Source organism: Serinus canaria, chromosome 3 (genome assembly GCF_022539315.1).
Source record: "Serinus canaria isolate serCan28SL12 chromosome 3, serCan2020, whole genome shotgun sequence".
Taxonomy (NCBI): domain Eukaryota; kingdom Metazoa; phylum Chordata; class Aves; order Passeriformes; family Fringillidae; genus Serinus; species Serinus canaria.
In genome coordinates, this window is record NC_066316.1 from 9,911,765 (window position 1) to 10,050,663 (window position 138,899).

A 138,899-nucleotide genomic window follows, 5' to 3' on the forward strand; every position below is an offset into this window, starting at 1 on the left:
TGCTTCCCGCAGCTGGCACAGTGTGATAAGCTGTGCTTCCCCCCTCCCACAGGCCCTGCCATCTCTGCCATCCCCTGCCAAGCTCAAACCTCGGTGGTAGAAAATCCCCTGTCCCCTCCCCAAGGACAAATGGCACCTCTGGGGCCCCCCAAGGCTTCCTCATTCCTGCCGGATGACGGCTGCCATAAATCCCATTGTATGCGTAGGGAGTTCAAGCATTTCTTTACTATTTCAAAAATCTCCAGGAGGGGCTAGGCGCCGTCCCTGCCATCGTTCTCCTTTTGCAGGATTATTAGAGTGAGAAAGAAGTGATAAGGGCAGAGAGGGTCAGCTGGAGGAAGGAGTAACTGTCCCCAGCCGGGTGCTCTGGGACAGTCCCATTGCTGCCACCCCTGGCTGAGCACCCTGGCAGCGCAGCTCCCTGGGGTTTTGGCAGCAGAAGAAAGAGGAGATGGTTCTGCTGCACTCCTCCCAGCTCCTCCCCGATGAGGGAGACCATCAGGACAGCCTTGGCCACTAGCAAGGCAGTGGTGATGCCAGCCCGGGCACAAAACGGCCCCAGGCAGGGCCAGGGGACAGGACAGGATGTCCCCAGCCCTGTGTCGGGCACTGCCTTGTTAGAGATGCACCTTTCCTGCTCCTTGTCCCGGTGCCAGGCATGCAGGGGCAGGGCTGCTTCCAATGGGGATCCAGTGCTGCTGCTGGAGAGTCCCTGCCTGTCCTGCCTGTGCTACAGCAGAGCATGTGCTCCAACACGCCCAGGAAGAGCAGAACGCCGGCACACACACACACACACACACACACACACACACACACTCCCCGCTGCTGTGGAATGGCCATGGCAGAGCAGGGGTGCTGCTTCCAGCTGGGCTCCTTTCCTTACAGCTCTGGCTTGACCACCTAGGGGGCTCAGAGCTGGCTGCAGCACCCATGGGTGCCTCTGGCCCCTTCACCCAGATGAGCCCCCCTCTCCCTGCTGCCTCCAAGAATCCCTCCTCCCCATGGGAGAGCCCTGGCAGGGTGTGTGAGCTGGGGGTGCAGCTCACCCTGCTTTGGGGGCCAGGACCCCCCCCCACCTTCCTGTCTTGCTGCAAAATTACCCAGCCAACACTTTGGGGATCCGTGCACAACGGTTTTGATCTTTGACAATGATTTCCAGGAGATAACAAGCCCAGCCCCAAGCCAGCAACACCCCTGCCCTCAGTTCCCAGCGGCGCTGCCGCCGCCGGCCGCGGGCAAGGGTCTGTGCAATTGCCACCAATATAATTATTGCTGCTGGGGTTACATCCTCTCCCTGCTCCTGAGCAGGCAGACTTTGGCCTCTGCCCGCATTTGCAGGAGGGAGCCAGGCTGCACTCCCTGGGTCGGGTACCCTCTGCAGCACCCCACTGTGCCATGGGGAAATCAGGGAGGGATATGATGGGCAGGGGCATCCAGAGCCTCCTCCTCACTCCCTCACCCGGGTGATGCCAGGGAAGGAGCTTGGGGTGTCTGGGGGCCCCTTTCCCCCTCTGGCCAGGGCAATATGAGGTGTTGGCACCCACACCTTAGTTGATTTAGCTGGAGGTGACCCGCCGGTGTCCCCGGGGCTGGCTGCCGAACTGCGATCACACCAGCCCGGCTATAAAAGCAGCACGGCTCCAGCCCGGAGCTCCTGCCCTCTCGGCTGGAAGGAGGAAGTGCACGGGGAATTTAAAATCCCAAGGGGAATTTAAAATCCCAAGTAACCGTTTCACAGGCTGCCCTGCAAACGGAAGGAAAGTTTCAGAGCTCCATCATCTTCCCCCCTAATTTATCTTTACTTCATCATTCAAATCTCAGGACAATCAGATTTGCTTCCCTCCAGCTCCCTGGGAAGAACTATCACAGGGCCTTGGGGCTTGTCTGAATGGGAGGAGCAACAAAATTCATCCAAATAGCTGGTGAGAACAGGTTCACAGAGCTTCTTTCTGTGCAAGTGCTGAAGGGATGAGTTCCAAGGGCTTTCACTTCATTCATGCCCATCAAAAAATAAAACTCACCCAAGCAGGCACACCTCCACCTGCCTGGAAAGGAGGCTGACCTGGTCAAAACAAAGCATTTTTAATGCATACATTTCATTAATTTAAACTACTTTTGGGGTTTCTATGCTCAGAGAAGCCTCCGAATTACACAGGAGGGACACAAAAAGTTACACATTACAATTTTTTTTCTCTGCATAATGCACTTTTGATTACAAACAACACGACCCCTCCAGCAAATCCTACAGAAACATTTTCTGCAGGGCCAGGGTGGCTGTGCCTGGACCATCAGTGCCTGCACCACCACAGGCAGGTCCGTCCCTGTTGCGGAGGGACGGGAGTAATTCTGTTTCTGGGAGGGGAAAAGGTATCACGGTGAGATTAAAGTGCCTACAACACAGCAATTAGCTCTTTTTGCTGCTATAATTAGCACTGCCATAAGGAGAAAATCAATGCTAACAGCAGCAGGCAGACCCTGCTCCCCTCCCCAACTCTGCCTCTACCCCGAGACCTTGGCAGAGCTGTGCAGGCACCCACACCCACACTCCTGCTCAGCTTCACAGGGCAAATGGAATTTGCTGAATCCAGGTTTTGGTTTTTTTGTCTTTGCCACTGAGGCAGGCGAGCCCCTGTGTCCCAGTGGAGAGCTCTGGGTGTGTGCAAAGTCCCTCTTGTGTGCACACACAGACGCACAGACACACGTTCAGGGAGGGAGGGAGGGAGGGAGAGCTGCCTCTGCAGAGAGGGAAGGACAGCCAGCAGCTCACCAGAACTCTGGGGGGACACTGAGACAGCTTTGTGAAAACGTGCCTTTAGGATGGTTTCTGAAATTGTTATCATTATTTTTTGTTAGTTTGCAGTTTGATAAGAGAGGTGGGTTCCTCACATTACACAGGACAAACGGAGCAGGAGGGGGCTGTGGTTCAGGACCAAACCTGGAGATGGGCTGTGCTTGAATATTTCTCCCTCCCCTTCCACATCCTGCTGGGTTTCCTTAGGCTTCAGTCCTGTTCCTTTTGCCACTAAGGCAAACCACAAGTGAGCAGCCCGTTTTCTGGATTCTCTGGTGGCTAATACAAACTTGAGCTGACACTGCAACCCCTTCTCCTCACAGAATGCTACCCAGAGTGACCACTCCTGATCCAAAGCCTGGTCAGAACTCTTCCTCATCCATCAGAACGGCTGGAACACGGAAACAACATGGAAGTCTGGCCAAGACAGGGCCTGCAACGCAGCCCTATCAAAGAGGGTGCCAAATGCCTGTGAAAGAGCGTGGAGGGTGGATGAGGCACACAGGGGTTGCACAAGCTGAATTTTGTTTGAAATCCAGGATAAAAATGCCCCCTAAGGATGGACTGCAGATGTTATCCGAGATCATTATCCAGATCTGAGCTGTTTGCCCAGGGGAAAAATGGCCTTGAGCTTTCCAGTCTCCTTCAGGTGTGACTCAACCCTTTTCCACTCGGCACTTGGCCCCACCTCCATGAGCGCTGCGCCGCTATTCCCGGCCCAGCTAAGGAGGAACCAGGCACAGGAAAGAGGGCACCAAAGCTCTGGGCATAGCACAGGTTTTCCCAGCAGAGAAACCCTCCTGATTCACCTCTCCCTCAGCTTAAGCCCATCCTCTGCCTCTCCGTTTGGGAGTCACAGCCACCAAGCTTGTGTTTGTCGGGCTGAATTCTTCTCTCGTGTCGTCCTGCCCATCAGCAGATGGGAAGATTTTCCCTAGCAGGAAAACATCCCCCATTAGTGCACATCCATCCCCTCTGGGCACTCCTGCCCTCCCACCTCCATTGCTTCCCTGTCCCTGCAGCCGGGCTCCGAGAAAGGAAAAAGGGCTTTTAAACCAGACCAGCTGCTAATGTGGGCTTGGGAAAGGTCCCCTCTCACCCCAGAGCTGGGAAAGGGGGCAAAGCAGAAGAGCAGGGTCAGGGCAGAGGAGCTGAGCCCTTCAGCGAGGTGCAGCCCTTGGGAGAACGGGAGGAGCAGGAGCACCTGAACCACTAGGGCAGAAACTGAGATTGTGAAAGCGCAGCCTGAATGCTTCCTGCTCCCTTGGGATTTTGGTCCCTCCAGGGATTAATGACAAGGTTGGGTAGAGTTGGGGGAGCTGCAACCTTCCCCAGTGCCAAGGGTTCTGTGCTGGGTCCCATGCACCAGCCCGTTCTTGGCACTCCAGTGGCCCTGGACCCCTTATAAGCACTTATGCACAAACCCTAAAGAGAGTAAACACAGCACCGTGAGCACAGCCATTAGACTCCATTGGATATTATCATCCCCACTAATTTCACCTTTCACTTTAATCACGTTCATTCAGCAGAGAGACGAAAAAGATTGTAATGAGGAGGGATCAGCCTGATGTGTGTTTTATTTCCCTCTTCCACTGCAGACAGAGCTGGGGATGGAATAATTCTGTCTTCAGAGCACAAAAAACTGGCAAACACGAGGCCTTAAGGCCACACACTGAACAATGAGAAGAAACCAAACAATTGAAGAGCAGCTTTCTCCAGCTGCTTCTCCCATGCAATTCGGGATTTCTGGGCGAGGAGAATGCAGAACTGGTGGTCTTCACTCGACAAAACCAGAAATGTTTCTTGCACGCACAAGAAACCTCCTTTTGTTCGCGTTCGCCGGCAGGAAGCTCCAGGGAACAGCCCCAGGAGACACGGGCACAGCTGGGCACAGCTGGGCACCCAATCCCTAGGGGCGCTGAGGGAACAAAGGCCGGTTTTTAGCACCCCACGGCAGGGTTTCTGGCTAGCAGGGGGCGAGTTTAGCGCCCCATGGCAGGGTTTCTGGCCAGCAGCGTGCGAGTGCCCGGTCCCGGCGCGGCACCTCCAGGGAGCCGCTCCCGCCTCCCGCCGCAGCGCCCCGCCCCGCATCGGCGCTCGGCTGCTCCGGCCTGGCTCGCTGCGCTCGGCGCTCGGCCGGGGGCGGGGCGCCACCGCCTCACGCTCTCCCGCACCCCCGCCCGCCCGGCGCTTCCCCCGCCGCGGCCCCGCGCCGCGCCGCCGGCCATGTCGCGGGGCTCCCGCCTGGCGCTGGCCGTCTCCGCGCTGCTCTCCGCCGCCATCGTGGCAGCCGTGCACATCCAGCAGCGCCGGGAGCTGGAGGTGAGTGCGCGCCGCGGGCCGCGGGGGGGAGGCGGCGAGTGGGGCCCTGCCCCGGCCCTCATTGCGGCCCCGCCCCCTGGCCAGGGAGGCCCCGCCCCCGGCATCCAGACCACGCCCCCTCACCTGGCGTCCCGGCGTGCCCCGCCCCCACATGCCGGCTTAGCGCGGAGCCCCGCCCACTGCCAAGCCACGCCCCGTGCGCGCACCTGAGCCCACGTGAACTCCATCCTTCTATCCATTCCTCCATCCCTCTATCCATTCCTCCATCCCTCCATCCTTTCTCCATTCCTTCCATCCCTCCATCCATCCCTTCATCCATCCCTTCATTCCCGCAGCTCCGTGTCCCTGTCCGCGCCTGAGCTGTGCCCCCAGCCCTGGGGGCTGCGGGCACTGTGTGTGCCCAGCCCGGCTCCCAGAGGCCCTGCCCAGCGCTGTCCCGATGTGCTCTCTCCAGAAGCCATCCCTTCCCCGTGTTTTCCTGCCTTGGCCCCTGTGCTTTCCTCGCTCTTTTAGCTGCACCAGCTCCCTAATGCTGTCCTGTGCGTTTCCCTGCAGGGGCAAATAGCAGCAGAGAGCTCCATGTGAGGCTCGGTAAAGGTGCTTCCCTCCCTCTCCAGCAGCCAGCGTGCACAGGGGATGTGATCCTGCAGCCTCTAGCCAAGGCCACCCTCCTGGCAGTGTTCCCAGGACTTTCCGCTGTCTGGCTGTGCTGTCCCACTGGTGTGCCCTGTTTTTCCTCAGCCCCACAAATACAGCCTGCTGGAGGACAGGCAGCCCTGAGCTGTGCCATGCTCTTGCCCCTGCTCCCCTTTTGTTTTGCGTGGGTAGGCACAGTGCAGGCTGTCAGAAGCACCATGTGGTAATTGAACAGGGTGGTTCTCTGTGCTATATTTACAAAAACCAGGGAATTCCTGGCAGGCAGCCTGTGTGCCAGGGATCCCACAGCCAAAAGGGGTCAGGTATGACCATGGTGAGTTCTGAAGCAGAGCAGTCCTGCCTGGGACTAGAAGCTGTGTGGTTAAAGCTGTGCTGTGTGGCAGTGAGTGTGCTGGTCTGGACCCTGCTGATGAGCCCAGGGTTATATGAGGGCACACATCAGATCCTTCTCCACTTACACACAAAAAAAAATACAGAAAATGCACACATTAACAGTGTGTTAAATGACACTGAGGCTGTCAGAAGTTACAGAACACCAGAGTTCAACTTCCCAATCCATATCTCAGCTCAGCTGGCTGTTGCTTGGGCTTTATGATACATTCTGTAATTAGAGGATTATATTTTCTTCCCCTCAAGAGATTGTCTCTGTCAGTGCTTGAGAGGGATGGAATTTGGAGGATGAGAGTGGTCTGGGTAAGGAAGGAGGCAGGTTTGTGTGAGCAGGAGTTGGAGAACACTCTGAATGGCACAGGCAGGAGCAAGGAGAGGATAGTTGGGATCCTGGAGTGGCAGCCAGCAATGGCTCTGCATTGCCAGAGCTGATGGATGTGCTGGGTAGATCACCAAACATACTTTGGGTAGATCACATCACATTTTTGTAGCTGCCTGCTCTGATTCAGTGTGCCTGCCTTGAGGCACTAAGGATTTGGCAGGAATAGATGCTAAATGCTCCTAAACTGAACTGCAGCTGCAGTTAATGGCAGCTATATTTTGAACATCTGCTGCAGAATAAACATCACCCCTGGGTGTTTCATGGGACACCTAAACCTCGTGGATCTTTTTGACCCAAATCCTATTACAGGCTAATACCTATTCAGAAGGTCCAAGGCTCAAAGCTTATGTTTTGTAAATTAAATCTGAGATTTTCTTTTTGTAATTCTTCATGGCCAAGTCAAGCAGTAGTGGCTTCATGTTTAACAGATCCAGTTATTTAGATAACATAATGGAAATAAATAATGTGGATATTTTACAGTTCTGGTGTAGAGATTATTTCAAGATTATCTTTATGCAGATTAATAAACATTTGACTTTTATAAATTGATGTGCCATGCCCAGAGTGCTTTGAGCTTGCACATGCTTTTCATGCCTGCAGAAGACAAGCAGGGCTAACTTCCAAGAATAGAGGAAGATGAGAAGATTAACTTTCACATTTCAGGTCTTTGTCACTTGTGACACTCAAATTCTAAAGGTGTCTTTTGCAAAATGTGCATTTTCAAAGTAAATACCTCCATCATCTGAAAGATTGCAGTGTTTTGTGAAGGAAGAAGGATTACATTCTTGGTGCAGTTGATCAGTTACCATGTATCTCCTCACATCTTTATTGTTATTAACTAATAGTAAGGTAATAATCAGTTTATGAACTTTGTGTTCAGTTTCAAATTACTGATTCATAGTAATCAGTAATTACATTAATTTGTAGCCTGAGTTCAGTTGATGGAAGCTGCTGGGAAGGAAGTGGTTTTATTAGAATAATTTCTGGAGAGTTTTGTTTATTGGCAGGCACATGTGTCTGTGCATTTTCTTAACAAGAGAAAATTATATCTTTAACAAAACCTTTCTGTTTTGATCTTGACAGGAGAAATGATTGCATTTGAAGTGTGCAGTCATTGGCATGCTAGGTGAGGAATCAGACCCTGTGATAACTTGTTGAATAATAGTCACAGACATCCTCTCAAGTGACTTCAGGGTCAGCTTTCAAACAAATAAATTATTTGCAGGTGAATTTTGGCATCATATAAAGGGTCAAAAAATCATTGATCTTTCACCTAATTATCAAAGTATCAATGTGAGTAAAAATGTCCAGGTAAGCGAGAGAGAAGCATGTGGAGAAAGCAGCTGGGATTTTCCTAAGGCTTTTTACACCCATTGAGGGGTGGCACCCCAGGTTGAAAGCTGCTGGTGTTGTGTTGCACGTGATGTATTTATTTATTTATTTGTTATATATTTACATTATTTATAAGGAACCCTTTAGGTAAAGGGGATATTTGTGAAGCAAGTGCCTTGATTTTTCAAGAGTTTGGCATAAGCAGGTTGTGAATTTTTTTTTAAGATTAAGACATGAGCAGAAAGAAGCAAATGAAGACACGGGCCAATTTTTCTTAAATTAGCTTCCATTTTGTCACAAATTGCCTCCAAGCAGAGAAGTTTTGAGGAGCTTATTTTGATTTGGTAGAGATTTAGGTCAGAGATGACGGGGATTTTTGGATCACTTCCATCCTGCATGGCATGGGAATTACACACTCCGAGCATTTATTTGCTCATTGTCACTTAGTAAACCAAACCATCTGAAGTGAGTGCAAATAAAGCACTTTTTGGTGTAGTGATTCTGGGTATCCTGAAGATTCCAACGACGTTAAGTTGCTGTGGGAAGACCCTGCAAAGGCGGCAGAGGGACCAGCCTCTCGGGAGGGGTGGTGCCTGGGTGGGGTTGGTCCCGATCAGCATCCCCCGGGCTGTGATAAACCCTGTCCTTTGTGTTTTCAGAGGCTGCGAAGTGGCGTTGTCAGAGATCTTGAGCGTCAGAATCAGAAGAAGGAGAACGTTCGCCTGTTAGAAGAGCAGATTGCTCTGACAAAGCAGCTCATTGAAGAGAGAGACAAGGCGCTAATGGAAAAACGTTCCCAGCAGCCCTAGGCACTGACCTGGCTCCTTAGAGGTTTGATTAAAGACGTTTGAAGGTCGTTTGCATCTCACTTCTTGCAGGTGTTGTAACAAACAGAGGTAATCTGTGAAAAACTGGTTATTTTGTGTAAATTATAATCCAGCCTCTGCAGCTTTAAGGAAGACAAAAACCCTTTTCGTCTGTGATTGGTACTTGCACTGTGGAGCCTTGGCCCACATCCGAAGCTGGGGAGGAACAGCTCATTGTTGGCCAGGCTGCCTCTAGGATGGCCAACAACGTTCACATGGGTGGGCTGCTCAGCCGCCACGACGATGAAGCCACCAGGACCTCCACCTCCGAGGGGCTGGAGGAGGGCGAGGTGGAAGGGGAGACTCTCCTGATCGTGGAGTCCGAGGACCAGGCTTCCGTGGATTTATCGCACGACCAGAGCGGGGACTCCCTGAACAGCGACGAGGGGGAAACGTCCTGGATGGAGGAGATGTCCTATTACTGTGAGAAGTGCCAGAAGTGGATCCCAGCAAGTAAGGCTGTGTTGTGCTGGCCGTGGTGGTGTTTGCGAGGTGTTTGTGCTGTCCTGTGTTCCTCTTTCCCAGCTTGTTGGGCTGCTCCCCGTCCTGCCTTGGTGGGTGATGCCTGCTGGCAGGGTCTGTGTTAGACACTGCAGTCCAGGAGCTGTGTGTGCCCAGAGCTGGTGCTCTCCTGAGGAAGTCAAACTGTCTTCTTCAATTAATAGAGAACATCAAAGTTCAGAAATGTGCCCACCCTCACAATTCTTGCAGCTGTTCAGGGCTTGGGCCAAGCGACCTGACCTCCCTGGTCACTCAGATAGTGCCCCTTGCTGTAAAGCTCTGGGGAGGAAAAGGACTTTGTGTGTTACTTTTTTCCCCCTCCCTGTTGATTTGTCACATCTGTGGAGCATATGGCTAAATCTCAACCTTAATGTTTTCCCAATAATGTGAATTTAACTTGGTTTAGAAACATGCCCAGCCTTCAGCAGCCGCCTTTGGGGGTGTTAGGGGCAAGCTGCAGAATTTAGCTTCTCTGGCACAGATATATGCTGTTAGCACTGTAACAGACAGCTTTACATTCTAAATTCTGGATTACCTGATCTGTTATTACAGTCAAGAGCAAGATATTTCTAAACACCTTGGCTTTGGTGGTTTTTTTTGGTTTTTTTTTTTTGTTTTGTTTGTTTGTTTGTTTGATTTGATTCGGGGGTTTTGTGGGGTTTATTTATTTGTTTGTGGTTAGAAATAAGGAACTATTTAGGTAGCACCTGCTTTGCAAATATGTTAGAGCTGCTCTTTTTGCCTTCTTAGGATTTGCCAAAATTTATAGTGTAAAAATCTCCTCTCAAGGTGTGTTAGTGAATGTTTAGGTGTTAATGTAATGAAACCAGCGCCAGACTATTTAACTACTATGCAATAAAGGAAAATATTAACTTGAAATGTATTAATAGAAATAAATGAAGCAGAGTTAAAGGCAGCATGAGCTATCTCACGTGAGCACTTCATTTAACACTCAACTTGTTTTATTTTACAAATATGTTCCTCTCTGCAGTTGCTGTGGAACAGATCCAAGGAGCAGAAAAGGCCAGTTGCAAAGCAACGGTAGTCACATACAAATGTGCAGAGTAAATGAGCTGCCAAAGGGAAATACTGTGCTGTTTCCTAATCATTCAGTTCTAAGGAGTTCAGTTGTCTCATGTGAAAATGGCCAACGTGCTCTGGCAAATAATCACTTTTTTACATTGAATTGCCACTTTAGAAATTCTCTTAATTTGCCAAGTGTGAGGAGTTTTTCCCCCATCAAATGTAGTTGCAACTTGAATTCTGCAATTCAGTATGGAAGCAGGGTATCCATATGTTAAAAATTATAAAATTATACAGTAGAAGAGATGACATCCTTGTAGAGAAACATCTTTTGAGTGTGACTTTCCAGAAACACTTAACATTGTTTCCCTGTCCTCCAATGTAATTTTTCAATTGTTCATGTTGGTGTAAATTAACTTCTGGTGAGTTTAGAAGCCCTGATTTCTTTTTCCTCTGCTGTAGAAACACGGAATTAGAGCCTGTAACTTTGGGTGCATAAGGGTTTACAGGTGGTTCTGTAATTTTTGTTCTGACAAACCTGATCTTGGAAGAAATCCAAATTTCTTTTGGAGCACTTTTTCCTATAAAAGGGCAAAAAGATTGATTTTGACCTTTTCGTTTTAGGTCAACTGAGAGAACAGCTCAGCTACCTCAAAGGAGATAACTTTTTCAGATTTACTTGCTCTGATTGCTCAGAAGATGGGAAAGAGCAATTTGAACGTCTGAGATTAACATGGCAACAAGTAAGTGAAATGTTTGTGCCATCAGAAGAGCCGTGGGACTTTCTGAAATTGTTGGTTGTTGTGTACATGCTACCTGGAAAAAGAGGATCAGGTATTGGTAACAAAGGAGCATTTGCATGAACTTCAGAAATTAATTATCTGAGGATTGCCTGCACATGAGAACTTCAGTATTTGGCAGGGAAATTGAAAGATAATCATACAAACCACATTCCTTTTCGGATTTTTTTGTTTTGTTTTTTTTTTTTTTTTTCCTTCCCCTTATGTTGCTCATGAATTCATGGCTTCAAGCAGGTTTGGAAAAGCAAAATAAATGCAATTTGGCTTCTAGGCATGAACAGTTTTTTGTGTCTAAGAAAATGTAAAACTGGTGAGGTAGCAGCATAGAAACAGAAAGCTTCCCAGCTATCTGGGTACAAAGCTCCAACCTGGCTGCTTGTGCACTAGCTTCAGTCCTTGCTGGAATTCACTGTTCCAGTCATTTGCATGCCTGAGCAATCAAAATAATGTCTGTTTGCATTCTTTAATGGTGTGCTGTCTCATAGAATATCAACGGATCAGCTAGGATGGAAAAGACCTTTGAGATAATCAAACCCAAATCTACCCCATAACCTAACACCACATGGTCAACTAGACCATGGCACTGAGTGCAGCATTCAGGGTTTCCTTAAACACCTCCAGGGATGGTGACTCCACCAGCTCCCTGGGCAGCCCATCTCAAGGCCCAGTCACTCTTTTTGTGAAGAAATTCTTCCTAATGTCCAGCCTAAACCTACCCTGGTGCAGCTTAAGGTGTGTCCTCTCATCCTGTCACTGGTTGCCTGGGGAAGAGGCAGAACCCCCACCTGGCTTCACCCTCCTGTCAGGGAGTTGTAGAGAGTGAGATGGTCTCCTCTGAGCCTCCTCCAGCCTGAACACCCCCAGCTCCCTCAGCTGTTCCTCACAGGATCCGCACTCCAGATCCTTCACCAGCCTCGCTGCCCTTCTTGGATGTGCCCTAGCACCTCAACATCCTTCCTGAGTTGAAGGGCCCAGAACTGGACACAAGGCTTGAGGTGCAGCCTCACCAGTGCCAAGTACAGGGGAAGAATCATTGCCCTGCTCCTGCTGACCATTACTCCTCATCCAGGATTCCACTGGCTTTCTTGCCCACCTGGGCACACTGCTGGCTTGTGTTCAGTCTGCCATCAGCCAGCACCCCCAGGTCCCTTTCTGCCTGGCCTCTCTCCAGCTGCTCTGTCCCCAGCCCGTAGTGCTGCAGGGCTTGTTGTGGCCACAGGGCAGGACTCAGCTCCTGCTCTTGTTAAACCTCTTAGTGTTAGATTTGGCCCATGGATCCAGCCTGTCCAGACCCCTCTAGATGGTGTCAAAGTCCAGGCAGACAAAATCCACAGCTTTCCCTGCATCCACCAGGCAGGTCACCTGGTCATAAAAGGAAATCAGGCTGGTCAGGCAGGACCTGCCCCTCCTGAATCCATGCTGTAGGTGCCAAGTGATGGCAAAGATGATCTGTTCCGTAACCTTGCCAGGCACTGAGGTCAGGCTGACTGGCCTGGAGCTCCCTGGATCCTCCTTCCAGCCCTTCTTATGGATGGCTATCACACTAGCCAACCTCCAGCCATCAGGTACCCTCTTGGTGAGCCAGGACTTGTGGTAAATGATGGAGAGCAGCTTAGTGAGCTCTTCTGCCAGCTCCCTCAGCACCTAGGATGGATCCTATCTGCTCCCATAGACTTCTGAGCATCTAAGAGGCTCAGCAGGTCATCAACTGCTTCCTCCTGAATAACTGGATTATTATTCTGCTCCCTGTCCTCATCTACCAACTCAGGAGGCCACTTGTCCTGAGGACAAGCTGTCAGACTTGAAAATATCAGCCTTGTTGGCTTTTCCTTGATTCTTACCCATAGGAGCTCAGCCTTATTGTCATGTAAGGTAATTTGAGACACTGATTGTAACTCCTGCACTGCTTTCTTGTGATGCCAGTGCAGGGAAAAAGGTTGGTGTAGGCAGGGGTCTGTGCTGGCAAACTGGCAGAGTTTGACCAAATTCCAGACTGGGAAAGCAAAGGCTGCTGGCATTGCCCAGGTCTCCTCAGAGTGCCATGGGGAAGGGGCAGACAAAATGAAAACGGGTGAGAAAGAAAGCTGTGACCAACTCCCTGGGCTTTTAGCAGCCAGAGCTGCTGCTGCTTCTGGGTAAGTGGAATTGAGAGAAGTGGTCAAACTAAAGTACCTGAAGCAGGAAATGGGGTCAGTGATTTCTGGATTTTTTCCAGAATATGTGGCCTCAACAGATCCATATATTTAGTCAGTTGAAAAGAGAATTATTTTTGACATCCTGAGACATCGTCCCACATGACTTTAAAACCCACAAATCCTAGTTATCAAACTGAGAGGGGTTGTGAGGTAGAAACAGGGTGAAGGGGACATTAAAGCTCTCCATGTTTCCTCATTTTGACATCTTTGACAATGCATCCCAGAAAGCCAAGGTCCACTGTGAGGAGACCCATCTTCCTGAGAAAAGCAGATTTCAGACTTCTCTGAGGGTGAAATGCAAGTTGTTATTGGGAGTAGTGCCAAACTGAGGCTGTGTGATTGTTGAAAGATAATCCCAGCCTAGCTGACTTTAGTTCTGTCCTAATAAATTAATTGAAATTAATTAAGTAAACGTAATTAACAGTTGGTCACCTAGGATTTACTCGAAGGAGGTGAGATGTTTTTCAAAGCTGCCCTTTAGTTTGGGTATGTAACAGGTCAGAGTGAATTTGGTTGTGAAGTGTGTAAAAAACCATTGTCACAGTGTTTCTGATGTATTGGATAGCAGGATTACTTGTGACATTTTTTTTATTTATTTGAAAGACTGTTTCCCTACCTCCACATTACATTCAGGCCCCAGCTGTACTGTAATTCATTTATACAACAGCTGCACAATTCTTGTGTCTCAGCACAAACCTGCATAACTAGGCAGCTTGTTATTCCCCTGGGATGGAGAAATCTCTGGAAGAATGTGCATCTAACAATAGAAAGACAAGAACAGGCAGCACAAAACCAGGAAGAAGATGGATTGCAGAAGTCGCCTATGAGATGTTGCAAAAATAAGATATTTATGAGGGAGCAAAGATCTGTGTGTGTGTGGCAGCTGTGGGGGTCTGTTCAGCAGAAAAAGCAGAAGGGATTCACTGGTGTCCAACACTTTCTGTTCCAGGTTGTCATGTTGGCAATGTACAACTTGTCTCTGGAAGGAACGGGCCGTCAGGGGTACTTCAGATGGAAGGAAGACATTTGTGCTTTTATTGAGAAACACTGGACTTTCTTATTGGGGAACAGGTAAAGACATGATATTGTCCTGAGGGTCTGGTTGGTGAGCCAAAGGAATTAAAGCCTGTTATACAGATGGACAAGAATTCTGGTTAATTTGGTGACATCTCTGTTGAGCCTTACAAGTGATAAAAAGGGAGGATTTAATATGAAAAATCTGAATGCAGGCATGGGGGGTACACTTGAGAAAGAATCAGCATTTCTTTCTCAAGTGACAACCCCAGGAATGTCACAGAAAAGCAATACAAATGTATGTGTTTTGGATTATTTCTTATCTTCCTTTAGGCAGCATATGAACCTGCAAAGAGTTGAGTTTTTCTAAACAGTTGCAATGGGTGGGCTGATCCTGGTGTTGCCAAACTTTAGGGACAGACATGTGATCCAGCAAAGTTCTTTGGCTATAAAGCTTTGGTCCAAAGGACCAAATTCTTCAAGAAGAACTGAGCCTCACCTTTTAGATTGTTTCAGATCTTAATGAAATGGCTCTTACACAGTAGGTGTTAAACAACTGGAAAGGTTTTCACACTGTCAGAGTAGGAGCCCCTTTTGTAGAGGGCAGCCTTCATTTTCCAGGTGAACAGCACATTTCTTCTGAGTGTGCTGAAGCTGTCAAATCCAAGCCTCACTGTTAATGTGTGTGCTGTGGAGGCAGGGAAGGAACTGAGCAATCCTCGGAAGTTGTAGATTTAATTGACTTCACAGCTTCTTTTCTTCCCTAGGGATTTCTCTGTTGTAAGATCTGGCCTTTCTTCCTAACCAGATTTGGTCTTTGGCTTTGCTTTCAGTGCTTGTCTGTGCCTCCTTGCTCTGTTCTCAGGAATGTTAGCATTTTCCTCTCTGGAAGCCACAGGGACCCTGACAGGAGGGCAGCTGGTGGCCCATTGTCCCTCATTCAGGGAACCAGTGCCTCCCAGGGTTTGCTGCTGCCTTTTGAGACTTGCCCTGGGAACTGGGCACTCCTTGCTCTGATTGAAATTCAGAGAGTGTTTCCTAGCCTCAGACACAGCCCTTCCCACTTGCCTGGACAAGCCACTGAAGGAACAGAGACAGCTGAATCGTGTGTGCAGCAGTACAAACTGTGCAAAGATCTTCCTTGGCGTATTGAAGTGCAGCTTATCCAGATTTACTGTAACACTCCAGACTGTGAGCTGCAGCAGCTGGGTTTGATCCCCCACCTTTGAGGTTCAGTCCCCCAAGGTCTGTAAGGGCAGCAGTGAACCCCCACTCAGCCAAGCCTTGGCAGGTACAGAAGTTTCTGCATGTGGGGGTGTGCAAAGACAAGAAGAAATCCTGAGATTCTGGGCAGCTCTTTTGCATGAACCCAACTCTCCAGAGTCCAAGGGAGTACCTCCCTTATTGGCTACAAGGCCAATTATTCAGTATTTCTTCTCACTTCTTCCCTTAGTGACATCTTAGTTAGCCCTGTCCTCAGTTCCTAAAGGAAGAAAAAATGCTCAGATGCACAGTAAGAGTGCACTGCCCAGCAGAGAGAAAGGCTTAAATGCTGCTCCCTGCCTCCAAGGGGCCAAAAAAGTGCTTCAGGAATAGTTCAGTGATTGTGTGTCAGTGCCTCTGGCAGAAACACTGTCCAGGATGGAAGCACAGCTGGTGAATGGGGACCTAACCTTTGTTTTCTTCTCTCCCACCACAGGAAAAAGACCTCAACATGGTGGAGCACAGTTGCTGGCTGTCTCTCTGTGGGGAGCCCCTTGTTTTTCCGCTCAGGGGCCCAGGAATTTGGAGAACCCGGATGGTGGAAGCTGGTTCATAACAAGCCCCCAACACTGAAACCTGAAGGAGAGAAGCTGTCAGCATCTGCACTGAAGGCAAAAGGTAACTCTGTCCCCCGTAGTGTGTAGATTCCTTGCTGGGCCAGAGCTGGGAAACATGAGGAAAGTTCAGTTAAAACCAGTTTGTGTTCATGGACAGTTCCTTAGTTTTGTTCTGCTGTGAGAGAAGAGAACTGAAGAGAACTATGGTGCATATACTGTAGTGTGAGAAGCCTGTTATATTTTATTACCTTTTTCCATTGTGCTGATTTACAGGGTTTAGAGGCTTGTGCAGAGTGGTTTTTGTTGGGTTTTTTTAGCTGAAATGCACAATTTTCCCGCTACTCTTTACCCTGGGAATGTCTTTTATCTTCTGTCACTAGATGCAAATTCTCCTCTGTGTGGAGAAACAAAATTTGGGCTTTAACGAGGCTTTAGTCATACACTGGCTTAATGCTACATGTCCCAGAGTGAATTTCTTGGTCACTTTGAAAACCCCATCTTTTAAGCTCCGTAGTCAGTGTGGTTTTGACTGCACAGTGTGAATCCATTGACTGCAGGAACTCAGAATAATCAAACTCCTTCTGCATGCAGCAGCTTCCAAGCCCCCGCTGGATCCCATCATTACCGTGGAAGGCCTTCGGAAGCGGGTGAGCCGCAATCCAGTGGAGTCAGCCATGGAGCTGAAGGAGAAGAGGTCCCGCACTCAGGAAGCCAAGGACATTCGGAGAGCCCAGAAGGAGGCGGCCGGCTTCCTGGACCGCAGCACTTCCTCCACGCCCGTGAAGTTCAGCAGCCGCTGCCGCCGGCCCGACATCGTCCTGGAGAAAGGAGAGGTCATTGACTTCTCCTCTCTGAGCTCGTCCGACCGCACGCCTCTGACCAGCCCCTCTCCGTCCCCGTCCCTGGACTTCTCTGCTCCCGGCACGCCCGCCTCGCACTCGGCCACGCCCAGCCTGCTCTCGGAAGCGGATCTCATCCCCGATGTCATGCCGCCACAGGCACTCTTCCACGGTAAGAGCCACCGTGGGTTTCCTTTAATGATGAACTGTGTGCAGTCTTCTAGGAATATATTGTAAAAAAGAAGCTCCCAATGAGGTGCAGGATCCTCTCAGGATAAGATGGAAAGTAACTGGCGATATTCTGTTGTCTCAGTTGAGTGTGAGAATTGACTGGTTTTCCATAGTTTTATCACCAGCTTCTAAGGCCAGAGGAAACCCCCACTGTTGTTTTCTGAGAGATCCTGAATAAACAGCGGGTAGACTTCACACAGCAACTGCTGGACCTCTCAGCATAAGCACTTCACTGCAACACAGATAACACTGTTACGTAGCAAGTCTAGTTTTGTCTCAAGTGTTTTTCATGGGAGAAATTTTATTCCCATGGTAATATCCCAGTATTTTATAAATTTGATGGTGCTGATTAGCAGATGCTGAATTTCAGTGAGATTGCAGAGCAGTGATGCAGGCTGAATTCTCTTAGCTCCTTGAGAAGCCAGTCTTCTGGGTGACAGGAAGAATAGGGAGGGTATGCTAGCAGAAGATACAGTTTACCAGCTTGACTTTTTGGTTTCCCAACATTTGGGAATTTTCAGCAGCTTAACGTTCCTCAAAGAACATGTGCTTGCACCTCAGGAGGAGCACTGTTTCCAGATGTCAAACTACAAGACACTTTAGGAGCAGGATTGATTCTGTGTCCTGAAATTGGACTCTTTTCAGCATGTCCCATCCAAAACCAGGAGATCTGGCAGTACACAGAAAATGAAATGTGTTGGGTAAACCCACATTATTGTTCCTTAGCATGAAAATGCTGTGATAACCATTTTTTAAATGGAACTTTGATGTTTAAATTATTTTTTATTTCCCTCTAATTATTTTGATCTGTTTCACAGATGATGAGGAGATGGAAGGAGATGGAGTCATAGACCCAGGAATAGAGTATGTGCCCCCTCCCAGTGGGACAGCTGGTGCTGGCACCATGATACCAAGCAGGAAAAAAGTGAAGACAGCTGAGCAGATCAAGCAAGAGGTGGAGAGTGAAGAAGAAAAAACAGAACGGATGGAAGGTGACAGTGAAGATCCTGAAGAGTCAAACACACCCTTGCAGGTGAGAGGACGAGACAAGGGGAAGTCACAGCTGGAGAAGGATGCTAAACCCAGAGTTCCCAAGCACACCTCAGTTAGCATCTATGAGGAGAAGCTGCTGCTGAAGAGACTGGAAGCCTGTCCCAATGCTTTGAGCATGACCCCTGAGGCTCGGAGGCTGAGGCGCAAGCTGCTGGTCAGGCAGGCCAAGAGGGAGAGAGGGCTCCCGCTCTTTGACTTGGACCAGGTTGTGAATGCTGCACTGCTCCTGGTTGATGGGATTTATGGAGCCAAAGAAGGTGCTGTCTCCAGGTCCCCAGTAGGGCAAGCAACATACAGAACTACTAGCCAGGACTTCAGGATCTTGGACAGATACCAGGTGGGTGTTCCCAAATCTAAGTTAGCTTTTGGCACTGGTTATTTTAAAGCTTTTGCTGCAGCCAGCAGTGTCACACTGAGGTTAACTGACTCCTAAAGTGAAAAAAATTCACGTGAACAAGACTCATTTTGGCTTGGGGCTGTGTTCCCACCAATCCTCTCCTAAGTCCCTTTCTTCTTGGGACATGCTGGTTCAGCACTGCTATCTGTCAGTGTCAGCACCACAAATGTCACTGTGTTTGTACTCCAGCCCTGCCCAAATGCTGGTGCTGGAGGCCTGGAAGTACCCAGACAGGTGGGTGCTCTTTCATGTGTGTAGGAGGGAGATGGCTTGCAGCACTTTTAGATTTGGGCACCAAATTTGGGAGTGCTTCACAGAGTCCAGAGGTGGGACCACCGTGCCCCAGTCCACCCCGTCACTCTGAGAGGCTCATACTCTCCCTCCTTATGTTCAATCTCTGCCTGACCTTCCTGCAATTGTTGTGCATTTTTTTGTGCATGCAGACAATGCTGCCCGCCACGAAGGGATACCGCCAGCAGACAACCAAGTTTCTGTACCGCCTGGTAGGCTCGGAAGACCTGCTGACAGACCACAGTATTGTCAGCCCTTACACCTCCCGTGTCCTTAAGCCTTACATCAGGTACAGAGGGTCTGAGCTTGCTCTTGGCTTGTGCACCGCCAGCCCACGGAGAGGACACCTTTCTTGGGCAGTGCTCCTCACTCCTCCTCAAAGTACAACCCAGTGCACCATGGTAACCCTGAAGGGATAGTGTTTGATTTAGCTGAGTAATGAAAAGGATTGCATTGGGAAGGGGAATCTCCAAGAGGGGGCAAGGGCAGAGAGGGCATTGCTGTTGCCATTCAATGCAAGTTGCACCTGCTCTTGGGTCAGAGCCATGATTTCCTTGCTCATGCTGTAAGGAAAGACTGGCTGGACATGCTGTGGGTCTGGAAAGTGTCCTGGCCTCTAGCACAAGGGTGTTTTTGCTGAACCTGGGGCTGCTTCCCCATTTGAATGGAAGACTGTTCTTTATTTTCCTAAAGTTGAGCATGTCAGAAGATATTTCATGGGCAGTACCCATTTACCTGCAGTGGCAGTTCTTGTTGCTCACTTGCTTTTTGTGTTTCCTTTTCACGTTCCTGGCAGACGTGATTATGAGACAAAGCCTCCAAAACTCAGGCTGCTGGCAGAAATCCGGGCAAATCCACACAGGAATGATCTCAACTGGAAGGCTGAGCCAGAAGCACCCATTGATTACTGCTATGTTCGCCCTAATCACATCCCCACTATAAACTCCATGTGCCACGAATTCTTCTGGCCTGGTAAGATTCCTCCAGTGCTTGGGTTTCCAAGAAAGAAGTGGTATCATTCAGAAAAAATATGTTCTTGGGCCAAATTTTATTTCAGTTGGTGTCTGGCTGGTTCTTAGAAACCCATTATCTGATGTTACAGGAATGTATTTGAGGTGGAGGCGTGGGTTTGGTGTCTTTGTCTCTTGAGATCGCATAAAACTGGGCAATTAGGCCCTAATTAGCACAGCACTTACAAAAATAGGTGCTAATAGGAGTAGTAGGTAGGTTAGTAGTTAACTAAACTTAAACATCCAGTGAAATGTTTTGCTAGTATCAGGGGTTGAAATAAACAGTTTTATACCAGAGATTACTGTTTGTTACCTTTGTGAGAGGGTTTTTTCCTAGCAGCCGCAAGCTGCATATGTCAGGGTGAAAGTTGGGAAGTTGGATGAGTCGGTCTGTTCAGCCTGGTGAGGGGGAGACTGAGGGGAGACCTCATCGTGGGCTGCAGCTCTCACAGGAGGGGAAGCAGAGGGGCAGGCACGAATCTCTTCTCTGTGATGACAGGACCCAACAGAACAGCTGTGAAGCTGTGCTAGGGCAGGTTTAGGTTGGGGATTAGGAAAAGGTTCTTCACCCACAGGGTGGTTGGGCACTGGAACAGGCTTCCCAGGGGCAGTGGTCACAGCTCCAAGCCTGCCCCGCAGGAGTCTGGGCAATGCTCTCAGACACATTCTTGCAGTTGTCCTGTGCCGGGCTGGGAGCTGGACTCTGATCCTTGAGGGTCCCTTCCAACTCAGCTTATTCTGTGATTCAGTGAATTGCTTTTACAACTGTAGGCTCCACTGTGATGTTCTTTATTTCTTTAAGCCTCAGTATTTACAAGGTATGGGAAAGGTTAGGTTTGTATTTTTCTGTGTCCTCTCTGGAACTGCAGGTTCTTTGGGGACAATGGCCACCCTTTCTGGTGGTGGTTACGAGGCTGCACTCTTTAGTTCTTCTGAAATAATAACAGGGATGTTAATCTGCTGTATGCATCAGCTTCTGATCAGCAAACAACGCAGCAGACTAATTTAGAAAAGGCCAGTGCAAACAGCACACACCTTTATTCCAGGTCACTGGTGGCTTTGTGTTTTGATTTGCTGATGGTGATTCAGCAGGGCTGTAGTTCAGCAGTGGCCATATGCCCCAGTCAGGATGGGAGCTCTTTTTGCTACTCATTATGCAAATTGCACAGTGTGGGGGAAATAACCTGGCACGCCTTTCCTTTCACAAGCTGTTTGAGAGTTTGTGAGAGACACTTGCAATCCCAGCAGAGGCTAAACCGCTTTGTCATAGTCTCTCCTCTCCCGATAATGCATTTGAAGTTCTGGCCAAGTTGGGTTGCACCTTCATTAAGTTCTTCAGGACTCACCCTCTTTTATTTAACATAAGGAGCATGGGTGTGTTCCACCCGACTGTGAACTGTTCATCATTAAATCAGAATGCTGACATCAGTCTCCAAACAGGAATCCAAATCTTTTCCATGGTGAAAAAATTCTGATGCTGGGATATGATTGTTGCAACTTGGTTCTGTTCAGCATGAGAGGAAAGTGGGGAAGTGATGCAGGATGTAAAGCCTGGATGCAAAGGGTTTAGCTGGTACAGCTTGGGGGTGAGAGGCAGAGATATGCAACTGGGTGAGCATCATTAAGCCAGCACTTAGTTCTACTCTGCCTCCAAATCCTTCCTTTCAGAACTGTTCTTGCCTCTCCCAAGGCAGAGCTTGGTTTCCAGGTAGAGAGATTCCCGGGTGTTGTCTCAGTGCCTTGGTGCTCTAACGGGAAACCTCTCCCTAGCGGGGAGTGTCTCCAGTGGTGATCCATCCTGAGCAAAAACTGCACCCCTGCAGAGACACCAGTGCCTGGGGCAGTGGGTGTTCTGTCCAGACATGCTGCAAGGCACTCCACAGGCAGCAACAGCTTTGCCTTAATTAACATAGCTCCCTATTGCCAATCGATCCCTCCCACGTCTTGCTCCACCCAGCTTACTCTGGAGTAAGAAAATAACTCACCCACTTCTCTGTGCCTGGTGCCTTCTGAAGTCTTGCATCTCATCAAGAGTGATTACTGGAAAACATACTCTGCTATGTGTTTTGTTACCCTGTGTTCCAAATACATTCTTGAGGCTGAAGCAAACGTTTCTGGCACATGTCCTCTCTGTCTCGCATCTCGTTTAGGGTCTGTTCACACAAATTATCAAGCAGTCAGTCTTCAGTGCCTCGAGCTGCACTGCTGGGTGCTGACAGGCTGTGTGGATGCTGTAGGACTGCAGCAGCAGGGTGATTAGGCAAGGTAACAAACTCCCAGTCCCTTTCTGTGTCCAGCCTCTGACTCAGAGAAGCACCACTGCCTGAGAGGCTACTTCATCCCCAGATTAGAGAATTTGCATGATAAAAGCAAGTGTTTTGATAGTGTTGGAAGCTGTGGTCAGGCTCACAGTGCAGCCCCACAACCAGCTGAGTGTGCACAAGAGACAGCAGAAAGAGCTGCAATGTGGAAGAAAAAGCAGGCAATGCTACCAAAGCTGAAGCCCAGTTTCCTGTGTGCTGCTTCAGAAGAGAGTTAAGTTTCAGTTTCATCCTTGAGTCATTTGAAAGGAAATCAGCTTTGTTAGTATTTCCACGCAAGCTTCCCTGCTAAGCAGATCTTGTTTTGTCTGTTTTGTTGTACCATCTTTTCCCTTGCATACTTACCTGGCAGGATCAGGCAGCTGGTTTTCCCAAGGCAGGGTTCATCCCCTGCACTCTGGGTGTCCCGACCCCTGGGATTTCCCAAAATGTGGGAAATATGGCCACAGAATTTGTAGTAACAGAAGACTGCTCTAGCAGGGACCTTGGACTATTCTATGATGCTGTGATCTCTTCCTATCACAAATTTGAAATAAAAAGAAGGGATTGAGTATTTCTAAAAAGCCTTCAACTCCTGGATTTGAACCACACTTTTATTTTTGTTTGCAGTGCTTCCAACTGCTGTTTCTCTCTTTCTCCCTAGGAATTGATTTGTCAGAGTGCCTGCAGTATCCAGACTTCAGTGTTGTTGTCCTTTACAAGAAAGTTATCATTGCCTTTGGCTTTATGGTACCAGATGTGAAGTACAATGAAGCTTACATCTCTTTTCTCTTGGTGCACCCTGAGTGGAGAAGAGCTGGGATTGCAACCTTCATGATTTACCATCTTATCCAGGTAATGAAATTAAATCATCCTGTGAGTCTGCCAAAGAACCAGCTCTCACTTCTTCCTTGTGTGCACACCTGCAGATATTGGAGAGTAAGAACCCTTTTTGTGAGTGTTTATGGGAGGGAATAGCTCCTGCTTTGGAAGTCAAAATGAGTTTAGGAAAACAACCATCCTGATCATGCCCTCAGAATTAGAGGGAGGCTGCACACTTCAGCTGTCTTGGGGTTAACTCTGTTCTTCACTGGTCAGTAGTTTGTGTACAGGGGATACTGTAAATGGGGGTCTTTAGGAGGAAATGAGGTAAGAGTGGGCAGGGTCAGTTAGAATTACTGCAGCATTCTTGATTACACCTGGAGGTTTATTCCATGCATTAAATCACTTACTGATCTCAATCACTCACTTTCACTTTTATCCTCTGGTTCAAATACAGATGAGTTCATGATGAAGTGTTTGCAACCTCATTGTTTAAACTGGCTTGTACTTGGCCTTGTTCCACAGGGATACTTGGGAAAATTAATCTGAGCTAACTAAACAGGTGATACTAAAGGAGTTAAACTTTGTTAAATCTCTAAATGAATACTGTTATTCAAGTGGCCTTAATTCCACTGATTTTGTTGAATTAAATTGCAGGAAAGGCAGCTTAATTGTGAGTAAAGATGAGTAAGACGTGTGTCCTTTACAGAGCCCAACTCCACAGTTTTACCACTCCCTGAACTCTCTTGGCAGAGCTGCCGGTGGGAAACGTTGTTGTAGTCAAGATGAGCTTCACTAACAAAAACTCACAATTGAAGCTGTTTTATCCTCTTTCTTTCTTGGCTAAAGCAAGGTAGGGAGTGCTGGCAGAGCCTTGGGGAAAGTGATCCCTGCTTTGGAAAAGCACTTTGTGCTCCTGGGCTGCCCGAGGGTAACTCTGCTACCTGCACAGCTCTCTGCAGTGCTGACACAGGCCTCTCATCAATATTCTTTAAACTCACCCCTTGCCTCTCCCAGGCAGCTCTGTGTCAAGTGTTGAAGGAAATTGCCCTCAGCTCAGTGTGTTGATGTGAGATGTCAACACCCAGTGGGAACAAGCGCCAAGGTTTGCAGGGATCCAGCAGGTGGACTCTGAGACTTCCCTCTCCAACAGAGCTGGGATGCTGGAGTTGGCAAGTCAGCCACAGAAAATCCTCACACCTTTCTGTAGGATGTATCACATCAATTAACCTAATCCTGCTTGCATGAAATTCCCTGTTGAGAAAAGCCAGGCAGATTTGAGAGATTTGAGTCTGATTGGGCACGCTAGCAATGAGAGATCAGCACTGTATGTTTGGCTCACATGAGGTTTATTTTGCCGTTGCTGACTTTCTGGCAGTGGTAGAAGGGGTTTAGTCCTGTGGAACAACGGTGGTTGTGACCTTCTGTTCCTCAGTCTCCAGGATGTAGGTGCTGCTTTGCAGCCTGCTCGGGCTTGGGGCCTCCTCTCTGTAGCTTGAGACACTTTGATGCTCTGCTTGGATTAAGAGTAGGTCGCTGACTTTGGGATCAGTGTGCTGAGTTTGGGGCTGAATTTTTGGGAACAGCACAACTTAAAAGGAAAACGGTTTGATGCAAATAGCAGTGGCTGGTTTTGCTGTCAAAATTTATCCTCTCATGCATCTGTCCCAGAGGAATAAACTGCATTTTCTTAATTATCTCATTCAAATTTTCTCTTCCCCAAAACAGCTCCCAATTATTTCTTTTTTTCCTTCCCTCCTTAAATTCCTGGGAGTTTTCCTCTTGAATGTACTATCTTGGAGATTTCCTAGAGGGTATTACTGTTCCCTCTTTTGAGTTACAATACACTCAATATACACGGAATGCTATTAAATCACTCGATGAAAGCAGAAAATAAATTATTTCAGCATCTTAATCAGAGTGTTGCTGGTTAGAATAATTTAGGATCTTCAAGGTAACTTCAGCCATGCTATTATTTGCTGTCTGAACTGAATTTCCTGCCTTCTCAGGAGTCTAGTGCTGTGCCCTGAAGGATGGGAGAGGAGCTGGGTGGGATAGGTAGGAATTCCAGTGTGACAGCACAGAGGTGCTCAGGCAGTCCCAGAGAGCTCAGCTCTGTTTGCTGACAGGGAGGAGTGCAGAGCCTGATCCTCTGGCATGTTTTGTCTTTTCTTCAGGCCATTGTATTTGAGATCAGGGCTGTACACCAAGATTATTTTTAATTAACAATTACTTTAGTAATTTACAATGGGCAGATGACAAATTATAATCCCAAACCTTTCATTGTCAGAGAATCCACGTTTCCCAGAAACAAAGGCTCGGAGGAGCAGCAGTAGCCCTCCCTTTGCTGTTGCTATGTGTGGTAACTCCTGTGACTTTTCTCACATTCCCTCAGTACCTTGGATCCCTGAGCTGATGAATCTTCTCACCTCCGCATTCCCCCAGAGGCTGTCTCGTTCTCTTGCAGTGATATCTCCTTTTTGTTCCTCTCCCCCTCCCTTGGCAGACCTGCATGGGCAAGGACGTCACCCTTCACGTCTCTGCAAGCAACCCTGCTATGCTGCTCTACCAGAAGTTTGGATTTAAGACCGAGGAGTACATTTTGGATTTTTATGACAAGTATTACCCCTTGGACAGCAAGGAGTGCAAGCACGCCTTCTTCCTCAGGCTGCGACGCTGAGCTGTGGGAGGGCTCTGGGGAAAAGCCCAATTCATGCAAAAAACTCCCCCAGCTTTTGCTGGAGGATGTTGGCTGCCACAGGAGAGCTGCAACACGCTGGTGTGTTTATCCCTAGGACTTTGGATGTCAGCAGTGAGATGTTGTGTGTGGAAAATGCAATCCAAAAGGATTGATTCCTGTGCTCCAAGGGGAGAGGCCTGGAAATGCCAACTAGGATACACTGAAACCACTGGAAAATTGAAATTCCTTATTGGGAATTTTCCTGCCACTATGACTTTGGAGAGCCTCATTCGCAAACAAAAATACCAAACAAAAAAGTGTTTCTCACTTCAGAGGGGCCCCATGGATTTCAAGTTTTGAAACCTGTCCAAAAAATGTTGCAGGTTTTTTGTCTCTGTTTTTGTTTATTAGCAAAAATGAACACCTAAACTTAAACCATTCAGTGTTTCTGTGGTTTGATTGCTTGATTAGGAACTGTCTTGAGTCTGTGAAGGGAAATGAGGTGTTGGTGCCTCTGTAGCTGGATGTTAATGTTAGGAAAGTTCTGCACATGCCAGAACTGTAGTTCTGGAACCATATTTCAGGACTACTGAAGAGTGTGTGGATTAGTGTTATCCCAAGTGCAAGGCTCAGAGGAGACACCTTTGTTTTGCTCCTTCCCTGCTCCCTTCCCTTCCCTTCCCTTCCCTTCCCTTCCCTTCCCTTCCCTTCCCTTCCCTTCCCTTCCCTTCCCTTCCCTTCCCTTCCCTTCCCTTCCCTTCCGTCCCTTCCCTTCCCTTCCTTCCCTTCCCTTCCCTTCCCTTCCCTTCCCTTCCCTTCCCTTCCCTTCCCTTCCCTTCCCTTCCCTTCCCTTCCCTTCCCTTCCCTTCCCTTCCCTTCCCTTCCCTTCCCTTCCCTTCCCTTCCCTTCCCTTCCCTTCCCTTCCCTTCCCTTCCCTTCCCTTCCCTTCCCTTCCCTTCCCTTCCCTTCCCCTCCTTGCCCCATGCTCAGTGTGACGTTCTCGTAGCACGCAGTGTTTTGTGTTCAGGAACGGTGTCAGGTGGGTTTGTGTCTAGGCAAAGCAGGGCTCCAAGCTGTCAAATCAGCTTTTTGGAATCCTTCCACCTCTCTGCCTGTTGTGGGTCTGCAGATCGGCCCTTTGGGCATACCTCTAGCCACAGAGCAGCCTCACAGGCTCCGGCACCCACCTCCTCCTGCTGGAAGAAACCCAGAGCAAAAGTCAGCGGGGATGTTTGAAATGCTGATTTGTAGAAGCAGTCTGCTTGCAGCTTGGAGGGAGGAGGAGAGGGCAGAGGTGGCCCAGATCTAGTTCTTGGAAGCACCTAAGCTTACCTAGCAAAGAATAAATAGAAATAGCCAAGTATTAAAAAATACAACCCCAAACGCTTTCTCTGGTAGTGGCTCTCATCCTTTTCCACAATGTAGCAGCTTCTCTCTCTGACTTAGTGCAGATGAACAGAAAGCTGCACAGACCAAAGGTCAGGCTGGGCATTTTAACTATGGATCACATCCATTGGGATGGTCCTTTTACATCAAGTCCACAGAGAGCTACACACCGAATGTGACTTCTCTGTTCTTAATGTACTGTGTGTACCTGCTGGCTACCTGACTATAGCAGTAATTGCCTTAGTGGAGTTTTCATTTTGGTAACAGAAGAGAAAGGGACACAAAGTATGTTTTTGTGTAGCCAGTGTCCATCATCACCAACACAAAACCAGTGGTAGTGGAAAGGAATTCAGCCCAGCCAAGGGTTGTGTGCCCAAACATCCATGCACATTTCTGCGTGTTTCATGACTGTGAAAATTTTCAATGTTCTTAATGTTATGAGTTAGCTGGACTTTGAAAGAAAAGAAATATATGTCTATGAATAGAATTAAAGCCCTTCCCTTGGAAAAGCTTGTCTGTAGTCATACTGTTTGTTAAGGTGTCTCTCCATCATCTTATTTCATTGGAATCTAGCAAACTCCATTACAGCCCTAAGAAGATGTGTGTGGGCAGCTGACCAAGGCAAGAAACTCATTTCCCTACGGGCACCCCCAGAGAATGCACACACATGCAGGCCTTAGCAAGCCCTCCTTTCCAGACAGAATTAGGAAATACAAAGTAGTCTGAAGACTACTGAAGTAGTCTGAAGAAGATGATGGTTCTGCATTGTGTTCTAAAGGCGACCATGAAGATGTTGAGGACCATCTTGCTCTGTGGCTTTGTCCCTCAGGGACTGCCAAATGACAGCGCTTTTGTAACAGCCTTGTGCCATCTGAGCTGCAGGCTTGTGCCATCTGAGCTGCAGCCAGCTTGTTTTATCCAGGTCCCTCGTTTAACCCCAGATCCTCAAAGGCACTGAAGTGATCCTCGGGGTGGGAGCCGTGGCTTTCTAAGGGGTGAGGTTCTGCTAAGGTACGTAGTGAAACAAGCGGACATTCCCAGCCCTCTGCTTCCCTCTGGTGCCTCGGGAGCCCGGCTGCTGGGTCACCCGAGCTGCGCTTGAGGAGCCAACACCGCGCTGCCCGGAGGAGCCAAGCACCGCTTAAAAAAGCGCAGCTTTCCCGCAGAATAAAGGCGGAACCTCACCCTTTCCTAATGGGGCAGCAAAGCCCAAGAGTTTCCCTGAGCTCCGATTCGCTGCCACAAGGAAAAGGTTTCCTTTCAGCCGGCTGCGCGGGCGCCCTGAGGGCTCCGTGAGGGCGGCGGGCCCGCCCCGCTCCCGCCCTGCCCCGCGCGCGCAGCCGTTTGAACGGGGCCATGGCGGGCCGGGAGCTGTTGCCCGAGGTGTGGCGACTCTACTTCGACTCCGTCCGCGCCGCCACCTTCCACAACTGGCCCTTCACCGAGGGCTGCGCCTGCACGCCCGAGCGGGTGAGCGCGGGGCCGGGGCGGCGGGGCCGGGGCGGCGGGGCCGGGCGGGCGCTGACGGCATCCCCTGTGCCCGCAGATGGCGGCGGCGGGCTTCGTGCACAGCCCCAGCGAGAACAGCCCCGACGTGGCGCAGTGCTTCTACTGCCTCAAGGAGCTGGAGGGCTGGGAGCCCGACGACGACCCCCTGTGAGTACCGGGGGGATCCCTCGGCCGCCGCCCCGGCCCGGGGGAGCCGCTGGTGGGAGCTGCTGCCTCTTTTATTTTCTCTTTCTTTTCGCCTCTTTTCAGGGAGGAGCACAAAAAACACACTGCGGCCTGTGGTTTTCTTTCTCTTCAGAAAGACCCTCCTAACCTGACGGTGCAGGAGTTCCTGAAGCTGGAAAAAATGCGAACGAGAAAGGCACTTGTACGTACACGGCATCTTGTCTTTGAATTGTTCAGCTGGCCTCGTTCCTTACCACAAGGCTTTGTGCAAAGTGCTTTGTTGCACCCAGGCTAGGGGTGGATCAGCCCTTTCCTGGTTCTCAGCCATGCTTTATGCAGGATGTATCCTGCTTTCTCCTCGAAGCTGAACGATATTCCACTTAGTGGTAGACAGTAATATTGTATTATTTTTACTCTTTGCAGAAAAAAGAGGTTTCTCAGAAGATGACCAAGGTTGAAGATAAAGCCAAGATCCAGCGCTGTAGTATAAAGAATCTGGCCTAGACTGCTGCAGCTTCATAGTTGCCAGTGACACCTGTCTTGTCCACAAGCTGTGGCACTGCCCCTGTGACTGAATGGCCGTGTTTCCTGAGGCTGCTTCCAGACTGGCTGTCCCTGAGAAGCAGAGGGAATTCTGCCTCACTCCTCTCAGTCTGTCTGGGAAGTACCTGGGGTTTGATGCATTGCATACAAAATCTTTTTCTGCGAGGATTCTCCTAATTTTCCTGCTGTTTTTTAAAGGATTATTATTTGTGGGTTTACTTGTTTTCTTCTTTCTTTTGTCTTAGTTTTTTGTTTGTTTCGTTTTGTTACGTTTTGTTGTATATCCACCTGTTTAGAGGTATTGCTGTCTCATAAAGATACTGGTAGCTCTGGTGCTAAAACTTGTGTTTCTGATAGGAGTTGACATGCCATTTCCATGTTTGTACTGAATATACTGATGCTTTTAGATACTTTGGGACATAAAAAGGAGGAGGAGTTTTATAAATACTTCAGGAATTTAGGATTGTGGCTAATAACTTGGAGTTATACCACACCTTAGTGTGCTTGGTATTCTTGTAAACTTCTGTTTGTAGCTGGCTTGAGTTGATGCATTTATAAATAAAATTTGAAGGCAGATCAACAAAGTAGTTTTACTTGATTTTCTGGAGGACAAGACTCTGACCTTTACTGCAATGGGCTGCACTGACTGCAGTTTTAACATCAAAAAGGAAAATTAAGCTCATCAGTTACAGCTTGCAGTGCTGTTGCTCAAGTGTCAGTGTCCATCAGGCATTATGAACATTTCATAAACATTGAAATATATTTGTGCCTGGGAAGGTTTGGTTTGTCCCTTTGCTTGGAAAGGAAAAGATTTGCAGAATAGAGTGTAGTCAGAGGGGAATTGTGCTCTGAACTACTGGAAAGGAAAGGGGCAGTCTTGGAGGAACTGACTGTTACAGGGCCCATGCTGAATCACACAGGGTCGTGGATTCTGCAGACAGAACTGGATGCATGTGATCAGGTGCTCCCAAAGTCAAAGAACCTTCAGCTTTATTTGGGGAAGAAGTTTGTTGTAATAACACATTGATGAAAACAATGTTCCTGTGTCACATAAGTTTGTTCAGTGCTTTCTATCCACACTTACTTGGAACAGTGAAATAACCTTATTATCTCCAGCTGCAACAGCCAAATCCAGCGCCGAGTGCCCTGCTGCATTCTTCTTTTGCACGCTTGCATTGCAGCTGGAAATACAGAACACATTGGTTTAAACTGCTTCAATTCAGTGCACTTAGTGGTGAAGTGGCTTGTGGGTGAATGTTGATGTGGAGTAACTTTGGAATTTCTGGATGCTCCTTCCCACAGGGACATGGGGCAGGCTCTGGCCCTCCAGTGGTGCCAGGCAGGTCTGTGCTGGCAGGCTGGAGGCCCAGCCACAGTACCTACCCTAACAGGGCTCGGATGCTCTCCTCTCCCTCCAGTCCCAGCAGAACTGCCCCATGGAGAGCTGTGTTGTTGTGCCTGCACAGGAGGAATGAGCAATGCACTTACTACCTAAGGAAACTCAGGAAATAAAAGTTAGGAAATAGGAGGATGAACAGAACACACGAGAAGTGTGTTAGGCTTTGGTGATGTTTATCATACTAAGTTGAAGTGGGTGGGGGAAGGAAGTGAATAGAACAGCAGGTTTTATAACAGAAGTTATGAGAAATCTTCAAAGCTGGCAGCTGGAGTGTGGATACTGTCCTTGAAAGGAACATGTTTGTGGAGGAGAGATGGGGTTTAGTTCTCTCTGAAGCTGGAGCACATGTGATTTCTTTTGGTAAAACTTGGGAAGTGCCAAGGCAGAGGATCGGAACTCACGGCCCTGACTGCTGGTCAATGTCAGCCCCTTTCTGCACCAGAGGGGAGACGGCTCCTGTGTGCTTGTTCAGGACAGCAACTGTGAGGGCAGGGCGCTCCTCCTGGCTCAGGGAGTTGGGGTCAGCTCCCTGGAACAGAGCACAGGCAAAGGGGGCTGCTAAAACCACACAGATTCTTCAGCTTCCACCTCGCTTTTGTGTTATGCCAGTTTAAGTTGGCAAATGAGCTTCGTGCTCAAGACAGAGAGAGGTTCAAAGTGTGTTGTTCTGCTTCTGAAAATGTTTGTCATCTAGCTCAAAGCCAGAGTTAATGTGTGGAACAGTAGGCAAATGAGATCCCAGAGCAGAAACACAGAGATTATGCCTGCCTTTGCTATACAGAGGACTTGATCCTAAATTATAAAACTAACACTTTTTTTTTTTGTTTGGCTTTGACAAACCCAGAGAATACTGCCTTATGGGCTGACCAAATAGAAATTTGGAGAGATCATCTGTAAATGTAAACCAGGCTCTGTCTTCTCTAAAATGCTTTTTCAATCTGAAGACTGGTATTGCAAGGCTGTTGCCTCCTAATCATCAAGCTGAAGTTGCATTCCAGGCTAAGAGTTGCATTACAGCCAAAGAGTTGAAGAAGGGAACTTCAGCAAGTGTTACTTACATCATTGAGCAATTGTTCTATGAAGGTAATTCTTCCTTTCCCAGTTTGACCCAGCTCATCCAGCAGCTGCCTGGACTCTGGCTGTGGAGACACAATAGCCAGGAATGCTTCACACAGGGAAAATACAAGTAGGTGGGCTAGATTCTGCATGGAATCAAAGTGCAAAATGCACACAGTGACATGAATTTGATGTATCTGAGTCTCATTGTTACTAATCCCTGACTTTTTTGGGAATGTCTTTCTGAACCTGAGCAAGTGTTGGGTAACCCTGGCTAATATCGCACTACTGAGGTCTTCATTCAGCAATGTGTGTCTGCAAATTATTCACTTTATGGCAATGCAGCTCTCCAGGGCTGTACAAAGATCTGCTCAGCACAGTAAAATTAAACATGGGTACATGTTTAGGAGTAAAGTTTGAAGCTTCCAGAACTTGTGGAAGTATTTTGTTTTAAAAATGTGTATGTGTTGCCTCAGTGAAATTAGTTTACTAAATCTTAACAAACAACAAAACCTAAAACCTTTTATTTCTTCTCAGCTTTCAATCTTTTCTCATTCTGAAAGCTCAGTCACTTGACCAAGCATTTTTATCTCTGGACTCATATCACAGAACTTTGTATCTTCTCCCACCTGTTGAGTTGGCTGACTGATCCAAGCTTAGATTAATGCACATTTCCCTTTTGATATTTCCATGTCATTACTGACAATCCCTTTAGCAGACAGTTCTTTCAGAAAATTTGGTCTCTAGTGAAATTAAGTCCTTGCTTCTTGAATTAAACTAGGCCTCTATGGAGTCAAATGTTGTAAAGTCAAGGGAAGATGACAATACCTCCATATGATGTTGCTTCTGAAAAAAACCTGCAAGAGAACCACTGCACCAGTCCTTAGGCCTAATGCAATGTCAAAATTGAATGGGTTCAAAATGAGAGAAAAAATCTAATTAAACTCTTAGAAAAACAAATTAGTTATTTTCAGTTCTGAACTAAATGTCAGTTTCCAATGTTCAGGTTTTGTATTAAGTTGGACTTTTATCCCCCGCCCCCAGTCAGGGTTAAAACCTTTCTATTTTAATGCCTGGGTGTCCTCCTTCATGTTAGTGCTGCTCTATGAATTTTTTTCCTATATTTGCAGAGGATACTTACAGAGAGCCTATATTCCTGTCCCTTGAGTGTTTTTGACTTGGTTCTCTTTATTTTGGTTTTTGAATAGAAAAGATTACGATCATCTCTGCCTACTAGAAAGAAAAACAAGTGTTAATTCAAAGCAAAGTCAGTATCCTAACTAGAACTTGGAGCAGAGATCTGGAAATAATTTATCCAAAATCAAAGCAGTATTTATCACACAAGAAAGTGTGAAAGAAAAACTTTATTGTTTTCCACACAAGAAAGTGATGAAATACTTTTTGCAGTTCAAACTGGTTTTAACAAAAGGTTGCATGGCTCCCTGTGCTATGACTGCCTCTTGCCAAGCCTCAAACAGGAAGCACAAAGTGGATGAAACTTACATCTGAATTAAGTATGTCAAATGATGCTATAGGAATTCCTGAATTGTTATGCTGACTTTACAACTGGTTGATTTAATGAAAACCTAAGTCCAAAATGAGATGGTCAAAATGCTGAGCTGTTACTGACACTAGTGGGAGATTGCAGTTAAACAACATCTCTTCCTGAATGTATTTCATAATTTCTCAACCTGCCCAATATGCCAGAGCTGAAAAGTAGAGTTAACATTGATATTTATGGTTCCTATTGTAAAAGAGTATGTGAAACCTCTAAGGTTTTAGTGCTGTAATAAAAGCACTGCTGTGACCTGTGGCTGCAGTTCACTGGTCTCCTCAGCTCTCTAGGAATGAAGTTCCCAGGAGTTTTTGAGAGCATCTGTACATTGCTTAAATCTCAACTTGGACACGTTTTGAGACTTAAAAGATCAACTTAAATAGGCACAGAATGTTTGCCTGCCTTGGTGTTTAAGCTTCCAAGCACTTCTGTATTCCTGACTGCTCTATTTATGGTCTACAGTAAAGACAGGGAGGAAAAAAATCTCACCAAAATTAGTCTGACTGCCATTCTGTCCATCTGTGAGTTCTGTTCCAGCACTCAGGTAATCATTGTTGAACTTCACTGCTCTGTTAGGATGAATATCCTGTAGAACCATCAAATGCAGGCAGTTACTAAGATTTTCATGTAATGCTGCTATAATCTTAGTGGCACAACACTTGCCTATGAGAAAATATGTAGGCTTTGAATATCAGTGTCAAATTACCACAGGACATTATCATAGGTAATTGAATTCTGTTTTGAGGCAAAATTATGTAGCAATTTTTTTCTGAACCTTGTGTTAGGTATTTCTTTTGATTTAGAAAAAAAGTGATACAACATCAGTTAATAAAATGGAGATTCTCATCCAAATGAAACTGTTTCTACCACTTGAGAAATTTCACTTCTGAATTAATGTGATACAGTGTTTCAGGCCTCACGTGGCAAGGTAAGCTTTCCAAGATTCCACACAAGAGACACAGTCTGAATTTTGGATCTTTGAAATGGCAGATTTTCATCTTGAAAAGCTGGAAATGTGTATGTTGTGATTTTTGGAACATGGTAATTCCCGAGATAGATATTCCAGATTTTGAATAGAGCTAACAGGAGCTCTGACCAAAGTTATCTCCAAACTATTGAAAATTACTAAGATTAGTTTTTAAGAGCACACTTTGCAGGCTGAAGAAAAGCAGGTTCTGAGATCAAAAGCTAAGGGGGTGCTAGAATCATCAAACAACATCAGCTGAAAGAAGAAAGTTAATACAAATAACAAACTAACAAAACGTGAGATGGTAGCAACATAACCACGAAGTCTGGCTTAATCAGATAAGGATACCTGTTCATCCAGCTCCAAAAGTGAAACAAAAAGATTATTTTCTCTGGAGAGGTAAGGTAACACCCTCTGAACAAAAGCATTTCTTGTTTAGACCTGAATTTAAAATATATCAGCATTACACTGCTCTAGTGACAGCTTTAGACCAGCTGCCTCTCAACAGGCCCCATCCCATGAACTGACCTTGTTAACAGCAGCAAAATTCAATGTAATAGTGACTTCATAGTCATCTTCAGAGATGGTGGCATAATTGATCTAAAAGGAAAGAGGAGCCATTAGTACATCTTAGCAAAAAAAAACCCCACAGAAGTACTTTAAAGAATAATTCTTGCTGATGCTGTTTCTTGTGCAGCCAATGCACAAAATCACACATGTGGCCTTTGCCTCCTTGTGATATTGTACCAACACTTCCCATGTCCATGAGAAAGGGGCAGGTGTGTTTTGAGTAACTGGAAATTTCATAACAACCAAAGCACCAAATTAATCCAAAACTGTAATGAGGCTGCATTTCATGGAAGTTCAGTCATTCTCCACAGAGATTTTGTAGCTGCATAAAAGGCTGTGTTGTTCTTGGGACTCCCAGATCCAGGAGAACTGGTGGCTGCTTTAGTGACACCAGTCTGGGGAAGCACAGTCTGTATTTACACTTTGGCGCCTTTGTGTATCAATTCTTTGAGACAGTACTGCTGGCAACAAGTCTATGGAAGTCATACAAAAATGAGTGCACAGGGGATTGTAAAGAAGTGGAATGAAGATTATATTGCAGCTGGTTGAGAATTTTGAGGTAAGGTTGATTATATTTTTAATCCAGGTGAAAAACTGAAAAAACAGCATTAAACCCAGATAGCTGGCATCTGCTTTGAACCATTTGTTACTTCTGGAGGCACTGCTTTTAAGGCAATAAACTGACAAAAGGCCAGGAAGCAGCAGGAATAGCCTCCCCTAGGCAATTTTATATTCTCCAGGCTATCCTTTTGAATCCTCTAGCAGAGGAAGTAAGTTGCAATGGACTGTATCTCAACTAATAAGCAGATATTCTCTTATAGTTACACTGCAGCTTCTGAATGTTCTGGTGCACAATAGGTCTCAGTGAGTATAGAAATGAGGTGCCAAGTATCTACTGGAGTATCTATTCCTTAGGAAGGAGTTCTAGAAGTTTTCCACCTTCTTACTATATAAAAGCAGCTGAGCAAAGGATTTCTCACTCCCCTTACAGCTCTTAGGTGAGAGAATAGGAATTGCCACTGGAAAAAAAGTAGAAAAAAGTCTTCAGGAGAAGACTGACCAAAAAATGGAACAACCAAACAAGACAAATGACAAACAGATCAGCATCTAAAGAAAAGGGAGGCATTTACTTTTCCAGTGTTTATGTAGCAGCCACAATAATCTTTTCATGACCCTCCACAGGAAGATATTACACACAAGCTCCTTCCTACCTTTCCCATTTGGGGCTCTCCAATCAGTGTTCTGAATTCAAGGTTGTTCTGGGCATAACTTCGTAGATGAGCACAAACATGATCCAGCTGTTTTCTCCAGTAACCTGTTCACAGGGAGTTAAGCAGGAGAAAAACTCTTAAAATGTGATTAACATTCCTTCTAGTCAAGTGATGGAAGATTTAAAAGATAGCACAGTTTCATTGAGATTAAAAAAAAAAAAATGTAGAAAATTCATCTAATCAAGAAAATGAGAAGGAAGTTATACCCTGAAAAGCCAGGTGAAACACTGTTTCATCTATAGTTACAATTCATCCTTAGGGCCCTCTATTCACAACAAAGCCATGTCTTGGAACCATCAGTAGGAGTCAAAACTGGTTCTGTACGAAGGGAAAAATCTCACACCATTCCAGATCATGAGAAAAGAAAAAAGTGAAATATTACAATTAAGCAATTATGTGTTATTGAACTGATTTTTAGTTGATTTAGAATAACTGACAGGGAACAATAATCCAAATCTGAAAACTGAAAACACAGAAACTCAGGATACACAACATTATGGTCCATGTAAATTATCCTCCAAATAAATTCCTTTCAATTATATATGTGAGAGCATATTAAAAGCTTAAGCATTCCTGCTCTTTTGCCTGTCAGGATTGCTGGGAGAGAGTCAGCATTCCTTTATGCTGATAGAGGGCACAAAACATGAGGGGCTGAATGTGCCTGGATTAAAACCTCATCTTAAGCCTTTTAAAGCTTTTGCACCTCCTGTCCAGGCAATTCCAGAGCTACATTTTGTTTTCATCAGAGAAAAAAACAAATGGACTTGTTCACATTTTTAACTGTTTGTTTTCAGGATCTGGCTGATTTTCTTTTTTATTTTGTTGTAAATAAACTGTGTAGGCTTGGTAACCTCATTTCACTTGCACAATGCAGCTACTCTGACCTTATCCTTTCCTTCGTGTCAAGTGAAGCTAAAAACAGTGAAAAGAGACCAAGCCAGAAGGGAAGTGCTGCTCTGGCTTTTAAAAGACAAAGCAGGGGCACAAGGAGTTTTGTGCTTGGAAGACTCAAGGTTGACAAATGATGGTATGACAAATTAAACCAACAAATCTTACTTGTTAAGCAGCTTTAAATGAATAGAAAAAAAAGGATCCACAGAACAACATGAACTGTTCCCTGCTGTGGTCTCATATACAAAAACTAATACAAGCTGAAAGCAGTGTTTAAAGCATCTAAAATAGACTACTTGCTGAGTGATCCCTCCATAGAAGTCAGTATTATTTGCAATAAAGTGGTTCATAACTAGCCCAGATCCCCAGATTTTATTTGAAAAAAATCCAGATTGTCAGGAACATATTCTTGCATGGTTGGTGTTCTATTATATCTCGAAGGATTATTGGCAGCATTGATAGAATACTTGAATCCATTCTAGCAATAGGAGATTATACCTATATCACACTGATTTAACCTTTGCTACAGTAGAAAAGGAAAGTTCTTTGTAAAGTTTACCTGGTAAATGTCTTGGTTGCTGTTCAAAAGAGACTGAAAATACAGCAAAAAAAGAAATATAGTATACACCAGAGGATTAGTGTCTTGGTACTGCTGTTGTTTGCCCCTTAACTATTTAATATTTTTTTTTTAATCTGCACACATGAAAAGAAGGTTAGTTAATTGTTGATATGGTAGGGAAACAATAACCTCCACCATTTTATTTAATAACTTTTATTAAAAAACTTGACTATCAAATGTCTGATCCTATTTTGATTGAAGAAATAATGGTCATATTTGGCATATATAAACAAGATTTTCCTGGGTGATAGTACATGGTCTTGTTGATACAGATAGTTTCAAGCCATGTATACGACTCAGCATGAACTGACTGTTAAGAGACATTTATTGATTTATGGAATGAATTAAGTTCCTCAGTCCTTGGCAGAATCTAAAGCAGAATACATTACACAGTGCAACTTCAACAAAGTTACCTCTGCTAAGGGGATAAAAGTGAAAAGAATTCAAAAGCAGCTCAGAATTCCTCCCCAGCCTTTCCCAGTGACAGCAGTTCTCACTCACAAGTCAAGAGCTGCACTTCTGACAGAGATATACAAATATTCAGTGTGACTTTGCTTTTTTCTTCACAATATTAGGAGCCAATCCCGTTTTATCTCTGACTAAATTAAGCTCCCTAACATGTTGAGTCAAGTGTTGTGTTTCCTACAGTGATGCCTAACAGAACATGTCACATTTCAGAGGAAGGGAGGAGGAAAACAGATTTCCCCAGTGATTATTTTAAGAATCAGAGTCCATCTGAATACAGACACCCAGAGTCAAAAGAGGAATTTCAAACATTCATTAGCAACTTTTACTACCCAATAGAAAATTCTGGTAACAGCCTGAGGGGTTGATAATCTGATTGCTGAAGAGAGCTAGATGAGAAAGTGGATCCAAAGGAGTAACTGCTCCTCTAAACCAGGGTTTGGTGCTGTAATGATTTAAAATTAACTCATTCTATGGATTGCCCAGTTGGACTGCCCTGTGAGATTAAAGACAGTTTTGCTCACTGAGCCTTTTATTAGATTCCTAGTTAATACTGATGGACTGTCTTCAAGGGTTTGGGATCCAGAAAGCTGAAGATTTCTCAGGACTGTAAAACTAAAACCCCTAAAAATGGCAAGCACTTAATGACAGCACACAGCCAAGTGATTCCACAAAGAACAAGAGACCACAAAACTCACTGTGAAAGAAAGTTATCTGCACTACTGATTCTGCTCCTGCTGTGGTGGTCTGTGAGAGGAAAGACTCTTCAATGAGTGATGTTTTCATAATCCTGTTAAGAATCCCTTCCTCTAGTTTAGTTTCCTTTGCTTCTGAAGCTTCTATAATTTATTCCACAACAGCACCCCAAACAAGTTGTTCATGTAAATGACCTTCATCATGTTTTCAAGAGTTCTGACCCCCTGTGTCTCAGTTTTGTTTAGCAATATCTCTGCAGGTGCCATCACAGCTCTGCCTGAATTTCACATGGCAGGGGCTGGGGAGGGTGCTGGGAGCTGGGAGCTGTTCAGTGGTTTCCAATTCCAATACAGGACACCTGCCTCCAGTCTTGTTGGATCTGAAGAAATCAAACTGCTAACAATTTAGTAAGGCTGCACAGGGCTCAGTAACCCCCATTTTGATATTGCTGAAAGCTTTATTTAGGCTGTGGGTGGAGATCAGTGGTTGAATTCCAAGGCAGTGCATTTACAAGTGACTGGTGGAAACACAGACTTGTAAAGATGTAAATCAGCGTCCTACTGATGCCACATTCCATACACTATAGTATTTTCAAGAAAAAAAGAAACATCATAAATTGTTTAGAAATCATAAAATCAGAACTTCTAACCTTTTCCAGGACTAATGGCTGTCAGGAGAGGCTTATGATCACTCATCTTTTCCATCTTTTCTTTTTGTGAAATCAGCTCAAGCTCCTTCTTTTCCAAGAGTTTGCTGGATGGGTAAAAAAGTCCAATGGTTTGGGTTCCTTTATCTTCTCTTTCTGTTAGTTTTGCCCTTGATTTGGGCAAGGAAACAGGACAAGTTTGCCAGGCAACTTGAGCCTGTAATAGTTTTGCCTGTAGGGGGTGGAGGAGAAGGAAAATATAGGTAATATAGATATAATTCAATGGCTTACAAGCATAACTAACCAGAACTCCAAACTGTAAGGGAATCAAAAGCTAGCAGGAAGAATAATTAACAATTTAAAAATTTTAATTACCAGTCTGCAACAACAATGCAACTTATCACAAATATCCAAGCAAAATCCAAATTCTTCATGATTGCCAGGGAACGTGTAGGGCAAAAGCTTTGTAGGGCAAAAGCTGGCTTTGTTAAGTATTGGGCTCTGTCTTAAAACAGTTTAAAAACAACTACTACATTTGTGTGAAAGAATACCTCATATCAGCAGACCACAAATAATTCACAGCCAATAAGATAAAACTACTTGGAGAGACTTTTGAAAGGCTGACTGTTTCTCACTTTGCCCTTTACAAAGAGACTGGATTGAGACCTTGGGCTGAGGCTGCTTTTCAGCAGAAAGCAAAACAAACATTTTCATCCTCCTTGTGCTCCCAGCCCACAGAATTGTCCCAAGGAAAGTAATGGAGCTGTCCTGATCCATCCCCCCAGTGGAGCAGCCTCTCAGCTGAGTTCAAACCTGGCTTTTTATCACTGTGTGTCCTACCTGGGAGGATGCCAGGGGGTCCCCACGGTCCATGGGAGGGCCAGGAGAGCTCTGTCTGGATGGGGGCTCTATGTAGACACCACAGGACACACAGAAGCGAGCATAGGGCTGGTTGCTGGTACCACACTTGGAACAAGTAAAGTAGGATGGAGGAGGTCCAGGCTGGAAAGTTCAAAGCAACATTTTTCATTAGAGAAGCATAGGATGAATGACTCAGGAATGATAAGGGCAGAGGAATGAATTAAAAGGAAGTACCACCCTGAATGCCCTAGTACAGTACAGGACTAATGGTTATTTATGCATGTAGGGGAGTGTTTCAAATTTTATGTGCATTCAGCTCACACAGAATAAATTCTCCTTGAGTGTGATCTTAGGTAGAAGCACTGTACAAGGGGAACTTGTTTACACTGACTGTAACTCTACTGAGCAGCAGTTAAGTACTTGTCCTTACTGAAGTTAAGGAGGCCTTCAGTCAAAACAATTGCATGCATCATCTCATATCCTAATTGCCTGTATAGGTGATTATAGCCCAGAGCTGTTATGGGAAAACTTGCATTGGGTCAGCCTGTACTTTAACCTTTGATGGTTAACTACTTTGCCTGAGCACAGGGCTGTTGCATCTCAGCTGATGCAGTGACCTGTTGACCCATGATAATTTGTTTGCAGCTCTAAATCCTGGGATCACTGACTGATGTGGGGTCAGGACGTCATCTAAGCCGTTCATTTTTCCGTACCCAATCCTCTATGCTCTGAGCAAGTATCTCGATGATAACAGTGTTTACTGACTGGCAGGAGCTTAGCACAGAGCAGTGTGACACTGCTGCAGAGGAGCAGCCCCAGGTTTGTCCCCACAGGCAGCAGGAGCACGTGCCTTGGCCCCACACCAGGCACAGAAGCGGGCGTCGCTCTGGTTCACGCCGCCGCACTTGGAGCACCGAGCCGTCTTCCCTGGCTGGCCCTGCAGAGCTGGGCACGAGTCTCCTCCAAACATGGGCTAGTTAAACAAAACAAGCATTAGGCAGAAAATGCTCCTCATGAAGCAAAGTCCACAAGCCTAATGAGAGGAAAGAGGAAAGCAAGCTGCTCTGGAAACATACAGTAATATTCAGCCTAAAGGAATTATTGCAGCTTAGAACGAGCCACAGAGTGATTTAGATCTAACCTATAATTTTCATTACAAAACCATGGTAAAATGTAGCATTAATAATTTGAAAATATTTTTAGCAGAACTAGCACTAAAAAATAACCTTATCAATGGTGTGCTTTTAAACTGAGTATTTATTAATAGGGCCCTATGTATAATTACATATGAAAGTAAGATGGAGGCTTCTCTATTGACAAACTTGCATTTTCAAATCCAACACACAATTTTCCTTGTACCTTTCTTTTTAGTAGTATGGCAGGGAGTATTTGTTCAGGCAAAGAGTTTCCTCACAGTTTGGAATTTGCTGCATAAATATTTTTTTGCACTCTTTTGCCTTGTGCAAATTATATATTACCCAACTTTTCTACAATTAACTTATATGAGCAAGCAAAACAGGTTTTTCATTTGAAACTTCCAGAGCTTAAGTATAGATCCCAGTTAGGACAAACAGAACTTGAAAATGTTTTGTTAGGTTTTGCCTTAAGGTTTATGCAGTTTATTTTCTCTACAAGTCAGGATTATGGAGAGGACAGAACCCAAGGAAAATTATTTTGAGCACACCATAACAGCAAGTAAGCAAACACAAAACAGCCCGGTTTTAATCTGTGGCCTGCATTGCGATTTGAACAGTGTAATTTGGGGGTTCAGTTGGAATATAAAATTTAGAAAAGCACAAGTATAAGTATGTTCTAAATATAAATTATTTAATAGTCATTAATAATTATATCAGCCTTATTACTATTATTAAAATACTGCTATTATCACTTATTAACCACCATTATTAGCAAATTTCCTGATTGCTATTAATAATTCTTAGTAAGCATTTAACTTTCTCAGTTAATACAGGTCTCACATTCAAGTCACATGCCTAACTACATATGCAGCTACATATTATCTACACATATATCTGCATTCAGTGAAGCAGCCAAACATACACTTATCTTAGGTAAGTGCAGAATCCTACTGAAATTCACTTTGAAATGACACTTATGTGGCTATACAAGAGACTTCTGCCTCTTGCTATAGACAGTTTTAGAACTCAGGATGTTAATCATTATAATCAGAAGATTTTAACTTGCAAATCATTATTGTTCTATCACTTTGTATTTACCACAACATGGAGAAGTGAAATGTACCAGACATTTTTCATACAAGATTTTTCAGAACTGAAAATAAAATTATTCTAAGGAACCAAGCTAAACAGAGAGTTGAAACAGAGCAATTTTAGAGGTAATATTTCAGTGCTTTTCTCACCTCTGTGCAGAGTCACAGCCAAATACAAGCATGCTAGCTGTATGCATGTAGGAGAAGCAGCAAGTAGAGATAAGAAAAATAATGTAAAAGTGGAGATATGAAAAATAATGCAAAAGCCTATTCTATTTTCAGAAAATAACTGAAATCAGTGTGAATGTTGTTCCTGATGTATATACTCAACTTTTCTATTGCAATTGAAAGCAATCTGGACACAAAGAAACTCTCTTGGAGTCAAGAGTACCCATTTTCTAAGAGCATTCAGAGCTTTCTCAAGGCCATTCCCAATCCTGACTTCCATGTCAGAAACTTGAAGGTACATGAGACACTCATGTTTAGCTGAACATTTGTGACAATGGGGAGAGAATCTCTGCTTTGGTATCACGGGGACATGACTTCAGTTTTCCAGAGATAAAGGATGTTGTGCTGTGGTTTGATTCACCCAGTGTGATTGAAGCCTTACCATCTGTACTTCAGGCAGTTTGCTCTCACAAGTTGCACAGTGTTTATGGTGAAGAGGATTTCCTGTACCACACACCTGACAAATGACTTTGCCCTTTTAAACAGAGAGAAGATACATTTCACATAGTATTTGAAAACTGTCAACAAAAAGACAAAGAAAAATACTTGATCTTAAAAAATGCTGTGGTTATTCATCTTCCTTGTATTATCCTGCAGACAGAGGATATCCTTCAAGTCTGGGCTGTTTCACTCTTTAGTTAGGCCATGTTGCCTCTCATCACATGGGAACTATTTCTTTTAATTATGGTATAGTTTCCTCAGGAGATTCAGTATCAGTATCTCCAGGTCTTTGTATATACTCTGGTTTCAGTTTGCTTAGTCACTATCCTACAAAAACTAGACAGTCCAATATCTGCATAGACAATTATTAATAATAATATAATACCATAGCACTATGAGGTATCTTAAAAGACCTCTGGTGGTGAGTTGACCCTGGCTGAAGACCAGGTGCCCACCAAAGCCATTCTATTACTCCCCTCCTCAGCTGGACAGAGAAGAGAAAATATAATGAAAGGCTCATGAGTTTAAGGGCAGGGAGAGATCAATTACTGATTACCATCAGGGGTAAGAGAGATTAATCTTGGGCAAAGTTACTGAAGTTATTACCAATCCAATCAGAGTAGAAAAATGAGGAACCAGCCAAATCTCAAAAAACACCTTCCCCCGACTCCTCCCTCCTTCCTGGACTTAATCTTTCTCCTGATTCTCTGTCTCCTGCCCTCCTCAGCAGCACAGGGAAATGGGGGTTAAGGTCAGCCCATCACACATTGTCTCTGCCACTCCTTCCTTCTCAAGGGAAGTATGTCCATGTATTTCTTGTACTGGGGAATCTTTAAACCCTTTTCCCATTCAAGCTGTTTTAAACCTCACTAACTCTTAAAGTTGTCCATGATGTAATTACACAAAGATGGGTTGGATCTAAATATTTGTAATGAAGCCATCTGTTCGAAAAATGCATGCCAGGAGTTAAATCACTATTTTTTTTTCTTATTCTCAATTACCTTTATACAGATGTTGTTTTGGGGCTGCAGTTGTGGAGCTATTGGTGCCTCACAGATAATGCAAGTGGGTGTATTCATTGGCACAAGATGTCTGCATTCAAGGCACGGTGCCATCTGAAGAAAAAGCCACATCACAGTTATGTTAAGGACCACAATGAGATCATTAAGGTTATCATGAGATTTCAGTACTTTCCTAGCTGGAGTCTACATCAGCAGCAAGGTCACTGGAAACATAGCAATTGACAGCAACTGATGCTGATACTGATCCATAAAGATCAAAGGTTCATATTGAGAAAATATTAAGACATCTGGAAAGAGAATGTCAGAAAGGTATTAAGGTAATTTTCAATAAAATGAAAATGATACTATAAAATATAGTAGGACTGGCAAGGTGCTGTGGTTCTTGAGGGGACCTGTGAGAAGGCTTTCTTTCTGTTTCCAAGACTAAAGTTACAATCCTGTTATTACACTGCCACCCACTTCATACAGGTAATTGAAATTCTCCTAATTATGAACCTAATCTAAGGAGGTGGTGAATCTTGGTCATTACTTAAAACTACACCATTGCCCAGACCAGACAACTTTCTGATGATACAGGAAGGGAAACACACCACTGACTTGTTAGATCAGGTTATGATCTCTTGGGAAGAGCTTAGGGAAGACAGTTACACACACCACTCCAAAAACTTGGTGCATATGGCCCCACATGCCACCATTTAAAGTTTCAGGTCTGGTAGTGTTATCTGACATAGGCAAATAATTCATTTTTCTTTGTTTTCCTTATTAGAATACATGATACTTGAAAAAATAAATTTCACCCATTGTTGGAGAATTTCATTGGGTCCGGTGCTAAAGGTATTGAGCAGAACAAAGCAATGAGAGCAGAGCTTTGAAATGAAAGTGTGAGTAGCTAACAGGTTTGCCAGCACTGACTGTGTAACTTGCAGAGGCTGCTACTCTCTGCAAGGATGATGTGTGGATTGCTGTGATGTTTTGCTGACCTGTGTTCCTTCAGGGACTGAGAAGCACTGGAATGGCACAGGGGGGACAGGAGATCCACATTTCTGGCAGAAGTGAGCCAAGGGCTCAGACAGGCGAGGGGCAGAGCAATGTGCACATCTGAAAATAGAGCAAACTGGCTGAGCTGGGTTTAGTATTGCACTGCTGCATAATAATGAATAATCTGGAATTAGCTGTGACAGGACTTAGGCTGCTGATTTTTCAGCTGTGGTGGAACACCACACCATGCCCCAACATCCATGATGCAGAGCTCTGAACTCCAAACAGCTTTGCAAGGTAGAAAGCTCTCTGGCTACTATGGAGTTTCATACTTTCCTCCTCATCATGGGAGGTAAACAGGTCTCCTGACAGGCAGTCTGTGTCAGGCCTCACTGCTGCACCACAGGGAGCCACTGTTGGAGATCACAGAACTTTTTCAATACTGATAAGCATTAATGTTCTGTGAGACTACTCCAGTCAGCAGAGTTCACCTACAGCACTGAGGGTGTACTATCATTTGAGAAGACAGTTTATCCTCTGATCCTATGGGTGTTATGAGTTTTTTTTAAAGGGATGATAAGACAGCTGATAACTGACAGTTGAAAACTACAGTTAAGAAACAGAATTTTCAAAGTCCTATCTAGATTATACTCTGCAGCTATGAGCCAGGGTCTGTCTTTGCCTTCCTTATTTTCATAGTAGCCCACAGTATTATCAGCTTGGTTGCAAAAGGATCAGATATTTTCCAAAGGACAAAAATGTTAAAAGGAGAAGCCACTTACTTCAGGAAATCTGTTTCACTCTGGATCCTTGACACACATGTGCTTGCTAAGCTTTTGTGGCTAGTCACTGCAGAGGAACTTGCAAACTGAAATAGAGGTAATTCTTTATGCTTTAGTAAGGAAATATTTGCAAAATGCAGAGAAAGATAGAAAAATCAGCTAGAGATGCAATTAAAATAAACTGCACTGAAGTGCACTGCTTTGAAGAGTATCTACCATCCTTGATTCCCCCATTAGCTGAATTAAGGACCCATGGCTTCTTCCAGTAAAAATAAATAAATGCCTTGCTTCATCCACCACAGCATTGCTAAATATTGAGTTTGGAATATTAACTTGCCAAGAAACAGCAGTAAGTATTTGCTAACTGCAGATTCAGGGATGTATTAGAAAAGAATTAGTAGGAATGCATTCAGTGTTGATTTCCTTTGCCTGGTTTTGTCCATGCTGACAAATGTGTCCTGCTTTGGGCACTCCTATTCTAGTGCATCATTACCATTACATTTCAATCAGGACTGCAGAATCCAGGCAAAGGCATTAATAGCTGAGAGAGATCACAAATCTTCACTTCCTCCTTTTTTCAGACCTTTGTCCTGATGACAGCCTTGCACAGTTTTCTTCAGCCTACCCCTTTGCTCACCTGCAATGACTCCATTGGTTGTGCTGAGGTGGATTCCTCTCTGTGCTCTGTGGCTCCCAAACCACTGGCAAGGAGCTGAGGTCCTCGAGGGGATCTGTGAGAAGGCTTTCTGTCTGTTTCCAAGATTAAAATGACAATCCTGTTATTCCACTGTCACCCACTTCATGCTTCAGTTAATATGTATCTGAACAGGAATGTTACATACTCTAGCTAAGCATAATTAAAAACATATTTGGCATCCACATTCTGGGTTCAAATAAACTGCATGGAATTACAGGAAATGAAACTAGAAGACACCCTACACCTCTCTGACAGAGCTGACTTTTGTGTTTTAATTTATTTACAGTTTTCTTCCTTCCTGCATGCTAAAAAAAACCCCAGCTCCTAAGAGCAAATTAATGAGTAAACATTAATACAATTACCTGCTCTAAAACAGTCCCATTGCTGTTGCCATGGAATAAGAGACTTTATCTACAGAGAAAATCTGCGTGAAGCTTTCATTTCTGCTCAGTGTATTTATTTTGGAATATTACTGCAAGCAAACATCAGTAAAGAAACTCTGTAAAGGATTTGCAATCCCATCAATTTAACAACATCTTCTGGCACAAAGGGAAATACAGACAGGGCCTTGTTGAGTTGCTGAGAAATGAATGACATTTTAATATGTTTTAAGAAATCATGTGAAATGTATGGAAGGCAAATTTTGTTCTCTATTTGCAGTGTTGAGCAATCTAAACTGGAATTTCCAGAGAATGTTCTGTCTTCTGAGAGGGTTTTAAAATTACCCACATTTTACAAGTGATACAGTAGGGAAACTGAAACTCCATGCTATTTTCTGCTAGAACAGAAGACTATCTCAGTTTTATAAAGTGATACTGTACCTTGAAGGTCTTGGCATGTTTCATCCCAGGCAGGCTTGATTTCCACATTCAGTTTGTTCTTCTTAGGTTTTGTAGTAAATGTTCCACCTTCCTTATTCTAAAATGTAATTCCATTAGAATTGCAAATAAAACTTTTGCTTTTGCTCTAATCCTCTCTTGCTATAGTTATTTGTTAAAATTTTAAAAGTATATGTTTAAGGTATTTATTTTCAATGGAATCATTTGGAAAGCTTAACTGATAAATGTATTTTTAAAATATTTGACCTCAATTAGTCATAAAATACTACGGGGAGTGGGGAGAAGTGTCCCCCTTGAAATTTTAATATTACAAAAAGGACCAAAGCAGCAAAGAGGGGCCAACAGAGAAAATAAAATATGTGAATAAAACTGGCAGTCAAAGCTTAATCTCTAAATAATATCACATCTACAACCTTTTATACTCACACAAGGGGCTACAATTTCCAAAACTTACCTGTGTGGCCATATCTTTTAGGAAATTCTTGTCATCATCTTCAACAGGGAAAAGGAAGTTTGGTTGCTGGTATTCTACCACAAACACCTTTGTCACAATTGAACTCTCCCTGTAGTCCCTGAAAATCAATATTCACAAAGCTAAGAACCTGCCACAGACCTGTGGCAACAAGAAAATCACTTATGGATGTGGTTTATTAGGTGGAACATCCCTTCCAAGCTTGCCAGTCATTATTGCAGTAGGATCCTGGGCAATATTTATTTGATAAAACAACTGTCATTCTCTAATTCCTATTAAATGACAGCAGTGGATTGAAATTGCTGTAAATGTCCAAACCACTCTTGCATGAATTCTTGTCATTATAGTGTATCTCTGAAAATGTCTTAGTATAAACAGATTGGAAACAAGTGTTAAGCTAGGCAGTGATGGCAAGAAAATAAACCTAGGCCTAGGTTTTGTGTGTTATATAATGTTGTTGTATTGCCGTGCAGACACAAGCACAGGCTGGCTGCAGGTGCTGCTAACAGGGAACAGCAAACACAAATCTCTAAGTGGAGTGGAAGTTCCTGCTCCCCTGGAAATAAAAGATAATGCAGCACAGTACAGACAGAGAATTGATGTGTCCTCTCTCTGTCTCTAAGCATGAAGTTATTTTGGACAAAGTCAGTGGTTGTGCATCAAAATCCAGATTTCTTTCAATGTATTGTATTTTTGCTTCACCCAACGTTGTACTTAAGCTGTGAGGTTCAGCATTCTGTGATCCTTTGGGAGAAAGCAAATTCCTGGGAATACCAGCTTCTATAAATCCACAGAACCACTGGATGACCCCAGACACACTAGCCTGGTTTCTCTGGTGTTTCTGATGGTCACACTCCAAAGGAGCAGCTCTCAGGGCAGTACATCAGCTTCTCACCCACAGCCTCTGGGATCACTGGACACCCAGAGTCCAGGAGATAACACCCAAGAAGTTATCCAACCACACAAAACATGGATATCCATTGTACTGGATAAAAATTATCCTGAAAAAGCCAAGTCAGTGCTATTCATGAGGATCATTTAGATTGCAAACTGCCTGGAGAAAGGCTCATCTCTCACCTGCAGGCAATGGAGAGCTTTAAACACAGGCTGTGACAGGGATGTCTGTCCCTTGCCAAAACAGGACTAAAATAAACCAGAACAGGATACTCACTTTGTAGCTGCCAGGGCCCTGACCATTATTCTCCCCTCTGGTAATATGATAGGACCCTTATACTCCAAAGTGTTATATGGCCCATAGCCAGGTTTCCTAGTGAGTTCTGGTTTACTTCCATCTAAAGTGTAATAAATAGAGGCCTCAGGTGTATCTGAAAGAAACAGAAAAATTAATTCCTCAGACTGTAGGCAACCTTGGAAAAACAAAGAACTCACTACTGTGCTTGGTTTTTCTCACAATAAGAAAATAAAGCAGTTCCATAAGTGACCGAATGTTTGTGATCAAAACCGTTTCTCCCATAAAATATCAGTTACTCAACAAAAGCGATTTCATTGTAAGCAATATTTCTGGCAGCAAAGTATCTGTGAAATGATTCTGCATGCAAACATTGCAGCAGCTTGTCCATTCCAATGACAGAAAGGGTATTTTCTGCCACAGCAAAAGGTGACAATTCAAAAATTGTAATGACAATGTTGGGAGTGAGCCTAGCACATGATTCTTTCAAGCACTGTTTTTGCAGTCAAAGCCAAATGCAACAGCTTAGAAGTTTGGCCTTGGAAGCAATTAAGACTGCTAAGACATATAATTTTTATGCCAGTAATATTGTTTGGATGCATAAAATTATATGCAAGTGTATTTGGTGCATGAAACCTGCTGGTCAATTTTATAAGTTCCTTAAATGCACACTTCAAAAGTCCTGATTAAATGTGAAAGAAAGTATAAAGGCCAGATATTTCAAATGGACACATAAGTACAGGTTTGAGGTGGAGTTAAAGCCTTTTTCATACCTGATTTTATTTCTATGAGAGTATTTGTGTCTATTTCCCGTTGAGCTTTCCCTGGAGGTGGGATTCGAAGTGGGATGATCTGAGGAGCTGAGACAGAGCCAGCTGTCATTTTTCCCAGCAGTGATCTTTAAAATAGAAAAGTAAAAGGGCAGACAATCATTTTCCTAAAAAGAAGAATGCACTCAGAAATAAAGTCTTTTAGCATGACTCCTGGCCTTTGTTTCTCTTGAAGAGAGAACACTGGATTCTTTAAACCATCCTGTGACTGTGATTCTGTGTGTTTGAGCTAGAACAGCTTCAGCACCTCATGTCAGGGACACATGGAAGGAGTAAGGCACAGGACTCTCCATCCTAACCATGTCAGAGGGGAAACCAGCCTAGTCCCACTATGGCCACCTGAATAAGTACAGGATGCCCTGGAAAGGACTAAAGAAATCAGCTATTTCCTAAGCTTGTGCCAGTTATCATGTGAATCCAGATTATATCCATGAAACAGGTGCCAAACCTGATTTATCCTGATGTACATAGTCATTATCATTTCATGTAATTCAAGAATTCAAAATTGCATTTGAATATGATGACATTTTAAAAACAGAGATATAATACGTACTCCAGATCTTGGGAATTGATGCTCAGGGCCAGAGGCCACGTCTGGGTTACAAGGGTTTGGTTCTGTCACCAACCCTGCAATGCTCCAGGGACACTCCCCACCCTCTCTGGGCAATCTCTCCCAGTGCTCCTTTACAGGCTGAGGGTGAAACTTTCCCCTGGAAGTGTGGAACTTCCCGTGCCCCAGATTCTCTCTGCTTCCCCCTGTCCCATTTTTGGGCACCACCGAGCCGAGCCCGGTCCATCCTCTGACCCCACCCACCAACCCCGGGCGGATCAGCTCTGTTCCCGACCTGAGGGGGCGTTCAGCCTTTCCCTGATGCTCTCAGCCGCTCTCGGCATCCCAAAGCTATGCAGGCTCCTGTGGAAACCCAGGGCACCGGGAATATTTCTCTGTCTGCTCTGGGGTGTCCTGACCCCCAGAGGAGCACTGACTTTGACACTCATTCATGGAGAAAGTTTCCTAGACTTCAAGGTAGACTGGAATCCACAAAAGTGTGAAATAGATTATAGGGAGCAGTCTAGGTGTATCACTTGGTGAGAAATTTAGGTTTTGGGATTTTTAGTATGTTGTGCATGGGAGCAAGATGGAGAGCACAGGGTGTTGTCCTGAGTTTCTTCTTCATGCTTCTTCTTCCTTCTCCTTCATGGGTTTGGGTGGCATTTTGTACTTGGGCAGAAAAGTCCCCATTGTGGGCTCTTTAAGATCAGTTATGTGATATGTGTTATACAATAATTTGTGCTAAAGGAAATTAAAACCACAGCATCTTGTGTACCAAGCCAGTGTTGGACAAATAAAGAACGGAGATTCAAACACCAGGAGGACACTGTCTCCAGGGATGTATATTTCAAGGGATTCTTTCATCTGACAAGACCCCAGCAGGAGGCATTTGATAGGCACTATCAGAAGTTTATGCCAGGAAGTTTTCACTTGACAGGATTCCAGGAATTATCCACCAGTTCCAGGAATCCTGGCAGCAAAAAGGAAGAACTATGATAATATGCTAAAATATGCTAAAGAAGAGCCCCCTTCCAGAGCCCAAACAATGGTATAAACCAGATCCCTTTGAAATGACATTTTGGAGACCCGCAGGACTTTGGTGTGATAGAGACCAAATCCTAACTCTCCCCAACACTGATCACCCGGCCCGGCAGTTGACTTGCTTCTGGCTTTTTCCAAATTTATACTTTGATAACTTAATAAATTTCCTTACTTATTAAATTGGAGTATTCACTTATAACAAGTTATTAGGTTAAAAATGAAAATAATCTAAGTGTCAGTTCTTAATTGGATAGTTTAGTCTTAAAAGACCTTGTAACAAGAGCTTGTTAGCCATTTTCTGCCTTCTGATGAAAAGCTGCCAAACTCACAGTAATGAGACGGTTTTACTGATAAGAAATAATACACACTTTGGGTCCGAACACGAATTATTGTCTCAATGCCTTCAACCCCAACCCCAAAAAACCAACAACTAATATCCCCACAGGCTCCCTCCGGCCTTTTGGGATCGCATCCCTGGAACGGGGACGGCCAGGCCGGCGGCCCAGCCAGCTCCACGGCGCGACCCCCACACCTCGCCCCGTTCCATCGCTGCTGTCCGGCCCCTGCTCACCCTCTGGATCCCTCTGGATCCCGCTCGATCCCTCTAGATCCCGCTCGATCCCTATGGATCCCTCTGGATCCCGCTCGATCCCTCTGGATCCCGCCGATCCCACTCCGTTTCCAGGGACGCCGCGCGCCGCCGCTCCCGCCGCCCATTGGCCGTTGCGCGGCAACCGGCCCCGCCCACTCCCGCCGTCGCGCGTCTCTGACGTCATCTCTCCGCGCCGGAGCCCGCCGTGCAATGGCGGAGGTGAAGGTGAAGCCGGAGGTGCCCGATCCCATGGACATCGAGAGCAGGTGCTGCGGGCGCCCGCAGGCAGGCATGGAGGCTGACGGGCGGGATTAGCTGTGTGGAGGCCACGAAGGACGGGTTTTGGGGCAGGGAGCAGCAGGCGTGGCGGGGCCTTGTCGTTCAAGGCCTGAGGGGGGTGGTTCGACGCGCGAGTGTTAATGAGGAAACAGATGTTGAAGGAGAGGGTTGTTGGGGACACTGAGAGTTTCGTGCTCGGACATGCTTAGAGGGCAGTGGGGGTTGGGTCAGGTCACTTTCGGCTGTCCCGGAGTTTTTCTGGTCTTGGAAAGAGAAATGGTGCACAGGTGCCGAGCTGCCTGAAGAAGCAATTGATCGATACTTTTCCCCCGAGTTGTTCTTGTTACTCTCTTCTATCCTGACTCCAGTGCTGTTTGGATTTGGGTTTGGATGCAGCAGAATGTGAGTTTTAAAGCTGCTTCTCTCCTCCGGTAGGATCCTTGAGCTGTGCCACCAGTTCCCCCATGGCATCACGGACCAGGTGATCCAGAATGACATGCCTCACATGGAAGCCCAGCAGAGAGCTGTGGCCATCAACAGGCTGCTCTCCATGGTAGGAATAGCCCTCCTTCCCCGTCTTCCTCAGCACATACATAACCACGAGGCCCATTAGGGATGAGCAGTTAATTAGCTGGAGAGAAAAGGAGGGATGTGAGCTCTCATAGGTGGGGGTGTTCCCTGAACCCCCCACAAAATCCCAAGCTTGTGCATTGCTCTGAAGGCACACAGAAACCTGCCAAATCTGTAAGAACCAAGGCTGCAACTGCAGGAAAGGATCAGCTGGCAAGGAGAGAGTGAATGTTAATTAATGCTGTTATACACACTTACACCCTTAGGCTTGTCCAGTTGCTTTCCTCTTCAAAAGAGGAAACAAGGACTTTGCCTGGCCACAAGCATGCACAGCAGAATAATCTCTTTGTGTGTGAGAGAGATGCCAGCAATTTGCTTCTAAGAGTCATTGCCCATCAAAGTTGGCAGCTTTCCAGTGATGGCCACTTAGTAAAAAGCAGAACTTTGCTGCTGGAACTTGGAATTGTTCCAGAGCTCCACCGTGATTTCTGGGCTGCCGTGCAAATGAGTGCTTTGGTGGAAACTGAGAGCAAAGTGTACAAGAACTGGATGTCCCTTGTACCATGTGAAAGTCAGGAGAAATAATAGGAGTTGTGTAGATGTTGTGGGGAAGGTAAGGAACTGTTTGTTATTTCTGATAGCTGATGATAAGTGGAAATTTGTCAGGGGAAAAAATATCCTCAAGGTTGTTATTGTTTCCAGTGGTTAGAAACATTAGTATTCATTTGTCTTTATTTAGTTGACATTAAACAAGGTTTTTATTTTAGAATTCCAAAATATTCTCCTAAAACACCTTCTGAAACAAGCTATTTGAAGGAAAGTAAATGCATTGTGTGTGCATCTCTTCTAGGGGCAGCTGGACCTTCTGAGGAGCAGTGCAGGTCTCCTGTACAGGATCAAAGATTCCCAAAATGCAAGGTAAGCCTGTATCTGCTGGGGAAGTGTGTTTGGAACACAGTTCTTGTTTAAAACAAATCAAACTTAGATTCTTGTTTAAAACAAATCCAACTTCTTTTAAATTTTGGACCTTTCAAAAATGCTGATGTCTGTCTTGTTTGACAGTAAAATGAAAGGTTCTGACAATCAAGAGAAGCTGGTTTACCAAATCATAGAGGACGCAGGCAATAAAGGTACTTTAAATTATCATTGTGAATGGTACTAACTCTGTTTGCTTATGGGACCATTCCTGTCCAAAGTCACAAATGCTTGCCCAGACAATACAAATATAAAATCTAATGTCCCGTACCTGCTTGTTTTCCACCAGTCCCTTCTGTCTGTTCCTTCCCTTTTGCTGGGAGTGTCAGGCAAGCAACCCAAGCAGTGTTCTGACTTTTGGTTGGTATGTATGGAAACAAATGGTTTCTTCTATTTATTTCTGTTCACTTCTCTGTTTTTTAACAGGTATTTGGAGCAGGGACATTAGGTACAAAAGTAATCTGCCTTTAACAGAGATCAACAAGATACTGAAAAACTTGGAAAGCAAGAAATTAATTAAAGCAGTTAAATCTGTGGCAGTGAGTATTTTGTGATTTTTTTAAACCATTTCAAACATCTGCTGCATGCTTTGTATGCTTTTAACAGGGGACTGGGGGCAGAGAAACCTCATTTTGCCTCCAGCTTGCTCTTTGTCTGTGCACCAGTGTTTGACTCTCTGCTTTAGGGTGCATGTTTGAGGTGCTGCAGATACTGGGTGCACAGGTCAGCTTCTTGCTGTCTGTCTTCAGTTACCTGGTTCTCACTGGGTCTGGTAGAGCATGTGGGGGTAGAGAAGTTGGACATAGCAAAGCAGGAGCTTTTTTGTGTTCATGTGAAAGACGCTGGCTTCATCTGGTCTTCCAACACTGTGTTATAAAATGATTATAAATCGAAAGGGGTTGATCTTCTCTTTATCTCTGTGTTACCTGAGGGTCAAACAGGTCGAGGATAGCTGGAGTCGGGTATAGGAGTAATAACCTCTTTTGCAGATGATCTGCTTACATGTTCCTTCCTTATGAAGGAAGGGATATGTTGTTGAGAGCTGTACATTTCCCTCCCCCAGGCATCCAAGAAGAAGGTCTACATGCTGTACAACCTGCAGCCCGACCGCTCCGTCACTGGAGGGGCCTGGTACAGTGACCAGGACTTCGAGTCTGAGTTTGTGGAGGTGTTAAATCAACAGTGTTTTAAGTTTCTGCAGAGCAAGGTGAGTGCCAAAGTCACCTGCCAGCTGCCAGACAAGGCTTAGGTTTTCCATAAGTGTTGGCCATTATTGCAGCTAGATTGGCAAATCCCTACTGGACTATAATTTTTGTCACAGTAGGAGTGATGGTGTTGTATTTAATGATGGAAATGTTTGCACCCTGGACAAGAGGGCCTTTTACCTCTGAGGTCCAAGGACAAACTGTCCTAGGTGACCCAAAATTGTGTATTCCATATCTTCTGTGTGCCAGCCTGCCCAAGAGTATTACCATCCCTAAGACCCAGCAACCTGGGAAAAGGGAACTTGTATGTTTTATCCTGGAAGGGGGAGTGCAGGATCCCTTTAAAAACCAAAATGGACATGAGGGGAATGCCTTTGTTCTCCCTGGGTGCCTGAGGGGATTGCCTGGGGCAGGTTTTCAAGTCATACCTGATGTGAAAAATACCAATCACTTGGTTTTAAAATTTTAACAGTTTAATAGGAATAAAATGGTTATAAAAAATAGCAATATAATTAGAGTAATAAAAATTTGAACAATTTGGATTAGGACAATATGAGACAATAAAAACAAAGAGTTACGGACAGTAACTTTTTCCGGGTACCTCTTTCTGGGCAAAATAAGCCCGAAAAAGGACCCACATTAATAGAGGATTAACCCTTAAAAGCAAGAGCCTGTTGCATATTCATACACCTCATCTATGATGCATAAATTCCATTCAAACACAGGATTCTGTCTGGGCAGTGTCAGCTTCTTCCTCTGAATCCTGAGGGCGTCTTCAGGGCTGAGTGAGGTGGGAAGAAGTTCGTTTCTACTGATAATGGGGCAATAAATTCTCTTTGAAAGATTTAGGTGTCCTGTGGCTGCTGTCTTGGTGCATGTTCTCTTTAAAAAAAGTATCTTACATGGCATAGTTTCTATTTTAACATTATGTTATAACCTAAAACTCTATTTAACACACTATTTAAGAGAATTAATACAGCATAACTTTCTAACATAACACATATAATATTCATTTTAATATTTGCAAAAAGCCAATCATAAAATAGGCATTTTTTACACCCAAGAAGCTGCATTTTGCAGTCCAGACCTGCTCCAGAGGGAATTTTGCAATATCTTTTCCAGCTGAGGAGCAGTCAGATGCTCTCTCCATTATTTTGCAGCCACCTGCCATTTGTTTGTCGAGGAGGGGGTGGACCTGCTATGTCCCGGGAATTTTTTTCCCACGTTTTTGTCTGCATTGGAGCCTTTAGTCCAAAAATTGTTAGTCCAGATTTTGTTTTGCCCGTGTCCCCTTCTGATTGTTGTTTGTGGAAGCTCTGGAACCATGGAGGCTGTTATCTTTTATTTGATATTTTTTCCCTTCTGACTTCTCCCATTTTGTCTGTTTATTGGTGGAAGGAGGTAACTAATTTTGGACTCTCCATCTCATATAATTGTCTTAAACTAAGACACAAACCAGGCAGCAAAGACTACAGGACCAAAAAATGTAGGAAAAGTCACTGTGGTTTCTGCACAGCACCTCATTTCTGAGAGGGTGTAAGGCAGCAGTCAGTCAGGTAGCTCTGCCTAGAACACAATTGCCTCTAGTCTAAATTTTCCCTGGTTCATTAAATATGTCTGCAGATTCTGGCATTTGTCTATTCCATTACAATAAATTTTTAATTGGTACTAGGTACAGCAGAAACTTTTTTTTTTGTCAACAAAATGCCAAATGCTGGTATTCCTTCATATTAATTTAAATTACAGTGTAATTTTTATGTCATTTATTATAAAATTATATTTGATTGTGCACTGCATTGTCTCACAGGCACCAGTTTTAAGAATGTGGCTTTAAATGCTAAACATGTTCCAGTATGGAAAACAGGTTTTGTTTTTGAGTCTGCCTGAAACTGAACCACGAAGGAGGCTCTTGGCAGTGAGTGCTGACTCTAACCAACCTTTGCTTTTTCTCAGGCAGAGGCAGCTCGAGACAGCAAACAGAACCCCATGATCCAGAGGAACAGCTCGTTTGCCTCATCCCACGAGGTGTGGAAATACATCTGTGAACTGGGCATCAGTAAGGTCAGAACAGACTCATCTCACTGCTGTTCAAATTGTCAGTGCATGATTAGCTCTAGGAGCTGGCTGCTGCAAACTTGCTGAAGGTCTCATAAGTGTCTTAGCACCCCACAGCTTGTGTAGTGGAGGTGAGCTTTGTGGCTTCATTGCTTTTTGGGAAGGGTCATTGATACTGCCTGGCATACCAGAATAGCTTGTGCACATGGAGTTTCAACAATGTGTAAAAGAATTAGCATTCACATCCATGCTAACTGTCTCAGCTGGTTTAGCTTTCAACATTTCTCTTGTTTACATATGCAAGGAATTTTAGGGGAGGGAAAAAAAGAAGGGAAGAAATACTCACCATTACTGGTCACCATCAACAAGTACATCTTTAGCACTCTTGTCTTTTTCTTCTTTCACAATTGCTTTCCTGCAAAACTGGAACTGTATTTTGCTAGGCTGATGGAGATGTCTCAGGTGCACATGGTCAAACAGGTCGAGGATATCTTTTTGGTAAGACCAAGGCTAGTGCAAATCTGAAATGCTCAGGAGGTAGGAGGTATTAGTATTTGCTTTTCTTTTGCATCTGCACAACTCCCTAAAGTTCCTAGTGGGACTGGTGTCTTTTTCTGGAGTAGGTTAGAACTCTATGGATTTGTTACTGATGGTGTTTCCTCCTTTCCTCCATGCAGGACTCACTGGCACACATCTTTCCTAACATCTATTTCACAAATTGTTTCTTAGGTGGAGCTGTCAATGGAAGATATTGAGACCATTTTGAACACTCTGATCTATGATGGCAAAGTGGAGATGACCATTATTGCTGCCAAGGAGGGGACAGTGGGCAGTGTGGATGGGCAGATGAGGCTGTACAGAGCTGTCAGTCCTCTCATCCAGCCCACTGGATTGGTCAGGACACCCTGTGGACTCTGCCCTGTGAGTAACTGATTCTGTGTATCATTAGTGGTATTGAAAATGCTGATGTATTTGCATGCAGCTCTTGAGCACAGGCCTGCAGTGGCCAGATGGCATATGACAAGTTCTGCCCACGAGTCAGCCTCGGGGCTGAGCCAGCTGTGCTTAAAAGCTGCCTGTGAGGAACAGGTTCTGTATTTGCTCTGAACACCTGCTCTGCCAGGTGTTTCCCACTTCCAGCCTGTCTCTTTACTGGACTCTATGTGAAAGGATGCTATCAAGTGTAGCCTGTTCTATATTATGTTATTATATTTCTGATCCCGGGTTTGCATGTGTTTTTACCAAGCTAAATTATTTCTGTCTAGCTTTTGGTCTCTCCTCTGTGGACTGTGAACTGGTTTGTGGGTAAAACTTGCCAGCATGTCTCTTTGTGGTGGGTTCTGTTTTTCTCTTCTCCCTCAGAGCTGCCATAAGACATCCTAGGTTTTGTCCTCTGTTGAACTAATGCTGATCTACTGGGAAAGAAGCAGAAAACATGGGAGCATGTTACAAACAGCAAGCACCATCCAACTGGAAGCAATTACACTGCTGACACAGGGCTTTCTTTTGCAGGTTTTTGATGATTGTCATGAAGGTGGTGAGATTTCTCCATCAAACTGTATTTATATGACAGAATGGTTGGAGTTTTAAAGTGAATGGAAACTGTTAAGTGGATTCATCCTTCACAGCCAAAGTGACAAAGCAGCTTGCTTTTTTTAAAAGCGGACTTCTAAATTTGTGAGCAACTTCAGGACGTGGAGTTACAATCCAGCCATGTCAGTTGTGTGAACTATCCTGGGAGTGGACTAGAAGTGGAGTCAGAGCTGAAGATCAAGGCTGAAGTGGAAATGTAGATCCATTCTTCAATCAAAACTGGAGATGGCAACTAAGGTGGTTAATAAAACAGATTTCTAAGCAACAGTTCAAAATAAAGTTCAAACAAGGTTGAGACATTTTAGTCTTAACATTTATCAGACCCTTGCAGCTGATCAGAAAAACTTGTAACAAGTGGTACCAAGAATGAGATCCCAAATTTTGCTTTCAGATTAATGCTAGTGATAGATGTTTAAGTTCTAAAGCTGACACTTTTCTCCCACGACAGATTCCATCTAATTGAAGACTATGAATCTGATGTGGGAAAGATTCTGAATATGTCAAACAGACACTGAATATGTCAAACACTTACTGGTTCTTTATATTTTATATATATATATATATATATGGTTCCTTATTATCTTTCTTACCTGCTTATTTATCATTAAACCCTTATTTCTTATCTATGTCTGTGCTTCATTTCCTGTATTGCTGCCTTCTGTATTTATTCCTTTATCATCAAATTTCTGGTGGTATTTTCTGCAGCTGTGTCACATACATGGATGTCTCCACTGAAATTTTGAGTAGAGGTGTTCTGGGAAGATATGTTTTCCACAAGAGAAAGGGTTCCTCTGGCCTGATGATACAGAGAAAATTTTTATAGATTCCAGCATCCAGAGTGGCAGAGGGCTGGAATGACACACTAGGAGGCCGGGTGGGGTGCACAGGGGCTGTGCACAGACAGGCTGGCCTCTGCACCACTTGCTGCCTGTGGCTGCAGCTGGCTCTGGCCAGGCTGAATCTCTCCACAATTACTCAGTATCTTCACAATGGTCTCCCAGCACTGGGGAGCAATCAAGGGGTGAAGCACAACACAGGACTTGTTGCATCTGGCTATTTTCAAATGTGCCTGGCTCAAGATAAGCCCTCTGGACACTGTGTTGGGAGGGTTGTGGGAAAGCACCTCTGTGGCTGAGTTAGCAGCATCCTGGGTAACCTGACAGAGGGTTAACGTAGACTTTGGAACAGTTTACCTCATAAGGGTGAGAGATTTTACATCAGCATTTTCAATACTGTACAGGAGTTTGCACTTTCTAGAAGCAGTCTGGATCACATATGAAAGTGATCCATTCAAATCTTGCTTGACTTCCATTTCCCTTCTTACAGAGTGGATGGAGGACAGAGGCTAATGAGGGTGCTGTACAAAGAATAAAAAAACCTCCCATGGTTCCTGTGCCACGAAGGGAGGGTATGGATGCAGAGAGAAAGGCTCCTTGTGTGGGAGCAGTTAGGTGTGTACTGGAGCAGACAATGAGCACTGATAAGCTGGCAAGTCCATGGAAGGGACTTGTCCCAGTGAGGTGAGCACTGCCAGCAGGCTCTCCTTTTGCTGCAGTGTTGTCTCCAGGTGAAAGGGATGCATATCTCTACAGAGGCAGAAGTGCTCCGAGGAAAGAGATGTGGGGGTGAAATGATTGGAGCTTTGTTCTTCCTCTGCCCCCTTTAACCACTCAGCCCAGGGAAGCCAAGGGGAAAACGCTGCTCTCTTCCCTGGAAGGAGCCTTGGATCAGACATCCTTTATTCCACCCAAAGTAATTTCATTGAGATGTGGGGCTGGGGTTGTCTTTGTCTTCCTGTCTTCAAAGGAGACCTGACACAATGGGGTCCTGAGCCTGCTGCTGCAGAGATAACACAATGTTTGTGCTCCACTGCAGCTAGAAGATAACTTCCAGGGAAACAACAGGGCTTTATCATGCAGGTATGTCACTTTATGCTCTATAATCACATTCATTGGCAATAAGAAAAAGGAGAGAAAGCTTCTCCTCAGTGAACAGCTTTAGGAAGTAGATAGATGGTTTATTAAGCTCTTTAAATTTTGGCATTGGGTTTATCTGGCTTAGACGACCTTTATGGTATCTGAAAGTTCTTAGCCTTGAAGCTGTAACAAGATTTCTCAGATATGGGGAAAAGTGCCTATAAGGGAAAAGTAATTTCAATTTAGTTTCTTACAGATAGCAATCTGTCTGGTCTATTTCTATATAAATCAGAGGAATGATCTTTCTGTCACTCTGGTTCTTCATTAAACTGGCTGATCTATCACCCTGACATTCTTATCTGAAAAGGGAGTAAATGCTAAGAGGTAGCATTAATATTGTCCTGAGTTTTGTCAGTCTTCTCCTTGGCAAAGCTGTCCCTATTCCAAACTGGTATGAAATGTTTTGAGGAAGCTACTACAGTAGCTCCAGTACTCAATATGAAAACACTTATGTGTAGAAAGCTGAATTATCCCTTAAAACATGGATGACAAATAGGAAGGATGATCTGCTCATTTATTTTCACAAGCCTCATGAAACAGGTCAGAGTTCAGCTGCTGCAGGACCATGAGATCCCTCCTGAGCTGGAGAGGGTTCATCCTTGTTTTCATGAGCCCTGATCCTGCTGACAACCCATGAGCCTCTTTTGAGTGTTTGCCTCACTAGTAGGAGCCAACTGTCCAAAGGCAAGTTGGAGGATGGGCACACCCAGATGCCACACGGAATCGAGTGCAAAATTGTGTTTTAATTCCAAGACAAACATTGACTACGGTAGCTGGCTGCACTGAGAACTGACAGTGTACAGCTGGCAGGTATTGCCTGGCATGTGTAGCCTTTACACTCCAAAGTTTAAAACATGAGGATGAATGGCAAGCTTGAAGCTTTGGTAGTGAAAACATTTTCCCCGTAGCTGTGTGGCTGTTTAGTTTCCTGGGTTTGGTTGTTTGGCTGCGGGTTTTGTATTTTTACTTTGATGGTAAGTGACAGGTTGGAGGTGATGGGTAATTGTTCCTCTGGTGCTCTTAGAGCACCATCTCCTGTCTCTTCCTGGGATGGCTCCCCCAGGGCTCCAACAGGAAACAAGCTCGGTCTTAAGCCATACTGGTTTCTTTTTTGCCTCCACATGCAGAGCAGATTTTAGGGAGAAACTGTAGTGAGTGGAGACAACTGGGTATCCTATTGCTGCTAAACACTTGATGCTTTGAAACAGGGTACAGACACCACAAACAGAGCTGTCCTCTGCCACACACAGACCACCATTCCCTCCTCTTGCTCTGCTTGGCTGGGACTTTCTGCCATTTCACCTCTGAGAAATGCACAGCTAGGCCCTCCTCGGCCACACTGAGCCCAGCTTAGCTTGCAGCCTGGAGGAGATGAACAGGTTTGGTGACAAGCTCCACAGGTGGTGTCCAAGTTCTCATTGGAAATATTCACTTTTACCATGAAAAAGTTGGTCATTGCACTTTGCTCACTCTCCAGGAGATCTTCTGGGGAATGGGGAGGAGAGGAACCAGAGCTCAAAGCTCTCTTCTCTTTCAGCTGTTAAACACAAACCAAGTTTGGGCTTGTATAGGCAGCCTGTGGTGTTCTCCTTTTCCCCACTTTTTGAGCAAGCTTGTGCTTCTTTCAGGAAATGCTTTTGGGAAAGCTTTTATTTGGGTTATTTGTTCCACAGACACACAGCTTTAAGATTGTGCTCCTCTTCCAAACTGCTTTGGTTCAACCCAGCAGACAGGTAAACACCACACAGGCGTTCCCTTACTTCCTCCCCAGTGGGATGGGAGAGACAATTGTTAAAAAAAAAAAAAAAATCTTGTAGGTTCAGATGAAGACAGTTTAACAGGGCAGAAAAGGAAGGGAAAATAATGGTAAGAGATTATAGAAATCATGTGATGAACAATACAGCTACTCCTCCTCTGCTGACCATTGCCCAAGGAGTGCCAGAGCAGTGGGCTGGAAACCAGCAGCCAACTCTCCCCAGTTTTATTGTTCAGCATATGATAAGGAATTAGGAGTATCCCTTGAGCCACTGGGGATCAGTTGTCCTGCCTTTGTCCCCTTCCAAATTATTGTGCAGCCCCAGCTTCCTGGCTGTCAAGAAGAACCTGAAAAGTCCTTGACTTAGCATAGGAATTGCTCAGTAAGAACTAAATTATCAGGGTGTTATCAACATCTTCCTAATCCTAAGTCAAAAAATGCAGCACTAAACCAGCTCTGAGGGAGGAAAATTAACTCTGAAAGTTGAAAGCAGGACACAAACTCACAACAGATGCTCAATATTTTAGTTAATCTAATGCTTGCAGGGGGGTACACTGTGGCCTTGAAGCCCTGGGTCCTGGGAAGACTCTTTGCTATTGAGATGTGGCAGTGGGAGGAAGATGATAAAAAGGCAACTTCAGAAAAGCAGATTTGCTTTGCCTCCTACTTGGAGAGCCAGTCCTGGGCTGAGAATGTTAGTCCTACACCTGACAGTGTTAGCAATACTAGTAATTTGAATTTTACACACTTTAGCAGACACACATCAGTAGTATGCTTCTACTTTTTTTATTCACATTGTATTTGGGATGTCAGGAAGCTGGGAAGGCAAAACTAATGTTCACTTCAGACAGAATTTAATTTTGCTTTGTTTTGGACCTGGAACTGTACTCTGCATATTCCAAACACAGATTTCTGTTGCTTTTAAAAGAAAGAAAACAGGAAAAAAACCCAAAACCACAAAAACCCAGAGCTGGACATGGGTGAGCAGACTTGATCACAGGGCAATAATTTCCTTCAAGCAAAGGTGGAGCAGTGCCCACACAGAAGTCTGGGGGATATTTGTAAGCTGATCACTGCATGAATGTAAGGCAAACACCCAAACTATCAGAAGCAGATGGAGGTATTTCACTGCAATGCCTTTGCACCTCGAATATATCTGAAAGTCTGCAGGATTTGCATCCATGCATTCAGATAGGACAAGTACCACTTGCACAGCATCACACAAAGCTGCAGGGGAGGATTTCTGTCTTGGGCTCACTAGGAAAAGGCCTTACCTCCTTGCCTTTGGAAGAGAGTCTGGGAAGCAACACAAGATGGAAGCAATGAAAGAGGGACACATATTTGCCTAATTTCAAGGCAAATATGTGTCCCTCTTCCTGGGGCGAGTCAGGTGTGCCAAACCTCTACCTCATACTCACAGGCTCCCTGAAAATTGTGTCCAACCCTGGACTTCTCCTCTCAGAGAGTCTGGGCACTGCAGGGGTCTCCCCAGTGGGCTGGGGTACATTCCTGGCAGAATGGTGAACCACTGTGGCCTCGAGCAGATGTGGGGGTAAAGCTCGGCCAGGGAACAGATCTGGAGGAAAATATGCTGGATTGTCCCTGCCTTGTTGCTGGAATGGAATGGCTTCATGACTGTCCAGCGTGCCCAGGGACAGAACCCTCAGCCCGAGAGAGGAGCTGGGAACTGCTTAGACAAAGGTGAGACTGTGAGGGGCTCGCAGTTTATTTCCTTTAAAAAGTGTCTGGGTGTTATTAGTGGAGTGCTACTCATAATGCCTTCCCAGTGTGAAAAACGCCAATCACTTGGTTTTTAAAATTTTAAAAGTTTAATGGTAATAAAATGGTTATAAAAATAGTAACATAATTAGAGTAATAAAAATTTGGACAAGTTGGATTAGGACAATATGAGACAACAGAAAAAAAGAGTTACAGATGTTCGGGTACCTTTTTCTGGGCAGCATAAGCCTGAAAAAGGACACAGGTTAACAGAGGATTAACCCTTAAAAGCAACAGCCTGTTGCATATTCATGCATGCCATATATGATGGATAAATTCCATTCAAACACAGGATTCTGTCTGGGCAGTGTCAGCTTCTTCCTCTGAATCCTAACGGCGTCTTCAAGCCTCAGCAAGGTGGGAAGAAGTTAATTTCTTCTGATAAGAGAGCAATAAATTCTCTTTCTCTGAAAGATTTAGGTGTCCTGTGGCTGCTATCTCGCTGTGAGTCCTTTCTTTAAAAAAAATCTTACATAGCATCGCTTCTATTTTAACATTATGTTATAACCTAAAACTATATTTAGCACACTACTTAAGAGAATTAATACAGCATAACTTTCTAACACAACACATATAATATTTATTTCAATATTTGCAAAAAGCCAATCATAAAATACGCATTTTTCACACCAGGAAGTTCTACGCTCCCTGCTGAACTCGACAGCGCGCCCCCAAGCGGCCGAGCCCCGTGAGGGCAGAGCTGCTTCCCTCATGCCGTGCCAGGGGAGGAACGCGGCACCGCATCCCACACTTAGCAGGGACACCCCGTCCGTCGCCATTCCAAGGCGGAACCTGCCGCCTTCAGCCAAGAGGAGCTCGCAGCCGCCGCCCCGCCATGCTTGGTAGGGGCACGCCTCTCCCCTCCTCCTGAAGGGCGGTGTGGCGTGCCCTCAGTCAAGATGGCGGCGGAGCCTCCGCGGGCGCGGGGCGGGCGTGCTGCCGCTGCCGCCATCTTGGCCGCGGGCAGCGCGTACCGCTGAGCTGGCCTTGCCGGGCGCGCGGGGCGTGCCGGGAGGGAGCGGCGCGAGCGGCGCGGGCAGGTGGGAGCGGCGGGGCTCCGAGGGAATGGGAATGGGGGCTCTGTGACCCCTGAGGGACACAGGCGGTGCGAAGCGGTCACTGACGGCCCCTCTGAGGGGGAAGGGGTCGTCCTCTGTGAGGGGAGCCAGTGGCGTCCCCTGCGGGCGGGTGTGGAGGGGGCGGTCAGCGGTGTCCCCTGAAGGAGTGTGGAGCGTGGTCACCGGTGTCCCCTGAAGGAGTGTGGAGCGTGGTCACCGGTGTCCCCTGCCGCGGTGCTTTCATTTTGGGTCAGCAGCGTCCCACAGAGAAGCACGGGCTCGGCGCTGTTCGCTTCGGCCGGGCTGGGCATCGGCAGTGTCCCCCCGGGCGTGGCTGAGGTCAGGCGTGTCCCCCTGTGGAGGGTCCGCAGTAGCCTGTAGGCGTGCTTTGCCCTTCGGCTTCAGTGGTCTGGGGAGCGGAGGTGGCACCTATAGCTGCACTGGGGTCTGTGGTGTCCCCTGTAGCCATGCCAAGCGCAGCAGCTGGGCCATTACACCTGTCCTGCCGCTCTCCTGACCCCAAAGTAGGGCCACAACTCCTGTCAACCCCAGCATGGCAGTCAGGGCTCTGCTTGGGGCAGGGAAGTGATGCTGGGCTGCAGCTGGAGAAGCATTGGATAAATTTGCCCTGTGGCTGTGCTGCATGCCTGAGATGTCAAATGTTTGTATTGCTCTTCTGATGTGCAGGGTCTTTTACAGGCAGACTCAGATGTGAGTTTCACCTTGACAGACCTGTTTGTGGTGAGGATATGTTTTGAACCCTTCTGTTTGTCCATCCATTGACGGGAGGTGGAAACATGGGGCAATTCTGCCTAAGCTTGATTTAAATCCTTAATAGCGAGGAAAATGTCAGTGAATTTGGAGTTCTGTAGGAAAATGTTACACCAAAACTTCCCCTCCTCTGAGGGGAGGTGTTGCTTCTGATTTCTCATGTGTGTGACCCTCCTGAATATCCCACCTGCAGTGAGGACCAGGAGTAAGGTAATCCTGGAGCATCTGCAGCTGTAGGTGAACCACTGAGTTTTCTTATCTGAAGCAGGTTGTGGAGCTGCTGCTTTTGGCTCAGTGAGTTGCTGCTAGTGCTGTGTGGTGTTTTTGTGGTCTGGATTTGACAAGTAGGTTTTTTGGTAAGCTTGTCCTTGCCTTTCTCAGAGAAATCAAAAGTAGTGATGGCCTGGAAGCCATCACTCTTTTTTGTGTCTTATTTTGAAGAGTTTAGTGAGACAACACTGAGAATGATTCCTGTGTTGTGTTGGAGATATTCCTCCTTGATGTTTTCTGAAGTCTTCTGGACTCTCAGTTCCTTCCTTACAGCAGGACAATGATGACATGCAGAGTGGGTGTCCAAAAGACCTTTTTTGATATTTTGTCATGTACTCCCTTCCCTTTGTAAGCAGGTCAGCCTGGCAGCTTGGTGACATTTGTGATTGGTTTGGTGTCAGACTTGGCCTCCTTTTCTCCCTTCAACGTTTCAGCCAAAGGCTCCAGTATGTGTTGCAAATCTGGCCTGTTTTCCTTTACTGACCCAGTCAGGCAGGATTGCCTTGAGGCCAGCATGAGGCTGATTGGATTTTGGGATGTTAAATGTGAGTCATAAGAAAAAAAAAAAAAACAACCAACCTCTCGCATTCTGACTTTGAGTGTCGGCTTTCCTTGTTTCTTTGTTGGATTTGGCAGTGTTTTAATTGGCTGTAATGTTGATGAGAGCACTGGACAGAAGAGATTAATGGAGTCACGTGGTTTAGTTGATCATGGGATTAATGCATTTTACTGTGTTGGCTTTGTCCTGCAGTGCCTTGTGCCCCCACCTGTAGTTGATCTGCTGAGGTCCTTTGCAGGCCTGTTGCCCACACCAGTGGCTGCTGCCCAAAGGTGCCTTTTTCTGTCCTTCAGGAGCTTCTGGGGGCCATGGCGACGTACCTGGAGTTCATCCAGCAGAACGAGGAGCGTGACGGAGTGCGCTTCAGCTGGAACGTGTGGCCCTCCAGCAGGCTGGAGGCCACCAGGATGGTTGTGCCCCTGGCCTGTCTCCTGACCCCGCTGAAGGAGCGTCTGGACCTGCCCCCCGTGCAGTATGAACCAGTGCTTTGCAGCAGGCCGACCTGCAAAGCTGTGCTCAACCCACTCTGGTAGGAGTTGCTTGGCTGGGAATGTTGGAAGGGGTTGGATAGGTCCTAATTTTCATCTGAGCTTCACTACTTCCTTATTCCCCTTTTCCTCTGCCCTGTGCCTGGCAGCCTCTTTCATTTAGATGTGGTGGCCTTTTAAAAATCCATACATCAACATGCCTGTTACTAGAGCTTCCAAGAGGACACAGGAAGATCTTTTGGGAGGCTTTTGAGGCAGAGAATCCTCTCAGCATCCCAGAGAATTTCGTGGTGAATGAGGAAACTCAAAATGGACAAAGATACCCATTATACTGGTATAATACTGGTATACTCAAATCTAATTATTTGAGTTCTCTGGACTCTGATGTTCACTTGTTTTCCTGCTTCCTACACGTCCTGCTGCTTGTAGGTCAGTTCCAGTAGGAGCATAATGAAGTAATTTTAGAGGACTATCTCGGTCCCAAGATCATGTGATGATCACCATGCTCAGAGTGTGGTGTTGGGCTGAGAAAAAGCAGGGAATGCCAGTAAAAGGAAGTGAAATGAGATCAAAGCCATGGAATGAGAATGTGGCGAGGCATCCTGCACTAGCAGGATGTTGTACTGGGCTGAGGAGAGTAAACTCTGTGGGACAGGGAACAGCCTGTTTGTTCTGTGTTTGCACAAGATCTGGGTGGATGGCTCCTGCTTCTCTGAGACTGGAGCACTTGTGTGCTACAGCTGCACAAACAATAAGACATGAGATGAGCCTAAGTGTAGTGAAAGAATTATTAGACCCAAGTCTGTGTCTGCCAAGGGCTGAGCTTCAGAAAGCTGTCAGTGGTCCCTCATGCTGACAAGCCTGAAAATGGCAGGGCTGGATTAGCTAATGATCTTCCTGGTAATAGAACCAGAGTCTGAGTCCCTAAAACACTTGCTGTTCAAGCTGGAGTGTCTGTTTCTTCCTGTGCTGTGAACCATCATGGATTAATGAATTAATTGTGAAGCTTTGCTGTAAAATTGTTCCTGAAGTCACACCAATGCATCATCTTTCCCTTGCAGCCAAGTTGACTATCGGGCCAAGCTTTGGGCTTGTAACTTCTGTTTTCAGAGAAACCAGGTGAGTTGGAAAAAGCACTTCCACCTTTTCACTGAACACTTTATTGATGGCCTTCCCCTGATATTAAACATAAATCTGCTTCTCTAAATCCCTTCCCTTGGCCTTCTACTCTTGCTGACTAGAGTACAGTCTGCTTTATCTGACATACTGTCAGTAATTTTACTGGCATGCAGAACATAGCAAGGAGATAAAAATGCTGTTTTGTTCCATGTGTACCAGTGTGGTTTTTGCATCTGATATTTACTATTCCTGCAGATTGTGGAATTCATTAAATTTGAGTAGACTTTTGCCATCAGAAACTGTGGCTAAAAGAATTTCAACTACTACATTGTTGCTGTAGTAGCCTTATTTTTTATTTACACTGCATTGAGCAGCTGTCCATCCTGCTGGCCACTTGTTGTCTGTGCTTAGGAAAAGCACTGTGGGTTTCTTGTCATGAATTAATTAGGTTGGTGCAGTGGCAGCAAATAAAAAATTGAATAACCACATCATCAGCAGGGCAGGCTCTGTGCTGCAGAAGAGAGCCCTACATTTTTGTCCTGCAACTTCCTTGTCCTAATTTTTTGTTCTCTTTTTCAGTTCCCCCCAGCATATGCTGGCATTTCTGAAGTCAATCAGCCAGCAGAGCTTATGCCTCAGTTTTCAACAATTGAATACATAGTGCAGGTAAATGAACCACAGGCCAGTCTGGAGCTCCCAGAATTGTCTTATTGTGACAAATTATATATGTGTAAAATATTCTTAAGATAATGCAAATAAATACCATGTCTGCAAGGTGCTTAAGAATAGGCTCATTTTATTCCTTAGCTGGAGGCTTTATATAATGTCATTTCTTCCCACGTCAGCGAGGTCCACAGACGCCGTTGATCTTCCTGTATGTTGTGGACACGTGCTTGGAGGAGGAGGATTTGCAGGCCCTGAAGGAGTCCCTGCAGATGTCCCTGAGCCTGCTGCCTCCCGATGCCCTGGTGGGGCTCATCACTTTTGGCCGGATGGTCCAGGTTCATGAGCTGAGCTGTGAAGGGATTTCCAAGAGCTACGTGTTCCGGGGCACCAAGGACCTGACAGCCAAGCAAATCCAGGTGTGCTCTGCCATCCCTGGCTGCTCTGCCATCCCTCAGGCCAGGGGTTTGTACTTCACAGCTCTGTTGGGCTCTCAAGCACAGGGCTCTCTGGGAGAAAGGAGGGCTTGGTTCTCTCAGCCGTGAGCCTGTTGCCCTCCCAGTATCTGTATTGTCTTTTTGCCTTTGTAAATATCTTGGAAGCTTGTTCAGGATTGAGTTTGTGTATCTCACATAATGGACCCATGATCCATTCCTAATGGCAGTGCAAAGATGAGTAATTTTACAGATTTAAGTATATTTAATGCTGCAGTATTGCAGGCTATACTGCAATACTGGGTATTGCAGTATAGGGTATACTGCAATACCCAGTATTGCAGTATAGGTATACTAAATAATAATACATGTGATATGTTTAGTGTTTGAATAGTACATCTCTGCCTCCTCTTTACTGTTTTTAGGATATGCTTGGGCTTTCCAGGCCAGCTGTCCCCATGCAACAGGGAAGACCTCTTCAGACTCCAGATCAGCCTGTTATTTCCAGCAGGTAAGCCTCACCAGCACAGCACACAGCAGGGCAGATGTTTTATGTCCCTTTATACCTGTAGGTCATGCTTCTAACCCTGGGTTTCCCAGGAGGGGAAAGAGAATTTAAATGGTATTGTCTTGTCAGTTATTTACCTCCATTGAACACAGTTTTCTCTTTCTTAGCTTCTCTGTTTCAGTGGTAGCTCTCATGCCTTTCAGCAAACTCACCTTTGAAATTCTTTCCTGTTCTTTATGGGACTTTGCCTTGTTGTCAGTTCCTGATGTCTTGCTTTGATCACATTTTTTATTTGACACAGACTTGTTATCTTGTAAAGTTTGCATGTAAGAAGACAACCTGCTGCATGTCTCTTGACTTCTGATTATTGTCTCAGTGCAATTTATGTGTGCCAGGAACAAAGAGGCAGGTTTTTTTCTTCTCCAAACTTAGAAGCAGGAAAACACTGTATTTGAATTTTTGCAGGTTCCTCCAGCCTGTGCATAAGATTGACATGAATCTAACAGATCTGCTTGGAGAGCTGCAAAGGGACCCATGGCCAGTGACCCAGGGAAAGAGACCCTTACGTTCTACTGGAGTGGCTCTTTCAATTGCAGTTGGCTTATTGGAGGTACTTCTCATGCTGTTGTTTGAGCAGGCCAAAGTAAGCACATGGCCAAGCCTGCTGAGATGAATGCAGCTGGGTTACCGTGGGGTGCAGAGGTGCAATTTGTCTCTACTGATATTTGAGCTGTGCTAGCACCAGCTGATGTAGAGTGGGCTGGAAGGTTCCATATAAATGGTAAAATTTGCAGGTGTTGAAAGGTCTCTTGATTCTTGTGTGTGTTGCCACACAAGAGGGGATACTGTGCACTGGATTTATCTAAGTATTATCTAAGATATAAGTAAAGAGAACAGAAACTGCCTGCTTCCTGTTTTGAAGACATGAAGCTTGATGTGGTTTGAATTTAAACTTTATATGAGTGCTGGGACTGTCAGGAAATGCATCACTATTTATTGAGGTGGCCTATAGCAGGGACAGGTTACCACTGACATTGCAGGAGCACATGCAGAACCCTTCTCTAAAGAAAGCATTGTTGCTATTTAATCAGTTTTCCTTTTTTTTTTTCCCTCCTCCCCCTCTCTGATATAAGTCTTTGTTTTTATTTTAGGGCACGTTTCCAAACACGGGGGCCAGAATAATGCTGTTTACAGGTGGGCCACCAACACAAGGGCCAGGCATGGTGGTGGGAGATGAACTGAAAACACCCATCCGTTCCTGGCATGACATAGAGAAGGACAATGCAAGGTTCATGAAGAAGGCCACAAAAGTAGGTACTAGGGCTTGATGGGTGTGTTTAAAAGCTGAGACTGAATGTTGTTTCAGAACACTACATGGGTTGCATGGTTTTCCTTGAAGCAATCTGAGTCTTTGTGTATGCTAAATTATGAGGATGGTTAAGAGAAGGGTAAAAAAGCTTCCTCCTGGTTAATTCTCATCATGGTCTTGTGCCTCCTCAGAGAAGAAAATATGTCAGTGTTGTTTCTTAGCTGATGGGTGGGTGGAGACTTTGTTCATCTGCATCATTGTATCTCCTCCAGGAGAGGAACAAATCTCCCCAGAACTGGTTATTTCCAGAAAGCCTCCTTTGTCTTCTTGACATATAAAACAACCATTAAAATAGAAAAAATGTCAGATATGAAATGTGCCTGCAGGTTAAAGAAAGCAGGGTGACACCTATTCTCTTAAGTATCTTTGGGTTCCCAGCAAGTCATCACAGACTAGATGATCCCTTGTCATTTATGCACTGTTTATATTTGAGACAATAAACTCAGGCTCATCCCAATGCATCCCTCATCCTAGAAGGGAGCAGTGTGCTGCAGCCAACATCTCTTTAGCTACCACAGCACTGGTGGTTTCCCCATGTGTACCTTGTGTTGGCCTGAGGTGGGGAGCAGCAGAAGTTGCACATTGCAGCCTCCTAACCCCCGGCTGTGTATTCCCAGCACTACGAGACTCTGGCCAACCGCTCTGCAGCCAACGGGCACTGCATCGACATCTACGCCTGTGCCCTGGACCAGACAGGGCTGCTGGAGATGAAGTGCTGTGCAAACCTCACTGGGTACGTTCACAGCAGGGCAGCACACAGCTGGCACCTGCTTTTTGGGTTTTTTTTGGAGGGGGAGAACAGTTCAGGAAGCAATTAAGTTTGCTGTCAGGGCAGAAGGATTTTTATCGTTCTGTTCTAAACTGTGGTTTGAATTTGCCAGGAATTATATGGCAAGCCTCACCTGATCCCAGTCTACATTTCTGGAGTCTCAAAGCAGCATGTGAATTAGCACTGCTGTTAGAAAACTCAATGGTGGGTAGAAGCTTTCCTTGTGTGGGCCAGATTTTCTCTGCTTAACAGCTCGCTTATGCTTTCTCCAGGGATTCTTGACTTCACTGGGTCCAGTTTTAAGTGACATGTCTTAAGGGGTAAAGATCTCTGTCCCATACTGCTAGAAATGATCTCTGTGAGGAAGGCTGTGTGCTAACCCAGGCCTTTTGGGGACTTGGCATGTCTTACTGCAAGTGCAAGGTGTTTGTAAATAACCCCTCAGTGCTCAGCAAGGAGAAGAGAGACTGTTTGACCCTGTGGATGTGTTACTGAGCTGCATCTGGTCAGGCCTGGGCTTGCCAGGGCACTTAGGGGAGGCCCAGCACCTTCCCTGTGCTGCAGTGGTGCAGCTACCCTTGGTGCCCTGGTGTGGTGTGGGTGGTTCCAGCTCTGCTCAGGGAAAGCAGGCTGAGCAGAGAGCTTCCCAGAGTTGAAACACAAACGTTTTGAAGGCTGCTGAAGCAATGGCAAGAAACAGAGTTGAGAAAAGAAACTGCCAAAGATGGAGCACTAACCCCTGTGGCTTTGTAGGAGGCACCCATGAATCTACACTCCCTGGTATGAATCCTGCCTATGCAAAGGCATGCTCTAAAGCAGTAACTGCATGTGTTTGCACGTGTCAGAGGTTCAGGGATGTATCCTTTGTGCTTCTAGTCCCCAACTGCTTCAGTTCCCTTGTTTTTTCTTTTCCAGAGGACACATGGTGATGGGAGACTCCTTCAACACTTCACTCTTCAAACAGACCTTCCAGAGGGTATTTAGCAAAGGCTACAATGGGGAATTTCGGATGGCTTTTGGTGCAAACCTGGATGTGAAGGTGAGAGATGAGTTTGATTGCAGTAATGGGGAAATAGAAGTGCTGTTGATTAAAAAGTCAGTTTAAGTCTCTGGGATGTTTGGGGTGTAGGAATGTCTACATGTTTGAGGTCAGATGTAGTGCTGCTTTGGGAGAAGCACTGTACTGGAGGGATATTTATTTGGAAGTTTAGTAATTTTGTTGTTGTTGTGTGGGGTTTTTTGTTTTGTTTATTTTGTTTGGTTTTGTTTGATTTAAAGCAGCCTCTTCTCACTCAACAAGGAACAGTTTCATACAGTTTCATCCCTTATAAATATGTCTTCATTATTAAATGTGATTCTTCAGATTCACTAATTGTAGCTGTGGATGGTCTGGGAAAATACCATCTCATTAAAGCTGAGCAACTAATTTAGACTGTATGTATTCTATTTGACTGACTTCATGAAAAAAACAAACCTTTTTTTTTTTTTTTACCTTTTTCAAGACCTCCAGGGAGCTGAAAATTGCAGGAGCCATTGGACCATGCATATCCCTGAATGCTAAAGGGCCATGTGTGTCTGAAAATGTAAGTTTCTGACATGGAAAAATCTTTAATAAAGAAGTAAATATAGAATGCAAAGTTTCTGTCTAGACCTACAGTTGAACCAGAATGTCAAAGTTTTCCAGGAAACATCCTTAGGAAATTACAGCCTTTCTTAGACCAAATTCTTGCTTCCTAGGGCTTTAACTGTATGGCCTTCAGTAACTTCATTCACATCCAAAAGATAAGGAATCTAGAAGGCCTGCCATTACTTATACCTCTGATCAGAATTTAACATAAGCTTGCCTTTCCTGCTGCTAGACGAGAATTGCTGCTTTCTTTTTGATTCTGTGCAGGAACTTGGAATTGGAGGGACATCTCAATGGAAAATCTGTAGTCTGGATCCCAGTACAACTCTGGCCATTTACTTTGAAGTGGTAAATCAGGTCAGTCCTGCCTTTTTTTTTTTTTTTTAATCATCTTTTTTACTCATCAAACTAATTGTTACGGGTCTAGAAAATACAGTGGCACCGCCTGTGTAGCAGGTGGATGGTTGCAAAGCAGCCAAGTGTTCTGTGATGAAAATTTCAGATATTTTTTGGATGTGTCTATTTCTTTTATGTGCTGTGGGGGCTTGTTACAGCTGGGAAGAGTTCTGGAGAAGGCATCATGTTTTGAAGTGTGCCCTTGTTTCATTTGCAGCACAATGCACCCATCCCTCAGGGAGGCAGAGGGGCAGTGCAGTTTGTCACCCACTACCAACACTCCAGCACCCAGAAGCGCATTCGTGTCACCACCATAGCCAGAAAGTGAGTACCCCGTGCCAGTGCTCTGGCAGAGTGGCAGTTCCAGTCTGTGCTGGGATTCCTGGCTTCTTGCTGCATGCATTGGCACACGTGGATGCACGTGGCATTAACCCTTTGCTCACCCTGCAGCTGGGCAGATGCACAGACTCAGCTCCAGCACATCGAGGCCGCGTTTGACCAGGAGGCAGCTGCCGTGCTTATGGCAAGGCTGGGAGTGTACAGGGCTGAGTCTGAGGAGGGACCTGATGTTCTGCGTTGGCTGGACAGGCAGCTCATCAGGCTGGTAAGACCAACACACTGAGCTTGGGGACATTCTTGATTTCAGTGAAAATGGAAGAGACAGCAGCAGTCTTTTTTTGGATTGACTCACTTTGTTTGTGCTCGGATCATGGTCACATAGCTGTAGCATGGAATAACTAAGAACCCAGTGTGATCAGCAAATTTAGGATGGGATAGGTGAACATCCCATCATGCCGAAAGGGATTGAATAAGAGAGAGGGAAACACAGAATAATGCAGGTGAGATGGTCGCTGGTTCAATCCTCCTGCTTAAAGTAGGACCAGCTCTGAAGTTAGAGCAACGTGCTCCAAGTCTTGGTCAGTTGTGTTTTGAAGATCTCCAAAGGTGGGATTTCTTATTCTTCTCTTGCCAGCCTGTTCCAGTGTCTGGTCAGTCACTGTTTTATGGGGTTTCTTTCCCTCTTCCCTGCCTCTCTCTCTCAATCAGAATTTCCATTTCCCCAGTTACCAGTCAAGTAGACAGCAAGTTGACTCCCTTATCTCACTCTTCACCAGGCTGAACAAACCCCGCTTCTTCAGCTTCATTTTCTTAAGATGTTCCAACCCTTGACTAACTTGGTGGCCTCTAGACCAGTATATCCATGTTTGTCTTGCACTGGAGAGCCCAAAGCTGGACACAGCATTCAGATGTGAGCAAGTTCAGGATAGTAATCTGAATTAAGTCTGAAGCCTCATACTGTCTCTTGCTTTGAATTTCGCAAGCTCAAATTGTCTAAATCAGTGCTGGTCTTGTCCAAACACCCCTGTAGGGTTGGTACTAACACAATATGGCACATCAGACCCTAAAAAACCAGAGCCAGTCAAATAGAGATTGGAGCACAAGCACAAACAGGGGCAAACTGTTTGCTGCAATGACTGGGGGATCATTTAGAGTTTAATTTCTAAAACCACTGGTACTTATTTTCAGTGAAGTAGTGAAATACTTATCTGCTGTTCTGCAAGAAGTGTTTCATAGGGTGCAGAGCAGTGTAGGTGTAATAGCCCTGAATTAATGGAAAAAAAAGAAAAGTATAGTGCTGTAGAGACATGTAGAGACACCATTTCTTTCATTCTTGGATAATTTCAAATCTAGACTTTATGAATATATATATATATATATATATATATACACACACACATATGTATATAAAGATTAAATCTTCATTCTCATTGTAGTAAGACAGAAAAACCACTGACTTAAAGAAAAATAGCCTGTAAATGCTGTAGTACTAGTTCTTGTCAAGTTCATGCCTTGATTTAAAAATTAGCAGAACAACACCCTGTAGAAAAAGAGATGTAAATTCTATTAAAAAAAAAAAGAAAAGAAAAAATAGAGAGATAACCAAAGTACCCATTTTGCTTCCAACAGTGTCAGAAATTTGGACAATACAACAAAGATGATCCCAACTCCTTTAGGCTGTCAGAATCATTTTCTTTGTATCCTCAGGTAAGAATGTCACTGCCCACAGCCATGGGAAAAGTGTGTAGGGGTGAGTGGGAATGACGATAAAACATCTTGCACTATTGATCAGATTCAGGAGGGGAGGAACAGGTGCTTTTTTAATGTAATGGACTGGTTCTGTAGTTCAGCACTGCAAGAGACCAATAAGAGAAAAAGTCTGAGGAGTTACTAAGAGACAGACTTTTTCCCAAAGAATTTGGTGTTCAAAAATACTGGAATTGGGTCCAGATGTTTTGGCAACTTTGGCTGATATTTCTTGTCTTACTCCTCTTTCTGGTGCAGTTCATCTTCCACCTGCGCCGCTCCCCATTCCTGCAGGTCTTCAATAACAGCCCAGATGAATCTTCCTATTACCGGCACCACTTTGCCAGGCAGGACCTGACCCAGTCCCTCATTATGATCCAGCCCATCCTTTATGCTTATTCTTTCCATGGGCCTCCTGAGGTGAGTCTGTGTTTTCCAGGAAGAGGTCAATCAGCTCAAAACTATGAGTATTCAGTTGAAGTTACACTATTTCAGCCAAAAGGCCCTTGTAGATTAAAAAAAAATATATTAAAGGACAATATACTTTTATTCAAGATCATATCAAGTTACACTTGGATGGACATAGAAATTGCTCGCTGGCATCCTGAGACCTGAGGGCTTAGGGGTGCCTGACTTTGTTCTTTATTTTCCCCAGCCAGTGCTTTTGGACAGCAGCAGTATTCTTCCTGACAGAATCCTACTGATGGATACTTTCTTCCAGATAGTTATCTACCTTGGTGAGGTATGGTGAAACACACATTCTCTTTCATTTTTTGTGCTCCTTCCCTCCTGTCATGCGTGCAGACAGCTTTGCTGCTAGTATGAAATATTAACAAACTAACTTCTTGCAAAGCCCACACAGCATTGTGACCATGTCATGTACATGCTGCTTGTTGGAATACAATTCCCACCACTGTCAGAGTAAAAATTATATTGGAGCCACTAAGGATATATTCTGCACCAAGCAGCAGTATAGGAATGTGCTCTCTGTTGATGGAGTGACAAAACTATCTTTTGTCTCCTTAAAAGGGAAAAAAGCATAGACATTTCTTTCCTCAATTAGGTAAAAAGACACCTCATAGGACTTGGGGAACTTCACCTCAAACTTAAGGGTAGCCAATTGGACAGAAGCCAAAAAGTCCCTCTTGGGCAATTTACTAGAAGAAGACAACAAAGGAACGAATCACTTTTGTGAGGTGTTTTACCAGGGGCAAGAACCTCTTTCACCTGGCTCAGTTTTTCTCTGCGTGAAGAGTTTTTTATTTTGCCTTTTATGAATCTTTTCTATTTCCAACACTACCACAGGAGCCATCCTGCTGATTTTATGCCTTCTAAGGTAGCTGAGTTCTCTTGAGTGTGATATAAATCTCCAAGAGCTTATGAGACCTAGCTCGAAGAGACCATATATCATAGCAGCTGTTGTGTTAGCTTGGCCATGAAGGTGGTCCCTTACCAAGCCTGGAAAAGGCCAGAGAAACTGGAAATGAAGCAAGGCAGAGTTACAAGATGATACATATTTTAACAGAGTTGCAAGTATTTTCAGAGAAGTGGCTTTTTGCTTGCAGGGTTTTCATACTTAAGTACTGAGGCTCTTCAAGAAATCGGGTAGTTTTCCAGTTTTAAATACTGGATGTTTTTGAAAGCTGCTGCTTTATTCCTTCTCTCATGACTGAGGGAAGTGCTTAGATACTGTCTCTTTCTAAAAATCTTTCGGAGTTACCTTAAGGAGTTTCTATCCTCTGTTGCATAGCAAGACACTCAGCAATTGGGTAAAATTCAGACAAGGGAAGAGCTGAGTGTCTGACCTATGTATGTATAGAGGAATTGCTGCAGATATATGGTGCATGCAATGGATGCCTTGAAAATACTGTAAGGTCAAGTCAGATTCAAAAAGTCAGTGATTTATAAATGCTTCATTTCTGTGTTGACACAGGCTGAAACATATTGAAGATTTTCAGCAAACTGCTCTGGCGCTGCACAAATTGCTGCCAGGTTTTGTGTTGGGTGCCTGTGCTTAAATTCAGGAACAGAAAGTAGTGCTGTAGGCACAGTAGTGAAGTTGTGTGTTTGCCCCTAAGCAGAAGCACATGTAGCATTCTGCTGCCTTAAGACATGCAGGGTAAAAAGGGGGGGCTTGTAGACATCTCTGCTCCATTTTAATTTCCTCCCTGTCCCTTCAATAGACTATTGCCCAGTGGCAGAAAGCTGGCTACCAAGACATGCCTGAATATGAAAACTTTAAGCATCTCCTGCAAGCCCCACTGGATGATGCCCAGGAAATCTTGCAGACCAGATTCCCAATGCCGCGTTACATCCACACTGAGCATGGGGGCAGTCAGGTAAGGAAGTTTCTGGAGGAACTCTTTCTGTTGTTGCCTAGAACAAATGGCTCATTCTGCTTTTCTGAAAGGATGGTTCTGGTAGTCAAACACAGTTTAGCTCTTCAAAGTACAGAGCTTGCATATTTTCTTATTAGCTTTTACTACAACTTTGTCTTTTAATAAGCTGATCAATTGCTGGATATGCTTATTAAATCTGAGGGTAGAAAAAAATGGAAAAGCCAACTTAAATATGTTTTTATTCCCCAGTAAAAAGGTGGGAAATAAATGATTTGGTTATGTGTCTATAGTTAGCTTGCTAGGACAGTAATGCTGAATGACTGACCATCTGTATCTTCATTCTCAAACACTGAATGAGGATATAAAATTGTTTTTATTTTCACTCTTCCTGGAATTGCAGTGTGCTGTACTTGTTTGTAGCAGTAAGAGGCAGGAACTGATGCTCCAAACCAAAGATTTGGTGTGACCCTTTTACACTGGTCTTGCACTGAGCCCTTTTTGGAAGAGCAGAGGTGGCATGGGGAGAAGAGCAGTGCTGGTGTTTCCTGTGCCATGGAATCAGAGCTGCTCTGCCAGGCGAGCACAGCCTGCTGGAGCAGGGCACTCAGTGCCCCTGGGAGACAAGCTGGCTGTGGAGCAGGGATTTCTGGACTTGAAACCTGCTTAAATTAACCTAGTACCTTGCAAAAGCAGAGGAACATTGCTGGTCATTCATCTAGTGTGAGATGAAACCTGAGGGAGCAGACAGGGCTCTCATTTTACCAAACTCCTCCTCTTTTGTCTTTATAGGCCCGGTTCCTCCTGTCTAAAGTGAATCCTTCTCAGACCCACAATAACCTCTATGCCTGGGGCCAGGTAAGCAATGGAGGAGCTGCTCATGATTGGGAATGCCTGTAAAATACACATGGACACGTTTGTGTGTGCAGTGGCCACCCTGTGTCACCAAGTGGCCATAAACAGCATTACATTTGTCTTTGGTTCCTTATCATGGTAGCACTGGCTGATCAGAATGGAGTTTTCAAGCCTGGATGTCATGCATTTTCAGTATTCTGGAAAAAGCAACTACCATATGGATAGATATAGATCTAATTTAGCTGAGGATACTAGGCTTTTTTATCCTCTTTGTTTATCTTGTTTGTGTAGAGCTTTGGGCAGCAAAATTCCCAATGCTTTAGGAAGAAGAGACTTCCCTGCAGCAGTTCAGATTGTATCGGAGGATAATGTCAGTGCTGTTTCCAAAGAGTGGCATCTGGCTTTTAAAGGAGAAAAAGGTTTTAGCAGGCAATGAATTCAGAGTTGCTGATATTTGATTTGCTTTTAGTTCGTCCCCTGTGTTAGCAACAGTATTTTAGGCTTGTTATTTCTTTGTTTTTTCTGCAGGAATCAGGAGCTCCAATCCTGACAGATGATGTGAGCCTCCAGGTGTTCATGGACCACCTGAAAAAGCTGGCAGTTTCAAGTGCATCGTGACTGATCAGACTGAGAAGCAGGAGCAGACGATTTACATGGATCATGTTGATGACAGAAGCGGACCAATTTATTTACATTAACTTTCTTCTCTTTTAAACTAGGGATTTTAACTGTTACACGAAATAAACATTCAGGGAGAGTTTTTTTACTTCTCCCTTCTAATTTATTTGTATTGCTGTTTGTCTATTTTCTGTTCCCTCTGCATTTTCAACGTATCGTAAATTAGAGTTGAAAGGTGTTTTAGCCAGCAGAGATTTTGACAGCCTTTAGCTTGACTTTTAAGAGTTCTCTTTTAAGAGTTCTTATCCCAGCAAACAGGGGGCTGTATAAATGAAAAACAAAACGGGGTAGGAGCACTGCTCCTTAGTCCCCAAATCCGGCTGTTGGTGCTACGGGCGGCTCTTGGCTCCTTTTGCCCCGCCCCCCGGCGCATGCCCCGCCCCCGGCGCGTGGCCCTTTTGGAGGCGGAGTGGCCGCGCGGGCGGCCATGAAGCCGGCGCGCGCCGCCGTGTGGAACGCCAGGGCCGCGCTGGTCTACTCGCTGGGAGCCTGGACCACGCTGGGCGCCCTCATCTACTACGGCCGCCTGGAGAAAGCCGGCACCGGCACCGGTACCGGCAGCGGGGCCTGCGGTCACCTCCGGGAGCTGGGGAGGTTTCGCTGAGGGAGGGCCTGCTCGGCGCGCGTCGTTTCCGGGGCAGGGTTTGCTCGGGGGGCGGGGCTTGCGTGAGGGAGAGCTGGGCCGCGGGCGGCTCCTGGGCTCTCCTGGCTGCCGGGGTAGGACCGGGATCCCTCCAGTCCCGCTCCCACCGCTTCCCGGCCGGGGAAAGTAACGCTGGGTGTTGCCCGCCCGCCTCTCGGGGCACTTCGGGCTGTGCGGCTGCCGGCTGAGTGAGCCGGGAGTCCGCCCGGCGCGCCCCCGGCAGTCCCTCCTGAAGGGAGATAAATCCCGTCTTGATGGGAGAAACTCGTGCTTTATCTCAAGTCACGGGAACGGGCACTAGGCTTTTCCCACCCTGTTGCTTTTATTTGCGCTGTGGGAATGGTTCGAAGCTGTGCTGCGGGAGGATTAGGCAGGACATTAGGGAGCATTTCTTTACTGGGAGGGTGGTCAGACATTGGAATTAATGGGTGTTTGCACTGGGCTGCTTGGCTAGGTTTGATGTGGATAGCTTGGGAAAGCTATTGTTACTGCTACTGTAGTACTGATAATTGTCCTGTATCAGTGCAGGTATCTGATTTACCCCATTAAATCAGTTGTTCTGGCTATGGTTAACAGATTTTTGCTATCTGATTCTCAGACTGGAAGGAAAAGCAAAAAGAATAATGAATGCCCACATGGCTGCCATGATAAAGGGATAAAACATTTTTATTGTTGTGCACTTTTTTGTCTTCCTTACCATCCTTTCTATTCCTTAGAGAATGAAAATGATCCTGAGGCAAAGCAAAGGGCCCGCAAGGAAGTACACACTAAGGAATATCCTTTTGGATTGACAGTGACAACAGAAATAACATACAAAGAGGTTCAGCCTCCTCTTACTCGGCTGCTCAGGCGTGTGGTATCATTCTTTGTTCCTAATGATGACCCTCCTTCCGAAAAGTGAGCTGTTCAGAAGCTCAGAACGCTGTGCTGGACCTCTGAGAACATCATCCCAGTGCCTGGCACCAGACCTGCTGGAAAACTGTCCCTTGCTTTGCTGGAACAGCAGCTCTGCCCTGCTGCTGGTGTGAAGTTGCTTTCCCAGCAGGACAAACCCAGGTGCTCCAGGCTGTACTTGGGGGGGGCTCCTCTGCTGGGCAGCTCTGAAATGGATACTTCAGGAACCACGAGTAAATGGGAAGGAATGTAGTTTAATGTTTTGGTTACCAGAGTTCTTAATGGTCCTTCAAATAAAAGCTCATGAGAGATGAGTTACAAGTGTGGAAATGTTTCTGTAAGGTAAAACTTACTAAATGTTCTGCTTGCTCCAGGCTCTTTATTTCTTTAGGGGTTTTCCTGTTCCTTGCACATGTTGTCCCCTTGTAGGGTACTGTCCCTCAGCTCTGTGGCCAGAGCTAATGTTCGTTCTGGAGGGTTTTCCCATGTCCTAATGGACATTGCCTTCCCTGTTTCTACTGGGGCTTTCCCTACAGCCCTTTTAGGACACATCTTGCTCTGCCCCCACAAGGGGATCTTGCTGTTTGGAAAGCTGTCTCCATCTCCTCTGTCCACACAGCTCAGCTTCCAGATCCTTCCAATTGCTGAAGGGGCCCTGCAGGGATGCTGCAGGGAGGGGGGAAGTCTTCGTCAGGAGCTGTGGTGATATGACAAGGGGGACTTGATACAAGTAAAAAGAGGGGAAATTTAGGTTTGATATTAGGAAGAAATCCATGACTGTGAGAAGGGTGAGGCACTGGAACAGGCTGCCTGGGGAGGGTGTGGATGCCCCAGCTGTGGAAGTGCTCAAGGCTGGGTTTTCGATAACACCTTGAGCAACCTGGCCTGGTGCAAAGTGTCCCTGCCATTCCAGCCCACACCTTTGATTCCATAGGAGCTTTTACGACCCAAGCCCCACCCAGCCCCTGCACCTACGGCCCCACCTCTCCACACGGACTCCTCAGGTCCTTAGAGCCACCACCTCCTTTTCTGGGCGCTCCTCCCAGCCACTCATTTTTACAGGCACCCCGCTGCGTCCCTATAGCTGTTCCTATAGCGGGTGCCAATCTGCTTACTTGCCTTTTGGAAGGCCCTCCCCAAATCCCTACAGGCAACAAGAGGAAGGCCAAGCACCTGGACACGTACCTGTCCCTGTCCTATGGAATCCCCCAGCGCGACGCTGCCGGGGCTGCGGCGGCACCTCCCGTGCGCCGGGGGGCGCTGTGCTGAGGGCGCGGGGAGCGGCCGCCGCTGCCGGGCGCCGCCGTTGTCCCCGCTCGGCGCCGGCCGCGCTGCGCTGCGCCATGAAGGCGATCGTGCAGCGGGTGGCTCAGGCCAGCGTCACAGGTCAGTGTGTCCCGACCGCGGAGCTGCGGGGGCCGGGGCGGCCGTGTGGGTGTCTGTGTATGGGGTGGGTGTGTGTGTGTGTGCGGGCGCTCCCCTCCTCTTGTCCCCCCGCGTGGGTTTGGCGTGGGTCCGCTCGCTTGCGGCTCCCCCGGGGGCCCGGCCCCGTGGGTGCGTGTGTGTGGGCTGTGTGTGGAGCTCTGTGTGCAGCCTTGCCTGGCGGGCGTGGGCTGGCACACACGCTGCCATCGCCTTCTCGAGCGCCTTTGTGTCGGCGGCACAGTCGCAGTCGTCTTGCTTCGCTTGTGTTCACGGCATCGCACAGAATTCCGAGTTGGAAGGGACCCACAGCGATCACGGAGTCCAGCTCTTAGCCCTGCACAACACATCCCCAAGAGTCACACCGTGTGCCGGGAGCATTGTCCAGACGCTTCCTGGGCTCCGGCAGGCTCGGTGCTGTGGTGCCGTGACACCGCCTGGGTGCTGCGTTCGCGGGGCTGCCCTGGCACGGCCGCGCATTGCTGTGCGTGTGGTGGCAGTGCCACCCCGGTGTCCCTCTCCCGTGGCTTGCATGCGCTGGCACTGCAGTCCCAATCACCTCCGTGCATGGCAGGCAGTGCAGCCTGGGTCATCTTTTTGCACTGCCTGTGTGTGTCAGTGGTGCTGCCCCAGCTGCCCCGGGCACTGCTCGCCTGGGTGTAGCCCCGGTTCCTGCAGGAACGGTGTGTCCTGATGGCATGTCCCTGCTATTGCACTGGTTTGCACCTTCTGTGCTCAGGGTGCTTCCAATCTCCAGGAAGTTTGCCCTGAGGCAGTGAGTGCCTGCTGTGGGAGTCTCTGGTGTGCAGCAGGGTGGCCTTTGAGTTACTGAGGAGCTTCTGGCTGTGTGTCAGCACGGGCAGAGTGTGTCTGAGAGGGTATAGCTTTTGGGCACAGCTGGGACTGTGGCCACAGCTGGACACAACCTGCCAGCACCGGGGTTCTTGCTGCCTTAGGACCACTGTTCTGGGGAGAATTCCAACTGTTGTTCCTGACTGTTGAAGAGTGTGGTGGACAGTGCTGTACTTAGCAGGACACATTTTGGACTGGAGGACTCACACCCTGATCCAGCCACTAGTGCACGGATACTTTCAGCTTTCACTAGAGGCCTGATCACCTTTCTTTTTGTGGGGTGTTTGGAGCTTTTTGTCCCAGTCATGAGCCTGGATGCAATTTTAGCATCTGGGTAACTGTTGCTTATCTCAGTTTTAAGATCACATTTATTCTTACTACAGTCATCTCAGGGTGAACCACGTTAAGATAATGTAATTAAATTAAGGTAGTTTAAGACATTTCTTAGGAAAACGCTACAGATCTATGATACTTTGTGTTTTATTGTAAATGTCTTAAATGGGGTTAATTGCTCAATTAGGAGGATCTAATTTGCAGGTTGTTGAAAGTCATGTTTCAAAAAATCCATGAGGACTCAAGTAGAAATCACCTGCTTAAAATAATGGCAAAGTATGAAGGGAATGGTGGAGTGGAGAAATTGAGTGCATTTAGTGGCATCAACCAGGTGGATAATTTTTCAAGGATTGGGGAGAGTTTTACCACCTTTCTGTTTAGGACAACTGATGCAATTGTAGTATAAAAATCTTCATACAATGTTTTTAAATGCTGGAGTAAGTAACCCAATCTGATAAAGAAGTGGTGGTATTGGAAAGCTTTTGAAGGAATGCTTCTGTGTGATCTTTCAAATCTACAAACTTAAGACAGAGGAAGCAGGGTTTAGAATATTGTTTTCTTTAGTGGTTGGACTGCTGAAACCAGTCCTAACTTGTGCCATAAAACAGTGCATTTAGCCTTATTTTTCTTTTCCCTCTCTGCTTTCTCCAGTGGGTGGTGAACAAATCAGTTCCATAGGACGAGGCCTCTGTGTGCTGCTGGGCATTTCTTTGGAAGATACACAAAGAGAACTGGAGCACATGTAAGTCACTCCCTTCCTCTTGCCTTGTACTCTTCTATTTGTGCATTGCTGATACCTGTGCAGTAGCCAAACAAATCAGCTATTCCTATTGCAAAATTCAGGTTTGCCTGTTAGTTCCTCTTGAGATTTTACCTTGCATACAGATTTCTTTAGAGTTTTCTCTTCATGTTCCATTGAGAAAAATCTGGCCGCATTTTCTGCTTTGTGTTTTTTATCAGGAGCGGACTCCTTTAAATCCTTTTTGAGTCCAAAAGAAATCCATCCTTCAATGATGGGATTTATGAGTATCCTCAAACTCTCCTTTTAGCTTGCACATGAGTTTTGTTCTTCCTAAAGGCAGGATAGTCTTGTCAGTTGCTTGTCTGCAAACAGGAATCAGTTTTGGCAGCCTGGAGGACTGGCTCTGGCCATCTGCTCCATGGCCACAGAATATTGGGATTTACCCAGAAAACACATGCAAGAGAGAGCTCTCCAGGGGCTTCTTCTGTCTCTTTTGGACTGGTTATTGCTCTAGGGCTGACCTCAGTCCTTGCAAAGGCAAGAAAGAAACAGGTAATGGACTGGTGTCAAGAAGAAGGGGTTTTTATTCTCACATGCTCCATTGGTTTGCCTCCCTCAGTGTGTAACATCTTCTCTGCCATCGCTTCCCATCCCTGTCTTGGTGGATGTGGAAACTGCTTCTGAATTTTGCAGGCAGGAGATCTGTGGCTACCATGCTCTCAGCACCAGGTTGTTGGGATGGCTGACACAGGAAGGGCAGGAAGCCAGCATCTGGGCAAAAGGAGTGAGAGAAAGCAGCTTTACCAGGCTTTTCAGGGCCTATTAAAGGAAACTTTAGTAATCCTGTAAATGAAACAACAAACACCTCTATGAAGAAAACAGAGCAGTGGTGATGATTTAAGCCTTCTGCTGGGGCCTTCCAGTGGATGCTTTCAGCAAATCCACTTCATTCAGGAGTTAATGCTGTTTGCTGTTGACACGCACCAATTGGCAAGGATGTTCTTGTGACTGTGCCTTTGGGATGGTAAAACCCTGGAGCTAGACCATAACAAAGTCTCAGTTTTGTCTTGCACTGACTGCCTCACCACTGGTGCAGTGCAAAATGCCTGGCTGATAGCTGCAGTTGAAACCCTTTGTACTTGATAGGCTCCCTTGGTATGCTGCAGGTGTGTAGGAGCCAGAAGAAGAAACCAAAGACAGGAGAGTGGCTTGGATGCTGTCCTGTTATCAGTCAAAGTCCTGACATGGACTGGGTTGCAGCTGCCTGCTGCTTTTCAGGATCCACTTGTGAAAGTCCCCTTGTTGTGTTGAGCCAGTCAGTTCTGTCCCCTATCTCTAGAAAATCAGCCCACAATTCAAACCACTTTGCTGCCAGCTGCAGTTCTGCCCTGTTCCTTGGATTCCTTCTCTCATTCTGCTGAAAAAATGTTGTCATCATCTGGTTTATGGGGCCTGGTCTGGAAATAGTGCTAGGGAAGTGACAAAGCAGGAGGAGTATATCATGAATCATGATTGGAAACAAAAACCCACAGTTTTAAACACAGTTTAGGATGATCTCATTTCCTACTGAGTGTGATTTCCTGGTGTGGTGGGAGGATTCAAATTCCCAAAGCTGTTCACACGTTCAATAATATTGTGACACATAAAAGCAGATAGTAAAGAGCGAGCTTTCTTACTTCCTGTGCCATCTTTATGTTGCTGTGGAACGTGCAGTTATTCTGTCCTGGTGCCACACTGTGAAATGATGGTGTGGATTAATGACCTGACACTGTTGTGTAAGGTCTCTCTTGGTAAAGGCTCTGCCTAATGTGATGAGATTCCCATGGCTGGGAGTCAAGGGGCAGAGGGATATCTTGTTATGTGGAGGCAAACTGAATATGCATCTGTTATTGTGTATGGTACCTGTTGATCCCACAGGGGACAATTTAGGAATTATCTTCTCCTCCTACCAGGGTTCGAAAGATCTTGAACTTGCGAGTCTTCGAAGATGAAAGTGGGAAGCACTGGTCCAAAAGTGTGATGGATAAACAGTATGAAGTGCTGTGTGTGAGCCAATTCACTCTCCAGTGCATCCTGAAGGGAAACAAGCCTGACTATCACATGGCAATGCCCACGGAGCAGGCAGAGTCTTTTTATAACAACTTCCTAGAGCAGCTAAGAAAAGCCTACAAACCAGAGCTTATTAAAGGTAAGGACAGAAGGTTGGTGAGGTCCTTGCTGTGACCCAGTGGACACTCCTTGTGTGTGTCCTTTCCTGTTTGTTGCTTTCTTTATTCTGTGATTTTCTGTAGCTGAAGGGATGTTAACAATATTTTCACTAGAGCCTGTCCAGGTGATCAATCTTCCTCCACCCAAGCCATTTCCTGGCCTTCCTCTGGATGACATGTAGATGTTGTATTCGTTTTGGCTGCACAGCATGAGCAGCCCAGAGAGGCTGCAGCCATGAGAACAAGCTCTGTGGCCAGGCTCTCTCAAAGATTAGCTGTTTTGTGCTGTATGAATAGATTAACCCAAGAGAAGCATTTTTTCTGAGAAGTGTGTTTAGTGAGGCTCTAAGGTGTCACCAGTGTGTGATGGACAGCTCAGTTCCATCTGTCACTTCCACATCCTGTTAAATGGAATTGTGACAGTGGGAGGTGTAACGTGCTACTTGAGAACAGGTTTTGATTTAGACTCTCTTTCCTCAACTCTGTGTCATGTGTGGAACAGTTTTCTCTTTATCAGAAAATACCTGCCTTTCCTGTTCATTTGTGCTCTGTCCACACTCAATCTTTTCTGTTTGGTTTTCTCAGTACTTTCTGTCCATTTTCATATTCAGATTTGACTTTTTGCTACACTTGACAGAAAACAAGTTTCTAGCAAAGACTATTTTTAAAATGGTATCTGCTAATAGATAGTGGTTGGCCTTACTTTCCTGATGAGGAAAAAAATAAAAAACCTGAGGAAAGATTTAGAGGCTAATTTTCATATTGACTCTAGGTTAGAATAATTATTCCACTACTTTCCTAGGAGGCACAGTGACATGCACACAGGTCCACATGTCCAAAAATGTCAAATTTCAAGCTTTTCTAGCTTGATATGTTCTTCCAACATTTGTTCCTGATAAGAAATGCATTTCTGATACCCCTTCAATCACTTTATATTTTGAAAGCAGCTTTTTGAATTCATTCTCTCAGTAAATAGCAGTTGTGTATCTGAAATGAATATTAAGTGCCCTTATTTTGGCACTTTTTTTGCCAGTGCTTTCTGCAAAATGAGCTTTCACTTCTGCATTTTTCTTTCAGTGTTAAAAGCACAGATTTGGACACCCAAGAGTGCTATTGGGTCAGATAACACATGAATTTAAAACTGCTGGCAGCACTGGAGCTACCTGTCAGTTTGTGATTCTGCTTTCTTATTAAGCTGTGCCAGTTATGGTGTGTTGCACCCACACCCAAGTCTGTTAAGATTCTCTTAGGTTGAAGTTTCTGCTGCTGTGCCAATTGCTTTGCCAGTGTTTTGTTGTTTTTTTGTTTTTTTTTTTTTTGCTTCTTTGTTGTCTGGAGACATCTGTGCTCACATTGCCCCTTCATACATACAGGCACACACACAACAGTTGTAGTTATTGGGAGATTAGAGTTTAATTCTCCGAATTGCTGTTGGTGCCCTTCCCTTTTGATCCTACAAATTGCTTAATGCATTTTTGAGGAGTAATTTAATCACTGAAAGTGGAATTCGTGTAGCTGAGGCAAAGACAGATCAATAAAGGTCTTGTCCTATCTCCTAAGAGCCTTTTCTGGCTCCTGGTTCCAGTAGAGAATTTGGCTGTTGGAAGTTTGTAGGTGCTGGGCAGGCAGCTCCTCTCTGCTCCCTGGTCTGCCTGGAGCTTGCCAGCCAGGAGCTCAGAGTGGGAAGTGCTCCCCAAAGAGAGGCACAAACCATTCTTTCACGCCAAGAGCAGTGGGACACTCGACAAATGAAATCTTGGAGAAGGTTCCTTCAGTTCAGAGCCATGGTTCCTAGGTCAGCACAGTTTAACACATGGGCACCCACATCTAGGAAATAAAAGGCTGCATCAGAAGTCCTTGCCTGTTGTGCTTCAGTGCTTTCTTGTGTTCTTAAACATCCCACTCCCCTCTGGGGAGCAGAGCTGGTGTCTGCAGGCCTGAGCACTCTTGTTGTGCAAGCTAATATCCAAATATCAGACCTACCAAGGCTCCTCCTTCTGTTTCAGGGCCTTTGCTCTCTGTCTTGAATGTGGATTTATTCTTCTGAGATAGTAAAGTTTAACATGGCAAGGAATGTGAAATGTCTTACTCCCTTAGTAGTAATATCTAAGTAAATATGAGAGGATTGTTCCACAATGAGGAGTTTAACTCAGATTAAGGCTTGGTGCAAGTTGAAAGCACAATTATTCTCCCTGATTAATTCCCCTTGTGAGTGCTGTCACTTCAGAATAAGTGCTCTTATCTGGAGCAACAGTATTCACATGAGGTTAATTAAGAATAACTTTCCAAGTAGACAAGCTAAGAAGTATAAAACCAGTGTGAAATTTCTAGGTCATAAGGCTTGAAATATGTACAAAAATATTCTGGAAGTAAATGATGCCTCTTTTTCAAGTCTTTATGGCTCAGATGTGGCTTCTCTGACTCATGTCAGGTGCAGATATTCCATCTGAGGAAGACATGTGTGCTGGGCTTTTAGAGGCAAGGAATTTGGAGAGCTGGGTGTCCAGCAGAATGAACTTTTCACTTTAATAATACTTCTAGGATTTTATTGCAGAAGATGTTGCAAGATGAATTGATCAGTCCAGAAGTCTTACAGTGGGGAAGGATGAAGAGCAGTAACTAGAAATTTAAATGTGTGAGGAGAATGGGAGGGAGCTGTTACAGAAAGATGTTTATTGACAGTAGTTCTGGTGCCAGCACAAGACAGAAAGTGCTTATGGCATGGGAGCACTTTGAGTGTTCTGGTAAAGTTGGGGGTTTATTTGACCACTTTATCAGCCTCTGGAAAAAAGGGCTTGTGGAGTTTACCTTTTTTTTAGGTCCATACACATGAAGAGGAAATGGAAAAGCCCAACCCTTTTTATAAGTGAAGTACAGCAGAGGGATGGGATGATTGTAGAGAGCAATTTGCAAAGTTGTGCTCCTGCTAATAAAGTTTAAGATAATATTCTTTGTTTATTATTTTGTTAAAGAAAGATGCGTTAGTTTTGACTGGGTTTTGTGGTCACAGGGTCATAGGTTACATCTGTGTAACTCTCAAAGACCAGCCTAGGTTACCAGCAGCAATGTAGAAATGGCAGTAGCAGATTGGGACTGGGCTGCACCCCAGTGTCCCCTGCTCCTCAGTATTCAATTGTCAAATGCTTCAGAGTAGTCTCCAGGTCTTCTTACCTTTTGCCTAGCTGTAAAGTTTCTTCAAAACATCAGGTGGTCAGTTGGACTGGATCCCTAGGCTGAGCTGTTACAGCCTTTAAAATGTCATCTCCTGGCACTGAGAACCATCCTGGCTATCCTGAGCTGTGGACACCCTGATTACCTGTAGGCTTGGTTTGTTTTGTGCATGTTTCTCTACTTAGCTGTGTGTTTATCCTCTCTGAATGTCAAGCTACATACCTGGGTGCACTTACACTGTTTTTTAATAAGTAACTTTGTGCAGTTGGCTGCCCTTTTATGTTTTTTTTATTTCTTTTTGGTATCACTTTTGGTAAAAACCTTGGTGTGCATTGTCTTTTCAAGAGCTCTGAGTGCTTGTTGTCTTTTCCCTTTTCAGATGGCAAGTTTGGTGCCTACATGCAGGTCCACATCCAGAATGATGGTCCTGTAACAATAGAACTGGAGTCCCCAGCAGCCACTGTTGACCCTAAACAAGTAAGTGACTTGTAAGGTCTGTCTGGAAAGGATGATGTGTATCCTCTGCAAATCTGTACCATTCCTGTTGTGAAGCAGTGCAGCTTCCATGAGGTACAAGGACCTTGTCCTTCCTGTGCAGCCTCTGAACAGTCACATAATTGCATTGTTTTCTTCAGTTCCCTGGCTGTTGATGGCTGCCTGCTGTCCTGGGAAAGGTTGTGTGTGTGTAATCAGAACAGCTTTTCACAGTTTATACCTCCTCATTAAAGCTGTTGTTTAATCATTACTCATTAACAATGTTTTTAGTAAGTCTGGACCATCCCCCCTGCCTTTAATGAAGTTTCTTGCCATGTGGGAGCTTTGGCATGTGGGTGACTGGATGGTAATGAAGAGGTGCCTCTCTGTCAGAAACAAGGGAATAGGGAATTTCAATCCCAAATTTAAGTCTGGACTTAAGTTTAAGTCCTGAGTTTAAGTCTTGGAGTGGACAGGAGAGTGAGCTAGCTCTGCTGAGGAGCAGCACAAGCTGTGCTGAAAATAACCAAATGCAGTGCTGAGGCTTCCTCATCCTCTAAACACAGCAGTGGCCAGCTTTTCCAGGCTGAGAGAAAAGGGGGAATGATTGTTGTGCTTCAGCAAGGCCACACCAACCTTATTTGTATAATGCTTCACTTAACCTTGGTGAAATTGTTAGTGCAGTTTATAAAAAGGGCATGAGGGAAGAATCAGGAATCTACAGGCCTGTTTATCTAACCTCAGTGCCTGGAAAAATTGTGGAGAAGATCATGCTGGGTGCTCCTGAAAGGCATTTAAAGGACAGTGCACAGTCAGCATGGATTCAAAAGGGAAAGTCCTGTCTAACAGATTTAATGCTCTTCTACAATAAGGTCACCTGCCAAGTGAAGGAAGGGAAGGTGGTGGATTTAGTTTTCCTAGATTTTAGTAAAGCTTTTGGCACTGTCCCTCACAGTATCCTTCTCAACAAGTCCTCCAGCTATGAAATGAGCAGATACAAGTGCCCTGTGCTGCCTTAAATAGCTTGGTTTGAAGTTGGTTTCATTTTTACCTTCAAATTCTGTTCTGCATTTTTGTGTCATGTTTTAGCCCCTGAAAAATCTACTTCTGGCTCTAGTCTTTCTTTCTGTACCCTCACAGTTTTAGAGTTCTCAGGCCTAACCATGCATAAGCAGCAGCAGCAGCAGCTGTTTTTGGAGTGAGAACTGCTGCTCAGTGTGTAGGTGTAAAATAACCAAGGAATTACCAAGGTGTGCAGGATTCTGCAAGGTTTCATTTCTTTCTTGGGGAATATTGACTTGTTTAAGGGTTTTGCCTTCCCAGTTCAAAGCTGCCTGCTTTACCCATCTGACATCATCTTCCTGGTGCCCACAGCTTGGGCTGAAGGCAGGGAAGGATGCTGGTTTTTAAACTTTCTCTGGCAGTGTAAGGCCCAAAACTCCCTTGACAAGCCTTTTAAAAGGGCTTAAGGCTTTTTCATGTTAGACACAAGGGAGAAATTCCAACAGGATATTATCAAGAAGTCAAAACAACAAAAATTTTACTAGCAACCTTCAGAAATCAGACAGCTTTGGCAAAAATTTAGAGCAACATCCAGTTAACACAAAACATTTCACAAAGCATTGGCTTAATCCATTCAGCTTCACAAACTCCAAACCTGTCCAGTTTTAAGTTGCTCAAAACTCAGAGGAGAGGGAATTAGAAGAAGAAAGAGACAGAAAAGAATGAATATAGCTCCCACTCCTGGTCCCATCAATGTTCAGCTGATAGAAATTCCAAGAAGAGGTGGGGTCAAGACATCCATCCTGCAAAGTGTGATGAGGGAGAGCCAATTTAAATTGTTCTTCTCTTTCCTCTTCCCTGCCTATTGCATTCTTTTTTTGCTGACAGAAATCTGTTGATTTGTTTGAAGCATGGGAAGTAAGGCTTAGGGATGGTGTGGTTTTTATATTTGAGCTAAAGCTTTCAGCTTTAGCAAGGAGAGATAACTGAACCATCCTGCAGTGTTTAATGTGATGTTAGCAGGAAGAGATTAGATAAATAATTGCTGATGAACAGCTCTTTTATGTCATTGGATGTGACAGTGAAATACCTCATTTTGTCTGAGCAATTGTCTGTGTTTGTGATTGGTAATCAGAACTATGTTAGTCATTTGCAATGTAATTAGTAAAAATACATTTGGATTAGTCAATCCAAATGTATTTTCTGTATTACTTGTCCTGAAGGATATAAATAAATCACTTCTCTTTTATACTTGGGTGATCATGTTATCTTATGGTGATATTTCACATATTTTCTAAATTTTTGAAGATCTCAACCTTCAGGATATTTTTCTTTCTTTTTTGCTTTGTTGATACATGTATTGGTGTTGTGAATCTAAGTTGCAAGTTTTATACCACTGCTCACATTTACAATTTTTTAGAAATAGATTTCTGAAATTGTTTTATTACATGATGTATTTTTTCCTTACTTTGTGAATAGCTGACAAAACTTGAAAAACAGCAGCAAAGAAAAGAGAAGACCAGAACCAAGGTGCCCTCTGAGTCAAGCAGAGAAAGAAATGCTCCCAGAAACAAGGATGACCCCAGTGCCAGCAGCGGAGCAGAAGGAGATGTGTCCTCGGAAAGAGAGCCTTAGCTCATCCAAGGCAGGCCTCAGGTTTGGCTTCTCCTCTCCTCTGGAATGCTTGGCCCCCTGCCTCTTTTACTGAAGCAGCACATGCAGAGAGTGGCATTAGAAGTGCTGGAAGGTGAAATTTTATAATCTTGCTTGGTTTTATAAATTTTACAACCTCTGCTTCCATCTGCAGTCGCACACCAAAATGTTGGGGTGGGTGAAAGCCTCTTCCCAGCTTGGCTGGAGTTGTGGGTCTGGCCCAGTTGTGATTGTTTCCATGTTGGCTCAGGAAATCTGAAAGTTTGATCTGATAATACAGGAGTGACTTAACTCAGAATCCTGCCTTGTGTTCTTCAGATACACAGAGACACAGGATTGTATTTCTGTCTGTCCTCACCTAGCAGGGAGCTCACTCTGGGACAGCCCAAATACAGCACAGTCCCCAGCAATGGAGGTGGAAAACAGCTCAGGAACTGGAGACAGGGCAGAACTGCAGCTTGCTTTCATGGTTCTTACCTGCCCCTCCTCAGTTTTGTTCTTTCCCAGGATGAATTAGTCACAGGCTGTTTTATGGACCTCCAGCATCTAATAAGGACATTTGGGCAGGCATTGAGAGCCAGATTTGCCTCAGCAGCAGCAGCAGATCTTCTCTCCCTTCAGGCACTCAACCTCCAGGACATGCCTAGACATCAGTGAATGGAATTAAGCTGAATACAGACCTGAATCCTTTTTAATGGATTATCTGCCTATGTAGATATGTGTTTATCATACTCTTCCAGTCAGCTTTAAGCCTTCAGGACACAGCTTTCATTACCTTCCCTCCCCCTTCCTGACCCCAAAAAGTTACATTGCTGATTTTGACTTTTCAAACGTGTCCAGGCTCTCAAGAAAGTGTTATTATCCTCATCTGCACACAGAAGCCCTGAGCTGGCTGTGCAGTTTAATTATTAACAGCTTTGCAAAGTTAAGGTTTAACCTTTCTCCATTTTCCTGTCCCCAGAGTTTAGTCTGGCTGTGATTTATACAATTCAGCATTGTTCACTGCTCAAAAAGTTCCTTACTTTTTTTTCTTTTTTAAATCCATGAATTTCCCACGTGGTCAGACATTGGGTGATGATTTCTGTTCTATACAGGGCTTCCCCCCACTGTTTCTGGGTTGTGTGTTGAAATAAGGACATTTTAGAGGGTTTGCAGTGTTATTGGAATGATTGGGTCAGTCCAATCTTTCCAATAACATTTGGATTTCTAAGGAGCTGAATGTCTCTAGAATGAGGCATACAGATAACCTAGCATTAATTTTTGTGCTGTGACAATAAGTAAAGATTCTTTCCTCTATGGGATTTGAAGGAATCCTGCAGTATTTCTGCTCTACCTACAGTAATGTTCCCATTTGTTTGCCTTCCACAGTTTCTTACACAAAAGCTACACTGAATCCTTGAAGAAAGACCCAACATTGGCCTCAGCAACACTCCTCAACGACTTTGGAGAAGGAAGGAAAATGGGAAAGCAGAGCTGAGACATTAGAAACCTTTCATTCTGTATTGAACCAACCAAAGCAATGCTATCAGATTCAGTTGTTAATGTGTAGTGTCAGTAGTGAAAAGGACTTGTGACATTTCTGTGTATGCGTTCCCACACGACTGCTGAGCAAAGGGTGACTGTAGGCAGATTGTAGCAGAGCATTTCACTCTCAGTACATAAGCTCCATTTAAAGAATAAATCAGGGTTTTTCCTTAAACTTACACTTGAATTCTGAAAATTCTCTGAGCAGGCTTGTGTATTGATTCTCAGTCCGTGGTGTCATGTGCTACCTGTTTCCATTGCAGTGTGCAGATCTGTGCATATTTTGGTAAATTGTTAGCTGCTGCCTAACATCAGGTTAGGCAGTCCAGTCTTTCTGCATGGATTAAGTTATTCCAAGAGAAGATCAGCCTCTAGTTGTTTATCGTGTGGAACACATCTGTCTTGTAAACTTTTTTAAAACCGGAAAAAACTTTATTAAACAAATGATGCCAGCTGAGTGCCTGTTGGTGTTTGTGTATTGCACTCCCTGAGTCACTCCTGGGTGTAACAAAGTGGGGACACAGAGCTAAAGTTGTAGGCCAAGAAACACCTACTGCTTCAACTCACCCACCTTTCCTGTGGAAGGCTGGAAAACAGGCTGCTGACCTGAAATCTTTGCTGTTTCTAATGCATCTAAGTAATTTATTTGGTGGTGGCTATCAAAATGCCACACAGCTGCTCCACCTACTGCATCCAGGGCTGCTGACAGACACTTCTATCACACCCAGGGGAGGCAGATGAGCAGTTGGAAGCTGCCAGCAAACAACAAGAGCTGAGAAGAAGCTGCAAAACTGCCCAGAAAGCTTCCGGGGAAATGAAAGACTGCAGGTTGTTAACACTTTGACTTCTTTCAGAGGGGATGGCACCTTTTGTATTTGCTGTTCCCCAGGTCTGCTTGCCCTTCCAGTCTGTCCTGGGCACCTGCTGTGAAAGCCATCAGAGCCAGGATGCAGAGCTCCCTCCCTGATTGTAGAGATAACTCACTGGTGAGAGCTTTTGATCCAAATGCACATCACAGTTAAATGCTGCACATCGTGTAACCACTGTGGTTTTTATTATTTACCTTGTAGGCTGCTTGTATTGTAAAATACCAGTCAACCACGACAGGAGATTTAGATCTGCACCCTGACATGGTTTTTTAAAAGCCATGAAGCTCAAGTAAAGATTGAGTAAGCTACACAGCTGGCATTTGAACAGAAATGGTGAGTGGGCAGGATAGGTGGAAGTGTTACACATACTCTTGCCTTTAAGAATCACATAATTTCCCATCTGGTCATTTACTGAATCCAGGGTGCCCCAACACAGGGAAATGATTGGCATCTGACTCCATTGATTCAGAATGCTAAATAATTGCTTTATTAAGACTATATTATATTACATTATACTATATTAAAGAGACACTATACTATACTAAGAGTACTAAAGAAAAACCTGTGACTGTCTCCAGACAGCCAGGACACAGCTTTGGGCCAATTGGCCAAGGAAACAAAACAATCCTCAGCAGAATCCAAGTGACAAATCACTTCATGTAAGCAATCTTCCTAACACATTCCACATGTGTAAAACCAACAGGAGCAGCAAGTAGAGATAAGAATTGTTTTCCTTTCTTTGTGCTTCTCCAGGAAAAAACCCTGAGAGAGAATTATGTCTCTCTGTTCAGAGAATGTGAATGTCACATCCCTCATGTGTCATATAAGGAAAAGCTGTATGTTTGGGACAGATGCTTCCTGTTCTCCTGTGCCCAGAGTATTTTTAAGCATCACATTTAGTTTCAAAAAAACCCCACCAACCAGCCAAGCCCAATTAATTGAAAAGTACTGTTTACTGTAACAAAAGTTATTGCCTTACTCTGCTGCCAGCCAAACTTGGGCAAGGCCACTTTTCCAAGAGCAGTCACATGGCTTTGAAATTGGATATTTATCATGGATTTTTCTGCTTGTAGAGAGCTGCAAGCAAAAAACAGGACACATGAATTCCTGTGCCTTGTTCCTCTGCTTGATATTTCTTAGGAAAAAATGTTTTCTCAACAGAAGACACCTCCAATGGAAATGTGCTGCTTACTGTCATAGACTGCTAAAAACCAGAAAATACAATTATTATAACACTAAAAAACTTTTGCAGGTGTTTTAGCAATATCTCCATTCAGATACTTGCCCTAGAGGCTATGATTGAAAAGTAGGATTTTAAGACTAGAACAGTCAGAATAAGTGATGTTTCTACAAAACTGTTTGGAAAAATGATCAGAGTATTTTATTTTTGGGGTGTAAATACAGTAATCAAAGTCAAAAGAACATGGCTATTGAGGTAAGTACCCAATGCTAAGCTCATAGTTTAGAAGCTAGTGTGGACAATTAATTAAAAATGTTCTTATTTACAGAGATGCTCATTCATGGAGCACCCCTACTCTGACTAGTGGAATTTCTTCCTTTCAGTACCTGCCCAGCAAAGGGCAGACAGACCTCCCCAAGCAGGTTTTCAGCTGGTGTGAAGTGTCGGCTCTTCATTGGCTGCCAGTCCATCCTGAGCAGTGCCACAGTGTTCTCAGAAATGCCCATTTTTGGTCCATTTTTCATGTGAGTGTTTAGAAATGGTTCTCTGTCAGCTCAACTGCATGTAACTATGGATTATGCAGACAGCAAAGGTTTGGTGAAAATGCAGAAAGAGATTCCTAAACTCTGCATGGATTTGATTCTCAGTGGAAGTGACATGGCAGTACCTGGCAGGAATCAGAGCAGATGCTGCAATGGAGCCTGGTCACCTTTCCATATTCTGGAGTTCACACTCATTCTCATACCAACCTCAATTTCATTGTAAGTCATTCCATTCCCAGTGCCTTAGAGCACACCTTGTCTTCTCCCCAGTCCATGGTTTGTTTGCCAGGCCAAATCCCAGTCCTTCCTATGAAAAGTGGCCTCCTGTTCACCCTGGCATAAATGGCTCCCAGCTGAGCTCATCCAAAGGGATGAGGAGCCAGGTTGAAACTTGAGGGGTGTTTGACAATGGTCTTTGAAAATAAACCATGGAATCCTGATCTTGGACTTTCTCCTTTCTGAGAGCTCCTCTGATTCAACAAACAACTCAGTATTTGCAGCCAGCAGTATCTGAATATGTTTTTGTTCTTTGTGAGTTTAACTCAATACCCACAATATTTTAGAGCTTCTCCTTGTATTTCCAGGCCCCAAAATTATTATTGATTTAATAAATATATTGCCAGCATATAGATGTGTGGGGAATGTGCCTCAGTTTTGGCTTAAGGAGAGGAGATTTACATTTTTTGGAAGACAGTACCTTGCTATTCATGCAAAAGTGTTTTTTTTTTCTTTTGTTTAGCTTATCTGGGTGATGTTGACCAGTGCCAGATGAGGTATGATCGTGAATGTTTTTCCTGTTAAGAACTGGGATTTATTTTATAAGGGTGGTTGAAAAGCCTCTGGCTGTACAGAACACATATATGTCTTTTTACTAACCCTCCTGCACTAACACAACTGATTGCCAAAGCCTGGAGCACCTGGGGGTGAACAGTTCATAGGGCAGATGTTATTGACCTGTAAAAGCCTCCCAAGGCATCTCTTACAGAACTTTGAGTGTATTGGTTTTGTACTAACAGAAATGGCAAATCCGGACTCAGAGAGGGTGAGGTGTGGTTGCCTGCTGAAGCAGGACCAGACCTGTCACTGCTTTGAGACTATTTCCCTTTGTGCCACCTGGTGTCAGCAGAACCTAAGAAATTGGAAACCATCACAGTGGATTAAGGTGGTTTTCATTAAAGCCTCCTTCCCTAAAGAAAAAATGCCACTCTAGTGATATTTGACACTGCTGTTTCTTCAAAGTTATTTAATATAAGTATTTGCATTCTCCAGAGTTCAAAAACTGTGCAATACATCAATTTTTCTGCATATTAACCCAGTGATCTGTATGACATTTGTGCAAATCCCTCAGCCCTGCAGAGAAGGGTGAGGGTGTGAGAGACAACTGCTCACTCTGAAAATTTAAAAAAGCTTATTAAACCTTAACAAAAATACAACAAAGGAGTACATAAGGAAAAAGCTGCAGTGCTGGGAACTACCCTAGTGCACACCACACAGTCAGTTCACCTTCAAGCTGGATGCTGAGTCTTTTATACCCCTGGGGGTTGCATCAGCCAGCCCTGGCCCCTCCCAAAGTCTGTCAGTCAGCTCTTCTTTGCCATTTATTGATGGAGACTGCTTTCATGTCACTGGATTGGAGCTCAGGTGTTGTCATGCCTCACCCCCTAAGCACCAAGCTTCTCCATTCCCAGCTGCCCCAGGTAAGGGACAGGTGCACACCTTCTTTTTACCTGTCCTAGACAACAATACAGGGGGGAAAGGGAACTGTGGGGAGAGCAGAGGGCATCTGAACTACAATAACATAACTCGACATCCCTAAAGCTTTTCTTACTAGTCACACAATAGTTATCTTTTAATTGTGAGAGCAAATCATCTCATTATCCATCTACAACAAGGGGAAGCAGCCACCCTGTGTCACCACAGCTCACACAGCCTGTGCTGGCAGCAGCATTGGCTGGGCTGCCTTTTGGCAGCCTCAGCCCCTGAACTCTTGGCTCAGAGCATTTCTGTCAAGCTACAGGACTGCAATTTTGGCAGCCCCAAGAGATGTGTTCTGGGTGTCAAGGCAGGATTTCCTGAGAGGAGTCCAGTGCTTACAATCACTCCTTAGGACTGACAAATAGATGTGTGCCTTTTGAATGAAACTAGGCTGTGGTCCTGCTCACATTTGTGTCTGCAAGATCTCTTTTAGGGGCGGAGGTTGCCTTTGCTGGTGCAGTTTGAATCAGAAAATGAACCTTTCTTTCATTCTGGCATGAGTTTGTTTCCTTGAGGTGCTCTTGCTCCTCAGAAGCCACACACTGTTTGTTTTACTATGGATTTTTATTTCCATCTCGTGTTACCTCCAAAGAAGTTCTCTCTAATTGCTTTTCTTTGTTTGTTTGGGGTTAGGGGGACACAAGACAGGAATGTAAAGAGCAAACACAGTGGTTGTCAATCCTAGAATTCATGCACATTGGAAAAGCTATAGTTTTAGGGGGATGCTTCAAAAGGGCAGCCAGCTGGAATATTTCTCCCTATGGAGAGCTGATTGTTGTGTCATGGTCTCACAGTGCTGAGTTTGCTGTCCCTGAAGCAGGCACAAACAGCAATCAGCCAGGCAGCATTCCCATCCCCTGGTGTGCTTTAGGAAGAGGAACAGCATGGGCAACAAGTTTGTGGTGCCCAGCCAAGGCACTCCTGGCCAGCGTGGAAAATTTCCAAGAGGTTGATAAACATCCTTAGAAAAGAAACCTGAACAAACCCCCTGAACCTGCTAGAATAGTTTATGGTATGCTAATACATAGTGGGGACTTGATGAAATGGGAGGGAGGGTGGAGCAATGCAGATGTTTCCTATGGATTAAAAGGAATACCAATGAAAACTTTAAGTTTTAGGAAATTTATTGGAATATAGCCAATGGGCTTCATAAGGTGAAGTATCCACTGCAACCATGAAGTTGTTGTGTGCCTGCTGCAAAACTGCCTCTGGGTTGCAGGGGAGAAGAGGGAGGTGAAAAACTCTTTTATTCCAATTAGTTTAACATCCATATATTTTTAACACATCTAACAAAACATTTAGGAATAAATTTTCATTTCTCCCCCTGTGTTTTGGGGAAATCCATGTTGTTCTTCTATAAAACTGATTAGCAATATTTCTGATGGTAGGAAAAATTCTATTTTTTCCATTATGCTCTGGTGGTGAAAGTGTACTGAGCTAGCCAGAATGTTCCTGCAAATAATTACAGTGAAATTATAATGTATTATGTATTAAAATCCATAAAGAAAATTGATCAGAGTATTTAGATTCAGACTAATGTCCCTTTTTAATAGGAGGTATTGTTGAGAAGTCCATGGAGTCATGTGAAGCCACATGACGATAAGAAAACCATCTTGAAGATGGTTTTTGCAAGGATAAAAGAGCTGACATTAAAATTGAAACTGTTTCATTTGTATTCAACGTGTTTTAGCAAAAATTCAACATGTTTTAGGAAAAAGGTTTCCAAAATAGCCCAGAAGTTTTGGCTACAACCCCCTAACTTCAAATCTGGTTTGGTGTTGGAAATGTGCTCTGTGTTGATGTGTTTGCTGTTGTTTTTCCCCTGTGCCAGCTCCAGGAATCTCTCAGGGTGAGCAGGATCTCAGGCTGGGAGAAGCTGTGCTGCTCCTGATGTGGTTATGGGTGTTGGTGATCCTTCAATCTGCACCAGACAAGGCAGAAACATTTTAACATATCAAAGCCAGGTCAGTCACCATTTTTTTCCCCAGTTACTTCCTACCTGAAATACATGTGTTTGTAAAGATAAACACAGAACACATTTAATTCCTGTTTCTGCCTTGTGCCTGCTAAGGAAGGTGCCAGATGCACTGCTTTTGAGCACATTTTACCTTGCCTTCCAGCATCCCTTCTTTCCCTACATCAAGCTGATCAGCTCCTGCTGCTCTGCCCATTGTAACCCCATGTTGAAAAAGGGACCCATCCTCCTGGGGCTCCTCCATAAGCCCAATTTGCAAAGTGGGTTTTGTTTTGGTTTTGGAAATGTTTAGAAGGCTGTAAAAATAAAGTAAAAGATACTGAGAAGGAAAAAAACCCATTTACCTGTGCAGGCAAAAATCCCTTTGAGGTCCCAGTGGGGAAATGGGGAGTAAGGGAGAAGGGGAACAGCTGGAAGTGTGAGTTGTATCTGTGAGGTTTTTCCCTTGGAGCAAACCAAGAGCAGTAAAAGATGCCTCAGGTGTGAACTGGATGTTTCTACACTGATGGCAGCATGCCCAGCATTGCCAAGTGCAAATGCCATGGGAGAGTAATTAAATGCACCAGAATGGTGTTGCTGTGCTGTTGTAAATAAAATATAAAATGCATTGACCTGTAATCTGAGGAGCTCTGAAGGGGAGCCCATAGGCTGATCATCTGTTCATCTCTAAATGTACAGATGATATCTGTGATATTATCACTGATATTTTTGCCCAGTGTCCGGGAGAAATGAGGAGGAGGACTCCATCTTATCAGAAGGCTAATTAATTACTTTATTACACTATATTATTCTATATTATACTACACTGTATCATATTACATCTAAACTGAATCTGCCAAGCACTCAGCTGCCACTTCCCTGCACAGCATCTCATGACTGTCAGCCAACAGTCCCAACACTCACACCTGGATTCAATGGTCAGAGAATCAAAACACTCACACCAGAATCCAATCATCAATTCCCTTCAGGTAAACAATCTTCCACATTGCATTCCACTCGTGAGCAACACAGGAGCAGTGAATGAGATAAGAATTGTTTGTTCTGTCTCTGAGGTTCAGAGAATGTGAAACCCAGAAATATTCTTGGGAAGAATTGTGCCTTGCTTTTCTCTCTGAGGAGAAATGTGGCTGCAGTGCATGAGACAGGAATTTGGGCCATCACTTGTTTGCATCTCTCTGGCTGCTGCATTGGTGTAAGACAATATTTCCCAGCCATCTCCAGGACCTGTACACTCTGAAGTGTGATGTGTGAGCTCTGGGGTCCATCCACTGTCCCCTCTCTGCTGCTCCTGTTAAGTCTGTTTTACACCAATCCACAGCTTTACTTTGGACCTGCTACAGGATGCTTCCTACAGGGGCCAAAAATCAGGGGGGGCTGCTGACTGCTGGAAACAGGAGCAATGAGGAAGAACAGAAACACCCTGACCTTTGTGCCACAGAGTGCCAGGCAGATTCTGCTCCTGCTCTCCCATTCAGAATGTGCAGAAGATGCTGAGGAAGACCTTTTGGGCCATGGCATTATTTGTATGGTGATGGTTTTCACCTCCAGCTCGCCAGTGTGGTCATCAGATTCATTTAATTCAGTTTTCTTACATCAACAGCATCTGGGTGAAGTGAGGTTTCGTTCATGAGTGTGGGTTGACAGAGGATTAATTTAAATAAGCTGAAAATTATGTTTCTGATGGGGAAATCCAGAGATGCTGGAGAAGCTGCAGCAGCTCTTTCTATTCAGGAAATTTGTCAAGAATTTGTCCAACCAGCTTGGATTACTGAATGTAGGTATTTTGTGTCCTCAAAACTACAGGGTTTCATACAGCATTTGTCTTTGATTGGTTTGAGGTTTGTCTGATTGGTTTGAGATTTGCCAGCTTTTCTCCTTCAAGCCAGATCTTGCTGGAAAATGCATATATACATATATACATATATATATATATGTGTGTGTATATAAACTAAATAAAATTTGTGAAGTGGCACTATAAAGGTGTCACTTTAAAATTTATATATATGCATATGTCATCTATATAAATATATGTAATATATAACAAATATACATGTATGCAAATGTCCTGCAGGGTCTTGAAGAGACAGTAACAATTTTGCACACAAAGATATGGACACAGTAACATTTTGGGTTACCCTCAACAATCTGTCACATCCAACCAGGGATACTTAATATTTTCTTATTAAGATCAACCTTGAAGTTACCTTAAACTTTAGACATGAGCAGGCCCAGCAGGGTTTTGCTTCACAGGGAGTGCTAAATTCTGTGTGCTTCTGTTTTTCCAGACTGATTTGATTGTCAAAATCCTCACTCAGAGACAATTTACTTTTGCCCTTGCTGGAGTCTCCTGTGATGTGATGTGATGTGATGCTTAGCATGGGTTTTTTCCTGAAGTGCTGCTGCTCATTTCTTGGGACCACTGGCTTTAGTTCACCTCATCTTATCCAATTCTCAAAAAGAATAAATATATTTACTGTATAATAAAACACAGTGTAATAATACTTCATGAGGTTTTTGTCTAGACCTGTGTTCTCACCTGTAAAAATCCTGTTTGCAGAAATCTTTAACAGCCTTTTCAGTAACAAAGTGGAATATCTGGAATATATTTAGGCCCTTTAGGTGCTGCTGTACAAGATTCTCAATAAGTGAAGAAGGAGGGCCTGCAGGAGCAATTTTACTTCTTCCTTCACCCCAAATTCGTCTCCTTGAGGGCTGCAGGGCACACTGAAGTTTGCAGCATCTCATTTCCTGATGTTGCCATGTGATAACTCTTTATTGGTCTCTCTGGGAAAACCTGCAGTGTGTCACCATGATATTTTCTGAAAAATCCTCTTTGCCCAGGATTTTCTCCCGGGAAGCTGAGAAGCCTCAGAGAGGAATGAAAACAATAATTATCTGTTTGCTGCTTTGGAATGTGGCTTGGACATCGTTTACCAACAGGTGAATGTTTGATTGGTTCCATGTGAATTGTTTTTTGTTAATGGCCAGCCACAGCCAGCTGTATCAGACTCTGAGGAGTCAGTCACAGGTTTTTATTAGTCATTCTTGTTAAGCTTTCTGATGTATCCTTTATCTTTCTTTAGTATAGTTCTAATATAATAGATTGTAATATAATATAAATAATATAATATACAATATAATAATACAATAACAATAGAATACAATAACAATAGAATATAATAATATAATATTATAATATAATATTATAATATTATAATAAATCAGCCTTCTGAGAACATGGAGTCAATTTCTCATCTCTCACCTCGTCCTGGGGACCTCACAAACACCTCAGCAGTGTCTAGAAGTCTTGTCAGATAAGAATGATCCCTTGCCTCAGCTGCAAGATTTTGCCTTTTTAATTTCTCCTAGTAGGTCCATGAGAGCTTAAATGGATGTGGGAAGTGGGGAGTCTGCCACCCATCCTCAGCTGTTAATTCTCCTTGTGTTATACAAGGCACACGTTTGGACAAACCCCTGGGGAAGATGACATGGATTCTTATTTTCGGTTTTTTTCTCCCCCTTTTATTTGGTCCTTGAATTCAGAAGTGTTTGACAAGAGCCCTTGCTGGTGAGCCTGTGATGCCAGAACACCTGCAGCAGCTCCAGCTGGCAGCAGGAGATGCTCCTGGAAGCAAAACTGAAGGAGGAGAAATGCTGCATCAGGAGAACTTCAAGTGATTTCTGGACAGTTCTGCATGCACTTGTATTTCCTTCTAATTCTTCACTGATCTTGCAGTGAAGCCTAAGCCTTCTTTGGTACCTTAGAGACTCCTTGGAGTTAAAAGATTCCTTCCAACAGATGGTTCTTAACTTCCCTCACTGACTATTTCTGGTGAATTCTTTTCTTCTTGCTTTGGCTGCCAGTACTTTGAATTTTACTTTTTTCTACTAGAAACACTTCTAACAGTACGTTGGGATTTTTTGTTGGTTTATTTGTTCTTGTTTTTTTTTTTTTTCCCAGATATGAGCTTATGTAAACTCCAGAAATGCAGCCCACCAAACCAAAACTGTAGTTAGATTTCTACCATGTTAACAGGATTTTGAGACACTGGAGCATGTCCAGAGAAGAACACAGCTGGTGAAGGACCTAGAGAGTAAATCTGTGAGGAGAGGCTGAGGCAGCTGGGGGTGTTCAGCCTGGTGAAAAGGAGGCTCCAATCCCTGGAAGGAGGGTGCAGCCAGGTGTGGGCTGTCCTCTTCTCCCAGACAACCAGGACAAGGGGAAACAGCCTCAAGATGCACCAGGGGAGGTTCAGCTTAAACATCAGGGAATGTTTCCTCATGGAAAGGGTAGTCAGGCATTGCAATGGGCTGCCCAGGGAAGTGGTGGAGTCACCATGGTATTTTCTGAAAAATCCCTTCACCAGGATTTCTTCTCCTGGGAAGATGAGAAGCCTCAGCTTCTCCATGTTGTGCTGCTCTGGAATGTGATTTGGAGATTGTTTATCCAAACATGTGAATTGTTTTTAATTAATGGCCAATCCCAGCCCAGCTGTGTCAGACTCTCTGGGTCAGTCAGGAGCTTTCATTATCATTCCTGTCTAGCTTTCTGATGTATCCTTCTCTTTTTTTAGGATAGTTTTAGTATATAATTTCTTTTAATATAATAAAATAATAACTCAACCTTCTGAGAACATGGAGTGAAATTCTCATCTCTCACCTCATCCTGGGGACCTCAAAACACCACAGTGGTGAAGTCACCATTCCTGGAGGTGTTCCATAAATGACTGGATGTGGCATTCAGTGCTGTGGTTTAATTGGCAGGATGGTGTTTGGTCAAAGGTTGGGCTTGGTGATCTTGGAGATTTTCTCCAGCCTTAATGATGCTGTGATTCTAAGGGTTTCTCCTTCTGTTCAGGATTGTGTTTTGGGGACCTGACAATTTGCAGGTGTTATTTATATATTGATTTACAGCTTGATTTGTATCAGCAAGAATGTTTTACACTTCCTCTTTAAGGTGAAGGTCAATAAGGAATCTTTTCTATGATTCTGTGCTCACCACCTATGGTGTAAATCAGAACTAAAGCCCCTTGTTAATCTGGAGCTTTTATAGGCAAGATCTGTGTGACCTGAATTGTTACTCCCCACATACTCAGACCATTACATCCCATGCCTGGGCCTAAAAAGTTCCTACAGCTTCAAATTACCTTTTATACCTATTGATGAAATTATAATTAATAAGAAAGCCAGCATCTTCTCATGAACACACAGAGAGAATGATGTTCTAAGTGCTTCTTAAACATCATCAGATTGTAAATTTCATATTAATCCTGACAGCTCTGCACAAGTGATTGCTTCTTCTTATTTGCAGGAACTTCCACATTTCAGTGTGAGTGGGTGTAGTGAGTGTATTTAAAATAAAGTGCTTTAATTCTGGGGTAAGAAATCAGGTGCTGCTAAGTTTAGCTGTGATTTCTACTGCTGTGCCTCCTTGAGGGAGTGGGATGTGCTTGTCTTTTGTCTAACCACTGGCTACACCTTTATTTTCATCTCTGGAATATTTTGTCCTGTCCCTAATAGCAATGTTGCAAAGAGTTTGTTTGGCATGACACCCAGCAGCAGTCAGGGAGGGGGTTTGTTCTTGGTTTTTAGACCAGACCACAGAGCTGGAAACCAGCACTGTGTTATCCTTTAGGACAAATCAGTTTTGCCTTAGGGGGGAAAAGGGGGAGGAAAGCAGCAAAGGAATTATGATTATTGCAGTAAAAAATTAGTGGAAAAAATAATTGAGTTGTGCACTGAATCCTTTCATTACATTTTCTTTATGAGAATGACTTCTTTTTTCCTGTTGGCCTTGAAGTGCTGAAAATGGGCACACAGGCAATGCGCATAGGTATTTTGGCCTGTTCCAGTATGGATGTTGGATGAAATTCCATGCCCCAAGCCTTGTGCCAGGTAACCTTGGCATCTCCCAGCCCATTTTCACGTAATGCCACATTCTGAATGACATTTTGTATGGTTTTCCCATTGTTAGGTGATTTTTTCCTGCCCTGTCCTGCCAGCTGCAAGGCAGTCTGAATGCTAATGGAGTTGGAATGCACTGAAAAAATGCTTTGGGACTAAACAGCAATAATTCCTTAGGAATTATGAATATTGTGTCTATTTATGAGTTCATTTGTTATGTTTTGGAAGGGAATCTGTGAAGAGATTTTTTTGAGAAAGGTTTCTGTTTAATAACTCTTCATAAGTGAGACACATGACCTATTTCCAGAACAGAAATGCATTGGCTTAGTGGTTCTAATAAGTTAATTTGAGTTCCATTTCTGCTTATTGGCTAAATGAGCAAATGTGAAAAGTGAAATTAAATTTGTCTAATTTGTTCCACCACCAATTTTTCAGGTTATATTCACAGTACTGAATATACTGCATTTTTTTCTGATTTCTGTTTGTAATGTGTGGGGAAAAAAATGGGCTGTGTCAATTCTCCAGTGTTTTTTAAGGGAAAAAAAAAACCAATTTATTTTAGGGATACACAAGTCCCTGAAATAAAACAAAAACAGTTCAGGATAAAGGAGCAGCTCAGCAATGTGAGGGTAATTTTGAATTACACATTTGCTTGTTGCTACACAGTGTGCAAAGCTGGAACACTTAAAAAAGTTTCTGCCCCTTGGTAATTTTCACCATTCTTTTAGTGTGGGTTTTTAGACTTTCACTGATTTATCACCAGATACAGTTTTACAGGCTTAGTTAGTCCATTGTACTTTTGGACATTGCAATGTCAAATTTCAGAGTTTTCAGTCTAATTTCAGTTGCAAGCAGGTGTGCAAAACTGTTTGGAGTAGGAGTAGAAAACCACGTGTAACACTTGAGTAGGACTGTAGATAGTAATGAGCCACGAATATGATTTACAGCTCCACTTCTCACATATTTTTTTATTATTAGCAGGCAACATGCCACTAATACTATGTGTCTACAGGAACCCAACAGTCTGTCACTTGAGGAAGATTATTGGCATGTGAATTAAACCACTGAGTCCTCTACAAGGAGGAGGTGATTCTCTGCATTATGTTATTTTAGTGCTGTTTCAATAGTGCAGCAGAAATAACTAACACCAAAGGATTACACTTTTAATATTTTATTATTAACTTAATAACAGGGTGAGCACATTGTGCTGGTCTGGAGGACTATGCAGCCCCAAATCTTGAAAAAGCTGTTCCTTGAAGATAGGGTAATTCTTCACTACACAGAACAGAGCTGTCACCTGTCACAGGTGTAGATTTCAGGAAGGTTGGTTGGGATGTTACTGCAGAGCTCACCCTGGAATCCCATGGCTTGCAGCTGATGGGGAGCATTTAGGAGGAGAGACAGTTAATAGAGATGAAAAATGTTTAAAAACTGCAAAACAGTGAGGAGATGCTTGATCTTAACGCTTAGGAAAAAGGGCATCTTTGGCTGAGCTGTCCTTGAAGCTGTGTCAGACTGAGGGCTCTCACCAGGCTGATGAGGGTTTTCCTTAAACCCTTCAGGAATGAAGGATGGGCTGGCACAGTTGTCAGTACCAGAAATGTTTTTTATTTCTTTAAGTCAAAACCAGCCTTTACAGCTTCTGCTACAATGTGAAGTTGGCAATCTCCAAACAGCATCAATAAATGAGCAGCAGAGTCTCTCCCCCAGCCCTTGTTAGCTGGGGAGGATGCAGGTCAGAGGGGTGAATCATGGAATAAGATTATTCTTCTGCTTCAATATCTCAGTGTTCAGAAGGAGGAAATATTAATTTTAGCTGCAGCTCACATGCTCACCTCTACACTCCAGGGAAGCCTGGATCTAAATGCACGCCATGGGCACCCAGTACCACTGCAAAAGGGACTGCTGGCCACATCAAATATGTGTTTCTGGTTCCAATTAAAACACATTTATTGCCTGGCTACTCAGAATAATGGAAAACAGGGTGTTAGAGGCACCTGAGCCCCTGTGTGCAGTGTAATTTACTCAGCCAGTCAGAGATGTAAATCAGTGCTGAAGCACACCTTGTTAGGAGAGTTTTAGTGAATAAGAAATGCTCTTCCTCAAAGCAATCCCAATCATGAGAAAAAAAAAATAACATTAAAATGCAGTTGTTCCATAATGTCTCCTAGATAGATAATTAGTGATTCCAGATATTTGAAGTTACCTGGAGCTGCAAATACTGATGGCAGAGCTGCACCTTCCACACCTGAGTGTTGTGTGGGGCTGGGGCCACCTGCAGGAGCCAAGCCCCCTTGCTCAGACCTCCTCTGGGAAGCTCAGCTCTTTGAAGAGAAGCCTTGTAAAACATAATTGCAGTCTAGATTTTGTGCTTTCAAAAGGCCTTATCAGCCTCATCTCTGTCTTCTGGGAACTTGGCTTGCTGCTGTAATTGAATCAAATTGACTCTTAATTAGTTGGGCTCTGCTCAGGCAGGGTAGGTTGGTGAAAAATCCTGACTGGCTTTCTCTGGGTGCCATGCTGTGCACGAAGCCAAAGCTGCTCAGCTGGATGCAAAGCCTAAAGCAGCTCCCAGTATCAGGACACTCCCTGTATTTGAGATACAGAGCTTTTTTTAACGTGGCACAGCTTGGAGGTGAAACCTAAGCAGGTGGGCAGGGTGTTGTCTGTCCCTGGGTTTAATGAATGTACTCCTGAAACATGCAACCCCCCTGCTCTGGAGTAATTTAGGATACTCCTTGTCACACCAGAAGTTTATTTGGATGATTCTCAAGTAATGCAGCTGAAGCCCATCCCAGCACGAGGATCAGCTGCCTTATCTGCTGTCAGGTGGCTTTAATTCAGTGAATTTACTGTGCAGGGCACCTGGTAAGCAGATCAAGCTGTGTTGCTTATTTAAATAAGGGCTGCTAATCTCCAAACCTCTTGCCTGACTAGTCCAATGTGTGCTTTCAAGGGATGGTAAGGGGTAATTAATTACTGGGATCAGGTTTAGTGAGGGTTATGGAAAATCTGAAATAAAGAAGTGAGTGTGTGAAGGCTAAATTCAGTAAAATTCAATTTCAAAAATTCAGTTGCTTCCCTCTCTACAGGAAGAAAGCCACATAGAAAAATTACTTATTACCACCCTGGAGAAAAGCATCTTTTCTCTATTCCTATATCAAACATCTTGTATTAAACCCTGGGTTTGGTTGAGCAACAGGAACAACTTCAAATGCACAGAAAGAGGTCTGAAGATGCAGGAGATGAAAGTAAAAGTTAGGAGAGAAGGAAATGGGTTCTGTTAGAGATTGTGTGAGACAAAACAACAGGGCAAAAATACCTGTCTGGTTTTGGTATTTTATCACATAGAATGTTTATTTTGTGGTAATGTGAAGCTCTTAACTAGGCCCTGTAGAATTAGGCTTGTATTTAAAATTATGGCATATTTGTATTTTCTTCTGGTTTTTATTATCCATGAAAACATGCTTAGACTTCCATATTTATAAGCTTTTACTAAAATATTTTAAGCCTTGTAATGCCATTAAAATTATTACTCAGTTCCATGAAAAGTGTAGGATTTTAAGATTTACTTAGTTTTAAATATAGATTTATATTTCAGATACCATTGAAATGTCAAATATATTTCAGTAAAAATTCTTTTAGCTGAATGTAACTTTTGAACAAGAGTTTGATGTTGTGTTCTTTGCAATTTATCCATTGCCAGTACAAAGCTAAATCATCATTTTCTTAAAGAGAGCTGGGCTTTTGGGATTCTCCCCTGTATATTTTTTGGCCATCGCTTAAAAAAATTATTTTCTTCTGAAAATAATTCTGAAAATGATTTCAGTCAAATCTGAAATCCCTTAATGTGGAAAGAGGAAACCATTTAAAAAAAACTACACATTTGTGTCAAGAGAACCTTTGACACAAATCTCTTGGAAAATAGCAAATTAGTAAAGATTTTTTTTTCTTCCATTTCATTTTCCATTCAGGAGGAAATTCAGGAATGTAGATCTAGGCAGGAATGGCATGGCTTTTTATCCTACATAACACCATAACAATTGCTCATACCCACAGTGCTCCCCACTTACCCAATCAAGCCATTATTAAAAGTTCTTCACACACTCTGAAGATCTGAAATGTAAGTTAGACCAAGTCCTGAATCTGTACAAATGCAAGGAGACTTTGAAATGCTTGTTAATTCTGTATTAAGAAAAAAAAAAAAAAAAAAAGCAAAGATAAATATGCTTAATCTGAATGTTTTTTTTTCTCTCTTCTTCTCCAAAAGTGCCTTCCTGGTAGCAGGAGAGCTTGGAATTAGGAGAGCAAAATTCTGCAGAGGAAGGTGCTGCCTGAGGCTGAGGCATTCCCCTTGGAAAGCAGGTACATTTTCTTCCTGCCTAGCTCCCTTTCAAAAAGAAACAGAGGGATATCTGATTGCATTAGCAAGGGTGATGCTGTCAAACTGACTTTAGAATTGTCTTTGATGGTTTCATGTCCTTAGGATATAAGCCAGGTAAGGATTTGTTAGAAAATAGCAAAGCTGTCTGTGCATTGTTTCCTTTCTTCTTTTAGCGCTGTTGTGTGCAAAATTTTGTGTCAAAATTTTAGTGTTTGGCTGTGTGGGATTTACCCTGTGGATAAGGATGCCCTTAATTTCATTTTGGAGGTAATGAGCTGGGAGGGACTCCCTCCAGCTGTGGAGCAAAACCTTTCAGGCTCTGTAGAGGAAGCTGCCTGGCTGCCAGCAGTGCCTTTGGTGAGTGGTACAGTTGGCAAAAACCCCTCTGCATGCCCCAATTTCCAGAACCTAAGTGGGAAACAGCTCTTTGTGCTCCTACCCAACAGCAGCAGAACATCCAGTAATCAACAGGAATTACCCAGAACCCAGGCAGGGGCAGAAACTGTTACTTTGCAGAAAAAAAAAAAAATAGTATTTGAATGCATTTTGCTGAGTGTGGTGTTTATTTCATGCATGTCATGTTTAAAGGAGGTATTTTTGATATGTGTCCACCTGCAAGTGACGTGTGTGCCTCATGCTGAATGCTCTAGGAGGTCTCTGAGCTGCTGTCACATGAGCCCCAGCACGAGTGACCGGGTGATGCTGAGAGCACACACATCAACCTCTGCTCCCAGTACAGCTCCAAGCTTAAATCAGGGGGAAAACTGGGAGATGGTGCCATGGTCCTGCTTTTTAGAGACTACCTTTGGTACCTAAAAGGAGCTGGGGCTCACTCTGGGAACTGGGGAGAGGAGTTGAGATGGGAAAACCCAGGGAATGTCAATGACAACTGCACCTTCCTAATGTTATTTGTTCAGCCTCTTGGAACATTTGGGAGATGATAATGAGTATTATTTGATTACATTTTTCTAGACAATATCCCACTGACTTTGTTTATTAGTTTAGGAATTTGATTAGTATTTATAGCAAAGTGTCTACCCTGCTATCTTAGCACTTGATAGAAACTAAAATGCAAACAGCAGAAATTATCATAATAAATATTTGCAGCTTATTGTCAATTCTGTAATCAAAATGAGGTCAGGCAAAAGGAAAAGATTCAATGGCTCTTTGTCTTCAATTGCCACCCTCCAGAAAAGCAGATTTAGTACACAGAATTTATGATTTAATATATTTATTGTTCTTGAAAACTTGTGCTCAAATGCCTTCAGTACTGCCTCACATCTAACAAAATTCTTCTTTGAAGGGTGATAAAACTGTGTTAACCTTATTAGAATTTCTTTGGAATATTGTATCTAGTATTAATTGGCATTAGTTTTTTGGAATGAGAAAGGGGGTTGCCTGGGGAAATTTAATTACAGTTCTTTCGTTGTTTTCACTTCCATTTGAAACTTTACACAGGAAAAGCATGATTTCCTTCTTTCAATGTTTTTGTGTGTGTGGAAGTTGCCTGCCTCTGGACAGAAGCTGTGACAGTGAGCCTGTCACTTCTGAGGGAAGGTGTCTGAGAAGAAGCAAGGATGTGCTGGGCAGCTGAATTGCCCAGGCTTTTGGGGAAGCATCCTTGGTAGTTTTACTGAAATTACAGCAGGGGAGCAGCTCTGTCCCTGCACAGCAGGCTCAGTTTCCAGTCACCACACACAAAGAGAGGGAGGGGAAGAAAAAGCCCCAAGTTCTCCCTTTTTCATTTGCTCAAGCAGCAGCAGGTAGGGGAGGGCAGCTGCTCTGCTGAGGTTCAGCCTTTCCCATCCCAACAGGACCCAGAGCTTGGGCTGTGCTGAGCTCATCACATGGCTGAGCATGGGAAATTAAAAATGGAGTGATGGTGCTGGCAAGCTCAAGAGCTGCTGTTCACACCTCCAGCTGACATCTGCCCCTGGCACACTGAATTTACTGCCCATTGTGTCTCCTTTATAACAGAAATCAGATTTTTTTTTTCCCCCCCACATATTTGGGAGTAAAAGGTGAAATAATGATTATTTTTTTTTTAGAAAAGCTATTTCTTTGGAACTCTGCAATATTGTAAAATTAAAAAGTTTTGCTTCAAGAAGGTGCTGTGTTCTGGCAACTGTTACTTTGCTCACCTTCATCCTTGTAAGAATGAGTTCATTTCCTTCTCAGCTTGGAGCTTTTTTAGGAAGAGAAGGCTCTGTTTTTAGAGGAAAAACAAAGGGGTCTCTCTCTTACCTTTGCATTTAGTTTCACTTTTGAGCTGCAAAACACTGAAAGTTTGATAACAAATCTAAAAGTTTCTGTGCAACCCCCAGCTTATTTTGTGCCTTAAAAGAATTGTTTTGGGACTTGATGTGTATGCAGTTATCTTCAAAGACATATTTCATATTATGATAGGAAATAGCAGATGTGCAGTGGAAGAGTTTATTTCCCAAGGAGCTGAATTCTACTGCAGTCCAAAGTAAGACTTTCATTTTAGAACACCAAAGATTCTGTAAAACATCTGAGTATTAGGATTGAACTGAGTGAAGCAAACATAGATTTAAAAGCTTTAATTCATGTTTTTTTTGATTGCAGGTGTGACTGAATGATGCTGTTTTGTGGAATCAATGGATAAAGCTGAATGCAGGTCATTAGGGGAGTAGGCTGGAGCCAAGATTTACATTTGGGAAGCTGCTGCCTTTTTGAAAACAACCTCAAAACTAGGAAAGTGCAATAGGTTTTAGTGCTTTTTAGAGACTACCATTAGAAATCCCACTTTTATTGGTAAGAATGAACTGAAACATTTCCTCTCACTGCCTCAGTCACTAAGGAAGATATTACTGAATTGAAGATTAGGATAATCTTGTCCTGATGTCTCCAGTGAATGACTCTAAAGCTTCCCCTTACACTCTTTCCCAGTCCCTGATTGCTCTTACACCACTGGTGACAGGAGCAGTTTTATTTCCAGTTCTGTTCACATTCTGCCCACGTGGTTTTGCTGGCTCCCCCTCAAGGTATTTAAATTCACCTTAAGACAGGGGCAAATTCTGCATTGTTCCACTGCATGTTGTGGGTCTGTGTCTCCTGGTCTGACCTTCTCAGGTTGTTTAGCTTTTAGAAGCTGAGTTTCCAACCAAATGCTTCCAGGCAGCAGCACTGCAGAAAAGAAGTGACATCAATAAGACACCCTACTGCAGGCAACCAAATCTAACATGCAGAACAGGAATTGGCAGGAGGTGTGAATAAAACTCCCAGCCCAATGTCACAAAGAATGATATCAGGCTTATGGAGCCAATAAAAAGCAAATCTGTTTCTACTAGAACCCCTTTGAGCACCTCCACCTCTCCACCTGGGTCTCTTGTTAATCCTTGTGAGCATCCTGTAGGCTTTTTTTCAGTTTCCAGCCCCCTCCCTACAAAAGGTGGTTTGTGTCAGTGAATTTGGGGCTGGACCAGGTTTCTGAACTGAAGCAGAGTCTTCACTTTTTTCTTGTTTGCCATCCCCAACTTCAAATGGGAGTCCTGACAAGTGACAAAATGATATTGTCCAAATTGGGAGGCTGGCAGGGCCCTCAGTTGTGGTGTTCAGACTGTACTGTGCAAAACAAAGTGAGATCTCATGGAAGAAATCTGTGTAGACTGGGAGGGACTGAAGCAAGGAGTGTGTCCATGTCACTGTCATGATTTTCTGAAAAATCCCTTTGCCAGGATTTTTTCTCCTGGGAAGCTGAGAAGCTTCAGAGAATTATCTGATTGCTTCTCCTGTCTTTTGCTGCTTTGGAATGTGGTATGGAGATTGTTTGTCCATGTGAATTGTTTTTAATCAATGACCAATCCCAGTCAAGCTGTGCTGGACTCTGGAAGGAGTCATAAGATTTCATTATCATTCTTGTTAAGCCTCCTGTCTGCATCCTTTCTCCATTCTTTAGTATAGTTTTAAGTATTCTTTAATATAACATAATATCATAAAATAATAAGTTAGCTTTCTAGAAACATGGAGTCAGATTCACTCATCTCTCCCCTCCTTCTGGGGACCCCTGCAAATGCCACATGTCCAGTTCTGGGGCTCAGCTGAAGCCTCTGAATCCTGCAGGGGGTTTGCCCTACAGAAAGGTCCTTCTGAAGAGCCTGAGTGAACTCAGCCCTGATAAAATCCAGGGATTGCCACTCATGGGGGATCTCAGAGTTCATTCCAGGTCTCTCCACAGCAGGGCCCCCACCCATCCACAGGGGAGATGCAACAAAAGTGAACTCTGAGCGAGTGACTTTCATACCACCACAAGCAGGGGCTCTGAAATAGATCAGAGGGGATTAAAACCCTGCAGCATTAACTCCAGGTGACTTCAATGAGCTCTGCTAATTCTGGAGACAGTGAGGAGCTCAGCACTGCTCACAGAATGACAGTGTTTGCAGAACAAATGAGCAGCTGCTCAGAGGGGAGGGCAAAAGAATAAGCAGAATGGCTCTGAGTCCCTTTCACTTCTCTTATCCATTTTCTTCCTAAATGCCAGGTTAATTTGAAAAAAGTATTATTTTTTTAAATCTCTTTCTTGACTTTTCATATTTTTAGAGGAGGAAGGCTTTTCAGGCTCAGGGTGAAAACTGTGCTCACCTGCAGCCCCCATACCAGCACTAAGCTTTTGGAAAACAAGGCAGCTGTGCTGTGCCTGCATGGCAGGAGAGAGCAACTCAGAGCATTTGGCCCAGGGAGCACATCTGCTGGGGAAATAACTTCTCCCTTTTCTTTGCTCAGGCAGCTCTGTTGTGAAGGATCACTCCCAGGAAGGTAATCTGTCTTCCAGGCTCTGAGCTAAACACGGGCAGGATCCTATTGATTTTTGTGGGAGCTGGATGGGCCCATAAAGGCACATTTTTAGACATAATTTGTTACTCTCATCTCTGGTCAGCGCTTTCAAATACTTGAATTTCATAAAATCAAGAGTGTTTCTGAAGAGGAGATGGTCTTTACTAGATCTGGCTGCATGATCTTGAACAAATCATAGAGACAGGAGCCTCCTATTTTATACTTTTTGGTCCATTTTCAGGTGACATCAATAAACTGACTTTTCAAGGTGTCATATGCCCCCAAGGTAACAATCCCATGCTTTAAAAGCAGGAGAGGATTTCTTCACTAAGCAGACACTGAGTTTGAAGGACTCTGCCCTGTGCTCCTTGTTGTACGTATCCTAAGGGTATAGTGGTGAGTGAGGACATGCAAAACCAGAGCATCCCCTGCACAGGGAGCATGGCAGCTGCTCACAGAAGAAAACTGCCCCCGCGAGGTGGCAAGAAACATCTCTGTTTTAGCTTTTCTTAGCAGAAAAAGCTGGCTGAAAGATCTCAGAGCTACTGCTCCTCCAGAGCATGTGAGGACCTAGGAGGGTCTCTGGCTTCTCAAGTCTTGTAGCTGCTGGTTTTTAAGCCTTTCTTGTCACAGGGTGGGTAACAGACTTCATGCTCTTTGCCATCAAAATCTCAGAGAACTCGTGTGCAATTTTCATGTATCTCGTGTGTTATGTGCACTGAAAAATAATACACCTTGGGATTTGGAATAAGGAAGGACTGGAAATGAGACACCAAGCAAATGGAGAGTCTTTTTGGACAGATAAATTTAAAAATTCAAATTTTCTCATGTGTGTGGCAACCCAGGGCACCAGGAATATTCCTCTGTCTGCTCTGGGGTGTCCTGACCCCCAGGGGAGCACTGACTTTGATCCTCATTCATGAAGAAAGTTTCCTAGACTCCAAGGTAGACTGGAATCCATAAAAGTGTGAAATAGATTATAGAGAGCAGTGTAGGTGTATCACTTGGTGAGAAATTTAGGTTTTGGGATTTTTAGTATGTTGTGCATGGAAGAAAGAAGGAGGGCACAGGGTGTTGTCCTGAGCTTCTTCTTCATGCTTCTTCTTCCTTCTCCTTCATGGGTTTGGGTGATGTTTTGTAATTGGACAGAAAAGTCCCCATTGTGGGCCTCCAGGGACCAGTTATTGGGTTAAAAGGGAAAATACTCCAGGTGTCAGCTCTTAATTGGAGAGTTTAGCCTTAAAATACCTTGCAACAAGAGATAGTTTGCCATTTTGTGCCTTGCTAATGAAAAGCTGCCAAACTCACAATAGTGAAACTGTTTTATTTCTGATAAGAAATAATAAACATCTGAGTCCAAACATGAACTACTCTCTCCAGTGCCTTCAATCCAGACCCAGAGAAACTGATAAATGTGGGGAAAAAATCTGATCTGCTTTTACTAAGAAAAAAGCAAACCCCAAACCAGAGTGAAACTCTTGCTCTGCTGCACGTTCTGGCTCCACTCATACAATTTCTTTGCAGGTGCTTTTCTTGCCTCCCCCTGATGCCAGCAGGGAAAAGCTGCAGCTCCCCCAGTTTGGGAGAGCCATCCATGCCCATGGCTGAGCCTGTCTCAGTTCAGCCAGGCCTGTTCTGGATTCAGCACCAAGCACGTGTTTCAAGTCCCACTGAGGCTTCATTCTGGCACAAATATAAGACCACTGGGATTTTAACTTGTGCTAAATTTGTTGCAGGAGTGCCTGGCTAAATGTGTGTTTGAGTTGTGGCCTCTGAAAGAGCGTGTTTGTATAATGCAGTATCCTGATTTGTGAAAGGAGGGAACATAACATTGACTGGGATACTGCAGGAGTCAGGGTAATCTTTGTGCATCCTGAAATCCTCCTGTGAATCCCTGCAAGACTTTGGGCTCAAAGGCCCCTGGGCTCAGAGCGCTGCTGTGTGAAAGAAATCATCCATAAAGTCTTTTTATTTATCAGAGGCAAGGAGTTCCCATAAGAAAATGATGCATTTGGAAAAGTAACAGAAAACCTAAATTTATGCAGCAGAGCAGTTTTGAAGTAAGCAGGCAGTCTAGACACCTACAGTTGTTACATAAGGATGCATTGAGGACTCATTAATATTTCACTAACCAATAAAATGTTGTATATTAAAGTATTAAAATATAATGTTATCCATTTAGTTGCCTTGCAATGGGACACAAACCAGAAGAAGGCATCTCATAGGAAAAAAACCACCAGGGTAAACTTTAAAATTGCTTTAGATGTAAAGATCTGTGGGCTTAAAAAGATGCTGGGTAGGAGAAGGGGAGCAATTTTCAGGGTCTGTCCTGATTTTGCAGCCACACACATCTGAAGTGTAAATTGGAACCTGGGATAAACCCACAGCAGGTGATTTTTGTGTGTTCACACTGGTTATGGCAGGGTTGGGGGCTGCTCCTGGTTTTATGCAGAGGTTTGGGAAGCCTTAGCCTTTATAGGTCACCAAATGTTATGTTTGCTTCCCAGTCCAATGGGTTTTTGCACGTGCAGGTGTAAATTTGGGCTGAGGCAGCTGCAGGCTTTGAAGGGGAGGTGCTTGAAGGAATTGGGTGCTGAGCTTGCTCTCCAGACCCTTTCAGTGTGCCTTGGAAAAGGCAGATATCCAGGGAGAGTTTCAGATTGCAGTGGGTTGACCCTGGCTGGATGTCAGACACGGCATCCCTGTGCCCACCCCCCAACCAAAACCTGCCCACACAAACCCAGTCCCCAGACACACAGGGTGTGCTTATTCCCCTTTACAAAAACCAGAGCAAAACAAAGCCAAAAAAACGCAGGGAAATCAAACCACCAGGAAACACAAGGGAAAACCAACCTCTCTCTTTGGCTTGGGCATGACACTTTAAAAGGCAGCCTTTTAAATAGGGCTGCTCTCAGTAGGGCTTGAAATACTGTAGGAAAAAAAATAAAAAATCTGTGCCATCAGCTTTTAGGCAGAAGAAGTGAGGCAGTGCAAGTTCTTCCCCTGCCAAGTCTCATCTCAGGCTGAGGGGGTGAGGGATGAGGTGACTGTGGCTGTGTCTCCTCTGGCTGCCAAGGGAACCAGCCTGTGCATCAGACCCTACCAACAAGAGTGCTTGCTCTCAGCAAATCTAGATTTGCATTAGAAGCCCCAAATAAAATAAACCCCAAAATTAAAGCTCTTAATAGAGAGAAATTATGGGGTGGTTTAACTGGGATATAGTCCTGGTTTTACTGGGGAACAGCTACACCAAAACCTTCTGGGTTACACATGTGCATGAATTGAGATGTATACGAGATCCAGGGGTGTGTCAGGCATTAAAATAAATTTTGGTGGGGTGAAAACCTTGATTATATCTTGGGTTTTGGCAATGAATTTCTTTGAAAGGGTGGAAGCATTTATATTATTAATATTATTATAGCTCTTCTAAGATGCTTTTCATCAGTGTTTCAGAGTAAAATTGTTCTGTAAAGTGCTCGCACAGACAACTAATATTAATAACAATTAAAGTCTCTCTTTTGAATTTGAATTTAAGGCGTGCCAAATATGGCAAGAGGCTGTGACTTTGTTATTGATATGTGTTTTTTGATGGCTGATATCAGCCTATAGCTGTTGAAGAAATTGATCTTCCATAGCATAAATATTGTATATGACTCACAGCCTTATTCTGGATAATGTAGTATTGTAATATTAGTAATGTAGTATTAATATTGTAATGTAGTATTGTAATATTATTGTAACATTGTTGGTTTAATTTTTAGTAATGAAGATAAAGTTGTGTTTGGTTTAATATACAAACAACTTAAGTAAACTCTCCTATTGTTTAGTTGTACAAAGTATTGGTATAATTTTAATTTAACTTTTAACTAATTTTAACTTTTTAACTAATGCCATGTGTATGTGTGTTCATTTAAAGGCCAATGTTGTGTTTATGGCTGCAGCAAAGAGAAACAAGGATTTCAGCATTTAATTCTGTAGATGTCCCTCAAATGTAATTAAATCTGATCTCACTTACTAGCAGACAAGTGAATAATTCATGGAGTTTAGGCATAATCAGGTTACGAACTTTCTTAAAATTTCAGATGATGTGCAAAGGTTAATCTTTATATTAAAAGAAGAAAAGCTGGGATAGTTGTATCTCCAATGTGCTAATCCAGGTTGCCTAGGATACCATGTTAAAGAGACAGAAAGTTCAGGATATATATAGAGAGAGTCAAACACGACCTGGTATTTATTTAATCCAGAAGATGTATAGATTTTTGTGTGTGTCTGAATAACTCATTATTTCCTCTCGACAAACACAACAGGGAGAAAGGGCTGGGGGAGCTGAAAAGGGAAGGGAGAGCTGCAAACCAGAAATGGCAAACATCCAGGAAGGCAGAAGGAGAGAGGCAATTCTGAGCCTGGGAGGAGCTGCGGATGCCTGGCAGCTTCAAAGAAGCCTGGTGAAGGGAAAGAGAAATTGTGAAAAATGCCAATCACTTGGTTTTAAAATTTTAGAAGTTTGATAGGAATAAAATGGTTATAAAAATAGCAATATAATTAATTAAAATTTGGACAATTTGGATTAGGACAATATGAAACAATAAAAACAAAGAGTTGCAGGCGGTCCTGGTACCTCTTTCTGGGCAAAATAAGCCCGAAAAAGGACACACCTTAACAGAGGATTAACCCTTAAAAGCCTGTTGCATATTCATACACCTCACCCATGATGCATAAATTCCATTCAAACACAGGATTCTGTCTGGTCAGTGTCAGCTTCTTCTTCTGAATGCTGATGGTGTCTTCAGGGCTGAGCGAGGCAGGAAGAACTTGGTAAGAGAGCAATAAATTCTCTTTCTCTGAAAGATTTAGCCGTCCTGTGGCTGCTATCTCGGTGTGAGTCCTTCCTTTAGAAAAGTAAGGATCCTACACAGCATAGTTTCTATTTTAACAATTTGTTATAACCTAAAACTCTATTTAACACACTACTTAAGAGAATTAATACAGCATAACTTTCTAACACAACACATATAATATTCATTTCAATATTTGTGAGAAGCCAATCGTAAACTACGCATTTTTCACAGAACTTAAAGCGATGGCACGGCTTGGGCCAGCAGCGATGCTCCGAGGGCCGGCAGAGCGCTCCCTTCCTCCGGGTGTTCCAGAGGCAGCCGCACCGCCCGCAGCTCGCGGCAGCCTGGGGGAGCTCTTCCCACGCTGGAAAATCCGCAACCAGCCACGGGGGGATCAGTCAGCGATCAGGAGAGAGGGATGGGGGTTCCCGGGCATTACCAGCGCTGGGATGTCCGCAGGGCATCGTGTGAAAAATGCGTACTGTATGATTGGCTTTTAGCAAACATTGAAATGAATATTATATGTGTTATGTTAGAAAGTTATGCTGTATTAATTCTCTTAAGTAGTGTGGTAAATATAGTTTTAGGTTATAACAAAATGTTAAAATAGAAACTATGCTATGTAAGATTTTTTTTTAAAGAGAGGACTTGCAGGGGGACAACAGCCACAGGACACCTACATCTTTCAGAGAAAGAGAATTTATTGCTCTCTTATCAAGTTCTTCCCACCTGGCTCAGCCCTGAAGACGCCGTCAGGATTCAGAGGAAGAAGCTGACACTGCCCAGACAGAATCCTGTGTTTGAATGGAATTTATGCATCATGGGTGAGGTGTATGAATATGCACCAGGCTGTTGCTTTTAAGGGTTAATCCTCTGTTAAGGTGTGTCCTTTTTCGGGCTTATTTTGCCCAGAAAGAGGTACCCAGACTGTCTGTAACTCTTTGTTTTTATTGTCTCATATTCTCCTAATCCAAATTGTCCCAATTTTTATTACTCTAATTATATTGCTATTTTTATAACCATTTTATTCCTATTAAACTTTTAAAATTTGAAAACCAAGTGATTGGTGTTTTTCACAGTCGTGAGCAGGGTTCTGTGCTCTGCTGCTTCACCCAGTTTCCTTTTGTTCTCCTCCTCGCTGCTCTTAGAAATCGTTGGCTTTGGGAACATCTTTCCACCATGGATTGGGCTGAATATATCCAAGCCAGTCCCCAGTGAAAAAGATATCAGGGTTTGCTCAGCTAAGCAAGGAATAGATCTTTCATTAGAAATGCAAAATAGACCTGAGAGAAGTAATACAAACTGGAACAAAAAGTATTATCTTTGGGATGTTTGCCTGAAATAGCAGCATGCTTAGTGTCTTAACAGAGGGGAAAATGGGTTTGCAGTAGTAAATCTCAGCTCTGGCAGCTCTCACCCTGTGTGTTACAGAAATCCCACTTTTTCTTCAGCATCCTGTGTAAATTTGCAGGAGCTGTGCCACGAGAAACAGCAGTGCAGCCCTGTCTGGGATCTCGAGTTCTGCTTGGAGGCCTTGGCCTGGAATTTCTCTGTCCTTATTTGTCTGTATTTTTGCTGGGATATGTGGACATTAATCCCTGAGGAGGAAGGTGCTCAGACTTGCCCACAGACCAGTTTTAGAGGGTTCCCTGTTCTGCGTGCAGATGTTAGCAGTGCCAGCACATCCTGTCATTCCTCAGGCCAGGAGCCCAGCTGGGAATGATTTTAACCATCCAGTCACCAGTGTGGTTTTATAGAAACACTTTCTTTTTGCTGACTTTGTTGATATGTTGGGTGTGTCCACCACCGTATTTTTTTTTCCCCTGTTATTTTTAGGCCAGCCATTATTTCTGCCTGCAGCCTGTTGCTCCTGAGGCTGGCAGCACTCAGCCCTGGCTGCTCACAGTGCTCAGAGCTGCATTTGCACTGGACACACTTACCCAAGGCAGCTGAGCTCCCCAGTGAGGAATGCTGGCACCCAAATTCCTCCAATTTCTCCCATTTCCCACTTACTGAAAGGGGCTTTGTTTGCACATGTGGCAGCACCAGGGCCCTGTGAATTCAAGGCTCCTGGGTTATGTTGGCTGAGCTCTGCTGTCTCTGCAGAATAGGGCAAAACTGATGTTTTTCAAGCAGGAGTGAGGTAGTTCTGCTCCTCTGCTTGAAAAACCTCAGCAACATCTAAGAGTCCTGCACCAATGGACTGGAACTTCACTCCTGAACACTGCAAGATCCTGCTGCAGTGACAGGATGTTTGGAAATAATAATGAAAAAAAGCTGTTTCTACTCCAAAGAGACATAATTTACAGCACTATGCTGGGCCTTGGCTACTCCTCTGCAATTTCAGAGCAAAAGCCACTCATTTTCTGATGGAAGTAATAAAGAGAAGGTGCTCTGACACTGTAATGTTGGTCATTTGCTGCAGATTGTACTCGGCTAACAGCACTATCCAGTTTCTTGCTGAGGCAGCTGAAAAAGCAGGTGATGCCAGTGAAATGTGCCCTGGGATGCTGGGAAGGGAATTTGGGTGAAACATTTAAAGCCATTTATCTCTGAGCCCAGAGAGCTGAGGTTCTCAGGTCAGCTAAGCCACCAAGTGATGAGACAGTTTAGCACCAAATCCCTGTGCTCTAATTTAATGTGGAGCCTTATCTCAGTGGGGAGCCTGGTGCCCACTCCTTTCTCAAAGAGCACAGGGTTAGTGCTCAGGATCCCTCTGGGGAGGGCATGGAGAGCAGCTTCCCCCGGCAGGGGCAGTGAGAGCAAATGATCTCCTCTTGCTGTTCATGGATTAGTGATTGATTGATTAATTAACAGCCTTATTGACAGTCCAGGAGGTCACCAAAAGCCAAGGTTCTGTCTCATCTGAAATACTTGCTCAAATACCAATTTAAGGGATAAGGTTTATTTTCTTAGCAGTTTCTGCTAGAGAAGGCTGGGAGAGGAGGGGTGCAGGGAAGGAACCTCCCCAGAGGTTTAGGATGGAAACAGAATGAAGAACAATCTCTGCAGAGACCTCTTTACAGAAGAGTCATGGGACAAAACTACTCTGGCATGTTAGCAAATGCACCTGTGTCCTATACCTTGTACAGGGAAAATGTATTTTGGGGGCTGTAGCTTCTTCTTTAAGGAAGTGGTTTTGTGTATTTTTTTTTTTTTTTGGCCATCCTTGCTTTAGAAGCTGCTGTGCAGTCAACCCTCACCCAGAGCAGCCTTAGCACAGGACAGACATCCTCTTGTTTATCTGGCTTTCAGAGGTAGCAGCTTCTGTAAACTGCCTGTTGGCATTTTATCCTCTGACTTCAGCTCTCACGAGAAAGTTTTAATCTGAATCATTTCTGAATCCCAAATAATAGGAAAGAAAAGCTGTATCAGGGATGTGTTTGCTTGCTGAAGCTCACTGCTCAATGTCTTGGGCTGAATTTTAAATATATAGAAATCAGGGATGCTGGAAGTGCAGGGTGAGTTGTCTCTGAGGAGTACAACTCCATGAGAGAGTGGCCAGCAGCAGCCATGAGTAAATGCTTGGATATGTTTCTGGACTCAAATATTTACTGTATAATGACAAATATATTCTATATAACCACATTCTAATATTCCACTCTAATGACGTTCTATACAGGAAAAGAGTGACTAATTTTTAAGTAACAAGTACTTCAAACCCAGCTATTGTGCTGATTATTAAAAGTACAAATATGCTCTCTTGTTTGGGCTGGCTTATTTTTGAACTGTAGACATTTATGGAGTGACCATCTGTGGCAAGAAACACGTTTCTCATCTTGTCAGTTCTTTTCTTCCTGGCCTTTCAGAGCTAGGATTTCAGAACCCTTATGCTTGGCAGGTTCTTGAATTTGTTATGCTCCTTTTTGTGCCTGGAGTTGCATTTTTAATATCTTGGCAGACGGCATCCAAACAAGTGTGAGTTTTACACTCGTGATTCCTGTAGCCTCTCTCCCGCGGCCGGGGGGGCTGTATGGGTGCCCGGCTGGGTGGCCCCGGCCCACAATGGCCACACCAAGTGTCACTCCCGGATCCCCTCCGGAGCCCTGGGCAGTGGGTACTGCCTGTGGCGTGGGTGGCAGAGGCAGGATCTCGGCTACGAGGTACCAAAGCAAAAGAAGCAGGAGGGACACCCGTATAAATACCAAAGATCCTTTATCTTCCTGGGCGCTCCTAGGGACAGGTGACAAGGAGGGGGCCTCAGGGCTGATAAAGGGAGTGGGTGTGATGGGAGGAGACACAAAGCTAACCAATAATGAGGACCCAGGGAGGAGCGTGGGTTACAGCTAAGCCACTGAGGATCACACAGGCGAGGGGAAAAACCCCAGGGGCAAATCATACATCAAATAAGGGATGGCTGACACAGAGAATTCTCCAGATAAGAGGGGTGGTTACCATGACAGGCAGGGGAGGGGAGGCAGTTCCAAAAGGGAGAGACCATTGTGAGGGAAGTACATGGGGGGAACCGAGGACCGAACCATTATCGAGTTACAAAAGGAATAACCGATTCTAAAAACACACAATGCCACAGTTCCCCTGTTAGGGCATTTATTCTGAGGAGCACTTTTGTCCCCAATTACACCACAGTGCAGGGGTCTTTTACCCTCTTTCCCCAGCAGGAGTGAATTTTGCAGTTTTAGGTTACATTGCACAATCTGGAGCAAGGCGGAAAGAACTTCCACTGACCTTCAGAATTGTGCCTGTCCATTTGCATTTCTTTTTCTCCTCTGGGGAAGGAGCCCTTGTTCCTCATTGTTGGCAGGTTCAGGACTTAGAGGGTAATAGAATCTGAGCAGTTTGCATTTAGGAAGTAGGACCAGCAAGAATAATGTGCAACCTTATGTAATTGTATCGCAACTTTTAGGGTGGTGGAGGAAATAAAGGGAGGTCTGGATAGCCTCAGTGTGGTGGGGGTACAGCTGAGCTGTTGGTCTCCATTGCCCACAGGAAAGGACAGCTGGCCTAAAAAGCAGTGACTTCTATGAACCAGAGTCAGATTTGGCAGTGCCTAGTGGTGAGCAGCATTCAAATGCAGCTTTTGAATTGCTGGATTGTCACAAAAGGAGGTATTGATTGTTGGATGATTATGCTGAATCAGAACAATGTTGACTAATGTAAGAATCTGTTTGTTAGCTGCTGGGAGATGCTGGATTGTACTTGAAGTGAGCATTTATGGTGATTTAACATTTATTTTCTAGTATTTTGCCCCCACAGCAGCCAGAAATGTCTCAGCTTTTTTTTTTTCCCCTTAAATTATGTCAGGCAAACCGTGTGGGGTGCTAAACAGCAATTGCCTCTTCTGCATGAGTTATTCCAAGACTTGAAATGTCTGGAGACCAAAAGATTAAAATATCTGGACCTGCCATTTCCCTTGCAGGGTCCTCTCCAGTGACCCCCCTCTTTTGGGGGGTCTGTCAGACCTGTCAGATCCCAGAATCCTGGCAGCTGCAGTGCATTAATTCCTGGTCCCAAGGATGGTGGACACTGCCCTGGCACTGCAGCAGCATTCTGTCCTCAGCTGCTGCTTTTCCTTGAGTATATTTAGAGTGCCAGCATGGGCAGAATTAGCCTCTAGAGCCATATTTGCAGGCCCAAATTAATCTGCAAAATAAGTCAGGAAATTTGCAGAAAGTCTCCAGTTCTCTGAAGGAAGGTGAGGAAAATCCATGATGCCATAACGTTAAAGCAAGTTGCAGTCCTTTCCAAGGGAAAAGGGATTTTTACAATGCCTATGCAGGCCCTATGTAAAATTCAGATACAATTAGCACAAAGTGGTCTTTAAAACCTTTAAAACCAGTATTTTAGTCTTTTGAATTACTTTTCCCAATCTCTATTTCTTTCAGTACTGCCCGTGCTGGGGTTAACTCCTTGGGGCTCTGAGCATGCAACAATGACCAGGAAGGTTGTAGGGAGGCTTAGTTGATAGAAGTTGGTGTATGGAATAAAATTCCCTTAATTCCTGAGAGATTGGAGTGTGCAGAAATGGAAGTTCAGAAGGCTTTGTGCAGGCCAAGGAAAAGGGAATGAACAAGGGCAGATATGACTTGGGCTCTCTTGACAGCATGTTTGTTTTTATGAATTTGTGACATCCAGTTGCTCTGTGACTGCTGTGCTTGTGCTGTCCTTAGCAGCCTCTGGCTGTGCAACTCTGTCTTCTCCTCCTGGGTGAAAGCTTGCTCCTATCATCCCTGTCCACTCCCTGTGCTCATCATGGAACACAGGGAGAAATTCATCCCAATTTCCTTTGCAGTATCCTTTGGAATACTGGAAGGCTCTTTCACAGCTCTCTTCTACCTTCCTAACATTAAACCACAAGTCCATTAATGAGACCATGTTTCCTAAAACCTTGATCTCTCTTAGTTGGAGTCTCTGGATGCTTTCTCATTACTGTGTGTCTTTTGTGAAGGGTGATCCCCAGACACAGACACTATTTGAGCTGAGAATTAGCAGGAGACCCCAGGCTTGACTCTCAGAGCAGTTTTTCCATCAGCCATCAGAAATTTGGTGGAGACTCCTCTCTGTGAGGCTGTTGATGGGCACATCAGGTGAGAGGCTGTGGGGGCTGTCTTGGAGTGGGAATTGAAATGGAACCCTTCAGTTAGAATAATATTTCATTTTTTAAATTAAATGAATTAATTTTTATTTATTTCAGCTTATTCTAAGTTTACTCCACGATGTTTTAGCTCAAGGGATGTTTTGATGTGTGTCTGCTGTGTGTACTGGGGAGGAAAAGATAAAATTGAGTGAGTAGTCAGAATTTCTGCAAATCTCTTCACCTGTGAAAAGCAATTGCTAAAAATGCTTGTGAGTGCTCCCTTTGTAATCTTGCAAAGAGCAAGCTGATACAGCAATATCTGCATCTCCAGGAGGCATGATGGTTTTCTTATGAAAGAGTAAATCAGAAGAAATGCAATTTGTCAGCTGCCCCCTGAAGCTGGAGTGGGGTAATTTATTATCAGGTGGTTTGGCACTCTGTGCTCTTGAAGTGAACAGGAAACAGAGCTGCCTTCCCTCCAGTTTTCCCAGTTCTGGCTGTTTTCAGTGGATGTGCTCCTCATTTGTGTTAGGGCAGGAGCAGACCAGGTCCTTGCTTGAAAGTGCAAGGTGAACTCTGGTTGCCAGTGCCTCCATTCCTTCTTTTCAGGTCAGGTCGAATGCCAGCCTTACTCTGGCAGGGAGCAGGAGGGTGCTTTTCCTAAAATGACATTTAATTGTGTATCCATGTTTAATTGTATCCATTGCCTTGGCAATAAAGACTGAAGTGCTCTATTTACCAGTGACTTTACCCAGCAGCCTGATGTGGAGCTGTCTGTGATTCCCTGGTGCTGATCTCTGTTCCCAATGTGAAATCCATCATATCCATCTCATTTCAATGCACAGGGATTGCTGTGGCATTCAGCCTTGCACAGAATTAGCTCCTTTTTTAGTTCAGAAATCACTTCTATCACAGAGTGCAAAGCTGCCTTGCACAGCCCTATCCACTGCATCTGAATAATAGCCCAGAGACTGCTGCACTTCAGATCTTCAGAAATTCTTGCTGAGCAGCAAAATATCCTTCTTGCACTTAGCATATTCTCCCACTGTCATTAGTTTATGTCCTATTGAAGTGAGATATCAGAATGCTGGAAGTTATTATGGGCTTGGCCTGGCAGCTCCTGCAGGTTTCCAGCAGGATCTGGGAGGTTTCTTGGTAGAGGCACTGCTTTGCTTTGTGTGCTTATTTCCATTTGTAAACAGACAGCTGAGTTTTCTGGCTGATCCTCTCCAGGTTTAACTGGAAAACTTGACAGTAGTGCCCATAATAAGGGGTAGATATGCTTCCCAGATGGATTTTTGTAGTTCTTTTTTCACCTTTTCTTTCCTTACAAAAAAATAGCTTAATGGGACCCCCCCCTCTGCTACTGTTCAGCCAAACCTTCAAGTGAGAGCTCTCAGATTCTCATTGTAGCAGTTTGTCTGCTTAGCCCAGCTCTGAGAATTCATGCCGTAAACAAATTCCTTCTTTTTCTCTTGCTGGCTCCTTTTTTTTCCCTCCAGAGAGTGCACTTACTCAGCCTGTTTGCTGTCACTTTGAAATGTCAGCGATGCCATTTGGACATTACTTTGCAGGAAAACAATGACACGTCAAGAAAAACCCACAGGTCTTAAAGAAGCAGGGCTCTGGTACACTCCAATGTTTCTCAATATCTGAATGACATCAGGTAACAGCTGAGACAAGGATATAAATTTCACAGTAACAAAGAGGAAATGGGTGAGCCAGACTGTGCTGTGCCATTTCAAGTTTTGCTTTTCTTTTTTTTTTTCATTCTGCATTCAGATTGAAGGATAATTCATGGCATGAGTATTACCTGTTGTCAGTAATTCAGAATCTCTCTGAAAGTTGTTACTGTAAATGTCTACTTCTGCTTTTTGTCTAGGAGAGACCCTCCCTAACCTGAATGGGCTAATGAATATATAATTGGTGCAATTCTAACAGAGATTCATAGGGTTGGAAGGGACCTTAAAGATCATCTAATTCCAACCCTTCCACCATGGGCAGGATGGGTGTTCCTGTCATTTCTTTTTAGCTCTATCAAATCCCTTTGAAAGTCCTCCAGTGTTTTAAACCTTTTTCTTTTTAACCAAATACTAAAATAGGGAGTGAGTGCCACTAGGGAATGAGAGTCCAGATAATTACACACATGAGTTGAGCAATTACACCAGATGTTTCCAGAAGTGTGTGGGTGTAACTCGAGCTGTGTGAAGAGTTTGAAGTCTGGTTTGTCTCTGGCCAGGTGTGGACAGGTCACTGGATGGTGCTGACAGCAAAGCACAGCCTGGGATTTAAAGAGAGGATGTGTTTGCTTGCCTGGCCCCATGGCTTCTGCTTGCAGGAAAATCGTTTTTATTAGCTACAGAAAAAGAAAAAAAAAAATAATTGCTTGAGAGCAGAAGAGAATTTTTACGTGGGGCAAAGAAGTGTGTTTGACAGCTTTTGCTGTCCTAGTTTGATAGATGGTTATGTGTGACCTTTGTCTGCGGAGGTACTGAGAAGAAAGTGAGCCAGTAGCTAAAATCTCAGGAGAAACCAGTGGAAGAAGAGAGAGAGGAAGGAGCTTCAGTCCAGGGCTCTTGGCAGCCTCCCCAAGGCATGGCAGCAGTGCTGGTGTGCCAGGGGCACAGCTCCAGCCTGTCCCTGAAACCATCCCAGCTTTCCCAGCCAGAGCAAGAGATCCAGATCCAGCCACTCTTTGAAATTTAAAAGAGGGAAACAGAGGAAGAAGCAAGAGGGAATTGCTGGAGAGCTGCAGAGCCTGCCTGAGGGAGTGTCCCCATGGGAAGCTGTGCTGGAGTCTGGTGGCAGCCACTGGAGGTGGGATGGTTTCACTGAAACAAAGGATGGGGATGAGAGGATGCTGTAATAAATCTTTGATTTGTGTGGGTAAGGGAGAGGCAAACAGTGATTAAAAACTACTCCTCTAAATCTGTCTGGTCTCCTGAGTGGTTTGCCACAGCCCTTCTTTCCCTCAAGCATTGCTTTGTGTTTCCCAAAAGCCCCTTCAAAAGTGGGATGGGCTCAGAAGTCTGTTTTAGTTAGCAGAGAGATCTAATATCTGATTCCCAAATTGCAGTCTCTGAATTTTCATTCTCCTGTATTTTATGTTTCCAGGGGCTACATTAATGTAATGTAGCAGTAAACCTTTTGTCTACACTAATTTGATCATCTAGTTTTCTTTACAGAAGTTCTGCAGCTACAATTATCTCTCCTATACTCTAGGAAATAGATTTGTTTTCAATGCTACAGCTGCTACATTTTATTTTTGCAATGGTGGAATGGGTTTTATGCAAACAGAACTCCTGATTCACCTCATTTACTCCTCACTTCCCTCAATTTCTTCCTGTTGCATCTGAAACACAGTAACTTCATTTACTGAATTTGCCTTTCAAAAAGCTACAACTCTCTGGTCCTAAATTTAATTTTGGCCCTTCCTTGGGACAAGTTTTTTCCAGGGGATAGTTAGGCTCCTTCTCACTTTTCCTAATGATACATGCAAAAAAAATCATGGCTAAGTGCAGGCAAAGTTAACTGAACTGAATTGTATTTTAATTTAAACTCAAGGAAGGATAATTTTTATCACACTCCTGGTAGTGCTGCTTGCTGGTTTATATACAAATTGTTTCTCTGCTGTGAAGTGCAGATGATTTGCCATGCTTGTGCTGTTTAAACATCTAGTCACATCCTGTTGGGGACAGAAGGAGTTTTCTATCTTTTTCAAATGTCAGATTAATTTACTTCATGAAATTAGGCTTAGGTTTAAGTGCAGCATACCTGAATATCCACAAGGGTTGAACCAAAACCTCTAGAGGAGGGGGTTGTAATCTCTGTAGGAGGTGTAAAACCTGGGGGTGTTTTCTTCTGCAAAAGGGAATACAATTTTCTGGAAAGTTCACTGCTGACTTTGAGGCACTCCTGTGGCCTTACCTGAGAGGGAGCTCCTTTCAAGGTGTGGGGTGAGCTGGGAGCCAAGGGAGATGCCAGGACCTCCAGAGGCCAGAGAGGAGCCCCCCAGGGTTTGGGCAGAGCAGGGAGCTGGTACCAGGGTCCAGCAGCTCAGAGGCAAAGAGGAGCCATGCTGGGACCATCCAGGGCATCAGGAGAGGACAGGAGCAGCAGGGTGGGCATGGGGAGATGGATGACTACAAGGGAGGTCCAGAGTCCCTGCTAGGAGACAGGGATGAAAACAACGACACAGCTCAGGTGAGGAGTGGGAGTGCAACCTAAATTTATCCAGAGCTTCTGCACTGTGGCCAAAGGCTTGGCTGGGGGGCCCAGGTGAGGATGGTCAGGGTGATGGAGAATGTGAAAATCGCCAATCACTTGATTTTCAAATTTTAAAAGTTTAATAGGAATAAAATGGTTATAAAAATAGTAATATAATTAGAGTAATAAAAATTTGGACAATTTGAATTTGGACAATACGAGGCAATAAAAACAAAGAGTTAGGGACAGTCTGAGTACCTCTTTCTGGGCAAAATAAGCCTGAAAAAGGACCCACATTAACAGAGGATTAACACTTAAAAGCAACAGCCTGTTGCACATTCATATGCCTCATCCATGATGCATAAATTCCATTCAAACACAGGATTCTGTCTGGGCAGTGTCAGCTTCTTCCTCTGAATCCTGAGGGTGTCTTCAGGGCTGAGCGAGGCAGGAAGAAGTTCATTTCTCATGATCAGAGAGCAATAAATATAATTTATTATATAAATATAATTCTCTTTCTCTGAAAGATTTAGGTGTCCTGTGGCTGCTATCTCAGTGCAAGTCCTTTCTTTTAAAAAAAAGTATCTTACATAGCATAGTTTCTATTTTAACATTTTGTTATAACCCAAAATTGTATTTAGCACACTACTTAAGAGAATTAATACAGCATAACTTTCTAACACAACACATATAATATTCATTTTAATATTTGTGAAAAGCCAATCATAAAATACGCATTTTTCACATGCACTATGGCCAAAGGGTTGGCTGGGGGGCCCAGGTGAGGATGGTTAGAGTGATTGAGAGCACTCAGGGTTCTGACACTGTTAAATTATTCTCTCAGTGTGTGGAAATGTTTTCATTAGGTCAATTAATTGTGATTGATTTTCTGATTGCATTTAGGGAAAGACAATTAATTTAGAAAGGCCTAAAGAGACACAGGCTCTTTCTCCCTGTGTGCTGCACAGGGAGCAGGGATCTCATGCTGCCCAACTCCCAGGTACCACCTTGCTGGCTGGAAAAACTCCCTGGCTGGCACCAGGAATATCAGCAAGGTAAGTGCTGGCACCAGGCAGAAAAAGAGATTCACAGTGAAGCTGTCTGAAAGAAACAGCACTTGAGCAGAGTAAAGGAACAGTGTTTGAAGGCAGGTGGAAAAATAAGGTGTATTGAGTGCAGAAGTGTTTATTTGGCTAGTAAGGAGAGGGGTGTATTTTATACTGGTTCTTGGGCTTGTTTGTAATTACAAGCTCTGGTTAACTATTCTGGGTTATTTTGCACAACCTGAACTAGAGCCATGGGCTCTCCTTTGGCCTGGCTGGAGTCTGATGGAATAAGTATTTGTGTCATCCAGAGGCATTTCAAACAAAGGAGTAAAATCAAGGAAGGAACAAAGCCATTTTGGTTATCAGTGGTACAATTTAATTCCTCCTGCAAGTAATTGCTGGTTTCCACCTACTTCTCACAGGGCTTGAACTAAATGCTGTGCTAGCAAGCTGCAGGCAGGGTTCAGGAGATTAGTGCTTATGCAGCTGCTTCTGGAGGGAAGGAGTAACAACAAAACCCAAAGGCAGTGAAAAGGAAGGAATTTTGGGGATTATGTTGCCACAAACACTTGACATGAGCAGTTTTGGTTGATTCCCAAAAGAATGGCTCTTGAAGATTATTGCCAGGTTCCTTTTTTTTTTTTTTCCCCAGCTGTTCTCAGCAGCAGGTAAGGTGTTGTTTCTCCTTTTGCACAGTTACTGCCACACAGGTTACTGCTTGTTTCCACCTCCCAAAAATATCTGCTGAACCTTGCTGACACTCTATAATTTTACAGGGGTGCTGGCAATGGGTGGGGAAGGAAACAAGCCCCAAGCTTTGGATGTTTGCTGCAAAAACAGGGAGCAGAGAAAAGGTGCAGCAGAAGCAGCAAAGATGAGCATTTAGCATAAAATAAATGAACTTCAGCTGGTGCAGTTATGAAACTCTCTCAGAAGCAGGGTTATGTTGAGGGTTTCAGGATGCACATGAGGTGCTCCATTTCAGTGCCACATCCACATGTGACAGGCAGGGTAAATATTCCCCAAAAATCCAGCACTACCTCTGCCCATGGAGGGCTTTGTTAGGAGCTGGTAGGGCACCCCCAACATGGATCTACAGCTGTGAACACTTTAACTTAAATTAACCTGGGAAAAAGCAGAATACTGTGGTAGCTTGGGAGTTATTTTGGACTCCTGGGTAAACACCACTTAGACTTGTGTAAATTTTTGGGAGATATTTTGACAAAAGTATTATTTACCCAAGTTAATATGTGCTTTATTTTGCTGCGTGCTCCATATGTATTTGATCATTCAGCACACTGTGTACTTTACCTCTGATGGTTTCAAGACATCTACACCACTGGCTGCAGTTTATTTTCAGTTTAACTCAGATTTAAGACAGTATGAGTGGATTGAGATCATCTAACATGAGTAATTTTTGCCTGATCCATTTCTCCCTAGAGTCAGGAGAGGCTCCTTAGATGTTTGATCCGTTGGGTCAAGGCATCTCTGCTGATAGAGAAGTAAATATACCTAGGCTAATGGTTTTCCTTTTTAAAATGTGTTATTTGCTGGATGCTTGTTAAAAAGCCTGTGCTAATATTTCTGAGGGTAATGCTCTTTTGCTCTATTTTTCCTGGAAGTACATTTCCTACTGATGGCCCTTGGATCCTCCTGGGAGTCAGGAGTAGTCTGTTTCATATAAAAAATATTCTTGGCAGCCTAAAACTCACTAGAGCCATTAGTCTTGCAAGACAATCTTGACAAGCCATCCATGAATATAGCTTGGTAATTATTAATTACAGGTCAGGAAGAGGTGTGGAATAGTAGAGAAACTCTCACTTTGTTTTGTTATGGTTTTTTTGTTGTTGTTTTGGTTTGTTTGTTTGGTTTTGTTTTGTTGTGTTTATGCCAGGGAATTGGAGAATAAGGGACCCAAAAATAGTCCTGGTCTGTGTACTGTCTGTCTGTCCTTCAGCTTGTCCCACCCCTGGCTATTAATTCCTCTTATCCATCCAAAAGGGCATTATTTTTCCTTCCAAAGAGATTTGTAAACTTTCAGTTTTCTCTGGTTTTGTGAGAACTTGTCTGGGAATGGCTTAGCAATTTGTGATTGAACTGAATTGCTTCCATTCACTCCAAGTTCTTTGTCCCTCTCAGATAATTCCATTTTTTTCTTCTTCTTCTTTTTTTTCCCTGCATCTATTCCTGTCTTTATTGGTTTTTGGAGTGATTATGATGGGACTGGAATGAGGGCTGGTAGGCAGTGCTATAGAAGACTTCCTTTGTTGTGATTTATTGCTTTTCAAGTGTTGTGTGCATGTGAGGGGTGAAAAGGAAATGCTCTGTGGGCCATTCCACTGCTCCATTTGCAAAGAGGAGAATTCAGTACAAAAGGAAAAGGTACATTCAGCCAACAGCTAAAGCCTCCAGCATTAACAGGTGATGACAGGTAGGGAATCACCACGAGTTTATCTCCCACAATTAGTAGATACTAATTTCTACCATATTAAGCAGTCACATCTTTGTTTATTCCCTCTGTACACACGATCACACAAATTACAGTAGATCTCCTTGTTCCTGCTTAGGACTGAGTCAATATCCAGCCATCTGCAAAGGTGTGTTCTCTTTCAGGATGTAATTATCTTTAAAATGACTGTCAGAGCTGCCTCTTGACGAGCCTTCTTGTTGTCAGCAAGTGCCTGGCCCTGTTCTTGCACTGGAGATCATGGCAGCTCTCCCCAGCAGAGGAGCCCTGAGCTGCCCCACACTGCTCCCAGTGTTTGGAACACCTTTGGGATGCTCAGCAGCAGCAAAGCTGATCATCCAAAGGTGTTGGTTGACTTTGTGCTCGCTGCTGAGAATTTCTGTGGGGTGTTTTCAGCAGGAGTAAGAGACACCCTGTGTGTCACTGTCATATTTTCTGAAAAATCCCTTTGCCCAGGATTCTTCTCCTGGGTAGCTGAGAAGCCTTAGAGAAAAATGAAAATAATAATTATCTGTTTGCTTCTCCTGTGTTTTGCTGCTTTGGAATGTGTTTGGACATTGTTTATCCAACAGGTGGTTGTTTCATTGGTTGCATGTGAATTGTTTTTACTTAATGACCAATCACCATCAGCTGTGTTGGGACTCTGAGGAGTCAGTCACGAGTTTTTAGTTAGTATCTTGTTAAACCTTCTGTCTGTATCCTTTCTGTGTTCTTTAGTATAGTTTAGTACAGCATTCTTTAATACAATATCATAAAATAGTAAATTAGCCTTCTAAGAACATGGAGTCAGGTTCTCAATTCCTCCTTTGTCCTGGGGACCCCAAAAATACCACACCTTGTGGCTGCTGTGTTAGGGATGGATGGATGAAGTGACACAGACTCCTGTGTTCTCAGAAGGCAAATGCAAAGTTTATTATACACCACATTCTTTTTATAGTCTGTTCCAATAAAGCTGGACCTGATTGCTCCTCCATCAATGCCCCTCACATCACTGGCTAGTTAGGAACAACACCTTTCTTGTAAACACCTTACAAGTAAGCAACACATTCAGAACACCATGTGAAAAATGAGTATTTTATGACTGGCTTTTTGCAAATATTAAAATGAATATTATATGTGTTATGTTAGAAAGTTATAATGTATTGATCCTTTTCAGTAGTGTGTTAAATATAGTTTTAGATTATAACATAATGTTAAAATAGAAGCTATGCTAGGTAAGATACTTTTTAACTAGCTCAAGAAAGACATGAGATCATCAAGAAATTCTTCACACAGAGGTAACAGCAACCAGACACCAAAATTCCCAAGAGGCCTCCTTATGGGGAAAGACAAACTTTATTCCACCTCCTTCTGGTCTTTGAGGTGCCAACTGGATTAAGGAGGAAAGTTGACAATAACCAGAGAAATCCCTAGTTTGGAAGGAATGTATGCATCATGTATGAGATATAGGAATATGCAACAGACTATTGCTTAAGGGTTAACCCTTTGTTAGAAAGCCATGCTCTTTTTGGAAAGCATCCGAACGTTCATAATTCTCGGCTTTCATTGTCCTTTTTTGTCCTAATTCCGATTATCCAAATTCTTATTGCTCTAATTTGTATTATTATTTTTATAACCATTTTATTACTGTTAAACTTTTAAAAATTTTAAACCAGGTGTTTGGTGTCTTTCACACACCAGAAGCAAAGATATTTTAATTATTTGAGTTTTTGCAAAACTCCCCAGAGCACTGCCTGGGAAAGTTTATCTGACTTTCTCTCTGACCAGACTGTCAGTAACCACAACACCCAATGCAGGAAAAGAGCCAAATTTAAGCCAACAATGGGACAAATCTCACCCTGACAACTCTTTGGCTGGTGAGAAAACAAAACTGTTCCTTACCTTGACTGACCTGTTGAGTAATGCACTGAATGGCCACCAGAAGGGTTCCACAGCCTTCTGAGCCCCAGCAGAGGGGGTGGCACATGCAGGGGCAATGAGGCACTTGCTGCACTGAGCTGTGGGGCTGGGGATCCATCTGAGCCCTCAGCCTGGTCAGGGAGGGGCAGAGCATGCAGGGAATGCGGAGCCAGTGCTGCTCCAGCTGTGGGGCAGGAGCCAAAGGTGTGATTCCATGGCATTGACTGGGCTTCAGCTCCCTGCAAACCCCAGCTCTGAGGCAGGCTGGGATGCTGGAACAGCTTCTTTCAAAGTTCTTGCTTTAAAGTGCCACATTGCTTGTCCCCATAGTCTGGAGTGTGGCTGCCTGTATATTTGTGCTGTGCCTCTGGAGCTGAGTGGCATTTTATAGAACCACTCCTCCAGCCTGGGAAATAAAGGACAAATAAGGCCCTGTCCTGTGCCTAGTACTTCAGGCAAGCTGAAAGGCCCTGCTTATTTTAACTCTGTGGCCCAAATAATACTGCTGGAGATAGCAGCATTAGCCTTTTGATCCAGGGTCTTTGCAGCAAAAGCAGCAGGCTGAAGGACCCTCTTTATTGGGTGTACACTCAGATACCAGGATCAGCCTGCTACTTACCATCAATTTTTTCTTTAATAAAATCTTTCCTTCTTTATATTTTGAGTAAATCCAGGCTACACCCAGGGGTGCCCCTCAGTTCCTGTGAGTTAAGCTTTCCCTGATAACACCCGCCAAAGCTCTCCTCAAACCCTTCAGCCTCTCTCTGCAAATTTCTTAAACTGCAGAACTCCACCTTCCCTACATTTCTGGAAAATGGTGATAGGGCCCTCTGGTATCTCTTTGGGTGGGGTGAAAGCAATGGGGAACCATTTCCCAGGTGCATGGGTGCTGCTGGAGGGATTTCCAGGCAATGGGAGGCTGTAACCCAGGGTTTAACACCAGTTTGATAGGCCTGGTTTATTAGCAGAGCAAATTAGCTCCCTTCTATTCCCCAGGCTGAAATGGCTGTACCCCTGTGCTTGGCTAAGCCACGCTTCCCATCTGTCTTGGTTTGGAAAGACAGGTGCCTGCTAAGGAAGGCAGGAGCCTCCCCTGAAATGGAAAATTTAACCCCCCCCCTTCCTCCGAATTGCTATAAATTTTAATTTAAGGGCCTCTCAGGCAAAAAATATGGGAGCAGGAAATAACAGTTCTTTAATGGGGAAGAA

At 44.3% G+C, this 138,899-nt stretch overlaps 8 protein-coding genes across 14 annotated transcripts; 7 read left to right on the forward strand and 1 right to left on the reverse strand.

Annotated features, from left to right (window-relative positions):
* The first annotated feature begins 4,365 nt into the window (after positions 1–4,365).
* On the forward strand, positions 4,366–8,684 carry LOC115484993 (protein PET117 homolog, mitochondrial). Its single transcript, XM_030236167.2, has 2 exons — positions 4,366–5,113; positions 8,534–8,684. Exons 1-2 carry the CDS (start codon positions 4,784–4,786, stop codon positions 8,681–8,683), a joined length of 480 nt encoding a protein of 159 aa, XP_030092027.2. The 5' UTR covers positions 4,366–4,783; the 3' UTR covers position 8,684.
* Positions 8,685–8,924: 240 nt separating this feature from the next.
* KAT14 (lysine acetyltransferase 14) lies at positions 8,925–26,151 on the forward strand. 2 transcript variants are annotated; one of them, XM_018918015.3, is made up of 10 exons: positions 8,925–9,193; positions 10,889–11,007; positions 14,209–14,330; positions 15,973–16,154; positions 16,685–17,104; positions 17,982–18,553; positions 19,057–19,193; positions 19,701–19,876; positions 22,879–23,069; positions 25,543–26,151. In XM_018918015.3, the coding sequence occupies exons 1-10, from the start codon at positions 8,938–8,940 to the stop codon at positions 25,714–25,716; spliced, it is 2,349 nt and encodes a 782-aa protein (XP_018773560.2). In that variant the 5' UTR covers positions 8,925–8,937; the 3' UTR covers positions 25,717–26,151. The 2 variants fall into 2 exon arrangements, with proteins under 2 accessions (XP_018773560.2, XP_018773561.2); XM_018918016.3 differs by having other exon boundaries at positions 16,688–17,104.
* Positions 26,152–28,403: 2,252 nt separating this feature from the next.
* On the forward strand, positions 28,404–29,899 carry LOC103819217 (baculoviral IAP repeat-containing protein 5-like). Its single transcript, XM_018918017.3, has 4 exons — positions 28,404–28,572; positions 28,649–28,758; positions 28,861–28,978; positions 29,200–29,899. Exons 1-4 carry the CDS (start codon positions 28,459–28,461, stop codon positions 29,278–29,280), a joined length of 423 nt encoding a protein of 140 aa, XP_018773562.1. The 5' UTR covers positions 28,404–28,458; the 3' UTR covers positions 29,281–29,899.
* Positions 29,534–52,322, reverse strand: DZANK1 (double zinc ribbon and ankyrin repeat domains 1). Of its 4 annotated transcripts, XM_018918018.3 has the most exons (21): positions 52,186–52,322; positions 49,964–50,088; positions 49,173–49,326; positions 47,984–48,101; positions 47,512–47,608; positions 46,631–46,743; positions 45,994–46,079; positions 45,214–45,331; positions 44,213–44,326; positions 43,153–43,245; positions 41,166–41,288; positions 40,295–40,456; positions 39,458–39,686; positions 36,078–36,181; positions 34,825–34,896; positions 33,819–33,915; positions 32,916–33,007; positions 31,777–31,857; positions 31,120–31,247; positions 30,703–30,777; positions 29,534–30,500 (listed from the first exon to the last, which is right to left on the reverse strand). In XM_018918018.3, the coding sequence occupies exons 2-21, from the start codon at positions 50,070–50,072 to the stop codon at positions 30,380–30,382; spliced, it is 2,286 nt and encodes a 761-aa protein (XP_018773563.2). In that variant the 5' UTR covers positions 50,073–50,088; positions 52,186–52,322; the 3' UTR covers positions 29,534–30,379. The 4 variants fall into 4 exon arrangements, with proteins under 4 accessions (XP_018773563.2, XP_050828866.1, XP_050828865.1 ...); XM_050972909.1 differs by lacking the exon at positions 31,120–31,247; XM_050972908.1 differs by lacking the exon at positions 31,120–31,247 and having other exon boundaries at positions 29,534–30,777.
* A 53-nt stretch (positions 52,323–52,375) lies between these two features.
* POLR3F (RNA polymerase III subunit F) lies at positions 52,376–59,182 on the forward strand. The gene is made up of 9 exons (XM_009093687.4): positions 52,376–52,472; positions 52,921–53,038; positions 53,906–53,973; positions 54,118–54,185; positions 54,457–54,569; positions 55,094–55,237; positions 57,189–57,296; positions 58,020–58,211; positions 58,803–59,182. Exons 1-9 carry the CDS (start codon positions 52,417–52,419, stop codon positions 58,878–58,880), a joined length of 945 nt encoding a protein of 314 aa, XP_009091935.1. The 5' UTR covers positions 52,376–52,416; the 3' UTR covers positions 58,881–59,182.
* Positions 59,183–65,279: 6,097 nt separating this feature from the next.
* On the forward strand, positions 65,280–80,485 carry SEC23B (SEC23 homolog B, COPII coat complex component). The gene is made up of 20 exons (XM_050972694.1): positions 65,280–65,434; positions 67,346–67,581; positions 68,602–68,659; positions 69,239–69,325; positions 69,505–69,741; positions 70,182–70,267; positions 70,730–70,874; positions 71,416–71,574; positions 72,251–72,366; positions 73,318–73,441; positions 73,905–73,985; positions 74,297–74,386; positions 74,643–74,749; positions 74,876–75,029; positions 76,394–76,471; positions 76,769–76,930; positions 77,166–77,252; positions 78,694–78,849; positions 79,639–79,704; positions 80,230–80,485. The coding sequence occupies exons 2-20, from the start codon at positions 67,361–67,363 to the stop codon at positions 80,317–80,319; spliced, it is 2,304 nt and encodes a 767-aa protein (XP_050828651.1). The 5' UTR covers positions 65,280–65,434; positions 67,346–67,360; the 3' UTR covers positions 80,320–80,485.
* Positions 80,486–80,761: 276 nt separating this feature from the next.
* SMIM26 (small integral membrane protein 26) lies at positions 80,762–82,230 on the forward strand. The gene is made up of 2 exons (XM_050972770.1): positions 80,762–80,930; positions 81,739–82,230. Exons 1-2 carry the CDS (start codon positions 80,807–80,809, stop codon positions 81,921–81,923), a joined length of 309 nt encoding a protein of 102 aa, XP_050828727.1. The 5' UTR covers positions 80,762–80,806; the 3' UTR covers positions 81,924–82,230.
* A 934-nt stretch (positions 82,231–83,164) lies between these two features.
* DTD1 (D-aminoacyl-tRNA deacylase 1) lies at positions 83,165–95,753 on the forward strand. 3 transcript variants are annotated; one of them, XR_007777201.1, is made up of 6 exons: positions 83,165–83,302; positions 85,175–85,265; positions 87,218–87,453; positions 91,023–91,120; positions 93,599–93,866; positions 95,141–95,753. XR_007777201.1 is itself a non-coding variant. In XM_030236424.2 (6 exons), exons 1-5 carry the CDS (start codon positions 83,260–83,262, stop codon positions 93,752–93,754), a joined length of 624 nt encoding a protein of 207 aa, XP_030092284.1. In that variant the 5' UTR covers positions 83,165–83,259; the 3' UTR covers positions 93,755–93,764; positions 95,141–95,753. The 3 variants fall into 3 exon arrangements, 2 of the variants coding, with proteins under 2 accessions (XP_030092284.1, XP_030092283.1); XM_030236424.2 differs by having other exon boundaries at positions 93,599–93,764; XM_030236423.2 differs by having other exon boundaries at positions 83,166–83,302; positions 93,599–93,775.
* The last annotated feature ends 43,146 nt before the right edge of the window (positions 95,754–138,899 follow it).

Coding starts and splice junctions, on each gene's coding strand:
- LOC103819217 (XM_018918017.3), top strand. CDS start 28,459: ATGGCGGGCCGGGAGCTGTTGCCCGAGGTGTGGCGACTCTACTTCGAC. Junction 28,759..28,860: donor GAGCCCGACGACGACCCCCT/GTGAGTACCGGG, acceptor GCCTCTTTTCAG/GGAGGAGCACAAAAAACACA. Junction 28,979..29,199: donor TGCGAACGAGAAAGGCACTT/GTACGTACACGG, acceptor TACTCTTTGCAG/AAAAAAGAGGTTTCTCAGAA.
- DTD1 (XM_030236424.2), top strand. CDS start 83,260: ATGAAGGCGATCGTGCAGCGGGTGGCTCAGGCCAGCGTCACAG. Junction 83,303..85,174: donor GGCTCAGGCCAGCGTCACAG/GTCAGTGTGTCC, acceptor TGCTTTCTCCAG/TGGGTGGTGAACAAATCAGT. Junction 85,266..87,217: donor CAAAGAGAACTGGAGCACAT/GTAAGTCACTCC, acceptor TCCTCCTACCAG/GGTTCGAAAGATCTTGAACT.
- DZANK1 (XM_050972908.1), bottom strand. CDS start 50,072: ATGACAGCTGGCTCTGTCTCAGCTCCTCAGATCATCCCACTTCGAATC. Junction 49,327..49,963: donor TCTCATAGAAATAAAATCAG/GTATGAAAAAGG, acceptor TGTTTCTTTCAG/ATACACCTGAGGCCTCTATT. Junction 34,897..36,077: donor GAGAGCCCCAAATGGGAAAG/GTAGGAAGGAGC, acceptor CTTTCCTTTTAG/ATCAATTATGCCACCATCTC.
- KAT14 (XM_018918015.3), top strand. CDS start 8,938: ATGGCCAACAACGTTCACATGGGTGGGCTGCTCAGCCGCCACGACGAT. Junction 9,194..10,888: donor CCAGAAGTGGATCCCAGCAA/GTAAGGCTGTGT, acceptor TTTTCGTTTTAG/GTCAACTGAGAGAACAGCTC. Junction 11,008..14,208: donor TGAGATTAACATGGCAACAA/GTAAGTGAAATG, acceptor TTTCTGTTCCAG/GTTGTCATGTTGGCAATGTA.
- LOC115484993 (XM_030236167.2), top strand. CDS start 4,784: ATGGCAGGGTTTCTGGCCAGCAGCGTGCGAGTGCCCGGTCCCGGCGCG. Junction 5,114..8,533: donor AGCAGCGCCGGGAGCTGGAG/GTGAGTGCGCGC, acceptor TTGTGTTTTCAG/AGGCTGCGAAGTGGCGTTGT.
- SMIM26 (XM_050972770.1), top strand. CDS start 80,807: ATGAAGCCGGCGCGCGCCGCCGTGTGGAACGCCAGGGCCGCGCTGGTC. Junction 80,931..81,738: donor GAAAGCCGGCACCGGCACCG/GTACCGGCAGCG, acceptor TCTATTCCTTAG/AGAATGAAAATGATCCTGAG.
- POLR3F (XM_009093687.4), top strand. CDS start 52,417: ATGGCGGAGGTGAAGGTGAAGCCGGAGGTGCCCGATCCCATGGACATC. Junction 57,297..58,019: donor GTGAACTGGGCATCAGTAAG/GTCAGAACAGAC, acceptor ATTGTTTCTTAG/GTGGAGCTGTCAATGGAAGA. Junction 58,212..58,802: donor CACCCTGTGGACTCTGCCCT/GTGAGTAACTGA, acceptor TTTCTTTTGCAG/GTTTTTGATGATTGTCATGA.
- SEC23B (XM_050972694.1), top strand. CDS start 67,361: ATGGCGACGTACCTGGAGTTCATCCAGCAGAACGAGGAGCGTGACGGA. Junction 68,660..69,238: donor TCTGTTTTCAGAGAAACCAG/GTGAGTTGGAAA, acceptor TCTCTTTTTCAG/TTCCCCCCAGCATATGCTGG. Junction 75,030..76,393: donor ACAGGCAGCTCATCAGGCTG/GTAAGACCAACA, acceptor TGCTTCCAACAG/TGTCAGAAATTTGGACAATA.